The sequence below is a fragment of the Oreochromis niloticus genome, linkage group LG20, assembly GCF_001858045.2.
Source record: "Oreochromis niloticus isolate F11D_XX linkage group LG20, O_niloticus_UMD_NMBU, whole genome shotgun sequence".
Lineage (NCBI taxonomy): Eukaryota > Metazoa > Chordata > Actinopteri > Cichliformes > Cichlidae > Oreochromis > Oreochromis niloticus.
Genome location: NC_031984.2, coordinates 14,811,747 through 14,955,925, shown reverse-complemented (window position 1 = coordinate 14,955,925; position 144,179 = coordinate 14,811,747). Strand labels below are relative to the sequence as shown.

General features: G+C 39.7%; 4 protein-coding genes and 1 long non-coding RNA gene across 28 annotated transcripts in view; 1 reads left to right on the top strand and 4 right to left on the bottom strand.

Annotated features, from left to right (window-relative positions):
* Positions 1 to 2,440, bottom strand: part of csf1b (colony stimulating factor 1b (macrophage)) — a 10,426-nt gene extending 7,986 nt beyond the window's left edge. For all 4 annotated transcript variants that reach the window (XM_005448745.3, XM_019349249.2, XM_005448747.3 and 1 more), the window contains exons 1-5: positions 2,219 to 2,440; positions 579 to 698; positions 441 to 503; positions 157 to 327; positions 1 to 8 (exon numbers count right to left, since the gene is read on the bottom strand). The exon at positions 1 to 8 is cut by the window's left edge and continues 206 nt beyond it. In XM_005448745.3, the coding sequence (XP_005448802.1) occupies positions 1 to 8; positions 157 to 327; positions 441 to 503; positions 579 to 698; positions 2,219 to 2,260 (404 nt within the window). In that variant the 5' untranslated portion in view covers positions 2,261 to 2,440. The remainder of the gene's footprint in view (positions 9 to 156; positions 328 to 440; positions 504 to 578; positions 699 to 2,218) is intronic.
* A 5,775-nt stretch (positions 2,441 to 8,215) lies between these two features.
* On the bottom strand, positions 8,216 to 13,859 carry ren (renin). 2 transcript variants are annotated; one of them, XM_005448744.4, is made up of 9 exons: positions 13,580 to 13,859; positions 13,029 to 13,176; positions 12,555 to 12,678; positions 12,228 to 12,346; positions 11,915 to 12,117; positions 9,539 to 9,661; positions 9,290 to 9,431; positions 9,095 to 9,193; positions 8,216 to 8,746 (listed from the first exon to the last, which is right to left on the bottom strand). In XM_005448744.4, exons 1-9 carry the CDS (start codon positions 13,654 to 13,656, stop codon positions 8,585 to 8,587), a joined length of 1,197 nt encoding a protein of 398 aa, XP_005448801.1. In that variant the 5' UTR covers positions 13,657 to 13,859; the 3' UTR covers positions 8,216 to 8,584. The 2 variants fall into 2 exon arrangements, with proteins under 2 accessions (XP_005448801.1, XP_003439054.1); XM_003439006.5 differs by having other exon boundaries at positions 11,921 to 12,117; positions 13,580 to 13,853.
* A 20,838-nt stretch (positions 13,860 to 34,697) lies between these two features.
* On the top strand, positions 34,698 to 124,912 carry LOC100696506 (membrane-associated guanylate kinase, WW and PDZ domain-containing protein 1). 20 transcript variants are annotated; one of them, XM_025901413.1, is made up of 25 exons: positions 34,698 to 35,511; positions 61,697 to 61,813; positions 88,190 to 88,309; positions 90,126 to 90,314; positions 91,428 to 91,695; positions 91,974 to 92,021; positions 92,287 to 92,369; positions 92,966 to 93,001; positions 95,068 to 95,125; positions 95,282 to 95,394; positions 96,685 to 96,807; positions 98,028 to 98,213; positions 98,430 to 99,041; positions 107,389 to 107,423; positions 109,689 to 109,944; positions 112,334 to 112,425; positions 113,153 to 113,348; positions 113,492 to 113,794; positions 116,305 to 116,508; positions 117,710 to 117,794; positions 118,960 to 119,020; positions 119,848 to 119,991; positions 120,126 to 120,264; positions 120,806 to 120,897; positions 121,754 to 121,933. In XM_025901413.1, exons 1-25 carry the CDS (start codon positions 35,214 to 35,216, stop codon positions 121,808 to 121,810), a joined length of 3,915 nt encoding a protein of 1,304 aa, XP_025757198.1. In that variant the 5' UTR covers positions 34,698 to 35,213; the 3' UTR covers positions 121,811 to 121,933. The 20 variants fall into 20 exon arrangements, with proteins under 20 accessions (XP_025757198.1, XP_025757197.1, XP_025757200.1 ...); XM_025901412.1 differs by having other exon boundaries at positions 92,954 to 93,001; XM_025901414.1 differs by lacking the exon at positions 120,806 to 120,897 and having other exon boundaries at positions 34,700 to 35,511; positions 95,282 to 95,376; positions 116,341 to 116,508; positions 121,754 to 124,912.
* LOC112843233 (uncharacterized) lies at positions 46,304 to 47,024 on the bottom strand. Its single transcript, XR_003215435.1, has 2 exons — positions 46,510 to 47,024; positions 46,304 to 46,380 (listed from the first exon to the last, which is right to left on the bottom strand). It is a non-coding gene; the product is annotated as an uncharacterized LOC112843233 (long non-coding RNA).
* Positions 124,913 to 126,565: 1,653 nt separating the features above from the next.
* LOC100691236 (rhodopsin) lies at positions 126,566 to 128,172 on the bottom strand. The gene has a single exon (XM_003439005.3). It carries the CDS (start codon positions 128,076 to 128,078, stop codon positions 127,014 to 127,016), a length of 1,065 nt encoding a protein of 354 aa, XP_003439053.1. The 5' UTR covers positions 128,079 to 128,172; the 3' UTR covers positions 126,566 to 127,013.
* Positions 128,173 to 144,179: the final 16,007 nt, after the last annotated feature.

Genomic DNA, 144,179 nt, shown 5'->3' with positions numbered 1-144,179 from the left:
GGTTTATCCTAAAGCAGATTCCAAGAAACAAGCATTTCATATGTCTTTAAGGTACTGCAGATTCATCTGCTCACACTATTCATATGATTCGTCAACTTCATATGACATTATGAAAGAAACAGGCTGCAAGTTCAGCATTCGGAAACTCACGCTGACCTCAATCTCTTCATTAATCCAAGGCACACATTTCTGAGAATAGATGTTGAGGATGAGCGCCCTCAGGGACTGAACATAGCCATCATTAACTGAACCCCGAATGTATTTGAAGTGGGTCGTAAGGAGCTCCAGGATCCAGGGTAATGCAGCTTTTACAAAGCAACATTTGCTCTGTTGGAAATCAGAACACAAGGTAATAAACACGAAAAGCATAAACCAGTTAATGGAAAACCTAAATCAAAGGTGTTTGGGGAAAAACAGTTGCATAAGGTTATATTACCCACCAAACTCCTCCGTTCTATGAATGTGTAGTTTATTGAACACCCACTTCTTAACTGGTTATCCATCTGCGGAAACAACAATTGCAACATCTCAGCCTGGGCCGTGCAGGGTGATTGCTTTAATGTTGTTTCAACACCTACCAGTTGCCTAACTGTCAGCAGGTGTTCCCTAGTGATGGAGTGTCTGCATGGGCCAGGGACCTCAGCCATAGTCAGAGGGAAGCTCAGGAACATTATCATACACAGACACTTTACCTGCAACTAACACAACCGCATAGTGTATTCATGAGAACCACAAAAATCCATTAGAATTACTCTCAGTAGACTAAAAAAATCCCACTGAAGCAGACAGTCCTTGTAGACAGTGTGAAAAAAAAACTAAACTGAATAATACACTCGAAAAAACAACTAAACCACAACAACATTCTGGGCAGCCTTTCCTTAACATTTCAACATGCATGTACTCCTCACCCTGTAGCAGTCCAATTCAGTGACCCCTCCCAAGTTGTGCTAATCTAAAATTATTTCCAAGAAAAGAATAAGTTCAAAGCAAACCTAAGTTGAATTTCCACCTAATTGAGCTATAAAAATTTAACAGTAGTAATTCTTTCCATCCAAAATATCTACACTCGAAACGTAACAGCAATACTTTATTTCCAGAAAACACAGTGTTTGTGTTTAACAGCTCTACTCCGTCATCTGGATCTCAGCTCAGATAAAATATCAGGTTTCAGATTGAGTTTGAGAGGAATGCATAGTGATTCCTTGCTGCAACACTACTAGTGACTGATGTTTAAGTAAGTGTGGTCTCAGAGGACTGTGGCGTGGGAGTGGATAACTTCAATTTTTGGTCAAATACTGCCCTCTACCATGGAAGCCTAAGCAGGGAGGACAATGTGCACAGGATCTGACTGTAGCTGATGTATGTCTGCTACCAAGCACCTTTTGGCAACAGTAACAGTCAAATGGGCTCCAGATGGAATTAATGCTTCCACTAAGGATTAAAACATGGTGATAAGCACATGTTCTTCACACTAAAAGCTAAATGTTTACACAGAAAGGCATTTCATAGGTACCTCTTTGACTCATTTGGCTCCTAAAGTTTGATGCAGCTTTTGCAATAAATAGTCAAGATAGAGGGAAGTGAATGAAACAATAAAACAAGATTTATTTGTCTCCAGTCAACTTCTGAGATGAATTAAGGCACAAAAGACAATTCTTTGAAAGCCACAGAGACAAGAAATAATCTTTTTATATTTGGTTTTCTGTTCCTAATACAATTTTAAGCTGTTGAGTTTAACTCTTACTTGGTTTTCTGGACTACAAAGCACTTAATCCGTGCACATGGCACGAGAGAATTATTGCCAGGACCAGGAGGAAAAATAAGTTCCATGCCATCAAAGTTTGATGCTTTGATGTAAATTTAAAGCAACATGCTGAATAATAGTAACAGAGTTACTTTTATAGTAAAGTGGGATAGTACGTTAAAGACTAACATGCCATACTAATAATAGTAACCAGCATAAATACTTAATGATAAAATTAATGTTATTAAATAAAACTATTAATGGGACTGGTACTTGGCAAATGCAGGAGCACATGATGTAAATGTCATCTATCACATGATTCATTTTCTCCATGGTGTCCAAGATATCTCTATGTAGGTCAGCAAACTGCATGATCAAGCAGATAACTTCATATGGAGACTAACGCAAGCTTTGCGCTCAGCGTACTAGCGGTGTTTTAAAAAAAATTCTGATTAGAGAAATGTTCTCACCTACCTTAGCTTTGCTCTGAATCAGCGTGGACACAAGGATGGTCATCTGGTACGTGTTTGACAATGGAAAACACCAGACTCCTCTGTCAGACACATTGAAGCAAAGAGATCCTTTTCAAAAATTTACCTCCACTCCACCGAAAGGAATCTGTTATTAAGTAAATTTGACACTTCGTCATGTGGCGCTGTTCTTCAAAGCACTGCTTGATGTGTTTCCCCTCTACAGTGTGAGTTCAAACTGAGACTGTTTCAGCTGATGGACAGCCCTTTTAAAGACCTCCCACCTCACTATGTGGGACAAGATACACATTCCTGAGTCTGAAGACCAATGTTTTGGGGACTACAGATCAATTGACGGTTGTTAACAATTTCCTTTTTTTTGTATTTTAACATATCTGACTAAAGCATTACATGTAAATATTAAAACTAAACGGGCAAAGAAAATTCTGCGAGCTTGAGGTGCATACTAACATCTGTTCTTGTTGAAATGCTTGAAGCGAGTTGAAAAGTGATCATAGTTTTTCCTCGGGAAATACAGGCTGTGAGTGAGTGGACCCAACCGAGCAAACCGAGCAAAGAAAAACAAGATGTTCTGAGCACTCAAGGAGAATTTCTGACGATGATTTGTGGCAGAGGTTGTCGGAAGCAGGTGATGTTTCACGCTGCTTGAGGAATCCAAAACTCCTTTTGAAAATAACGTCACATTTTTCCAAGCCCGAACCTAACCCAAGGGAGAAGCACATTCACATAAATGCTTTTATGAGCTCTATTTTGAAGGGAAAACGAAGAAGAAAGCGAGAAGAAAAAAACAGTGGTAAGAAATTCATTGACACGGAAAGATTTTACGCTTTTCTCACATTCTTACATCTAATGTCACATTCTTCCTGCTATCAGTCTGAGAAATGTACTATCATTTTATACAATTCATTCAGCATTGGAAAGAAACCATTTACATTAAGAGACGCCTGCCCCACTGTCTTGGAGGTGGTCCTAGCCAGAGTTTTGACTTTCAGCTTTTCAGATTAGTTTCAGTTAGTTTCCAGAGTGGATTTTCTTGTTTCAGTTTAATTTTTATTGTTTAAAAATGTTGAGTCTAAATCATATTAGTTTCAGTTTTAGTGTTTAATAATTATTATTGTACGGAGAGCATATGCCTGAGGCAAAATTCTGGAAAATCAGTACATGTATTACAATAAAAACACAAAACCCTGTGAAAGCAGTTGACTCACTCACTTGTAGACATCCAGTCTCGGCAGACACGTCTATCAAAGCCTCAACAGGCAAGTAGTAAATTTTTATTAAAAAATATTAAAACTAAGATAACTTGAGGATAACTTGAGCTATCCAATAAAGGTTCATTGACTGTCTTAAGACCAGTTTGGTTCAAGTTTGCCAATTGTGAATTCACACCCCATGGTGACATTGTCAGCTCTCTTCTGTAATGATCTAAGCTGTGGTGTATTAAAACACAGCAGGCCAGACAGGCTTCACTCACCACCAGCCAACTTGTTATATTTTCCTCACTCAAATTTAATCTGCTTTCCGAACATTAAAATCAAATTGAAGGTTTGCTGTTTTGACTTACTGGAGAAGATCCAGCATGCATTTCCAAGGCACAAGTACAAAGGGACAAAACAGGACCTCTGTGGAGCGATCTATAGATTTTAAGTCAAGGGTTTAAAAAAAGAAAAATTGGGCCAGTTCCCAGAATGGTTCGGGGCTGGGGGTGGATACTTTCATCCTTATTGACTTAGTTATGGTTGATGTTGGAAGAATGCAGTATAAGTTCCAATTTTCTTTGGTATGGTTTTTTGAATGATTATAGCTTATGAGCTACTCTTTGTAGGCTGAAGTGGCTGATATATAGGAGACCAAACAAGATGTTTTTCATTTCAAAGTACTGTATGGCATTGTCTCTAGAGTAGGGCCGTCATGATACTAGAATTTCAAAAGTGATACCAATCTCCAGGAAATACTCAGTACTTAATGCTATGTTCAATATCACAGGAGGAAAAATGTGTAAATTAAGATGTGCATATTTTAAAAAAAAAGAAAAAAGAACAGAATAACACTGCTATGTGCAAATGTATACCACTACAGCCCTATTTACTTTCTATGCTTCCAGCAAATTGGGACCATATTGTGTTGCTGAGCAAATGGAGTTGAAAGGTAGGTTTCTTTCTCAGATTCAGTCTGGGAGTTCAAGAGGAACATAACACCAGTGTTGGCACCAGAGTATTTGAACTTGACAGGCAAACAACTTTGATGGGTTGGGCATTTGGGTCAAGTCACTTTACTATTCTGGAAAAAATAAAATAAAATAAAAAATACAAACAAAAATAAAAAAGAGTGCATCCGTGCTGTCATCTATGTGCAATTGCACTTGCATGTCCAGAAAGCAGGGATTATAAATTAAAATGCAATGCAAGACCTGTTAAATCTACACTTAAGAGTATTATATGAGTTAATCCAGCAAGTAATTGACCTACACATTGGGCCACATTTACAGGCTACACAAAGTTGAGAATAAACAAGTGACACATAATTACAACCATAAGCAGATAGTATGCTCCTAGAAATGTAGCCACAGTTATAAAAATACTAAAATATCTTTGATTGCATATCTTTGATTTATGTAGCACCTTTCATACAAAAGCAGTTCAATCTGCTTTACAAAGACAAAAAGAGGAAAGCAATTTTTAAGAAAGTTCATGCTTTAAAACTACACCATATGGATTAGAGTATCTTCACATTACACCTACAGGAGTGGCTTCACCATGAAGCCCCCAGCACACAGTTTTTGAGCTGATGTTAATGCCAGAGGACGTTTGAGCCTTAGAAGTTACTGAGTTAGAAGAGGGCTGGTGACTTTTAATCAACGTGCACCTCAGCAGTCTCTGCTGCTCTGTCACTTTGCTTTATCTACCACTTCGTAGCTGAGTTGTTATTGTCCTAAATGCTTCCTCTCTGCCACAAACAATTGATTGTGGAATATCTCAATAATTATTTCTTGCTCGGGCTGCAGTAACTAATAAGCATTGTGGGTTTTTGACCTTTTCTTCTAACTTAATTTAACATAAGTTAGTTATGTTTTTTATGATGGGCCTGAACCCCCAAGACTTGTCCATAATGCTGGTGTTTCATAACATTTTTTAGACATAAATAATTACATTATCCTGTTAAATTAACAGCTTCCACATATGGTTTTATTATTGTTATCTAGCTGCTATGTTTATGATAGCTTAACAGACAGCTAATGTGGCTAAAACTGCCAGTTTAATGGCTATTTTTAATGTGCACTGGCCATGTTAATGTTTATGATAAATGCTTAATGCTCAATGTTGAAAAAGAACCCTTATTAGCCTCTTGAAATTCTTTATAAAGCCCAGGTGTTCTTTAAGATGCTTGGCTAGTGTTGTTGTGCTACTGTTCCTGTGTTTGGCTGCTAGTGGGGGGAGGGGCTTTGCACTTGCCTATCTGAAGTAGTGCTGTGTGAAGTAGAGCTGTGCAATGCTGCAAATTGATACCAAATAAATACAGGAGAAGTATTGCTCTTCCCAATAGTGATACTTTTAAAGTATAAAGGCAGTTTATATATGGAATAGCAGTGTGTCATTATTTATGAAGTAAATCATCGTCAGTTTGCAAATCCTGAACACATTTTAAGACCATTAAAGGCCACTAAAAACGTTTCACAATAATTTGATTTTCAGCCAAAGGAGGTGAACACAGCACAACTGGTATTGATACTGTTGCAAATGAGTATCTAATCCGATGGTCTGTATGAGTATCTTTTCTTTTTCTGGCAACCCTACTGTGTAGAGAGCATTTCCAGAAGGTTGCCAGTGTTTGGTTGGCCTGTAGTTCTGACCGAAAATGGGGCTCAAGAACTTCAGTTACTGTAAGTCCCATAGTCCGTGTTTTAGATTTTTATGCAAGATTTTCCATTGGTTTTCTTTTCGGTTGGCTAGTGAGGCTTGTTTTAGAGAAACCTTTGGGTATGTTACTTCAGTTTAGTGCTCATGTATTAACTCCAGTTTGTTTTGGTTGCTGGATCTTTGGCAAAACAGACTGTGGTTTGTTTTCCAACTGCAGGCAGTGTGGTTTTTGAGTTGTAATGAAGAAACAACTTTTTGATTTGTTGTAGTGGTGGGTGGATGTCAGAGATTGAACTCCTTTCCAGCCTATAAAAGCTGTACCATGTGTTCACTTGGCCTCCCTCTTCCACCCACCAAATGTTTTTGTTAATTTATTTTCATAAAATTCTATTGAATCTATTTCAGTGACTTCCCTCTTGTGCTTATCTTGAATCACTTTGTGTTAACGGGTACATTGCTTTTTGGAGCACAGGGAAATTTTTGTTGCTAAGCAAACTGGGACTAACCATGTAAACACCAAACACTGATTAGCCACAATGCTAAAACCAAGACTAAAGACACGTCTCACCTGTTGGAACGTGGACACTGGTTCTCTATAGTAGTGTCCTGTGGGTAGTAGTGTCCAGATACTGGGAGGTGGCAGCAGATGCTTCAGTTTGCAAATATGAGCTTAGTGCATCGGGCTTGTTCTGGTGCACATAGCAGTAGCTCAGATCTGGGGAGCTTGGCCTTCGCATCTAACCTCTTTGCCCAGCTCGTGAGAAGCTTCTTTTTTTCAGTGTGGCTGCATTGTTCTGCTAGGGAGGAGGCTGAAAAGGGCAGGTCTGGTCAGCAATAACGTTTCATTAGCTGGGAAAGAGCAAGACATTGCACAACACTATCCATACTGTCAGCGTCAATAGTTTTTATGTTGGAGTTGTTTGGTGTATGGTAAATATAAAATATGGAGGATCCTGCATGAAAAAATACAAAAGTAGAATTATGAAGGTTATACTATATGTAATTTATATAATTTTTTTTTCTTTTCTTAAATGCACACCAGGATGAAACTTGAAGGGTGGGTTGGGTTATTGTCAATTCTAATATTACATCAATAATTACTGCATTGAGCAACATTGCTGCCTGCATGTTAATTTTAAGGTTTTAGTTTTATACAGTTTACGGTTAAAAAATATTTAGTAGGATTAACATAGATTGCATCTTACAAAACATTGGTTGTTTAAGTAGGTTTGCAGACAGATAGTTGTTGACTCACACTGAAAGATACATTTTTGCAGTTTTTTGACTCTTGATAGAGTCAAGAGTCAATCAACCCTCGCCTCTCTGCACTCTGTCAACAGATAAAATCCAAAGCAGACAATTCATGGATGTGAGGGGCGAGGAAGCATGACAACTCCACTGTCGCTCTGCTGTAGTATGAGAGGACTTCCTTAACCAATTCAGAGAAAGTAAAACAAAAAGATCTGACCCGAGCACCTGACAAATCTACATTTTTATATTGTTATCTATGTTTTTTTTTTTTATCTGCGTGTCCTCTGTCTGCTAAGCAAGCAGAAATGCCTTCCTTTTTTATTCACTCATTGAACGACCTTAAAGGTCAGCATTTTGTTTTGTTTTTTTCTCCAAAGGTTTTGTCATTCAGAGCGTTTTATAAATGAGATTTACTCTGGTAAAAACAGCTGAAGCAGAGTAACTTGTTTTGCTGCAGAAAAAGGCAACTCCCAAAGAGAGGGATCACACACTGCTGAAAAACTTGAAAAAGCATGATTTGAGTTTGAAAACTAACTGACATTACGCCAGCCGGGTTTCACTCCTATTGTAACTTTTAGTTGCGTAAATGAAAGTCACACTGTGCCAACATAACTAGAATGAAACAGAGCAAGGTTTCACATTACACTTTCTAGCACATACTCTATGGCTGACGTTTAATCGTGTACCCAATAGTCACCTAAAAATAGGCATCTTTATATTATTAAGCGACAATGACAAATATTTCTGTGAAGACAGCGGTGTGGTCGATTAAATCTGCTACAGCAATCTGTTTCCAAGTTCAGCCTTGACTTCCACATGGTCATATAATGCATTAGCCAGACCTAGAAGGAAAAAATGCAGCAAATTTAGACTCAAGTTGAATCTTCAATTTTATTGTTTCGTCAGAACAATATAGATATATAATTCAGTTGTGGCTGTATGACAAATATAATAAGCGAGTCACACAGAAAGAAACATTGTATTTGTTGGTGAATGCATATTCAGAAGGGGTTTAGTGCAGCTGGTTCCCAAATATAGAATAGGAATGCATGCATGCAAGAAATGTGAGGATGACATTCCTTAATATGCATCCCTTATAATTTCTATAATATGACTTATTCAGATCATGTGTTCATGTAAAAACCAAGCAGGGGAAGACCCGGACTAAAATTAAAAACATCGGGAGATAGCAGCGAAAACAACAAGACAACAGAACAATGTGGTGAATATTTAAATTCCTGTTAGACTGCTGTGGCAAACCCTATCCGATTATTGCGACGATCAAACTCTGTGTAGTAGCGTGCAATGAAGTTGGCTCCCAAAATCCATATGGGACCTGTAGGGGGCGGCACATCCAAGCCCCTGAAGGTAACGGTGCAGACTTCCCCTTCGATCTGTGATTGCTGGAGCCACAAAGAACAGATGTATTATAACACAATAACACACAAAACAAAGTGCTAGAAGTAAAAGTCTACTATTAAAACTATACTCAAAAGTATTATCTGCATAAAGGGATTACTGGTGTGGTCCCTAATTTTCATATTTTATAAACTGAATATTACAATTCACAAGAGCAGAATTAAAATACACGTAGTGCTGTAAAAATTTATTTAACAAAAATAGAAATACTTCACTAAATTGCAAGCACCACAACACTGTACTTGACTGTAGTACTTGGGTAAATGAACTGATTTAGGTTTGAACAATGCATGCTTATGTTAATATGGTTGAGCATCCATCAACACTCTCACCCATAATATATAATCCTCCTGTGTGAGCGAGTATTCCTGGCCACCGAGGTGGAACGTGACACTGGGTAACGTCTTCACAGTATCACAGTTGACTTTGTACTGACGAACAACACAGAGTAATAGTTGGTGACAACTCATGAATTTCTGCAAACATGCTTTTTTGTGGGAAACTGTGTTGCGTGTGTAAAAGCTTACTCCACTTTCATCCAGCTGTGCTCCGATGGTTTTCATCAGCACGGACACAGAGGAGGCCGGGCCTGTGATGTAGGAGGAGCCTGTGTCGATCACAGCTGTGCAGCCCTCTGCGCAAAACATCATCTCCCTCCCCACAGAAACACTGAAAGAATGAAAGAGGAGGTAGAAATGAAAACACATGTACTTTCTGAATGGCTGCACCTTCGTACTCATGAAAACACATTACATGATAGCAAACAAAGATCATACCCTTTCATGGTAAGTTCCCATTTGCCTGTCTGTCTGGTGTTAATATAATTAAAACTTCCAGTGTAGTAGTTTGGATCCGTTCCACCGAGGACAAGCTCTCCACCTGGGGAACGTTTTGGGTCCCTGAAAATGATAAACAAAACACCCTTAAAGTTGTGCATTTTCTCTTTGACAGTAGAAATTGTAATTTTGCTGGTTCACACAGGTTGCTGAGCTATATCACATATTAAAAATACAGTACTGTGCAAAAGACTTGAGCCACCCCACATTTCTTTATATTTGTTTCCAAGGAGCCAGACTTTCTTGTAGGTTTTGAAAGTGGTATTAAGCAATAGTGTTCCAGGATTTCTGAAGATCTTTCAAAAAAATTTTTGGACATGTGCTTCTTTCTCACTCACTTTCAGTCCAGTGCTTCAGTCCAGGTGAATGTTTTTTGATGTTGCTTTTTTATTTGTTTGTTTTTTAAGCCATTTAACACTGACCTATAAATCATTCAAGCATACAAATGGCATCTAATTCAAGGGATGAACACACATAACCGACAACTCAGAACAAAGAACACATTCAAATCACAATCAAATCTTTGGGCATGTTATTTAGCCTCTTGCAAAAGCACAGTGTGTTCCCATTTCATTATCTTTGAAAAATGTCAGAGACAGAACGGTCTGACAGGCATAAAGCAGTATTTTTGTTTTCCACAACAAGGTGACTCTCAAAGAGCTAGTAGCCAAAAACCTGGAATATCTCAGCGTATTGTGTTGTGTGTCCATAAAAAATGTGAGAAAACTGAACAAGTAGAGGACAGAAGAAAAAGCGCCACACCTAAAAAAACCAAAACAAAACCATTAACAAAAACAAGCAAAAAGAAGAAAACATCTACAGCAGATAAACCAAGGACCTGTCACAGGATCTGACAGATGGACCTGACCCTTAATCTGATCCATCTAACGTTCCCTGAAACCTCATCAGAAATTGTCTCATTGCACGGCTGTCAAGAAGGGGAACACAGAGAAAAGACTGAGGTATGCTGCACTAACATCTGGAAATTAATTAGCAATGGCTTTATTTTTCAGCATCACACTGATCCCAAGCACACCGCTATTGCAGAAAAATCATATTTTGACCAGAAATGGAGCCAAGGTAGCCAACATCCAAAGAAGAGTGTAACAAACCACGGCAGACCAGGTGACATTTCTACGCTTCTCAGCATACTTTATTTTATTACTTATCACACGGTTGCTAACACTTACCGGCTGCAGCTTCCCAGCTGCCAGCCACACGTACACAACAACAACAACAACTACTGACAACAAGCACAGCTTTTATGCCGGCAAGGCGTGATCGTAGATGCCAGGTGAGTCCATCTCACCTGCACAGCATCACAGGCCATGCCCCGCCACAAAGAGCGCTAAATATCCTTCAAGAAGCCGGAAGAACTATTTCTGCAGACTACTTAGAGAAATCCTGCCTAAGAAAGTTTAGGCCGTGTTAAAGAAGAAAGGTGATACCAGTATTAACTTTCAAACTCACTGGTTCTCACATGTCTTACATTACAATCAAATGCTGCAAATATTTACCACTTTCCTGGCAAAATGTAGAGTGATGAGAAGTGGCTCAAGGTTTTTGCAAACTTCTGTAAATAAAAACAAAAAATCCCACTCCCTCTGACAGTAAATAATGATCGGTTACAACTTAATCGTGAAGGCACCTCAATTTTTAATATGTTTATTTGAGTTATACCTACTTCTTAAATCTTACATAAAAAATGCAAAAGAGGCAAACTTCATGAGTAAAACATGGGTTAATGCATGTTTCATGAGACATCCAACACATATAAAACACAAAACATTTATTATATCTTTTCACTATTTCATTTCCATATGGGACGTTCCTTTAGCTTAAGTTAATTCTTTCGTATGGCACTTCCCACAGTAAAAGAAAACATCATAATATTTTTTCAACTGGTTTATTCTGGATATAACCAAATATAATAAATGACAAAGAACTATGAGAAAATACACATAAATTTTTTTTTCTATTTTCTCACAACACCCTTGTGTCTCACCCAGATCCAGATCCATCTCGTACGATCTTGGGTTTTTTCTTCTAATTCTAACTTTTTCAGCTCAACAAGTAGAAATTGAAAAAACGTGATCCTAAAATCTAACAGATGTTCTGACGAGACATTATTTATGGTTATAGTGTTTTTCTCTCTGATTGATCAATTCAACACTTGGCAGCAAGTTCATTTTTTCACTGCAGCATAAATATCGTTGACAGCTTGATACATTTTCTTCAGCATCTAAATTATTGTCATTATTTTTTCCTCGCGCAAAAGCCTTTCATATAAAATGTCAGTTCAGTTGATTTACTTACACCCACCTGCTGTAGTAGATGGAGAAAACTTCTTCTTTGAGGACGTGTTGAGACATGATACGATCGAACACCGGGGTTATGCCATCAATGGCCACGTTGGGGTATCCCATCCCCAGCACTCCATCAAACTTGGCAAAGATGAAGGGCATGGCAGACAGAGCCGTGGCTTCAGCAAACACTTGCACTACTGGGATACCACCAACCTGCAGCAATAAAACACTGCTAGTCAAAAGTTTAAAGTGTAGTGTGCAAGAGGAAGTTTAAAAAAGAAACAAAACCCATTTAATTTGTAGGTTTCTGACTTGAAACTCACCACAACCACATCCTCACTCAGGAATCCCCTGACATTTCCAGAGGCATACTTGATGGAAAATCCTGTTCCATTCTCAATGTAAGTCCGGGATTTTGAAGCATCATACCTGTTGTGAGTAACTGAAAGTTGAAAAAGTATTTAAGTCCAACAGCGAATGTTTACCTGGGAAGTTTTAATGAACAATGTTCCCTAAATATTGCATCTATTTTTTCGGGGGGGGGGGGGGGGGGGCAGTGAGCATAAACTAACGTTGGCATATTGTCATCTTCTAAGTTCATTAAGTTCACTAAGTTCAGAAAAAAAAAAAATGTTTGAATATGCACTTACAACATGCAGTGGAGAATGGTGAGCAGCTTTGCGAGGGCACCCACAGGTTGGCTGAGCCCGTGTCAAACACCACATTGAACATCTGGGCCGGAGAGCCAATACTGATTTCTCCAAAGTACTGCGTCTATTGAAAGTGGAAAAATGTCCCACGTCATTGTTGTTTGAATAGTTTTTCAAAGGTTTTCCCACGTCTTAAATGTCACTTTTAAGGCCAATGACAGAGAAACGTGGAAAGTCTGACTCATACAAAGAGAATATTTCAAGAGACTAATTCAAAGGCAAGTCCATCTGCTGTTGTCTTGAAGACATCTCAATGCTCATCCAAGAGCAGAGATGAAACCTTTAATCATAGAGGCTAAAGTCTGTTTCTATCTTCAGAACTGAAATAGCAAACCCAGGTGGTTTCAGTGCTACATTTTCTATCACCTCTATCATCTGTAGCTCTAATCAATGGATCACATTAAGCTTTCTCACATCCAAATAGTTGGTTAGTGGCGTGGGAACAGTTCCGTTGTTGGTGTCAGCTATGCTCTTCTGGGCCAGCTCAGTCATCACCTGCTCAACAGAAACCCCCAGCTCCTGCAGAGTCTCTCTGATAGATGGCATCTTTTTCAGGGCAATTCTGAAACCAGAGCGGGCAAGGGGAAACATTCTGAATGAATCCAAAGAGGAAACTCGATAGCTAAGGACATGTTAAAGAGGTACATGGAGTTTATTTTCCGTGCTATGTATCTATTACATATGTCTGGTGATCATCTCAGTATGAACCTTTAACAAAGTACAGACCGCTTTGCTCTCAGCACCTAGCCAAATAGATGAACAAAAACACATGTGAACCCAAATGCTGAAATCATTAGCTTTTGTAATGAATCAATAAAACACATTTGTTTTCATGTCCTTATATAATTTATGGTTTACTGTCATTACATTTCTCCAGAATGTTATCTATAATGCTAGTGCAGAAATCCAGCGAGTTAGATCCTTTAAGCAAATCATGTAGGCATGCAAATGATTCTTTTTTTTACCTTCTCAAAGCGTGGCTCGTGGTCACTGTCAGTGATAGAGCAACCAAATATATCCACTGATTTATCAGTAGTGCCATGGTGACTTCTCAGATGGCAGGAGGAAAATCCAGGCCGCTGATGTCGGTTCTGTATACAAAAGTTGGTTTTCCTGGTTTTGTGAAAGCTGTCTCTTCTTCTCTCTCGCTCTCTCCGATATCGTGCACCTCAACTCTTTTTATACCATGCCCTCTTTTAAGTGCTCTCACCCATGGGCCCGGCTCTGGTTGGGAGCTTTCCTGGAGGTGACCACTGGAAAACAAGCCCTCTTCCCTCCCCTCACCTTGCACTCTACCCCTCTGCCTTGATCACACAACCTCTTCTGTGATAAACAGGTCCCAGTGAAAGATGTGAACTCTGACCCTTTAAAAAACACTGATGACAGAAAGCAGGGGTGAAGAGGTCTGCAGATTGGTGACGTAGGTAACCTGGAGACCTTGTGTGAAGGGCTGTGAGAAAATTCGAAGCAACCAAATGATGCTTTGAGTTGTCAGGACAGATTAGCTTGTTTACTAAAGTCAAATACAAGCCACTTTAAATCCAGATCTCGCTGTGCACTTTTACATTATTTCTCTAATCTGCTGATGATTTCATTTTATTAGATCAGGGGTGTGAAATTAGTTTTAGTTCATGGGTAGCCTGCCCAGTGTGATCTGAAGCAGACCAGACCAGGAAATCTAATCCATAATAACCCACATAAACACCTACAAATGTTTCCCTTTCACTTTGGATTAAAGAAGTGCATTTTTGAAAAATGTTCACATTTCTTGAACCAACCATTTACATAGGTCATAGGAGATGTCTTTGTCAAAACACGTGATAATCAAGACAGAATTGAGAAATTGAGCACCTGTGTAACTCAGTGAGTGAGCAGGTACCAATATGCACCATGGCCCAAAAGTAGTGGCCTGGGTTCAAGTCTGACCCGTGGCCTTTTGCTGCATGTCTTCCCCTCTCTCTGCTTTTCTTTTTGTCTCTACTGTCACTATCTAATAAAGGCAAATGCTAAAAAAAATAATATTAAAAAAAGTTCTCTGCAATTTTCTGGCAAGTGATGTAGGACCCTTTGGCAAGCCAGCTGTGTCTAATAACATTAGATGGGATTTTGTTCTTGAAAATAACAAAAACAATGATAATAATAATGATAAAAAAACAAGATTAATTTTTATTAACCAAATGTTCCTATTAAAATCCAGTACGACTTCAGTTTTTAATCAAAGGTCTTGTTGTGGTTTTTAATGTCTGCATTTAACACACCTTTGAATTTCTTCTATGTGAAACAGTCAGGTTTTACACGTCTGCAGTCTTCTTCTGATGTAAATTGAGAGAAGGGAAGGACAATGCATATCTGTAAGTTCAGTTCAAGGTAGGGATGCACCGATACCGATACTGGTATCGGGTATCGGTGCCGATACTGTAAAATGTGTGCGTACTCGTACTCGTAAAAGTTAACCGATACCATGAACCGATACTCATAATTCCCATGGACTTAAACGCCACGGTAACATAAGGTGTTCACAGTTGATGTTATGTGATGTAACTCTACCCTGAATATAATTTGCCCTGTAATATGTCGCAAGGTAAATACAGGTAATTAGAGCAATCAAACTGTTACGTTAATCATAAAAGTATTATTTTATGGTATGTAACTCTGAAGGGAGTTAAAATATTTTTCAGAGTTCTAATTTTCTGGAGGCCTGTGAAGGTAGCATAAAACGGGACGTTGCATGGGGAGATGCACGAGGTTAGCTGAACCAAAGTGAGAGACTCGGCTAGTTTTACTGAGGTTAACCAGCACAAAAGAGTGTGTGGCTAGAAAGCTGACCGTGTGAGAGCTTCACAACAGAGTGTGGGTGAAGCGACTTTTTGTTTCAATGGTCGCACCACCGTGCTGTATTTCCAGCTACGACCGCCGAGGCTACAGGCTAGCCCGGACTGCTTGGCTGCGCCTCGGAGGCAGCCGCTATGGACTGTCAGAGAGCTGGACAGTGACTCGCTAACGCGCTGTAGCAGAGACAGCATCGGGTCCGCAGGGAGTGGATTTAGTGTGGGACTGGTGAACAGCGACCTACCGATCAGCTGAACTGTAAGTCAGACTTTTGTGCTCTTACTGGGGAGAAGAGGATTTTTCTCCATCGTCCGGCGTGAGCAACAAACAGGCCTGCAACAAGTGTGAATGTGAGTGTGTGTGGGGCCCATGTGTGAATATTTTATGTTTAGTGGATTTATATAACGTGTTTTGGAGTGTATATTAGTGAGTCACTTACCAAAAGGTGATAACATAAGTTGGGTTGTTTAATATAATTTGAAAGGGAATTATGTCATTTATACAGTGTATTTCATTTGGTTAAGGAATTGGAATATCATTTGAGTTTAAAAAAGGGATGTGTTGTACAGTATTTGTCTCTGCCCTTACGTTCAGTAAACGTTTCGTTTGTGTTAAAGAGTTGTGTGGGGTCGTTTCTTTACTACTGGTTAAGTTTAACTTGTGTGTGGTAGAAGTATCGGTTTTTGTACTCGGTATCGGCAAGTACTCAGATCCAAGTATCGGTATCGGATCGGTTTGAAAAAATTGGTATCGTTGCATCCCTAGTTCAAGGTCTTAGAGAGTGCTGGCAGGAGACAGAGCCCATGCTGAGTCCATTACACAGTCCAAGCGATTGGCAGCGTACTGTGTTTTCTTATTGTACCCTTTGCTGCTGTGCTTAGACTCAACAAGACTAAACACCTAGTAATTTGTGGCAGTGCTTACTGGATTTTACCACAGGGAGGATTCCCACGGTATCTTGCCTGTCACAGCTGTGTGGTGAGTTGGTACTGTACTGACCACGAAGTCAAGCCAGGAGATATGTGGAGGTCCATGTCAGGCGCAAGCTCAGACAACCGTAACAGAGGCCAGAGGTCAGCGGCTGAGATAGTCCCGGTGGACAGATCTTCCAGGGAATGATGCCATGTTTTCACACAGATTATAGAGGCAGAGATGATTTACAGCAGAGTTATATTGCACTGTTTGCTTAATAAACACTGGAAGATTCTACTGCCACTATTACCAGCGTACTTTCTAAATAAATGCTTTTTTTCATAGTGATGACAAGTGACAAAGGGATGATTTACAATAATAAAAACATAAAAAGTCTTTTCAGCTGAATCTGCAGCTCTCCTCAGATTAACGGGGCTTTATAGGGAGTTTAAGCCCATCGTTTAGATATCCGGCCGAGCATTACTGCTATGGTTCACTGTTACAGCTTCCCCCCCCCATTCACCTGCAGCATTAAAAAGCAAATGCAGATGCATTTAGACACCAGTAATTGCACACAAAGCAGCATTCAGCAGCTATAGAGACCAAAATCAGAGAAAGCATAGCAAATACAAGCAAGAGAAAGGGGAGTGTGTCAGGCTTATATGCATCTTGTTGTGTTTACAACTGTTTCAAGTGGCCAATAAACTAAGTTATTGCAGGTTCAAAGCTTTAATGATTGATTTTTTGGCTTCTTGGCAGATGTGCAAAAAGCCATAAACACATTATTATTGTCTAATAAAGCTGCTGTGGTGAAAGTATTAGCAAACTATTATCCTTTTACCAGTTTTACCAGAGGCTTGTTTTAAAAAAAAATAAAAATGAATAAAGAGGATACGGACAAGTATTACCTTGTACCGAACATCAGTTTTTACATTTTTAAGACACACGTTACTTAGGAGGCCCGTGCCTGTTTATTCTTTAATACAATTAGGCCTTACAAGCAGGTTTTGATAGCACACTTTGGCAATCTCACAGACATCTGACTCTTGACCTGCTAGGTTAAATGGATACCCATAGGTTTCTTTCCCACACTGCCTAGGGAGACCCATGCGTCACTGCTGCATGGCCTCCCACCTCTCCAGTGAGTCTACTCCACTGGTGCACATGGGAAATGTAAGATTATCTCCTGCATAACAATTTATATGAGTTTTATATTTGTTTTTTGTATGTGTCATTAATATTTCCTTGTAGACCTTCACTTCAAGCCAAAATTTTGTCTTTGGTCATGCAGAACTACTCAGAACTGTATAATTATAAAACAGGCGAAAAAGCTGTTGAAAAAGGTGCAACAGAGCAAACCTTAAATGTGTTTCTGCTGACAGATGCATATCAGAAGCAGAATTCGTGCGAGAAGCTATTGCAGGGTTGCGTAGGGACTGCGTTATCTCTCAAGATAAGAATGATAAGAAGCAGAGCAGTGGTTGTTAGCAGGAAACGAGACTCAAGGAAGTTATCACTCAAACAAATAAGCCTCACTCCCAAAGCCACAAAAATGCTACATTCTGCCCATCTGGCATGCATATAAATGCTACATGTCACTTTTTCTAATTAGTTAGTTCATATAATTAGCTACAAAAAAAGCAGCGAACAACAATTTGGTTTCACAGATTTTATGCCTAGTTATGTTTTCATCATTTGAAACCCATGAACTTCAAATTAGGAATGATGAGTCTGTGATTCCATCTGGAGACAATATGTATGAAAATATGTGGGGCAGTCTTCACATCAGGAGGTAAAAAATGTCGAAATTGAGATCAAAGGTGGCAGTAAAATCATGTTTTATGTACAACAGATTGATAGCCATCATCAAAAGCTTGAGTGTGTGATTACATTTGATCTTACACATTTTATTTTTATTTTATACATTGATAGTTGGAGTTATCATCCTGAATTGGTGCTTGAATTTTCACTAAGAAGCAGGGTTTATTTGTTTAAGACCTTTTTGCTGCTTCATTTCCGACCAGCAGGGGGCAGCATTTGACTGAAAAACCCACTAGGACAACCCCCAGGAGTTCTTTCCGTTCTTTGATCACATGCAACTCAGAAGAAAAACATTACTTATTAATCTCCGTGAGGCTGTTTGTAGGATATGCACGTGTGTCTTCATCCTTACACTTCAAGATTAAGACTGTCCAGACTCATCTGGGACAAGCTACCTCCAAAAGAATTGACATGATGTCTGAAAATCCCTGTTCTTTATATTCAAGCATTTCCATTCTAAAGTATTTATAATAAATTTATAATTTAAGCATTAAATGGCATAACTCAAGGGATGCACAGTGTTAACAGTAGTGTAAACAACTAGTATTACTAGAAGCCTGTCCCAAGAAACAAATGTTCCCATTTTGTTATTTAAATCTATGAGAAATGCCAAAGATACCATAGTTTGACAGACGTAAAATAGTATTTTTGCTATTTTAGAGTATTTTTGATTCCCAAACAGCTATTAGCCAAAAATCTGGCATATCATTGCCTGGCATGCAGTGTGTTCTTAAGCAAATGAACAAAAGAGGGCAAGAGAAGTTGACCAAAGCCTCATCAGTGGAAGGATACCTGTGAAGAAGCCATTCTTAAGAAAGGAAAACAGGGGTCCATCAAATTACTCAAGAACTGGACTGAAAATCAATGGTAATAGAAATTATAAAGGGAAGTGTCATGTTTGTGGAGTGCAGAAGGCTTGGACCTGAATGCAAGATGCAGCAAGACAAGGTTCAAAAACAACAAGTAAGACATTTATTTGTCTGAAAAAGTAAAACAAAAAACAAAGAAAAAGACAAAAACAAAAACAAAACTGAGGTATAAAATCCGAAGTACAAGGAGCCCAGGGAAAACACAGAGGAAAAGTACAACGCAACAAGGGACAAGCGGAGGACTGTGGCAATATATACACAGGAAGACAGTGCCCACTAACAAGGGAAGCGGAAACAGCTGGGAACAGCTGGTGATGACAATCAAGACAGGAGGGAGGAAGCAAAACTGAACATGAGACTAGAGACAAATGACTATCAAAGTAAAGCAGGAAATGAAAATCAACACAACTGAAACCCAAACAAAAGAGCATAACAAACTTAACAATGTACATCAGTAAGTGGAAAACTAATCCTGAATACTACTTAAATAAATTAAAAGAAGGCTTGCCCATAAAGGTGGTTATTTTCAAGCTCACTGGAGTTATATGACTAGATATGAAAAGATATTGTGAAAAAAAAATAGTTTTGCGTTCTATCAACATTAACTGCAATTCCCAGAGTGCTCTATTAGGAAGCAGGTGCACTACTAGGACAAAACAGCTGGAGAACACACCAGAAACCATGGCAACTGCACTGTTTTTGCTGCTCAGTGTTTGCGACTCAACACAGTGTGCCCATCCACCTGGATCGATGAATATTTAATAACAGCAGTCACACAGTGCCTTAATTATAGGTAAGCAGCTCTGGTTGGTACTTGCTTGGCTCATACTGTACATCTGAATTACTTCAATGTGTGTTAATTGGTGGTAGTGGAGTGCATAGATAGATACTTCCTCACTACTGCTACCACTTTACTCCTTCCTCTACAGCTACTGCTAATACTTCTCCTACTGAAACTCTTACTACTAGTGAGAATCTATTCATCCAACATGTTTAATTCACTGGTCTTCTACATGTGATTTCACATGATGATGCTTTATGATCACATTTTGTATTTTTAGGGCTCTCTGCAGGCCTGGATGCTGAAACTGGTTCACCAAATAAATAAACATTCAAGGCCATAAATAAGGTTTTTATTTAGACATTATATGCTTGATTTAAAATAGAGGCATAACAGATAAACATCATATTTTATTAAACCACCACACCGGAAATACACTGATGGGGTGGCTGTAGCTCAGGTGGCAGAGCAGGTCAGCCACTAATCAGAAGGTCGGTGGTTTGATCCCAGGCTGCATCCTGGCTGCATGCCAAATATCCTTGGGCAAGATACTAACCCCATGTTTGCCTACTGGTGGTGGTCAGAGGGCCCGGTGGCGCCTGTGTTCGGCAGCCTCGCCTCTGTCAGTGCGCCCCAGGGCAGCTGTGGCTACAATGTAGCTTGCTATCGCCAGTGTGTGAATGTGTGTGTGAATGGGTGAATGACTGAATGTAGTGTAAAGCGCTTTGGGGTCCTATGGACTAGAAAAGCGCTATACAAATGCAGGCCATTTACCATTTACCATTAATAAATAGATTGTATAGTATGGCTTACATTCTACATCAGTCAGTAGTAGAAACATGTAGTCAAGTAGAAAACAAACCCACAAATGCCAACATGCATACAAAAAATGTAAAGGTAAAAGTATACAGACCACACAACAACAATCTTAAATGACTCAAAACAAAATCCTAAATGACAGAGCACAAACCTCATAAACAAAATTTAATAAGTTCCCAATTTCTTATGCTCTTTTTAAATAAGCACTTTCACTGTGCAAGTGCCTGTTTAAATTCTTAATATAATAACGAACATTAAAGGGGGGATCTGTCAAATCCATTACGTCTTTACAGAACAGCAAACTGAAAGATGTTGTGGTTACTGCAATCACAGCAGGATTGTGTGTACAGGATATCCTCATTTAAAAAAGACATCCTCCTCTAATTGCTTAGCTTTGTGACTTCCTGGACAACAAGCACACATATCCTTGCACCCACCAAACATCCTCTGTGTGGCGTTAACAATAATGGGCTGACTCATCTCTGAAGGAAGACAATGGAAATCTCTTATTGTATCAGTTTGATTGTTGTTATCTGTCTTGTGTGCCTGTTTTTTGTTTTTTTCCTCTGCTGCTACTGTGACTGTCATTACTCATCCAGAAACACAGTGCTGGATAGATAAAACTGTGATATCAGACCAGAGTAAAGCACTCTCAGACTGCTTTAAGTCTTTGCTCCATTTTTAACAATCGGCTTGGGCTAAACTAATATGCTAATTTTGACATGCTGAGGTGCCTTCAACTATGTTCAAGAGTTTTTTTGGTAACTCCCTTTAATACAGCCCGTGACTAAGGGCATAATTCCCTTCAATTAAATATAATTACAATGTATATCATTTGAAATTACAATGTAATTATATTTACCTACAAATACTCAGAAGGTAGGTACACTAGAATGAAGGGGCAACAAGTCAGGTTTTTACAGGAAGCAAATAAGTAATTATACTGTAAGTACATTTGTTCTGTAAATAATTTTTAGTACTGCATAACTTAATATATTTTAGAGGAAAGAAGAAACAATTACAACGTAATCAGAGAGTCTACAAAGAAGTAGCATCTCTTTTTCTGTAAAATACATGGAAGTTAGGCACCGCATCCTGATATATGATATAAGCTAAGCTAAGCTAAGCTAATTATCTATTTGGGAATCACTTTGTTGGCGCAAAAGTTGAGAAGAAATTGGATCAAATGCTTTGTACCCATTATTGTAGCTACTCTTATTTATGAAAATTTATAGACACAAAGACTGGACTGAAAATGAGTGAAAAAGCAGCCAATATCCAAATAAAAACTTTGAAAGAACTTCAGAAAACTGGAGAAACAGGAGAACTATTGCTCAAGGCCACTTCATTGTATTAGAAGAAAGTCTGGCTTCTTGGGAGCAAAATAAAAAGAAAGGAGGGGTGGCTTAGGAGCTAGCTGCCAGCTCAGCTTTGCAAAGAGACTGGGAGCAAAGACAATGGCCTAGCTCTGCCCAAATGTAATAAACCCAGCATACCAACACTCACTATAGAGTGCTCACATTACATTTCTTTATATTTCTTTTTATACAACTTTTGGATTTTATGATTTTATAGAATATATTGGCTTAAAAGACTACAGTTCTTTAAAGACTAAGTTGGAAATAGGTTTGGAAGAATTTATTACATGATTTAGTTCTTTAATTAATAGATGAACTTGCAGAATATTTTTATACAGAGTTTACGGTTGACTTAATAATTGCAAGGTGCCTGTTTCAGGTCCTGTTTTGGCAAAACAAGCCTAAATAATCATTGCTCCACCACCACGGTTTGGAGTTGGTTTGAAGCATTTGTGCTGATATGATGTGTTTGTCACATTTAACCAATTTAGCTGCAAGAATATAAAGTATGATTAATGAGCAGGTAAGTGTGTTGTACTAATGGGAGGTTTCTCACCTGGAATGGAACAATGTTCAGATCGGAGGGGAGACAGGATGTTAGTGATGGCCAAGATGAGTTTAAGAAGATCTTGCAAATTTTGTTATCAAATTCAGAGGCCTTACTTCTTTGTTTATTGAGCAGGTGACTCAGAAGAGCAGCTGGCAGGCAGATGGGAATCCATTAAGATGAAGAGGGATTCAAGGGTGGGCATGCAGATGAGTTACAGGTAAGTATTTTTCCTTACAGGTAAAGAGGCAAACTGGAAAGCTCAGATCAGTGGATTTAAATTAATTTTCATCTAATCAGTCCATAAATTGTGGCTCATCTCTGTACTTCAAATTTCAAATTTCAAATTTCTATCTGGTGCTCCAATTGTATTATATTTAATTGTTTATTATGTTTTTATTTCATTATTTTAATGCTGATGAGTGGGTTTTTATGGAATTCATGGAACCTCTGCAGTAATTTGGACTTCAGACAGGTTACTATGGAACAGACAAGACAACAGGGTTGAAAAGTCCATAACACAAGGGCTAGATGAAGACACAGTGAAACACAATTACCATCCACAAAGGTGCTAATGATCTGGTGGGGAGTACCTGCATAAGCCGGTCCTAAATACCATGAGCTGATGAATGACTACAGAACAGGTGTGAAGGGGAGAGCCCAGGAAGAAAGGATCTTCTCCCCGTAGGCTGTCCATCGAAGAGAGCCAGTCAACAATTCCAACTCGGTGTAAGAAAAAGAGAAGCAGCAAAAGAGAGGGGGCTAGAGAGAGAAGCTATGGGGGGAGAGAGTGAGAGAGAAAAAAAGAGAAGACAGTGTGTGGTTTTTTCAGATATCTCTACTTTGGGGGGGGGGGGGGGGGAGTGAGAGAGAAAGAGGGAGAAAAAAGAGAAGACAGTGTGTGGTTTTTTCAGATATCTCTACTTTGGGGGGGGGGGGAGTGAGAGAGAAAGAGGGAGAAAAAAAGAGAAGACAGTGTGTGGTTTTTTCAGATATCTCTACTTTGGGGGGGGGGGGGGGGGGGAGTGAGAGAGAAAGAGGGAGAAAAAAAGAGAAGACAGTGTGTGGTTTTTTCAGATATCTCTACTTTGGTCCTGTCTGTCCCAAGGACATTGTTCCGGATGTTTTGCAGTTTATTCAGATGCAACTCTGCAAATCCAAGCTGTGCTGCCATGTTCTTTTTATTGAGAAGAGGCTTTCTCCTGGCACCTCTTCCAAACAAGCCATGCTTGTTCAATCTTTTTCTAACTGTACTGTAGTGAAGCTTTAAATGTAACACTCCAACTAACGCCTGTGGTGTCTACTGCTCTTGAGTTTTTGCAGTTTTTCTGCACAGTCTGACTTTGGGGTGAATTTGCTTGGATGTTAACTCCTGGGAAGACTTTTTTTTTTTTTAATGCTATCAGGTCTCATCATGTAGATTCTCAGTGCCATAAAGTAAAAATATTATTTACTTATATTTCACACAACATAATTAATCACAGGAAATTAAAACATAGTATGAAATGTTATGGTTGCTCTGAAGCTTACCATATTATTCAAATCAGTAAAACTGTTGTTTAATCATAACTTTGATTACAATACCTAAAACAAAGCTAATGCTTAAATTCTTTGGAGGATTAGCAGATGCATCATAAACAGAGCAAGCTAGAGAGCTAATGTTATTTAACATAAATCATAAAAAAGACACATCCATACCAACTGATTCTTCACTGTATGCCATGAGCTGAACATGGCCTCCTCTCTTTCAAAGATTGTGTGACACACCTTTGAGACAGGCAGTCACACAGCTGATCAAACAGTAAATCTGATTTTGCCTAAACAGCTTCACTAACTTCCTCCTTCCAGAACTCCAGAGCTTGCTTTTCTTTTCAAAGGAGAACAACCTCAAGTTAATACGCTGTTAGTTTAGCCACCGTAAAAATAGCCGACAAAGTGAAACACTGGAATTCTTTTATGACAGAATATCAGGTCTAAACTGCTCACTGTTCTTGAAAAATACATCATAATTTGTGGTCTGTGCCACTAGCTGAGTCGGATTGTCTGCTGCCTATTTTGATCTGTGAGTAGAGGTGGAAGAAAGTCATATTATCTTGTTTGGTGAAATATTTTTAAGTCAAGCATGAGATCTGAGGGGGATGAGAATCTCGTGGTTGGTAATAAAGTGCATTAGACTGGGATATGCGGTTACATGTTACTCTGGAGGCAGGAAATGTGTCTGTGAGCATGCCAGTGATGTAAGTTAACTTATCTTTGGAAACCTCATGGTCTGTATTCACAATCTTGCTAAAGTTAACACTAAAAGTAGATTATCATTACACAATGACGCACTGGCAGGTAAACAGCCTTAAAAGATCTTAAAAAGTGTTTTTTTAAACCGTTGACTGCAGCAGAAACTGTATGTTTTCTTTCATGACAATCTTATTAGCAAATATTATTTCTACAATAGGGTCACTATTTACTGAATTTTCTCATGTTGTATTGTGTGACCTCTGCAGGCTGTATGTAGCTCCATGGTTTGCTCACATACACCTCATGGTCCTTACACAGTTTTTATGGTAATGTGCAAAATACATATTTTTTATCCTGCATCAGATTTTGCCAATAGCTATACTTTTGTGATTACTCAGATGTATTAACTTTTCCAAGAAAGGTAAAATGTTTAGCTGTTGTTTTGAAAAATAAAAATAAACAAGGATCTAACTTTTCTGTGCACAAAAAAATCTCCCTTCATGTTACTCATCCATCATTTGTTTGTTTGACATGAAGTGCAAGTCACAAAAATAAGCAATGACACCGAAGCTGCAAACTGACATAAGCATGGCTCTACAGTATTTAGAGGCTGGTAAGAATGGAAAAACCAAATAACGTGGGAAAGTAGAGTTAACAGCTCTATGAAAACTGTATGTGGATCAAGCATAAAAAATAAACACTTTCACGGGACTAATCCAATATTTACTTATCCAGTATCTGACGTTGTTATAAAATGTTAGAATTAGATTCAATAAAATTATTGCCTGTCTCATGTGGATGTGCTATTTTTGTGAAGTCATGTTTTATGTGCATAAACAAGCTAAAACACCTGCATTTGACATGTTACTACAGTTAAAAATCACATCAAAAAATCATTATTAAAACTGATGCATTAACACTTGCATTATTAAAAGATAGTTTTTTCAGACCAATGTGGGCAGAAATAATACAAAATATTCATATAATTCTATCAATCCATTGGTCCAGTTTCAGTCTTTACTATAATATTTTGTGACTTCTGCATTCTGTTTTTCTTTCAACATTTGAAAGTTCACTTTTCAGTCTTTTATCCTGCAGCAGATTCTACAATTAAATATATTTTCTGTGATCACACAGATGTCTGCTCTTTGCCTACAAGGATAACATGTTTTGCTGAGAGAAACTCCAGTTTAAATCTAATATTTCCACTGACTGCTGCACTCCACAGTGGACTTACTTTCCACATACTTTCCAGGGAACAAGATGAGGAGATTGGGAAATATTAGATTTAAACATTTGTTTTGCCTGGAGGCTAACATTTTATCCTTACAGTCAAACTGGTATATACTGTATTTCAAGACATGAAAGACCCTTGAAGACATACCCTACAGGACAAATGGACTAAACTGATTCCTATATAGAGCTTTTCTACTCCATTGCTTTATACTAACCTCATTCACCAATTAACACACACTTTCAAACAAGCACTGTTTTCTATGCGCAAGTGCTTTCTAACATTTAACATTGATTTACCTTGTGTCACAGGTGTCCACACGTGCAGAATAAACAATTTCACAACAAACAGTGCACTAGATTAGAATTTGCATAAATAACCAACATTGTCTTTTTAAAATCTCTTTGCTCTGTTCCCCAGACTAAAGGCAACACGAGCTTCTTCCCTGCACTGCTGCAATGTTCTCTGTGCCTGAATAATTCAATATTGCTCACTGTCTGCTCCTGTTGTGTACTGCATGGTTAAGAGCCAGTGAAGGGGAAGGCTCAATGCATGGGGACAGGCCTTGTTTTCTACGCCCGCAGCCAAGCGTGCATCTTATGTAAGGGAGGGGGCTGGATGGCCAAAGTACAACATCCACAGCATAAAAATTCATGTCGCTTTGTCACCATGTCTTTTCCCAGCCCTACTCTCACTTTCTATAGTACAACCCTAGTAATGCTCTACCTTTTTAATGTTAGGTCAACATTTTCATCACAAATTCTAAGTTGTTCTGCCCTCAGTTCTTCATCTTTCATCGCTGGCCCGACAGTGAAACAGGCAGGAATTCTGACAGGACATGAAAACCATTTTAGACTTCTTGAGGAAAATTGGATTTTAATAACAGTGTTCTGTGTTCTGATCGTGCAATTTTGCCATATTAAAATAAGATATAGACTTTTGTTTTAAATGTAACTGTGACACATTTAATGTAACCGCACTTACTCCTCCAACTTCTCTAAAAGGGAAGAACCTTGAACCTTGTCTCCTCTGAGACATCTGTGATGTGAGAATTCAACTGGTATTTGCATTATTTAACAAACCCTCCAGTCCTCTGATCTTTTGCAGGTATACCTGAGTCTCTTTCCCATATTCTCCCACTTCACAAACAGTATGCCCCTCAAATATAACCTTGAAATACAAATAACCATTGACTTCATCTTTTTAGCAAAAACTTTGCTCAAACTTCAAGTTATTTTTCAGAGGTTGTCTGTTTAAAACGGCATACTTTCATAACATTAAAACACAGCTTTTAAATGTATTTGCTCTCAGATACTCATACATGTAGAGCAATATAGCTCAACACAAATGAAGCACAGTGTGTGCATTGCACAGTCAGAGCTTGTGGGCATTTTTTTCATGAGCAGCAGAAATAAATCTCACCAAAGTCCAATGACCAGCTGTTCATCTGTGTTCTGCTAATCTCTTTCACATGCACAAGAAGGCATCAGCTTGCCCACATTTCACACTGTTGTCCTCCACAGCAACATGTAAAGCAGCTATAATTGGTATCTTTATAACACACATGAATACAACTCTGTATATTTACATAGAGGAAATTATTACATAAAAAAACAAGGAAAGAAAAGTTAACACTGCCTAGTAACCGCTGCAAACAGTTGGAGACTAGATTTGAATCAGTTGGATTTTTGTTTTGCAACTAACACGACAGATATTCCCCTTGTTTAAAAAGAAAAAAGTGAATATTTGACCAATCACCAGTTTTCCTGTGTTTCAAATTGCTGGATGTTGCTGTTAAAAAGTTCCGAGACTAATCCTGTTCCGCTTCAATGGCACTGCACTGTCACGCACATGCAGATGATAACGGTAGTGACCTTTTTGTGACCTTTTTTGCGCATGGAGCAGAGAAAACACCGTGTTGAAGCTTGCAAGGATTTTTGCCAACAGGCTCAGAATGAGCAGTTTTCATTCTGAAGGAGTTCACTGTCCCCCGGAGAAAGAAACCATGTCAAGTAAGTTTCAAGAGATGAGCTTATTCTGTTATGAACTTTTAGCATAAATGATGTCGAGGTGTTGGCTGAATACTCTGCTTGCTTACTATAATTTGAAAATGTTACATTTTTTAAACTGCAGTATAATTACAACTACACACCTACCACACTTACCAGATTCAGCTCCAAGAGCTACATCAAAAGCTTTGTCCTCCTTTTCAAAGAGAAATGAAAATCCAAGGGTCATTGTTTGGATACCTAGGAAGAGTTCCAGTTCACTACGCAACGAAAGACAGTTAGTAAAACAGTAAAACAAAATGTTAAATTGTTGCCTAATTTAACAAAAACAACCTTATAAGCAAAGTAACCAAACTGTTTGATTGCAACTCATAGATAACTGCATCCTATCAGCTAAAACTTTGTCACATAGTGTACTGTATGTTAGTGTTTTTCAGCATTTTTCAGTAGATATTTAAACACCTAAACCTTCACTTGGGGCTGCTCAGTTTAGCTACTGTCTATGTCGATTTCCTCCTACCAAGGTTAACTCAAATTAAACTCAAATGAAAAGTTATCACACAAAAAATATTGTGATACGATAAAAAATATAAATGTTTGAAAAGTACCACTGCCTTTACAAAAGTGTTTGTAAAGTGGTAAATAAAGTTTTCACTTGAGTCTTTGTTAGTTTTTCAGCACAAGGAAGTTTTTGTTTATTCAGGGTGAGATTTCTACATAACTTAAGGTCTTTGTTTTGTAATAATTGTTCTGCTCTTATTAAACTTTGCCTTACCATACCACACATTTCATAATAATAACAAAAACTACACTGAAAGCAGGAAGTCCACTTTGAAAATAAGTAAACTCAAATAAAACTGATAAACTCAAATTTAAAAAACTATAACACTGCTGCTTCCCACACACACCAAAGACATGCTTTTTATCTTAACACTTTCATGCATGAACTATGACAACCTCGATCAGGATTTTTTCTTGAGTATTTTATTCATCTTTAGGCATGAAAAGATGAATAAAAATACTTACGAGAAAAAATCCTGATTGAGGTAGTCATAATTCATGCGTAACAGGGTTAAATAACAATAATTACAATGAAACACGTCATACATCTATAGTAACATTAAATGGGTGACAGGGTATGGAGTGACACATCAGTGTCCAATGCAGTGGTTTATGTGCAAGTATACCATCAACACTGATACAAATACAAGCAAACAGCCGTCCACATGCATGAAAGGGTTAAGAGCTAAATCTGAGTTGACCTTGGGTGTAGTTGTGAATGGTTGTCTTTGTCTCTGTGATGGATCAGTGTATGCCACCTCTTTCCTGGTGTAGGCTATAACCCCCCACAAAGTTGCACAAAGAGTTAAGGAAATTGATAGATGAACTTTTGTCTCGTGTTTTCTGGCTATAAAAGTTTTTTTTCCTCTCATATTTTATATATTTATTTGTAAAGTTTCAAAGTAATGAAATTTAATTCAATGTATAAAAGAATGCACTCACACAATAAGGATGTGCTTGCAGAAGAACTTGTGTTTATGGTGCAATGCCTAAAAGCACTTTGAACAGATCACCTAAAGAAAGAGAATTCTTTACAAAGCGAACAATGGGGGAGGGGGTTCAATGAAACACCCCGTATTAGCACACCACACTCTCTTTGATACGATATATTTTTCTCCCTGGCAGCCACAAGAGATCCATACAGTCTTTGACTTGCTGGTTAATATTTAGCAGCTGTGTATTGATTGTGAACTTGTGGCAGTTCTGCTGTTTGGACAACTAATTACTGTCTCTCACTGACACTAAACAACGTCTCTGTTACACAATAATAGAAGCTTTGAATTCATTATTTCAACAGTCATTGCTGCAGGCTTGCCTTTATGTACCACTCACAGTCAAGCTTTTGTCATTAACAAAGAGATTTACTTTACTTTCTTTTCATATAAAAGAAACTGTTGGTTCAAATTGTTAATGTTTTGAGTTGAGTTATTTGTGTGGAAGAGTTTGTTTTATGCATTGTTGTCTTTAGGGCGTGCATACTCCTTTCTTTTGTTTTCATTGGACATTAACATCTTTTAACATGTCATATAATGTTCACAAATACAACTGGTGAAAAAAAAAGCACACATGTTGAGGGTTTCTTACCTCTTCTTTGTTGCAAGTTTTGATCTCTGACAACTATATAAAATAAATACACCAGTAAAAAGAAAGATAAATGTTTTCTCTCAGTAGCGCTGGAATTCTTTAACCCAGCAAAGTTATGTAACACTACTCATTATTTCAGATTTAAGCCTTACAAAAAGTACATTATTTAATTTGGGTTCAAAGATTTTATAAAGTTTAATCAAATTTAAAGTATGCTCACACACACACACACACACACACACACACACACACGCACACACACGCACACACACACATGCACACACTTGATCCTCTTCAGAATTTGAAAGTCTGTTTACCTCAAAAGCACCCTGTTAGCAATCAGTCAGACTTTAAAAATGTATTGTGTACTTTGTAACCAGATTATGTTATTCAGAGACCTGAAGCTACCCTCTACTAAGGATTCAAAATGAAATAGTTACACAGTTGGAGATGTAAACTGTGTAAGTGCTAGCGTGTTCTGTTGGTGGGTATAACAGGGAAGATGTGAAGAGTAGAGCCAGTGAAGATGGACAAGTTTAAATACCTGGACTTAACCATCCAAACAGCAGATAGTTCACAAGAGAGGTGAAGAAGCAAGTGCATTCAGGGCACAGTGGCTGGGGTGATTTGTGACAGAAGCATATAGCAGCAAGAGTGAAAGTGAATGTTTGCAAGAAGGTAGTGAGACCTGCTACAGTATGATGTATGGTTGGGAGACAGTGACACTGTTCAATAGACAGGAGGACGAGCTGGAGGTAGCAGAGTTTCATTGGGAATGACCGGGATGGACAGGATTAGAAATGAGTAGAAATGAGTAGAAATGAGTAGAAATGAGTAGAAATGAGTCCGCCACCCTCAGACATCGGTGCGTTGGTGGTTCTTTGTGTACGGGGATGGGCGTCCAGGTACCCACCTACTCACTCCTTGGTGGCTGCTTATCGGGGCCTGGAGCCTGGGGTTCGCTCGGGCCACTTCGGGGGTGGGGTGCCCTCGGCCTCTCGGCCTGGGGCTCGGTCACTCAGGCACAGCTGGCTGCCGGCGGAGCTCACGGGCACGTCACTGCAACCCCCCTGGCTTCTGCTCCGCGGCTGCTGAGTGACCCCTCATCTGGGACTCTCCTCAGCTCTTTCTGGGATAGTGGCGCGGCTGCCCCTCTGTTGGTCTTCCTTGGTCTCTTGTGTTCTGGGGGCCTCTGGATGTCTGGAGTTTTGATCTCCTCCATACCTGCTTCATGCCCTGGAGGACGGGGCAGTGGCCCCCCACACCCTCTAGCAGATCATTACATGAAGGAACCTTTTAAAAAAACAAGCGCATCCATGCTCACAGGTGTACACACGGGTGCTCACACACACAAACTACACCCTTTTTGGCTCCTACCTCAAAGCACACTGTGCGCTGTCGATCTTACGTGCTGCACAATAATGTTTAATATTCAGTATTTACTGTCATATTCCCATATATCATTGTGATGTTGTTTATTCTATTACTCTCGTAAAAGAAAAAAAAAGAAAAGAAATGAGTATAGAACAGGAACAGCTCATGTTTTGCATTTTTAAGCCAAAGTTTGAGAGGATAGAAGGATAGAAGATACACTGGACAGAGGATGTTGAACATGGAACTGCCAGGCAGGAGAAAAAGAGAAAGAGCACAGAGATGGAGTTCATGGATGTAGTGAAGGAGAACACGCAGAGGATTGGAGTGACAGAGGCAGATGCAGTCACACTGGAAAAATATTACAGATAGTAAATCTAAAAGTCTTCTTCCTATAATGCTCCTTCATAAGCAAGACCTTGTTTCTTTACACAAGAAATGCTCCTTATTAAAGAACATTATGAAAGGGGATCAGATGAATTTGCTGGACATAAATCAGCATAATATTGCAACATGCAGTCACAAACTTACTGAGTGAGGAACGATATGTGGTAACTTTATCTGCAACATAAACAATAAGTTGTGTGGAAAAAAATCAGCAGAGTAAATAAAGTTTTGTAATATCCTTAATAAAACTCCAGAATTGAAATTTTGGCATATTTCATTTAACAAAAGGTTAAATGTCCACAGCCGGCATTACATGGAAGACAGGAGTGGTTTGGCATTGTCACCTGACTTCATATTCTACCACAATATATTTTATTGAGTTTAACTTTTTATTTTTTTCAACTTCCCATTTGACTTACTTGACTGGTATATGTGTGTATATCATGGTATACAGGTGTGGTCCCAAAAAAATCCCTTTACAAAATGTTTTTTTTTTTTTTTGAATTAATTATCTTTGGCCTGTCAAATTGTCTGGTGTGAAAATGAATTATTGAAACTTCTCATTAAATCTAATCTCCACTTTACCCTGAGAACAGGTTGAAATAGTTAAAATAACTAAAAACATCTGCATGTGTGTGTGTTCAGGGCCTTTAAATTTTACAAATGCAGTAAAATGTGGTTTGATTTCTGGTTTGAGGGTGTATGAAAAGTGTCTGAAACATTAAGCTGTATTTTATTTTTTGAAAACTGGCAACTTGAATCAGTATTTCTTTGATTTTTCATTCATCTTGTAAGTGATCAAACAGCAAATGAACCATGTACAGTACATTGTTTCATTACAGACAAAGCCCACAAACATATATATGCAGTGGAGGTTTCAGATGGTGATGTAACTGAAGTTCTTCATCTTGGAAATAGTTCGCCTCTCCACTCAGAATACAGCAGTGCCAGGGATGTGTGCCATGCACCATGACTTGCAGCTATTTATGTTGACCTCACCACCACACGCCCACCCGTTTTGAGAATGTCATGTGATGTGTGACCATCACAAATGAGCCCACTTTGCAACACACAGAGGAAATGATAGTAAAACGTGCAAAAACATTTATAAATCAAGTGGATTTGGAGCTTAAAAGAAAAAGATTGATGCCATTTTCTGGTCATTTGAAACAAACGCTTTATGAGATAAACAGTAGAGGTAAAAAGTGTCACAGTTGCCTCACCATGAAGACTCCCAGCACTCACCATTGAGATAAAATGGAATGGAAAGCTGCCTTTCATCCACTGCTATCCAGGCCACTGCCCTCACAGTGGTAGAGTGCCAGTTACTGTACTTTATCTGAAGAGGCAGGAAACACAGAGAGCCTGCTTTTCCCTTGCAGTGCCATGTGTTTCTCACCTGATCCCTCCTCTCTTTTTCCAAACTGCAGAAGCCACATATATTTGCATTGCTCTAGGTAATGTGAATGTGGACACTGCAGTCCATTGACTGGGACTCTGTTTAAATGTCAAAAATCACATTTTGTTTGGTCAAAGGAAGCAGAAACCAAAAAAAACCCTTTTCCCCCAACAGTAAAAACAAAATTATTTGTGAGGTTAATAAAAAAAGAATCATTAACTTAAATATCTTGTTTCACTTGCAAAGATTAGGCAATAAGCTAGTGAGACAGTTATGTCTGCCTGACTTTGGTCACAAGATCTGAACTCTCGTTGATTCATTTGAGTGACTTCTTCTCTTTGAAGTTGACAGGAAGATGGTGGAAGTTGCTCTGGTACTCTCTTGTGAATCTGTTTCAAGGATTTTCATGAAACTGCTACTTTAGGTTTTTACTTCCAAAATGCATGTTTTGAATTGTTCTTGGAAATGGTGACCAAGCAGCATCCTCCACAGGTTTGCACATTCCTGCAAGCCTCAGTGCTTAGCCCACCAACTCAACACAAAGTAAGGGTAACATTCTTAATAAGCAGCAACTGCCTAGTGTCTGGTACACAAAGTAATACATTTATCTACCTCTGGGATCATAAGTGCTGAAGATGATGTATTTTGTATGTATTCTTTTAGTAGAGTAAAAAATGTAGAATAGATAACACTGGATTTGGTTTTCTCCACTAATAATCTAGTTTAACTTTAAAGATTCTCATTTTTTGTTTCTTTAACAATTAAATATTACATGCTAAACACATTAAATTCTTTACTATGTAAAAGTTTTACTGAATTGCGCTGATCATAAATTTGTTCCCGTTTTCTTTTCTGTGGCTCGTTAATGTCAGTTTCCCAGGTAGTGTTTTTGTTAAGTCAAGATATTTACTTACCGTTTTTTAATCTTTTTGTTGTTTGTTTGTGGTTTCCTGTGGTTTACTTGGCGATTTTATTTAACTATACGTGGATCTTTTGTGTTTCAGAACTCTTTAACAACTTAAGGCTGTACCAGTGAATTTAAAGCACAGTTTTAACTTGAGTTTGTACTGCACTGAAACACCAATTAACAGCTAAGGTGTAACTGAATTTACCCGTTTATGGTTCATGATGTGTTACATAACTTTTGGACTTTGAACCAAGAGCGCTAATTCTCAGAGAGAATCGGCCCTCGCTGTGTGATTCCCTTATTTATGAATAAAGACAACAGGCTGGATCTCGCGGGGGATTAGACGCAGAGATTGTTGTAATCTGTTTGCGGGACGGCAGGCAGGCGGGGAGGAGCTTTAGGACCCGGTAGCTGTGGGCCGGGTAGGATTTTTCCTCGTGGAGTAGCAGCTGGACGCATGCGCCCCCCTCTCCACTAGTTGTCGATCCCCAGCCCCAGGAGCAAATGAGATGAATTGTCGTGTTATACCTGCTTAAAGGCGCCGCTGGTTTGTGTGAAAAGCTCAGCCTGCTCACGGGATAGGTGAAAATAAATATTTTTATCCTTAGTAGAAAGTTTAAAAAGTGCCAAATAGTTAAAGGAAGGGGGCAGAACTAAACGATGAATGAGGAGAAGAGTCTTTGAATGTAAAGCTGACAATCTGAGAGCGGATTAGATCCCACTGCGAGGAATCAGAGCGTGTGCTGTTGTGAAAGATGCGGAAACAACATCAGAAGCAACAACAATCTGGATTTTGAAACACTGTGATATTTACATGCACTGGCAGGAGGATGTCTTGGCTCAGGAGAAGAGTGAAAATTCTCCAGATTGGACGCAAACACACTAAAGTTTTCTTTCTGGGACAGTTTCAGGGCTGTAAATCGGATGATTTTTGCACCGTTCCTCGGATCTAACGGGTTTGGTTTGGACCTGAATCACCATGTCAAAAGTCATTCAGAGGAAGAACCACTGGATCACCAAAGTAAACGAGTGCACGGTCATCCGGGACGCGTACGGAGAGCTGAATGTAGAGCTGCGCGGCGGAGCTGAGAATGGAGAGTTTCCATACATCGGGCAAGTTAAAGAGGATGCTGTGCTTTATCAGGACGGCAAACTTAGCGAAGGAGAACTGCTCTTGGAAGTCGAGAGGGTGTCTGTGTCTGGATTACCACTGTATGACATTTTTACTGTGATCGGTTGCTGCAAAGGTCCCGTAAGATTGAAAACTGTGCGCCAAGGTAAGTCAGCCATTTAAAAAAAAGTGATGCATGTTTGCATACATGCATGCACGCGCGTGCGTATGACAGGTGTGTGGGAGAGTGACTAATGCACACATACAAAGCAGCTGATGAAAGCCAGTGGTGGCTGTTGTACAGCTGTGGTGCAAAAAGCTCATATACAGTAACAAAATGGGGATGTGAGTGAATTAGGGCAGAGGAGTGCTGCTGCTGCTGTTGCTGCTGCTGCTGCTCATCCCTCCACAGCAGCCTGGAGTCTTCACTGGATTTGACATGAAGCTGCCCTGACAGTCATCCTGCCCCCATTTGTCTAATATTGCTAAAGCCACTCTGGGTCAGACTTGGAGCGTCACAGATTAGACCACCTATAATACTCCAACACTTTAAAATGTTCCTGTTTCTAGGGCTGCGACTAATTCTAAATCTTGTCTTTTTATTTGTTTATTTATTTTAGATTTTCTAAGGAGTAGAACATGTGAGAGAGTCCTGAGGCCTCAAAGTTAAACTTGAACTTGTTTCTTTGTTTCTTATTAGATGTGGTTATTTTGGAAGCTGCAATATTTGAAAAAAAAAAAAAAAAACGATTTAAAAATCAGATTTTATTGTGATATTTTTATTCCGAACGTCTCTTTCCAAACATTCACATTCACTGTTTAGCAAAGCTTGCAGTGCCTCCTCTCTGGGGAAATCATTAACTGTGTTATATAACTGTGGGTAGTGTCAGTGTAGCATCTTTGTACTGTATGTCCATTAGTGGCTCCACAGTGAATGTTTCACCTCTGAAACTGAAGTCTCGACCTCAGGGACAAGAGCTCAGCACTAATGCTGCTCTGTGTTTGCAGAACTGGCATTTGTTTGACACATAATCAGAGCATGTTTGCATCATGGGACATTTTAATATTCACAGTGATCCAATAGTTTTCTAATTATTCTTAACTCCTATGGAAACACTCAACGCATAGACATAAAGGATATCTTGGCCCATCTGTCATTAGTTTCTTGCATTAGTCAGCAGATTCTCCTTGTCTCTTAATTAAAGGAGGGGGATATTCTTTGAATATCTGAGTAGCTCACAAGGCTTTCATTGTGCCTGGCAGTCCACTGGGCTCCCATGCAGAACCGGTAAGGGATAGCGATCCAAGTTGTCCCAGACCAGATGACAGGCCGTTGAGACAGATCAGATCTCTCTGCTTTTCATTCCAGAAAGCTGTGGGTCGTATTACACGAGACCACATCACCTCGGTACTGTAGGTGGAAACACAATCAGCATGTGCAAGTAGACAGTGCCCACAGGTGTGTCGCTCCCTCAAAGGAATGCACAAAGAAAACCACCTGAAATAAACCTGAGCATTCCTGCAGAGAGTGTGAAATATTAAACTTGTGAGGTCTTGATGCCTGACGCTTTAAAAAAATAAGCCGTAGAATACTCAGCAAATAACATTTTGACATTTACTGATGAAAATGTCAAAATGTTAAAAAAAACGGTGAAGGCTTGATTTTTTTTTTGTTTTCTTTAGTTAGTTTGTTTTTTACAAAGAAGATTACTTTATTTACCCAGAACAAAGTGGTAAAAATTATTTTTTTAATAAGGAAAAGAAGGTAGTTATCATTTATGACTAATGAAGTTTGACAGTAAATGACTGTAAACTTTATCTTTGGTTTGATAATTATTTTTATGGTTATAAGGCCGAGAGGGTGTGCCCAGTAAATGTAAATTGTGGCTTATAAGTACAACAGGCTTCAAAGTAACCAAACTGCAAAGTGTCTAGTATCACAGCCAGTGCTACAGCTACAGCGGCTAACTCTGCCAGATCACAATAACTTAACTCCTTTTGTATTTACAACAGCTGTATCCATCGGCCCCTTTCACCTCATGTTGAATGTTTGCTCCGCACCTCTCCCCTCTGAAAAACCTCTGGCTCATTCAACCCGAAATAAAAACAAAGTAAACCATAAAGGCAAACACTCCGAGGCAATTGGCCCATACTTTCCTTTTTAGCCCTTCCAGAGAGCTGTGGTTACTTCAGATGTTTTAACAACAGCGATACTTACAAAGGTCAGGCGAATAAAATCGTTTTCTGATGTGGCATAACTTTCAGGTTAAAGTCCAAAGAAGGAGTTCTTTGAGACATCTCATGACTGTGACCTACTTACGCAGCTCTTCTCTGTTATCATCGGTTGAATCCAGCTCAGTGATGAAAGGTTTTGTTGTCACTGTGTTTTGAGCTTGAATGGCTGCTACCTTGGCCAGGTCTCCCTTGTAAAGGAGATTTGCTCTCAATGGGACTTCCTGGTTAAATAGAGGCAATTATAATAGCCTGACATCTTTTAGTGTCTGTAAAAGCGCAACAGTTCTATATCAGGTCATTTAATAATACTAGACTAACAATGAAAGAAACTGTTTGGGTGTGAACAGTCTTCTCAACAGTTGAATTATTTATCTTTTAAGAGAACCACGATGCCCTCCAGCAGCCAAGAGTCTGGGGGTTTATGATCATGAGAGGGTCTGGACCAGGTGTCAGGCTGCCTTGCTCCCCTTAGATCTTGTGTTGAACCTTAGCCAGACAGAGGGAATCAGGCCAGTCTGCTAGATGCCAGGCATTCCTGGGGGGTGGAGATGAGATCTTAATGGAACACTCTGATGAAACTGGCTAGACTTTTACACATAAAATTTTAAGTTTTTTACCTTTTTAGTTAGTCCTTTAGACCTTCTTTTGCTTTCTGTCATCACCCTGCTCAGTCCTTGAATGCAGTGTGGTATAGTTATTAACGAGACTATCTGTGTAGTCCTTAAGATAAACGATTACGATAGTAAGCATCTGTCCTTACAAACAGCTGTAGAGTCACTAACAGCTACCTGTGTGTAAATTTAGTATCACCAGACTCACCAGTTAATCATCATTCCCATTTGGGAGCACACCTGGCTGCTTTGATTGAGTTTACACATTTCTATGTGCTAAACACATACTGTTTCCATTTTTATATTTTCTTCAGTGGCAATAAAACACTATTAAAGATGTATGTTGTTCAGTTCTTTATTGAAATTTTTTTGTAATGAAATATGAGCCAATCCAGTGTTGCGTTATGCAAATTTTAGAAGTTGTACACATCTAGATAAATAGCTTCAGGCACAATGTTTCTAGCTAGGTGCCTTTCAAACCGTTGCAGCAGAAGTGGGCACAACCAAATGATAAAAGCCAGTCAAACCTCACATGGTTGAGGACATTCACTTTATTTATTCATAACATTATATACTGAGACTGTGATGAAAACTTATTTGATATATTTCAATCTTTCTCTGTTGTTTTCTTTTTTGTGCCAAATTTCTGTTACTTCCACTCGGATTTTTGATGCTCAAAAGAAAATTGCAATTATTCAACTGCAAACTTTAGTTTGGGTCCACACAATAGTACAGAAATAGACCTGTTTAGTGTCTTATATAAAAATAGTATTGGCCTCATTGCCTTATTCCCCTGTTCATGTGTATAAGTTCATGAGTTTCTATAAAACTCACAACTTTTTGTACTAAGGGTTAAAACTAGCCTGATGATGGGCGTGACCACTTGGATGATTCGTGGTTCTGCTGGACGTCACGTCAGCAATGTTGAGTCACTGGACTGGACCTCTTGAATGTGTTGTTACAACACATTCTCTCTCCAGACTAGTTACATACTGATGCATAGTCAGGAACCCTTTCTCACCACGGTTAAGTTACCTCCTTTCAACACGGGGAAGAAGAATAACCTACAAGTCAACATCGAGAGGCGATCATATGACCTTCAAACAGAAGACAAGAATTTGACTCCTTGCTGGGACAGTTTTCTTTAGTCACTTACTTACATTTTTGACTATACCTTTGCTGATCTAAACCTAACCTACCTGGTCAGATTTAGTCTTCACTATGTTAAACAAACACTGCATTAAAATTCCCATTTGCAACAAGCTTTTCTGACATTGCCCGATTATGACGGTCCCAAAAAAACCATTTTCGCTGTTTTTGCCATTTCTATTTCAGATGTTGAGGGACAACCATTGACCTTTACTGGACCTCATACTGAGGCGCATGCTGATAAATGTCAGTAAAGTAGTACAGTGTGAAGCCTATGGGTCCTGCCTTTTGTATGTGATGATTTCGGTGCGGTTGTTGCCATTTGATGTGTCGTTAATGGTACTAACATATCAGACCAATAGTTTGTTTTTAGATTTTCCTGGTACAAATTTCCCACGTGTGGGACTAATAAAGGTTATCTTATCTTATCTTATCTTATCTTATCTTATCTTCTCTTATCTTATCTTATCTTACAGTAAGTTTAATATTTTATTTATAATAAATTAATAAGCAAATGTTTGTGTCTGCGCAGTCCATACAGTTTATGGATTCAACTAACCTCACTAGTATTAGTTTATGATGGAACAACCTGCCCTCTTATCCAAATAGTTACTTCTAGCTCTAAAAATGAAGATTGGCTTCAAAACTGTATTCACAAATAAATGTGTGATATTGCACTGGCTGCATCCATCTGTTATAAATAGATTATATGGGAAAACAAATAGAAAGTATACTTAGCAAAACTGGATTTAATTGTAGCTTGCCTTTAAATTCTATGTTTAAAACTGACTGGGATTTAAAGGTTACACTATCTTTTATGTGTGGTTAAAAAGGCTTACAGGCATCATGACAGTGTTTGCAGACGCAGAGCTCTTCCGTTATGGGCTTGTTCCAGAATGCAAGTTCCTTGCATTTTTTAAAGACGAAGACTATGTCAGTCTTGATTAAAAGCAACCGACTGCATGTAAGTATATCCTTGAAAGGCTTGTCAGGGGCTCTGTTCCTCCTGCTTTTTCCTTTCCTTTCCTTAATCGCCTTCACTTTAAGAGCTCTGTTTTAGACAGCTGTTTTAGACAGCAGTGAGGCCTCTAAGATGCTTTGTGTGTTCCTATCTTTTCACATTCTTATGCTTCTTTTTGTGCACAGAATAAGATTTTGACATTATAAGAAATGTTACTGTGGATGTCTTCAAAATAAGTGTAAATATAGCTGTACTTTCTTGTGACTCATACTGTATGAGCGCATGCTTTTTTAGGGTTTATATGCTGCAGTTTTACTTGATGAATGTTAATAAAGGCAGCGCACCAGTGAAGGAACTATACAAGGAGCACATAAGCAGCTTGTGTCATTTAAGCTTGAACAAATGGCTGTGCAATTCACAGACTTTGCCTCAGGTGTTGTAACAATGAGGTTAGGATGGAGTGCAGGCCAGAAGGGTAACAAGAAACAACCAGTGCTGTGGATGTGATGCTCTCTCAGGCAAAGACATTCATTGTTTGTACTCTGTAGCCTTGGAAGAGTGGCTTGTCGGGTGTACATTATTTTTGCATATATCAAACCATACAAAACCTGACATACAGCGTCAGATGTATAATTTGTGCTTTGCTTATTCTTTGCTTGTGTTTTGATATTTAACTTTACAGAAGGCAATTTACTAATGTTAGTGCTATATTTTGGCATGAGGACTAATACTTATCGCACTATCAATAATCAACCAGATATTTTCTTAAAAAATCATTTAATGTATTTTAAGCTGAATTGCTGTCAGTACATTAGAGTGTGGCCATGTTGTTTCAGTTCATAAGTTTCAAGACCGTATCAGTAATTTTTTTTGTGTTTGAAGGTGAAACTTCCCAGTGGTAAAATGTAAAATAGTGTCTGAGTATCAGTTATTTTGACAGTCCTACTTGGTACCTACAGTACTAACCACCAACAGTGGGGTCAACCAACAGGCTCACACTCCATGGCCATTACCAATAAGATTCTGATCATCACCGTCTAGGAAGATGCAAGTGATATGCAAAGTCTTTGGCAAAGTGAGATTTGAAGTTATCATATCACTTGATATTTTATGAAGTTCTTCTTGTGGATCATTTTGAGCATGCACAATTCATCAGCATCAAGAATTTTATGTTAATGACTTTCCAAGTTTGAGGGGAACACTATTCAGCTAATCATTAGCAACAATTATGTAGCGTGCATGAAGGTTATGCTTTGAAAATTGACAAATATGACCTCGAGTGAAGATCCATTAGGTGATTTCTGTGATCACTGAATTTATTTTCAGTGCTTGGAATAACAGGAGCTTTTTGACATGTACAACCAGCTTTCATAAGAAAATGCTGTGTAGAAAAAAACATATCATCCAAGTGTATGGTTGATGAAGTGACAGCTTTTCATATTGTGCAGTTCTCATCATAAAAAAATGTGCTTAATTTTTTTCTAATGACCTCAGCTTGAAAGGAATGCCGTGGTGATAAAGAAGGGTAAATTCATGTCATTAGGTTCATGAAGAGATACTCCTCCACAGCAAAGCTGTAACAAGCATGAAGAGCCTTCTGGGTGTATAAAGTGCTCACTGATTCACTCTTGTTTGATTTATGCAGTTTATGCTTATTATTGCACACAGAGAAAGCATTGCAGGCAGTGTGTTACTGTATGGAGATTTGCAAAATGCATTCAGCTAAATGTCTAACTAAAAAAATACTCATCACTTTCCTGTTTCTTCAAACAGCAACTTCAAAGACTGAGAAATGAAGCCAATAAAATAAATAAATTAAATGGCCGATTGAGGTTGGCTATAAAAAGTGAGTCAGACATAGAACCACATGTTAGGTTGATTAACTCCAAAGAAGAAATCGGCAACTTTTGGAGGATTTTTAATTTAATTTATCCATCTGATCAAAAAAAGTTTTAAAAAAATGGTTTGAAGTGTGGACAAATGCTCAAAGAGCAAAAGTCTCCAGTGTTGGTCATTTTATTTTATTTGCTGCTTTGGACTGATTAGCAGACAATACATCCATAGATCACGAACCAAGCACACTGGCTGATAGCTTAACAATTTGTTTTCTCAAAAATGTGGTCTTTTCAGACCTCAGAAAGCAAGATGGTGACAGCCATAAGATCAAACTTGAAGCTTCAACATGGAAAGTTTCTGCACCAGTGGGTTACTCCACGATCTCTAAGCAAATCTTTTATAGGCTTTTTAGTCACAATTTTGCAAAAACAAAAAAAGACCAATTTCAGCCCAAACTAAAAGGAAAAATGTTTGTTGTTGCAGAAATGTTTACATATAATGTCTTAGTAGTTTCGAGACGAGAAAAAATGAAACCCAGTCGTAAAATAAACAACACGAATGATAAACTCCAGTGTGAACACATGCAAGTGTGCAAGTAAATTTGGAATCAGAAAAAATCAATCAAATTTTGAATATCTATTCTTAAATCGGTTTATCTACTATTGTTACTCAGAAATGACATATTTCTGAGCTAAAGGCTACCCAAATGCGAAGGTTTTGCTCCGTCTAATTTCAAATGGTTTATATTTCAGGAAAAGCTGCAGACTCCATTTTTGTGGTTTATTGCCATTTAGGGGCCACTCCTGTGCTTCTGATAGTTTTACTTAATCTTAAACTGACTTTATCTTTTTTGAGATCATTATTTCACTTAAGTCACTTACTTGTATATAACTTTTAAGTCTGGCATAAAATCGAAGGTATAAATTACCTTGTGTTTACGTTAACTCCCCATATAGACATGCACATTACTTGATCAGTATAGGAGTTTGAACCCAGGTGAGGTTATTTATTTTTCTCTGTTTTTCTGTCTTTTTTATCCATTGTTACTGTGTTGGTTTCTGGAGTACCTCTCATATGCTATTATCTATCTGAATATATATAAAATCTTATTTAATACATATATATAGGATCACAATAACTAGTAATCTACTATGTGAAGCCATCAAAAAACAGAGATAAATGGGAAAGACAGGCCCTTTTTGATCATGTGGCTAAATAAGCACCTGCAAACATCAACATGTAGTGTTCAGCTACAATATTTAAATAGTATTGTCAGTGTCAGTAATTCTTTATGATACACATAAACATCTTGCAATGCTTAGTCATTTTTTTGAGCTCCATAGAAGCAGAGTATCATTCGGTGTAAGGTTGAAAGGCCTTCAGGTGTAAGTAATGTGTTATATACACTAAACATGATACCAGATGCGCTAAATGTGTAAAAATGCCAAATAAGCCTGGTTTGCACTGGACATTGCAATTTGAATCATCACTGATAAATAGTGTGAGTGTTATAAGACCTGTTTAGATAGATTGGCTTTATATTGTTTTTGTATTTGGTAATATGGATACACTCTTTTAAGTAATCTATTGTTTTTGGTTTCTACAGAAACTTTTGTGCCTTGACGTTTACCTGTAGGACTGTGCGTCTTCTGGGAATTTCGTGAAGAAGAGCTGTCTAAAGAATAAACTCGACACACGAATGTCTTTGATTTGTCCTGCCATAGCCTGCAAACATTATAGTGCACACAAATATTCACTTTTTCAGCCTGGTGACACAAGTAGCAAAAAAAGAGATTTTTAGACTTTAAATACTCATTTAGGGCGAGCAGCTCTAATCAACTGGTAAATAAACCATGTGCTGCACATGTCCATGAAATAGTCCCTTGTTAGGCATCACTTCATTGAGTTAAGAACGTGACTATGACTCAGCAAACTCAGCAAACAGCTTTGAAGCTGTAAGCAGGATGGATTCAGTTTCAGTGGAGATGCTTGGATTTATGTACTGTGTGTTTTAATAAATTAGTGCAGTAGCCAGTCAGAACAACCTATTGTATATTACTGCTGAAAGGTTTTTTCTCTCAATGCTACTGACTTAGTCTATCTTTGCTCTGAATGGCTGCTTGAAAGCAGGTGATCCAGGGATAAAAAACACTGATGAAGTTTTAAGACATTTCTACCAGATTTTCACTTTCAGGCAGTCTCTGCACATGCAATGGTGCTCATACACAATCCTCTACAGTCAATCAAACACACATCTGCATGTTCACCGCAAGAGAGTCTCATACACTGGATATTAATTGACATTTAAGCTTCGCTCCTCAATCATACATCTGGAGTGAATTAAGTACCATTGGAGCTCTTGTTTTTTATACACGTGAATCACATTTCTACTTTTAGCATGTTCCTTTGGTTTTGTTGTGGTTTTCCAGGCACAGTAATTACACCTTCTATAAGAAACAAATTGCATATACTGTGTGAAGCATTCTAATTTTCTTCAAGCTCCTCTGTCATCAGCTAGGTTTCTATATCAGCTGGAGCAGAACATCATGCAAAGATGAAAATATTTCAGTAAAGCGCTCATTTGATTGTTTGTAAAATAAGACGCTGCTACAAATGTACCATTATTTTTATTATGTGAACTGAGGGAGAGGCTTTTTGTTCTGCTCCCTATCCTTTCAGTACTTCTAGTGTGTCAGTCACCAGGGACTCGGATTGCTTGTGAGTGCTTGAGAGGCTAACCCAACCTTTTAAGGTTTTTGCAGCATATAAAACAAGTTATACCATCATCTCATATCCTGGCTTTAATGTTCACATTTAATCTGAAAGGGCACATGTTCCTGAACACACATTAAGCTGTTGTTGTACAACTCATCCTCTGGCCGCCCTGCTTGTTGAAATGTAATGATTTACAGGGTTGGTGAGTTCATGCTGTAAGAGGTTAACTTGCCTTGGAAACAGATTTGGAAATTCCCTCTAATGTCTGTTTCTCTATCACAGCATCAACACCTGTTTTATTGAAACAGAGAGGCAAAAATTAAAACAGAAAGTTTGGGGATGTTAATTGACACCAGTGCACAAACTTTTATTACAATGATATATCATTTCTGGGTAACATGTGAGTCATTTTGACATGAAATACTTTTCCTGGAACATCATCAGCAAGCTGAGCTTGTTATTTCTGCTTTGGTACACAAAGTCCAGGCTTTTGTTTGGCTTAGCAAACAGTTGGGCTAACCTCAGTCTCTTAAAGTGACAATCAAAATTGCATTATCTTTTTTTTAATGACATTACCTTATTTGGATCAAAAACAAAGGCTTTGTGAGCACGCTGGCAACATGTGGATTCATTCTGGAGAATTTTCTTATTCACTGTTGTTTTTGCATAATTTCTGAACAGCATCATTTCAAATAACACATATTTCTATAAACAAAACAACTGGTTTCTATGGTTTTCTCTCAAATTTGTTCCGTTTAAATGTGCTATAGAAATAAAATTAACACATTGACACAAGTTGGGCACCCCAGTGCTAAATTCATGTATGATAACGCTGAATCCAAAACATGCAATAAAATAATGCATATATGCATGGCATATACAGTTTTAGGAATATTTGATTAAAACATTATGGCATAGTAGTGCTTATTTTTACATTCCTAGGGCTGCTAATTCAAATATGATGTCAGCTGCAAAACTCAATTAAAACAATATTTTCTCTGTAATACTGCTTTGTGTTACACAGTTCAGTTTTAATCATTATTTGAAGCTTACAGCGCAGACTGGAGCACAAGACAGAAACGTAATCATTGTTTTTAGTCATGCGGGTGTTGTGGCTTACAGGGATGTAAACTCAAAGGAAAGGTTTCTCTTCTCGATGTTACACCTAAACCCAACCTAATACACAATGACTGGAGTCAGTAAGCAGAGCTGGCTTTGATCTTGGAAGTGCAGAAGACCCAGCCTGCTTTTCCCATGATCTTGTTCCTTGACTTTTTGCCCTGTCACACCATTGCCCTGACAGCTTTGAACAGGTGGAGAAGAAGGTTCAAACACCTTTATGAACTCTGTGCATCTGTGTGTGGGTCCCAGTGTTTACATTTTCCCCCCTATTCCCAGTCATATATTTGTGACTTGTAACGGGTGGAAGGACACCTTATCTACATCAAAGCTTTGCAGGAACTGGCTTCCTCCATCTGATATTCTCATTACTGTTGTGATGCTTGAAGACAGTTCCGTCTGTGTTGGTCTGAGTTAGTCACAGTAGGAAGGAAAGGAAGGCCACAACAATAAATCTGATTTGTGCTGCAAGGACACATCTTTGGTAGCTTCATGAAAGAGTGACACAGAAATAATGAAAGAAAAAAATATGGCTGACTGCATTAGTTAGGCAAGTGCTTGCTTGGTGTTTTCTTGACATAGACATGCTTCGGAGTTGCTCGAGGTATTACTGTTTGGTTTCATTTTAACAAAATATTAACCAGGCATTCTGCTTTGTGACACATTTTATGTGCAATCATTGTGGTCAAAGTCAATCTGCTTCTTATCTATCTTTATTTGTTTCTGTTTGCACAGTGTTTCATTGGTCCATGTTTTTGGTCATGATCACTGGGTGAATGTATCAAATGAGCCTTCCCCTAAACCAACATAGAATATTGCACAAATTTACTACAATCTGACGCATGCGTCCACATATCAGACCACGTGCTGTTTTTCTTACAGCTGTTCTGAAGCACTGTATTGTAAATTTAGACTCCTTGTCAAAGTGAGTTAATTGATGGAAGCACTTTTACCGAGCTGTCATTTTCAGCTAAACTTACTTTGAACATTAACTTGCGTAACTCACTCTGTGTCTCCTCCTTTGTTACACTGCCTTTATAAACCTGACCTGAAGCTGGCTTGAATCTTATTGAGTTTGCAGAAGAAAAATAATGTTGTACTCTTTTATGTTTACTTCTGTTCTCAATATAGAGCTTCTGTGTGAGGTTATATATGGTAGCTTAGTCCGTTTAATCAGTTGAACATCACTCCAAATGCCACAGTCTGACCAAAATATCCTCAGATAACTGTTTTAAAAATGAGGAGCAGACACGGAGGGGGGATATTTTTAAAACTCTCAGCAGGAGACATTATAAGATGATAAAAGCTAAATATCTGTTCCTGCTGTTCTTTTAAGATAAAACAGATCCATGACACCTTCTGGGACTGTTTGCATGCTTCTGCCTGTACAAGGGAGGGACTGACCTTGGGCTGCAGCTGTTCGTCACAAATTGGCAGCATCTGGCTGTGCTCAGGGGTGAGGTGTGCCCATGGGGGAGCTGGGCATACAGAGAGTAGAAATACTTTGTTCTGAGCTGGTTGCATAGAGGATAGGACTAATTAAAGCATAATCCATATAGCTTTCTAGATTAGAAAGATCTATTTCTGTCCTCCAATTGTACATTTAATACAGTGAACATTTAGTTCTTCAGTCCTGAAGTCATCAGTTCTGGTACATTTGCAGAATGGCAGAAGAAAAAGAAGTTTGGCACGTCTTTAAATTAAGGACAATATAATATAATATAATCTCATATAATACTGCATGGTTTAATCCCAAAAGGTTGATTCTGTTCATCTGGACGTAGCGTTTTCAGTGGGCGAAACGTTTCGTCACTCATCCAAGTGACTTCTTCAGTCTCAGCTGACTGCAGGTTTCCCCAATCTTATAAACAGTACATTTGCATAATGACTGAAACTAGCACCACTGAATGAACAATGGGCTGGGAGGTCAGTTCCTTCATCATTAACATGGAAATTCTCATGACCATTGATCAAAGACCACTGATCAGTGGACATGAGTACCGTTCACAGAGAGTTGGGGAATGGCTGCAATCACAGCATTGTAAGATGGCGAAAGATGTACCTTTAGGCCCCCTCCACGATTCAGAAATGGTCTTTCCCTTTTCACATAAATGGCCTCCCTGACTCGCTGCTCAAACTCGCTGCTCCCTGTCCAGGATGTGTACATCCTCATCATTGAAAGAATGTAGATGTATGGTTTAATAAGTGTATAATACTGTGGCTCTCAGTAGTGTAAGGTGTAAGCAAAGGATTTTCTATGCTGATTATTAAATCATAAGGTTTGCATGCATGACTAAACGAATACAGGGTTTCATGAAACATTACAGATGTTTTTTTGCAACCCTTTTAAAAAAATGATCAAGTGTTTGTCGTACAGGTGGATTTAAAATGGATTTTTAAGTTACTTTTGTTTAAATCGAGCTTTGCCCTACCTTTAACAATTGTTTTAATACCATGTAACAGTTTTAGTGGAGAATAGCAAAGCTGAACTGAACACTTTATTTAATTCCTACGATAAAAATAGAAGCACTTGGCTGTGCCACAGTTATGATTTCAGTGATTAAAGCTCCTTCTCTGTCTGCAGTTATGACAAAAATGAAACCTGGACCTTCTCAGATAAAGCTGTCGCCTGACATTCAAACAGAAAATAACTTTGCTATCAAACTGAACTCAAACAGACTTTCTTAGGTAAGTTGAAGATGTCTGACACGTTAATATATACATTTCTTATTTTAATTTGACAAACTCAAGGGCTATGTCTCTAGCGTGACTTTGCGGCAGATGAAGTTTGCACAGCTGTCATGGTGAAATAAGAATACATATATAAAATGTAACAATTTACATAGAGGATTTCCACCAGATAAGTTGTTCAACTCTGAGGGTTCTTTCTTTAATTCCCTTTTAAGGCTTTTTCATGTTTTGATTTAATTGGGAACATAGTTTCATAAGATACATTAGCAAAGTTAATAGTTGTAACTTTTGTCTATAAAAAGAAACCTCAAAGTCTTTGGAGAAGCATGGAAAAGAGGAAAGAGTTGCACAATCAAAGATGCAACTGGAAACATTGCAAATGATGAAAGCAGCACTCAAAATGAAACACTGAACAAACTGGTCAGCAATAACCGCACAGTGCAATCACACGCGACACAAGATGACAACTTCATTACTTTAGAACAAAATAAACAATGAAGAGAAGACATTGTACAATAACTGCACCATACACTATTCTAAATAAGGAAAGATAAATATGAAATTGAACGTGTAAAAACATGAATAAAGAAATACCAGAATACCAGAAATAAATAAGCATTTAAAAAGGTTATGATGTCAACAAGGTTACAAAGCTGCCATGTTGTAGAAAAGGCTCAGTGTGGGATTTATTGGAGGCTTTTCTGTCTGATTTCTTCATATATAGACTGATGGATAAAAGGAAAAAAAAATCCTGGTGTGTAGGTCCAGGAAAGGCCTGGTGGACCACTGAGCTATTATTACATTGGTCTTTATTGTCTGTCTTACATTTTTAAATGTCATTAACTGTCATTATGAGCTACTAGTTTCTTTTATTTATTTGTCTTTTTCATGTGCGTTGTAGCTTCTGACTGTCGTGCATGTTTTCAACAGGAAAAGCTGTTAAAAAGCCACAAGGTCTTAACTATGTTTGGCGACAATTAAAACACATCCTTCCTTGTATTATACCTTGAACACATCACTGACTTGAATATGCCTGAGTAAGCACTGGAAATGGTCCAGTCTTATTGTCATGGCCCAAGTATGTGGGAAGGAAGGGATTACAAATTAGGTTTAAAACATTCATGTGACAATAGCCTTGACTACAATAAACCCACAATGGAAGAAATGACAAAAGACATCCAAGAATGTTCTTCACTATAATCTGAAAACATCTGAAAACCTATTTAAAAAACAGATTCCTTCATAAATACTGCTCCTACTTTTGGTTGATATTATAAGTGTTGATATGCAGTCGCCCATTACCAGCAGCCTCATTAAAAGAGAGCTCAATAGCACAAGTACTTGACACATTATATCACATCAAACACTGTGCCGTGTTAAAGTACTTAAAGCATTCACAATTAAACTTAACAGAAGCGGAAGTGATTGGGAAGCAGTGCTTAATCTGTAGTGATCTCAACAGACTGATGTAATATGTGGTTATTTCATAATATCTAAATGAAAAACCTCATTTTATTGTGTTTTTTTTAAAGACATTTTGACCCCCCCTTTCTTACTTTTAAGTCAACTTTAATCGTTTTCACATGTTGTTCAGATCTTGTTTTATTTAAAGTGAGTCCAAAACTGATTTGCTCTATTATATGACTGGAAAAAGCAACAAATAGCTTGAAAAAATATAAGGTTTAAAAAGGATTTCCATTGCAGAAGACTTCCCATCCTTTAGGCTCACGGGTCCACATCACCACTCGCTTGGTACAGCAGCATAATGAACTCTGCAAACGCTGCCTCTTCGTTTCTTTAAAGGGCCTCTGATCCAGCCTTTTTTGTGCTGTCCAGCTGTGAAGGAGAATCTGTGATTTCTTATAGTCTGAAGGTCAGGGAATTGATGGTTTGATGGTCAGTGATGTATGAAGGACTGCAGTCTACCATTATACACAGACATATATTCACTTTTAGTCTGAAGCTGTTCAGCACCGATGGTTTACGTGCTGAGCACAAGGAGAAAACCTTACTTGACGTGGGTTCTTGTGCTGCTTAAAATGTCTTTTTGATGGCATAGTGTGCATCATGTGGAAAATGTTCCAATTTTTTTGTCTTCATTATTTTGTCTCTTGTTTGTAAGAGTCTTTTTTATCTTTTTGGGTTGAAGTCTGTCCATTTTTGCATGTTTTCTACACAGCGCTTACAAAACGGGACGAGCTCTTCTGTTCTCTGGACCATCTGTTATATTGTCACCCATGGGGATGCTTAGATTTAACCAACCAATAAATCACGTTGCATCACCAAAAGCCAGAAGCGGTGCATGAGTTTGGGAGGCAGCATCCTACAACAGATCATCCGATTTTTTTCTGTTTACGCTCTGCTGCACCGTTTGATTGACTGATTGTCTCTTCGAGTTCTTTTCTCTAAACATGATGTTTTCATGCTATCTCGTCTGTCTTCCTGTTTGTTTTCTCATGTCTTCTTTTTAAGGAAAGACAGCTTGTATTGTGTGTTGAGGATGATTCTCTTTGAATAGCCAGGACTGAAATGCACCTGTGAAGGTTTTCAGCATCATAATAACCACACTGGCTGCTCAGATCTAAGGACTTTAGATCTGACTAAGGCTTTAATCTTATCTCAGCTGCTGATCCCCAGCTATCAGTCTGATGTGTGTTATCTGTGCTCGTGTGTTCATCTGCTAGTGAAACATTCTTGCATTCTTGCGGTCTGCAAGAAGGTTTCTTGAACCCACTTTATAACCTGTAATTCCTGCTCACTTTCTGGTTGGGAGTACTTTTTTTCAGTACATTAGCTAAATCCTCTGACAAACTTGCACAGCTGGCATTTCTGAGATACCGCCACCTCTCAGCACAAAATCCTGGTAGCCATTGCATTACAAAGTGAAATTCACATGACGGTGATAATTTAATGATTCTCCCTGTGGGGCCTCGTGTTTTTCAGCTATACAGAGCCCTGTGTATTTGATGGATAACCCCTAAGTTAGGAAGGCTATCTTTGTAAAAGTGGGGCTCCATATATGGTAAATTCATTATTACTTAGTTTAACATAGCAGAGAGTTTTTTGGATGTCCCGTCTCCTCTTCTCCCCTTCGAGCGAACTTCACTGGTTTGTTTGTGTGCTGGATCAACAGCACAAGCAGTCCCTTCAATTACAGCCCTCAAGGTACAAATTAGTGGTTATTACACTGGGTGGAGAAGCTTCCCATTTTCCACTCCTTCATCTAAATACATATAAACCATAATTCAAGCCTAATGTGGTAATTTCTTGTCTTGTGTTTTATTGTGTTTCGTCATATTAGCTGGCTGGTGATGATATGTTCATCCCTCTGGTGTGATGTGCTCCAGACTGCTGCAGCAGTCGACAGGCGGGGGAATTAAAAGAGGAGGTGGGACACGTATCTCTTCCCTCTCTCATTGCCCGTGGTCATTGGCTCCTGTGAAAGAGGGGACATTAATGACAGAGGGGCCCTTTGTGTGTGTCATGACCAGGCAGGCAGTGACATTTAACAGAAGCAGCCAGTTAGAGCTGATGGCACGCTGGCATACCGACAACTGTAGCCTGATGCTCTCTATCAGCATCAGGGAGGATTCAACTAGCCCAAAGCATCTTTTTTTTTAAAACATATGTTGCCCATGGGAGGAAAACAGATACAATGGTGTATTAAAATAGTTGCTTTGTGTGCATTTTTTTTTTTTTTTTTTTTTTTTAGAAACGTGGCACAAAGAAGTGTTTTTCCTTCACATTACAAATGAACTCCAGGGATAAGAATAGAGATCCTGCCATCTGGAGTGTGTTGAGTTTGGTGTTCCAGTATTTGACAGGAAAATCTGTCCGTGTTTAGTCTGTGTTAAAATATTTTTGGCTGTTTATCTTGGATCGTGCCCACATCATTTAAGATCGACCCTTGTCTTCAACCTCAGGTTTCTAGACTTTCTTTTAGTTTTCATAGTTGAATAAACCTTTGATTCGCCTCCTCGTGCATTTTTTTTCTTTCTTCATCCTTTGTCCTGCTCAGCTAGTAACACAGAGCAAAGGGAAGAGTAGGCCTGGGTTCCTCTGGTTATATTTAGCAATGAACAGATGCAGCGCACTGGAGTGGAACATACCGCCTCTGCTCGCTTTGCTGTGTGTGCTTGTGTGTTTTTGCGTGTCTTTGACTGTGACTCTTCCTTCAAACCCATTCTCCTATCATGCTCTGCTGACTCTGACTCAGCAGCACAACGCAGGACAACTGGGTCAGGACTGGGTTCTGCATATTAAACTGTCTTGACAAGCTTATTGTCAACTATGTGCTGCTCACTTTTAAAAAAATGATTTTTTTATATAATACAAATATAAAATAATACTGAATAGAGGAGAAGTGTCAAACATTTAGCCCAGATGGGTCTGACTGGCTTCCTGAAATGCTCTAATCTAGCATTTAGAAATTACAGAGAAGGACAGCAAACATTTAGAAGGCATCAAGTTGTGAAAATGAATCATGTAAAGAGTGGTTGACTAAACTGTGATGACCTGCCATACCACACCAAAGTAAGGTGACCAAGTTATGCGACAGTGTTTCTTTGGTTTAGGAGAGTTGAGTTTGTTTGCAATGACCGTCCTGATTGATTGTTCTTGAATGAGAAAGTTTTTTTTTTTGTTTAATTTTGCAAAAAAAAAGGAAAAGAAGTCATAAATACTTTCGGCATATTGGCATATGGCATATGGCATATTTTCATGCTGGGTGCCCTTCTTGATGCAATCCCTGGGTGTCTCCTCCCAGAACTGAACAATGTGTAAATCGCTACACTGTGGAGGCACCAAGTCCCCTCTGAGACGCTTGACATTTTTTAATGTTTGTCATTTTTCATGTTTGACAAAATAATTGTCAGATTAATCAGTACAATGATTTCATTGCCATTCTGTTGTTAATGTAAGCCGCTCTGCCCCCCCCTTTTTTTGCATTTACGAAATGTGTTATTCAAAAAATATGCAGCAAAACACAAACACAGTTTTTGCTTTTTGTTGTTAGCAAACTCAGTGTAACTTTTAACTTTTGTGCAGTCGTGACTCTTACTCTTAAATTGGCCAACAAAAAAATATATATGAAAACAGATATAAGGAAGGAAGAATGACTTTTCTCACTTTCACATTGTGTCACTGCCCAGATGGTGTTATTTCGACAGAAAATAACATTTGCTGAATATGATGCTGTCACTTGGGTTCCTATCTGGTTTCTCCATGGTCCCATTGAAAGCGGGCTTACAGTGAGAGTAACATAAAAGGAGTTCTGGGTGTGGCTGGTTATGGAGGTAATTATAGGAGGAGATGGCAGAGGACCAGTCCATAGCTGTATGGCAGACCTATCTGTGATTGTTGTTTTTTCCTCTCCACCCCTGGCACTCTGATTGCAGGGCTGCTAGTGGTGAACATGTGCAGATGACCCTAAATCCACTTCCTTTCTGTCTCTGTATGTGCATATGGCCGTAAGGGAGCGACAGAAATCGTGTGTATGCATTCAGTTCCCATAAGAACAAAAATGTTAGATCCATGTTTAATATCAGTACTATCAAGTCTACTATCAGCTGTCATTAACTGGCCAGGATAATGGATGTGTAATAGCTGGAGATTGCAGCTACTTTATCACACCGAGAGAGTCAAGTGAAGCACATCACTGACAGCAGGAGTATTTGATTAGTTTTGTCTCTTGCATCCCACCCGATGTTAACCTCTCTCAGGCAGCCCCTCCTTATATTACTGGATAATGCAGAGTTAAATGCTCTCATCTGTAACTGGAGAGTCTAATGTTGACTGACGGGATGTGCTGGGACCCACAGGAAGCTGCTGAAACAATGGAATTTACTGTTTAAGAACCAACATTTCCAGTTCCTTCTCTGTGGCTATTATTTGGAATCAGCAGAGGAAATACAATATTATTTGTCGCCTGGAGGAAATACCATTTCTTTGTTTAAGCTCAGGGTTATCAGCCTGAGATGGCTTGAAACATTCAATGAAAGCAATTCAGCCCATGTGTGACTTTGTGCCACAGATAGAAGGACGCAGCCAGTGTGGAGCCTTCTCAGTTAAGCTGTGATCGAAAAAGCTATTGAGGCCTTTGTAGTTTTGCAGGACGTTTCTCTTTGTTCATCTCATCCTGATGTAGACGGTGTTATGATGGGGAACAGATCTAGATGAACTGTCTGCTAGCTTCTGTAAGTTACTGTTTAAACAGTTGGGTAGTACTATAGCTGACAGATGAGAAGGTTAGTACTACTCTGTGCTGTCACTGTTAACCTGCAGCAGCAGGCCATTAGCGCACCATTAGGACTGGAAACAGTTAGGCTGGCTTTGACTGAATACAACAGAAGTTTGTACTAGCAGTTCTGCAGCTCTCTGCATTTTATACCAGCCTCCCTCTGTTTCCAATCACTATGCTCAGCAGCTCAGCCAGCCAACAAAGCCAGTCAACTATCAGCAAGAAAATTAACAGGAGTTAAAACTTTCTTTAAAAGACAACATATTAGGTAATTTTGAAAGAATGACTGATAGCACAGCTGGAATTTTTATACCCAAATATCTTGACACAGTCACCTTTGCCTAACACCCTCTGCTTGGAAGTAAACCTTTTCTTAAGCAATAATCCTTCTGTCATCACCACAGGTGCCGTTTTATAATAGGCAGAGGTGTGTGTGCGTGTGTGTCCCTCTGCATGATTGACTGTCCTGCTCTACACATAAGGGCAACTTGCCTACCGTTTAACATCTAATCGGTGCCAGCTGCAACTTCCTCTGGAGAAGGGAGGTCTCTCCAGAGGCTTGCTGGTGTTACAGAGTTATCTTTGGGGATGTTTATGTTTGTTTTGAGTCTACTTTAATGTAAATAAAGTGGAAAACAAGTGTTTAAAGTTTCCATTATTACCATCTCATCATACAATACACACTTTTCTTAAGGTAATTACCACTTGCAGAGTATAAACTGTGCAGCATTCTCCCAGAGAGCAGCTGTAATTTAGGGATTCTTTCTGCTATGGCCAGCATGAAACTACGCCTGCTTGTGTGGTCTTTATCTTGGGATTAAACAGTTGTGTTGATTTTTTTTTTTCCGTTACACATGATTTATCAGACCTTGGTTGCAGACAGTTTTTATGTGCTGTCCAACTTGTTTTTACTACTACAAACACCTTGGTGGCAGAGTTGGAAGCGAAACTAAGGTCATCTAAGTAAAAGCAGCAGTAGCAGTTTAGTATTTTTAAAGGATTTTTTTAATTACATTTTCCTATGAAATGTGGTAAAGCAAAGTTACAAGTGAAGTGAAAGCACTCTGGTCTAAAATCTCCACATCTTTTTGTTTTGTTTTTTTATTTATTTTCTTATTAGAACCCACATAATTGAGATCCACCACTGGGGGGCAGCATCCTCTAATGACCACGCATGGCTCATGTCATTTGCCGGTTGGCTCTGTGTTGCCATGGTAACGGATCTGCGCGAATCAGGCTTGCAGGCTATGAGGATTGGAGACACAGAGGGCAGTGTTGAGCTTTAAGATGGCAGATGAATCCCAATCAGCAGCTGAGCAGAGCTTCACAGGCGCACAGCAAACACACTGATATGGTGGATATTTCCTAAAAACTGATGGCAAAAGCTGCTGACTACTTTTACATAAAAACCAATCACAAACACCTCCACAACACCGCTGGTGTTTGGATGTCTAAGCCTGTGGTTTGAATGGCATGTTTATTTCCACAGGCTTGATTGACAGGCAGTAGCAGTGACTCGTAGTGACGACAGCTGCTCTGTGGTACTATAGACTGCAGCTGCTTTGCACAGTCTTCTGCTGATGTTTTAGGCAGCCACGGCCATATGTTTGTGTGCTCTTGTCATCTGGCCAGCATGTTTTAATGCATGAGATTTTCTTTTCTTTTCATCCTCTTCAAATGTCTCTTCTAAAGACAAGCTCTTATGATAGCCTCTCCAATTAACATCACATGCCCACGACATGGATGCATTTTGTGTGTATTTATCTCTGCTTTCACAGTCATGTCAATAAATGTGAGAATGTGTAAATCTCTATCTCTTTAGATGTTTAAGTGCACATGCTGCGCCCCCCAACCCCCAGCCTCCACCTCCATTTCCAAAATGAGACAGGGATGCATAACTAGATTTAAGGTTATGTAATGCTGACTGGAGGCATGGAGGATGTGTATAATCCACTCTTATTTGGGTTAAATCCATCTCTCTCCGGCGCTCTCTGTCAATCTGTAAAAGGACAGGGGCCTCACATATTCACACATCTCTCTTCTGCCTCATCAGACTTGAAAAGCACCAATCTCTGTCACACACAGTCTTTTACCAGCCAGCTTCACAAACATCTTAACTCCCAAGAACCATCTCTCAAAGCGCTAATGTCTCTGGTGTCTCAGATTTTTCCCTGATGGAGTGATTTGATTGTTATGAAAATCAAGAATATCTTCTTCAACTTCTTAAAGGATCCATCTTATCATTTAGACACAGACTCGCTGTCATTTTCACTGACAAAATGATATGGCATTTTTTGGGCTGCATGTGTTTGTGAAAGACATTTATACTTGCTATATCGCCCGTGTTTACCAAAACTAAGGTCTGATATTCATTATTAAGGTTAGACAGGCATCATAATATGTAATTAATTTGATAATATGCCATGATAACTTTATATTACAGAAGATAAGGTCAGAAAATATTCATATTTTACATAATAAAACTGTGAATATTGTAAATATGATCTTTGAGGAAAAGCATTTAACCATTGTCTTTTAACTAATTCATTGTCTCGCCTTAAATTCTTAACTATCCAAGCAGTTTTGTTGTAAGGATAGCATTGTTAGTCAGTCAGTCATTAACTACTACAAAGTAGATATGTCCTTTGGTACAAACATTTATTTTTCCCAGAGGATGAAGGCACTATTTCTTGTGATCCTCTATTTTTTTCCTGTAGCAACTGCAACACATTCATGGATGGAGCCTGTGTCACTGCTCTGTGTGTGGCTTATTTATAGATTTAAAAAATGCACACCAGGCCTAGTAAAGAGTACAAGCATCACAGTTTTGCTACTTGTACAGCACTGCTGCCATCCTGGATCTGTGGAGAAATCAGGGTTGGAATGGTTTCTCCAACTTTCTGAGTGGGAAGTTCCATTTGAAAATTCCGAATTGCAACTCGAGATTTCTGACTTTCCACTTCTATAAGCCCTTGGTTTTTGTTTAGACTTCTTCTTTTACCAGAGCAGTTTTTACTTGCTTACGTATCTTCTTTTCTTAACCTGATTAAGAGACACCCATTCCTTATGGCCCATTCATACCCACCACATTGGATGCATTATGCACAAACACCAACACAACCAGCTCTGTACCGGTTACATCAGTACTGAGAGTGGGTACTTGCTGCAGTATTCTCCTGAACAATAGGTGTCACCACTCAGACAAAACCTCAATATCAGCAGTATTACAGGAGGAGAAGAAACCAAACACAGATCCAAGGAAACTGCACATTTTTTTTAATCACATAATTTTCTTCCAGAAAGTTCAATCTGCTGCAGGATCTCTCTCTGTATTATCTAGGAATCATTGAACTGGTACACAACCAGCCAAAACAACACCAAAGTGGACCTTGTGCAAGCGGATATGACAGATTAATCTGCAGAATTCAATGACTCTGTAGACTTTACACTATATATGTATTTGCTGCTACAGGTTAAAACATTTTTTTCACATTACATCACAGATATTAACATTTTTCCATGTTATAAGGTCTAACAGATTCAAATCAAAAATGTATATATTCAGTGCAGCAGTATGTGCCTTTTAAAAAAACTAAACAAAAAAAGAACAACAGCATTATAAAGACTGTGTTTGGAGAGACTAGTTGTGGATTAGCAGTAGCTGTATGAGAATGTCCAGTACATTCCCAGTAACAATACATGGCTCTTAGCGTACACAATACAGGGATCTCCATTCAGCTCATGGTGAATTGAACAATTCACCATGTCCATTGTTCAAACAATCTTTGGAACACTGCAGCACCGTCGTCGATGAGATATTATCTCCACTTTTTACGCCACATCTGGTTGTTTTTGTTGCATTTTAAAGCTTTGCCTTTGTTTGTGTCACATGCTGCTGGAAAACCGCTTTAAATAGGTCAAGAAAAAAATGGTGTTTTAGTTAAAGTCCTTGAACATGGTAAGAAATTGAAAAAAAAAATCCTAGGCCCCATTTTCTTGTAACAAAAATATATGAGAAATTGTGACTAATATGTATCAAATCAAACCATGAAGTTTCCATCTCTCTGGTTCTGAGACGAGTGCTTATTTTGTTCAATATCTTTATAGAAATATTTTTTAATTTTACAGTTTAACTTGCAGAAGGCTGCATCTTCACCACCAAACCATTTGCTCATTTGCTTTGCACAACAGCATTTGTAATTAAAAATCCAGGTAGAATATAAATAAACAGCATATAAAGTGTATACACACACACACGCACACACACATACACATGCCACAGTGGTAATCTGTGATCCACATGCCTATAATCCTCATAAATATTGAATATTTGATGACTTTCTCATTGATGGAGCATGACACCTAGGCGGCCCACCCTCTGCTAACTATAACACCCATGGGAGCTGGGGGTTGTTCCTGACAGCGGTCTTATCTCAGGGAAAGCATCTGAGCCAGCAAAACTGACAAGACAGTAAAGACGCCCGCTAATGTATGTGTAACATATCTTATTTTAGATGAAGCGCTGTTTGTACAAATCAAATCGCTACAGACATGAAAATAGCAAAGGATGCAGTGATTCAAAAAGATGTGTGTATGTGTTAAAGCGGCATGTGTGAGTGTGTGAGTGTGTGTGTGTGTGTGTGCTTGCATGTCTGAGAGAGTATGCTGTTGTATCTGTTTTTCCTTTTACAATCTGACTTCTGCTTGCCTAGCAGGGACCGTAATGATGGTCGTCAGCACTGGCTGGTTGCTAGGTAACAATTACCTGACTGTGCTTTGCTTGCACTGAATTACACGGTGGGCTATGTGTGTGTGTGTATGTGTGTGTGTACAGAAACTGAAACATACAACAACGTAGAATCTTAGCCACTGTCTCCAGTTTTAGGGCAGAAAACACCCAGGAGCAGAATCACTGTAATATTATTAGCCCAGCACTGATTCTGAATCTTAGCTGTAAACTTAAACTCAACTTCTATTTTAATATTGTTTTCACAGAGCTTCAAATTTGTGTGTAAACAAACTGTTTTGGAACTGTAATCTCATTCTTCCTTCATGTTTGGTTTAGATGTGTTTTTTGTTACTCTAATATAAGAAGCTTAATTCTCTGCGCCTCGTATTATTGGTGTTACTTCAGTGGCGCTCAAGTGTTTATAGTTGTGTCCAAGGAGAGGGTGGCAGGTTGGATGCGACGAGGGGCAGATGATGATGTCACGTTACATGAAACCTCAGGATAGATGACTAGTACTCCTCTGCTTTAGAGCTTCTTTTTTTTTTTTTTCCTTCCGATGATTCTGCTTTGTCTCTTATTTTCTAATGTTTTTCCTACTTCTGAATAGAATTTCTTCCAAAACTGGAAAACCTTCCTGCCTCCTTCCTGGCTTAGATTTCTCCACCCTGAAAAGCTTCTACTGAAACTAAAGGCTACGGCATTTCCAGGTCTTACCTGTTCTCTACCATTATGAAAACCATGTTCTTTTTTGAACATTAATAATTCTATTAACTTGAACAAGCTTTTATGTTTTAAATTTTGCTTAATCGTTGTCAAATGAAGGTTAAAAATATGTGCTGTATGACCTGCTCCTTGGAGGTGTACTAATTCAGGAAACAATCATACTGATCTTATTCATAGATTAGAGATACCCTACTGACACTGATCGCTTAGGTCAGCAGTAGTTAGTCACTTCATGGATCAGCTGGACCCCAGCTGACAGAAGCTTTATTTTACATTTCAAGAGAATGTAGCTGTGGTCTGCCATACTCATTCCTCTTTTCTCTCACATTACAAGAGCTAAAAAATTGGCCCTTTTTATTTCACTGTAGCATTAAATTCCATCCAAGTCCCATCAGTTGTAAAGTAAAGACTACCTACTTGAAAAGCGCTATATAAATCCAATCCATTATTATTATTATTATTATTACTCAGTAAGGACACTGACCCTGGTATCAGGAAGCACAGAGCAAGGAGAGACTCCTCTACTATGAACTGATCCCGACAGGAGGCCATGGCACCTCCCCCAAGAACTGCGTGCCAGCTCTCCCAGACATGGATGATATATTTGGAGATCATTAAATGGTCCTAAATGAGACCCTGGCGTGAGAGCGAGCTCTGACCATCTGGCCCCATTGTGAGCGCCGGAGCTCTGTTCAAACTCAGCCAGCAGCATCCTCACGCCTGATTGGATGGTTGATGAGTGTGTATGAATATTCCAACCAATCAGACAGCCTCATAAACAGTTACCTAAACCTGCCTCAGTCTCTACCTTTCCCAAATAAACTGACCATCCCAGTACATACTGTGTGTGTTTCCCTGCTGTAGTCAAACTGTTCATAAGGCCCTAACTCTGTTTTTACATTAGCCCCAGTATGCATCCCTAATTCTCTTTCGGTTTCATGAATGTGTTGACCATAGAACTCCTCGTGCATTATGAATGGGAACATCGTTATCTTGTAACATACTAACCTGATCAGAACAAAAATGTTTCATCATTAATTCATTAATATGATCACTCAGAACAAGTCTTTTACTGTTGGGTTATTCATTTGGGTCTTTCTTTTAATTTGTCATATTATCACATATTTACTGTATTCGTCAGTATGAATCAGATGTATATGTAACAAGTTATTGTTTATTTACTGTCTGAGAAAGGTCTGGTCCTCTGTCACTATTTGAACAATGGAAATGTCGTGGCCTTTCATGACATTACTTGAGGTTGAATGAAAGCATGTCAGCAGTGAAAGGATGTCCTTTTTTGAGGTTTATTTACTCGAGCTGTTTTTGTCTGGCCATGTTTTCCAGGTCACAAGCTCAACAAGGATCTGAAGCACTACCTGAGCTTGAGGTTTCAGAAGTCTTCCCCTGACCACGAACTGCAGAAGACAATCCGAGCCAACTTGTATCGTCATGCTGTGCCTTGTGAGTATTACTTTTTGTTGTTTGTTTGTTTTTTTAAACATCATTTCTTCATCATTGTTTTAATGACCAACTGTTTTATGGCTTGTTTTATGGCTTGTTTACCATTCAGTCTTTTTTAATTTAATCCTTTCCTTTCTTGATAAATTATCCTGTTAGTCTTTATGTCCCTGTCATCATTTAAAATTCGCACAAGCTTTGCTTCTAATCAGGGAAAAGGGAAACATGTATTTTTCAAACACACTCGCTGTCATTTTTCTTATTACTGCCCATTAAAGCCACTTGTGTAGATTCCTGTCCGATTATGTTGACCACGCCAGAGTAACATTTTTGCAGCTGTCTCACATCACTGTGAAAGATACAAAAAGCGTGGCTCAAGCCAAACACCCCGCGCTGTGCCAGACTCCACAGCTGGGCTCAGTTACGTCACAAACAGTTGGATGTGCGGCTGGGTGACACAGCCCAGCTTTACTCAGTTCATTTTCCTACTGTACTCATGTCACGTTTGTGTTTCCAAAGCATTTTGCTTGAATTATGTTGGCCACGAGGCTTGAGGCCTTAAGTGTTTCAGCAAAGCAGCACAGTAGATGTTTTCAGCTTGCGTGTGTCTGTTAATGTTTCCCCCTGAGAACTTTATCTGATTATGATATGTACAGACATTAATTAAACAGGCACAACAGAGATCAGCATTACCATGACCACTCGCTCCTGTTTCTCTGAAATGGGACTTGGTGTTGGTTTGCATGTGTTTGCATTGCAGTGCTTCCTAATAAAATGTGGCTTCTAGTCTAATGGATTTTTTTCTCTCCCTGGGTCACTCTCTTGTTCTTTGCCTTTTCGCTCTTTGCTCCCCATCTCTGGGTGTCTTTCTCTTACGCTCAGCCATGTGACTGGTAAATCCGGCTCTCTGAGCCTCACCCGGTGCCCTGCCTGGGATTATGATGTTCTGATATATTGAAAATAGATTCCTGTCCGATTATGTGATGAGTATGTTGGACTTTTGCAAAGTTCATTGCATGATGGAGAGACCCCTGTGTGCTAGGACAGTGTTGACATAAACATCAAAACGAAAACTAAACAACAAGAGATTTTCAAAATAAAGCTACTGTAAGGTGGTCTAAGAGAGACCCAAAGGTTTTGTTTCTATTTTTTTGACTTTTTACCCTAAGAAATTGTGGATGCAAATACTGTACCTTTTCAGTGTATTTAAAAATGTTAAAATATACAAATTTTGTTCGTGGTCATCTATAAAATCTTTAACATGACTAAAATACAGCTGTAACAGCTTCAGCATCTAAAGAAAGATAAGTTGCAGGATGGATATACAGTAGTCACTACGTCTGTGTCTCTAAAAGCCAGGCCCAAAAAGTCCTCTGCTTATTTTTTGGGAACCTTGACCAAGCAGGTTGGGATTCACTTCCTTTTTAGAGATAACTGTCAGCAGATTCAGTAAAACCTTTTAAGATCTCTTTAACTGCAAGAAATTAATCTTTGGGTCATTGCACACTGATTTTTATTTTTACAAGAGCGCTTTTATTAAGAGGCTGAACTTTTATCATGGCTGACTGATAAAATCCACAAGAGAGGAAATGTGCCAGTGCAACTGAATTGTCATCATGAAGGTTGGTTTAAGTCTCTAAGGTCAGTGAGGAGTGAGATGTAGGCAGGACTGTGCTTTGTATGCTCTCTCTCAAAGACCCTCAATGTTTTTAGAGCTCTTATACTGTGCTGTTTGTGCATGACTTGTGATACTGTGTTTAACTGATCAGTCATTGACCTTAAAGACTCTCCTAACAAATGTGTAGAGAACAAACCTCTACATAGCTAAACTTAGCTGTTAACAGGACTAAATATCAGTGTCAGGGACCAAACAGTAAGGCACAATGTAAGAAGTATTTTTTTTTAATCATTTTTAATTAAATGAAAAATTGTAACACTGTCCACAAAATCCCAAATGGTGTAAAGACATCCAAAAACTCAAAATAAATTCAACAAAAGAAAACCAAAACTGAGATTAGGTTAATATAACCAACTTCACCTAACAATTCAGGCACACAGATTTAATGTAGACATAGGTTAGACAGAAAAGGTGAAGCACTTAGACAAACAATAACAATGAACAAACTTAGAAAACTTTAAAATAACATCAGTCAACTAATATTTTTTTACAAATCAAGATTAACTTATATCAGATATAATCATATTTCTAAAATATATATAGAGAGATTTTTTTTCAAGTCTCCCTCCCAATTTCATAGCCCCTGTTTTCAGTCCACTGTTGGACTCTTCCATTTCCTGCTCATATTGTATAAAAATCTCTCTAACCCATCTAGCCAGTTTTTCGGAGCATGGGGGGAAACACTTAGGGTAAGTGTTACTAGCAAACAAATAATAAATAAAAAAAGCCTAAGACAGAACTGGTCACTATGTACTCACATTAGAAAACAAATGCTTTAAATAAAAGTAATATTAAAGCAAGACTGTGTGCCAAATCTTTTTTTTATTATGTTTGTGTGAAAAATAGATTAAAAAAAATATGAACACTGAAGGGTGTCTGGTGGAGCCACTACAACCAGTAACATGTTCACAATGCTGATATGTAGCTGGTGTAATCTACCAGATTTGCAACAGTAATTTAGCATGTGATTAGCACTTAACACACAGTCTGACCAAGGGTATTGGTTTTGCTGGTTTGGCATCAAGGTTGTTGAAACGACTGATAAAAACACGAGAAACGGTCATAATAGCAGTCAATTATAATATATACTGACTTGGCACTTTGTTGAATCTAATGTAATCAGCCAATTACATGGCAGCAAGCTAGTGCATTTAGACGTGGTCAAGATGACCTGTTGTAGTTCAAAGCAAAGATCTGAATGGGGAAGAAAGGTGATTTTAAGTTACTCTGATTTGTTGTTGGTGTCAGATGGGCTTGACTGAATATTTCACTCCACTGGAATTTTCTCACAGAACCATCCATAGAGCTTGAAGAGAAACACTGGAAAAACATAAAAATATCCAGAAGGCGACAGTATTTTGTATTGTCCTCAGAAGAGAATGGCCAGACTGCTTTAAGCTGATAGAAAACAAACAGTAACACAATTACTTGTTGCACTTGCTGTATGTAGAAGAAAATGTAAGATTGGAAAATGTTGCCTGGTGTGAGTCTACTTCTACTTCTACTTCTACATCTAGCTGGTAGGGTCAGAATTTAACCATGAAAGTATGGATCCAACCTGCCTTGTATTAAAAATTCAGGCCGATGGTAGTGGTGTAATTGTTTTGGGATATTTTCTTGGCACATTTGCATTGTTTAAACACCACAGCCTGGATGACGATTGTCACTGACCCTGTCCAGCCCTTTATGGCCACAGTGTGCCCATTTTCTAATGGCTGCTTCCAGCAAGAAATGTCCAAAGCTCAAGACAGATCAAACTGGTTTCTTCAACATGAAAATGATTTCACTGTACTCAAATGACCTCCACTGTCACCAGATATCTTGCACAGGAAATTTGCATCATGGGTGAGCAGCCAACATGTTTGCAGCAACTACTTGATGCTGCCATGTCTATATGGACTAAAATCTCTAAGGAATGTTTCTAGCAAATTGTATATATATATATATATATATATATGTTCAACAAGTTATATACCACAAAGAAGGCACTTTGGAAAGCAAAACGGGGTTAAACCCAAAACTGGTAAAGTGTATCTCATAAATTGTCTGGGTACATTGTTGAGGGGACATTAACCTCTGTAATTTATCTGAATTTTTTGAGTATTAACGTACACGTTACAGACTAATTTTTGACACATGACGTCAATATCTTCACACATTTACTATAGATTAAAATTCCCTACTGGGCATATCATTAATTTGTCATTTTAAAACAATACTATAATGTGACACGTCACTTTCTCGTGACGTCCTTCTGCTCCTTTGTTAACCAGCTTTTTTTTTTTTGTTTCCAACCACGTTCTCCACAGATGGGGATGGTGGCTTTCTCTACATGCATTGATTTTATACCCCAGTGTTTGTAGGACTACTGTGATAGTACTGTGTATGAGCTCATTGGTTTCAGTGATTCTGATAGTAGGGCTGGAGGTGGTTTCACATCTGAAAGCATTCTTGTCTGTTGGGACTTTGTCAGTGAGCTCAGGGAGTCATGTCCTTGGTTTTGTGGCTACCTTGGCCTCATCATTCATTCTCAGCTCAGCAGATGCAACTGCTACAGCAGTTGGGTGGGCATTATGTAGCTCAGCTAGAGTATTCCAGTCGATCAGGGTCAGCTCATTATGTCCACACTGCTCACTACTGTTCATATTGTTCTGTACTTTGGATCTTCAGCTTCAATAGTAGCTTTGCTATACTGATGTTATAGCATTGAGCTACCAGGTCAATGTGGATGTTTGCCTTCCACTTATCCATAGTACATACGTTGTAACATGTAGTGGCTCGGCTCGGCTTGGATAGTAGCATTCCATTAACTCTCCTTGTCCATGACTTGTTACTAGCCCACCTCTCATCAGTATTTGATGGTTCCCCAACACCTTGCTAAGCTGGGTAACAACTGAACCAGTATGGCTTTAGTTGCATCTCTTGATCATCTTCCAAGGTAGGGTTGGGGTTCTAGCCTTGAGGTCCTTACTTTAATGCATGGTTTGACCAGGGTTCGAACCCCGACCTATTGTTCCAAAGACTATCCAGCTGCTATATATAAAGCAGCTGGAGAGACACACAGACATATTGTCTTGTGGCCCTTTTTGGGTCACAACACTGTGTGTGTGTATATATAACATTGAAACGTTTATATTGTTTAACCCCTTTCTCCCTTTTCCTGTTCCGTCTGCTCTCCCTTTAGTGACTTACTATCCCTGCCACCTCCTTTATAGTGTCTCTACTACAAACAGACACACACATGCAAATATAGTCTTAGCATGACAAGGCAGAATAACAAAAGCAGTCAAATAAAGGACACACTTCTCAGCCCTGTGCTTCCTTTGTCTGTGTCTCTCGTGTCTCCTCCCCCTTTCCTGGCTACATGTGTTGCTCCCACTCCACTTGGTTGACTCGAACAGGTGCCTTTAGCGCTGACACTATCTGAGGTATTTCTTTTTGCTTTTGGGCTTGTGCGTGTGTGTGTGTGTGTGTGTGTGTGTTTATAGTAAGAGCACCTCTGCCTCAACCCACCCTCTTCTCCCGCATATCCCCGCTGATACAGATGGCCGTTGTTATCATGTGCAGCAAATGTCACAATTGATAGACAAGTTGCTCTCTCGTGGGATTCATTTCTCTCTCACATCTACAGCTGCTGCTTGCGGATGAGGGTTATCTCAGCATTATCCCAGCGTTTTGAGCCACAGAGTGAACCAATCTTCCCTCCCCCACCTGATCTCTCCCTCCCTCCGTCGCTCTCTCTCTGCTCCCTCACTCTGTCGTTCTCCTCTCTTCACATCAAATCCTCCTGTGAGTGTCAGCGTTCCTGTGGCTCGGCGGTGGCTGCTGCCTTCCTCAGTCTCTCTCTGTTACACTCTAGCTGCTCCCACCGTCTCCCTGCCTCTACTGCTCTCACCCACCATCTCCTGCTCGCTCTCTCTCTCTTTCTCCCTCCCCTCCTTGCTATCTTTCACTCCCTCGCTTCCTTGTTTTCCACTCCACTGCCGATCCTGGGGAAGTCATTGTGGGAGACAAATTTCTCTGTTTGCCGTTCACACAAAGAAAGGGATTACGGGTTGATTTGTTGGCTCCGGGCTCTCTCTGCATCCAGGCAAGTGGCAGCTCCTTATTCTATCCTTATTCACTCCTTCTTCTTTTTTTCGCTCTCACCATCATCCACGATCCAAAGGCTGTGATGTATGCATGGTAGTGTGTGTGTGGTTGATGCTGTGTATATAGGCTAAGGGAATCAGGGAAGGTGGGGGTAGGGGTGGGAATTATGTGAGGGAAAGAGGGGGGGCAGGCACACTTGGAGCAGGCACGTCCAACCCAGAGGGACAGATGGCCAGTAGCCCTGGTGCTTTTTCCTCTTTGGTTTTCTAATTCACCCTGCAGGCTTTGTATAAGGCCCACTAATACACAGACCTCCTTTCAAGAAGCAAGAGATGGCTGCTCTCTTTAGCTAGAAGAAGGAGGGGGGGCATCTGTATGTGATGAACGGACAAGGTATACGAGAGGAAGGAGGAGGGGGCTGCTCTAGAGGCAGAGCAGGTTTTTAAGAAGGGGTTACTACAGGAGAGAAGAGGAGATATGAGGAGCTGAGAGGGAATGGAGAGGGGGTCATCAGCCTTGAATACATGGAGGTCAGGTCCAGATGCTGCTCAAACAAAAGGGCTTCTCTGGGGGAACGGCAGGGGGAAGCGTGGCACTCGCCATTGTGTGTGTCGCTGCATTGCAGGGTGCTGCTGGGGAGCCTCATGCTAATGATGGCCATTCATTCTTGTAACGGATGAGTGGGCCCCAGCTTCTGTTTGCCTTCTTTTCACATACACACGGTTCATATTTTGTTCGTGACCAAATATCAGCTGCGTTAACACACAATTCTCTCTAGAAAAGGCAGAGGAAGGAAAAATGATGGCTTCTAAGCTCACTGAGGAAGCTGGGCAAATATGTGTTTTTGCATAGTAATGATGCATGAGGACAGGTGCAGCCTCTGTGTTCAAGGACTTTGTGAGGTTTATGTTTAATGCATGTGGTGTTTGGTTTTAGTATATTTTGCAGATACAGTCACAAATGACTATTATTTCCTACTATTAGAGTAAATAACAGAACCAATACAGAACCAATTTTTAAATCTGCAAAAGAACTGCAGATCTTCTTCCTTGTTTGTCACTGTGATTGGCAAGTGGGTGAAAGTCAGCCCTGGAGGCTATGGTCCTCTGTTGTTTTGTTATTGACAATTTCCTTCAGGCCCTTTTCTTATGGTACACTATTCAGAATTACCGTTATCAAAGCACAACCTCTGTTTCTCTTTCTATTTCTGCACTTGGAGTTAAGAACAAACTGTACTCTGAGCCTGGTCTTACATCAACTTAATCAATACTGCTGAAGAACCACTGTGATCATGAATATAAAGTGAGGCTCACAATAATGTTATTGTTATTTATAATCCTCATTCTGCTTTGCTCACCAAGCTCATACATATAAGACAGCCATCCTTTGATCTTGTGAATACTCAAGTAAGGATGTGAAACCGTTGAGAGGCTAGTCTCAGTCACTCAGGTCAAGTTAAGGTGATCAGGGCCTGATTAATGAACCACTAGCTTGTTCTTTAACTGTAGAAGTATTCATGTACTGTAGTTCTCTCAGTTTAGCTCGGGGTGATTGCACTCCCTGCATGCTCAGACTAGACTCGTACTTCAGCAGAAGTAGAGACCTTTGCCTCACATGAAGGGAAAAAAAAAGCTTGTGTGTTTAGAGAATATTTTTGACTAGCTGGCAGTCAGGCTAGCTGGTTAGCTGTTAGTGTTGCGTGTGACAATGACACCTCTTTTGAACTTTTTGAGTTCAGTGAACTAATAAACTGGCTGAACAAGGATTCTTTGTTGTGATCATGAAGACTAGTCTCTGTGTGTGTCTCGTGATGATTTGGATCTGTTGTGGTGGCCAGCTAGTCTGCATTCTAGCTAGCCAGTTCCTCCAAGCAGTGACCATGACTGTGGCTTAAAATCTCTACAATCAGATATAGTCAATCTTCATATAGCTGCGGTATTGGAGTTTGGATCAACACTCCCTTACTCATGATAAAGCCATAGTTGTTGTCAAGTTGCACCCAAATTATTGCCCCACTGGTGCATTAATTACATGACATATTAAGAATGGACCGAACCTCATAATGTCCTTGAGGGTTTTTCTTTCTTATATCGTAACTGGTTAATTGAGTAGTGCATTTGTCCGTTTTGCAAACTGTAAGTGATGAGCAAAGTTTTACATGGCAAATTGGTTGTGTTTTTAGAACTATTTTTGGAAACATTACATTTCAAGGTTGGCTTGAAATCCTTTAAATCACTGATTTTTGTACACATTAAACAAGTTATTTATATTGTTTATGTGAACATATTCATCATATATATATATATATATATATATATATATTTATTATTCTAAGCATTATGGGACTGTTAGACATAATCTCTGTTTAGAATGAGCCTTCCTGCTCCTAGTCATTAAGCTTAGCTAGGCTAATCTGCTTGCTATAGTTTAATTTCAGTGTGTATATATCAGAGTGCTTTTGATCTTCTCTAACTCTCACTAATTTTTCACTGCAGCAGTGCTATTATAAGTTACTTTTTTACTTCTAGTTGTGGTACAATGAGGGCTTATGTTGAAGTTGGACCACGTGAATCTGAACAAAAAGCTGCAGTCCTCTTCCCTCAGGGATGCTCCGGGGTTTTGTGATCAGGATGCCTGGGCAGCAGTCCATGTCTGCACAGGTACAGACCCGTGCTTACAAAGGTTTCCTTTGGTCAGCCATTAGGAGCTTAATCCCTGAAAGTTACTAATTAAGTCAAGCCTCTCCGGACTAGTCTGGTCAAAGGATAGTAAACGGATCCAACCAGCAAACGCCACACATAAGTATTTAGTAGACTATATGTGGCAATATATGTGGTATTGTTCTTCTACTGTATTCCCCTCTTATCTTTCTGTGCTGTATTCCCTTCTTTAACCCAGTGTTCAACCTTAGGGAGGTTTTCTCAGTCAAGGCACCTGCACAAAGCTGGTTGTATATCACAAGGGACCATGTGTTAGGTAATGCCAAGAGTCTATATTTATGACTAAGATAGCTGGAGAAGGGTAGAACAGAAAGGCAGATGAGAGAGAGAGGGAGGGAGACAGAGAGGGAGGGTGGCAGTGGGCGGGAGTATGCAAGGGGCTGTGGGGCTGCAGCCATTGGCCTCAGACAGGAACTGGAGTGTGAATAGCTCACATTGGCTTAGTCTCTAAGCTGGGCTGGACCTCTAATTTGCTCTGCTTGTGGAGCTTTGAAGAAAAACGGCAGCTGCCTACTAGCTGCCTGCCTGAATGAGTTTGCAAGCTGGGAGCTAGCACTTGCTCACAGACAGCTGGATGATCCATGGATGGTTTGGATGGAGCAAGAAAAGCAGAATCCATCCTGCTTGGATTTATCTTTTTGAGTATTTCTGTGGAATAACGAGAGAGGACGGGCACAGAAGCAGCGGCGTAGAGGTAATTCTGTGACATTTACTACATCTCCTGGGAGTGATGCCGTGTCTTCCGGGATTACGTTGAAAGAGATGTGGGTGGGGAGAATAGATGGATTCACAGAGGCAGAAATGCAGGCAGGTGGATTTTTAACAGACTGTGGGAACCGGTGCTTATGCAGATTTGTGGTGTGATATTGATAAGCTGTGATGTGTTGTGCTGTGCGTCTTTGATGACGGCGGCTCTCTTAATTGCACACACATGCATTTTTGTCAGTCTGAGCTGATGTTTGATTAGCGGCTCACTTTAAACACTGATCTGTTGACACACTACCGTTAGAGGACATTTTGCCCTGCCCCTGGCTCCTGCAGCTACATCTTTTTCTTTCTATCATCCACCTTTCCATTTCTCCCCCTCTTTGAGTCACCCTTTCTTGTGCACTAGCTAATCTGTTCTCCTCTCAGCTTTGCCTTTTAAATGAAAGCTCCTTTCTTCCTTTCCCATCTTGGGTTTTTTTTTTCTGCACCGGTTTCTAGTAGAAGGCGAAAAAACCCACAAAAAACCCAAACTGAAGTCTTAATATTATTTCATGAGATTTCCACCTAACAACGCTTCGGATTTTATGCGCTTGCCCACTATTCATTTTCAGTCCCCCTCCCTTATTCTTGGTCCCCGTATTGAAAAGCAGGGAGCTGTGGAAGCAGCAGGAGAACAGTGGCTGGACTCGGCAGTGAGCACTGTTGTGGCGCGAGCTGAAAGAATGCCCTGTTGTGCTGGGCAGCAGCAGTATTGTGTGTCTGGCCTCCTTCTCTTTAATGGGCAACTCCATCATTCCTTTATTGAAACAATCACAGCGAGAAACCTTTTCTATTTTTAATAATAAATAAATAAATAGGCTCTTTGATACACAACCTGGCCTCTTCATAAGTAAAGGGCCGGGTATTGTTTGAAAACTTTCTGTTGTAGTCCCAATAAAATAAAAGTGCTGGCAAAATACTTTCTTGTGAGAGCATGATTTTTCTATATTTCATGAAAGCAGCATTAAAGTCTTTGACGTCAAATGTTCAACCTCATCTAAACATTAATAGTTGTAAGATGTGTTTTTCCTTACAAAAGGGTGTGAAGATCGTTTCATATTTTATTTAAAATGTTACCATCTGATCAAAAACCAAATAAGCAAAGGTATAAATCGGAAACTGTCCAATTTATTTTCCTAATACCATTTTCATAATAAATATTAGCATATAAAATGTTAAAAACTAGAGATGACAAGTCCTCCAGGCCCTGTAGTAAGCTTGTTCTGTCTGACAAACAGTCCAGAACACAAACATATTTAATCGTGTAAAACAGAGAAAAGAGTGAAATATTCAGATTTGCGAAGCTGAGACTGAAGAATCTTTTGCATTATTACTGAGGGTATTTTTTTTGGTGTTTCATAGACCCATTAGCTGACAGCCATCCATACACTCACACAGTTTTACTACAAAAATAGTACTGACATACATGCATACGGGTGACACAGATACTCTACACATTTCTTTTTGATAGTTTTTCAAATCTGCCTTTTTTTGCCTCCGTTTTCTTGTGGGAGACAGGAGGAGGCATTGCAGCACCTTGCTGAACCATCCCCAGCACACTGGTAGTTAACTGAACCTGCTACAGCATGGCATGCTCCTAGCAGCTCCTCAGCCCCTGATAGGATCTGGAGTGGAATTGCTATTTGCTTAATCATTAATCTGAGGGCCTCCACTACATTGATTCTCTCCCTGTTCCCCTTCATCAATCATTATGGGCCAGCATTTCCTTTAATGGGGGATAGAAGTGCTGATTGAACGCAGCCATGGTACTGGGGACATAAAAATCATCTTGCTCCTAATCAGGGCTACAAAAAACAGGTCCAGAACCTGTCCAACTCAGCAACAGCAGCAGACTTCTAGCCTTCAAGCATCAAAATGAGGCTGGATCCTTTAATTAATTTTATGTTCAAATTATGTTCCTAAGACCTAAAATAGAAAAATATCTTATAATATGATGTATTTGTCCTATTATCTTTGCTAAAGACTTGTCCAGCTCACACCATAATGGATGCAAATGGCCACCTAACCATAGTTTGCGGTTGAGAAGCTTCCATCATCTGACCAGTGTATTAAGGGACTACTTGTGTGGATGAGGCCTTAAAGTGCTCCCTCAATCAATGCAGCTCCAGTAATTGGCTTAGAGGCCCAAGACAGTTCCATGCTAACTCCCTGCGCGACTGTTTGCTTTCTCTGCCCCGCCTCTGCTCGGTCTGCTCTGAGATGTTCACGTAATTTCTTCTAACGTCACCTCTCAGCCTCTGTTTTCATAACACACACCCTCCCCATCAACACAAAGATGTGTGTTTATTCTGGAAACAATTCCCCCAAATATGCTCTCGCTGTGGTTTAGATGCTGTACACAGGACGGTTACAAGCACATGTGATAAGATTGGGTTTCTTAAGAATATAAAGTTTGTTCTTTTATTTTATTATGACTCTAATTAAATAAATAATCCAGCTGCTGTTTTCATTACTGAAACACTCAGAGCATTGTGTGACATCAATTTGCTAAAATCCAGCCATCAGGTTAATCTCGTTCTCAGGTCAGTGCTTGTTCTTTTGTGTTCTCCCCCCTGCTATGCTCACGCTCACAACCGGCAGGGGTTAAAAACAGCAGATGTTTGGCTGAACCGGTGTGCGTGTGTCCCTGTGTGTGTCTACAAGTTTGCCTATGTCTGTTAGACAATGAGTGGAAGCTCCTCAGACCATCAACAGCAGGAAGGCGATTGAGGGTATCAGATGTCACCAAAGTGCCGTCAGCCCACTGCCTATTGTTAATACTCAGGACGGTTTTCACCTGGATTTGTGTGTTTGTGTGTGTTTGGATGTGATTATTGTTGTGGTGGCAGTGGTGTGCGCACACAAGGAAAGTTTTTTTGCGTCATCTCATTAAGATTTTGCTGTCACTGGCCATTTGTCTTTGATATCTGATATATAAATTGTGTATATAGGAGAAAAGATCTCAGCAAGTCAACAGAGTTTGAGGTCATGTAATTGTAGTCAGAGAGGTCATCTTGGCCCCAGGTAACCATGAACCAGACTGACCCAAAGGTCAGAAGAGGACAACGTGAGCACAGGATGTAGTCAGCTTCTCGCACTTTGCTTGACATCCTGCATTTCACCTTTCAATGTAAATAACAACAGCAAAAGAGGAACAATTTTGCAGTGAGAAGCAGAATCTTATCAAATGGCTTCACAGAAACAGACTCTTCAAACTGCACTTTTTTGCTTGGCAGCCTCAGCCCATCCTAAACTGTTATTATAATAATAAACATGTTGTTGTTTTTCGGCTTTTGAAAAATTCTTCAAATGACCCACAGGATCCCTTTCAGTAATGTACAATGAACCAAGTCTCAGGGGAAACAGCTGAAATATTCTATAAATTCAGGGTTTGGGTGGGTCTTCTAATGATAGATTACTAGATTTAGTAGAGATGTACAGTAATCTATAAACTGTGCTGGTGTTTGGACACAAAAGTACAGAGACAAGAGAACTTGTCTCTGTACTTTTTTGCATTTGTGTTCATATATAAAATACAGGTAAAGTAAACCTCAAATATTATTTGCTATACCTACAAACTGCTGAAGCAACTCGATTATTCTCTTTATTGGGAACCCACCCGTATCTTCACCTGGTATCTTCACCCCTTAACCTGTATACCTGACGAGGTTAGTTTTCACTCGGAGAAGGATTCCACCTGTGAGATATGACCATCCACAACCATCTCGAGCTGATGTTGGCTGCTGTGATTATCTCCCCAGTGGCTTTCTTCAGTTGTTTGTTCGGGCTCCAGCTGGATTTTCTGAAAAAATAACATAGTGATGATGCGATCCTTCGGCCTCATTAGCCAGATCTTAGTAACTGTCTTTCTTCAGTCCATGAGATGGATAGCTTTTCACAAACTTTCCCCTCCCGAGGCATATATATTCACCATAAGCAAGAGTTCATGCAAGTGGTTGTGTTTCTGTTTTTTGAGCTAAATGCTAATGTGAAAGCAGATCGTGTTTACAGTGTTCGTCATCATCAAGTTGTTTTCGTCACCTCTGAAAAAAAACACAGAAGACTTTGGTAGTGGTGCAGGGGTTGTTGCTGCTTTCTCACAGCAAGAAGGTCCTAGGTTTAAATCTAATGGTTAGCATGTTCCCCCTGTGAGCACATGGATACTCTTGCTTCCTTCCTCAGTCCAAAGACATGCTTGCTAGGTTAACTACTGATTCAAAACACTAGCCTTCCATGCTAATATTTGATAATTAGTAATTGCCATAGAAATCCATTCAACAGTTACTGAGATAGGTTAATCAAAACCTGAACATACTTTATTTCTTTATGCAGTAAATAGTGATGCTAATGGAAAAATCACAGATCATCACTTTGTAGTTTCTATCGTCGGAAATCCAATATTTGTAATATTTCAGGTTGGACAAAGGAGGATGATCAGGTCACAAGAACTTTACCATGCTGCTGACATAGTCTACCCATAAAACACTATAATTATAAAGTGTAATTTAAATCAAATATTTGAAAAATGTCAATTTCAGATATTCTCTACTTTCTTTCCCCCTCATTTTTAGCTTGTAAATGCAACATTAGAACCAGATCTCACCTTTATTCCTTTTACTCATGTATAGTGCATTATGTTAAATGTGGATATCCCTGGTAGGCCTGAACCACTTTTATACAACACAAACATTCACTCAGCTACATGAATGAAATATTTAGTCAGCCTCCACAGACAACAGCTTCTCCCGCAGCACAAACTCTCATAGCTTTCATCAGGCCAGCAGAAAAGGCTGCTGTGCAACTTAATTGCATGCAAAAAAAAAGAAGTTTTTTTTTGGTTTTTTTTTTAAACAGTGTAATGTAAAAAGCCTGTTTACACTGGTCAAACCATTTTTATGTTTATCTTTGACCTTTGTGCAAACACTGATTGGTTTGGTGGTAGCTCAGTATTTGTGTCGATGATGTAGAGCAATATAAGATGAAAAATATGGATTTTTCACTGCCAAAACAGTGAAAGTTAAGCCTTGTGCATTGTAAAAGATTCAGAAGCCAGATGGCCTTAGAATCTGCTTTTCTCTGAAGCTAGATAAAATGGCCTCTAAATGTTTTGCCACTCATCACTCGGGTGGGAGCTCATTTACAGCGTGCAGAAGCGTTCAAAAAGATCTGGAGAATGTAAACTCTGAATTATATGCAAGTCAAACTTAAGATAAATGCAAGTGGAAATTAATGTGAAATGTAGAAATAATGTTCTCTAAAGCAATTCTCTGTATGACTTCATGAGAAAGCTTAAATATAATAATCTTGGCCAATGTGATCCTTGAAGTCATGGAATATAAATAAATCAGTCATCATATTTGTGGCCAAGACATGTGAAGGAAGAGGCCTGGAGATGGTAAGACCAGCACAGTCAGTCCAATAGTTGTTGATAAGGAAAAAAGCCATCTCAACCTCATGTGTACGATTTCCTTCTATTTGTGGCACCTAGCTGAGAGAAGAGGTTTCTCTTTTGAACAATTTTGAGTCTTTCTGAGCCGTGAGCCTTCATTGCATACATCCTCTTAACCCCCATACGCTCCGAGACAAAGACGGTCGCTATATGTGTGAATGAATCACCATGAGGATGTCCATTTAACATAATTATTCCAGTACTCAGAGCATCTACTCTAAGGTGAGAACATTCCTCTAAGGTGTGCAACTTCAAGGTCTGTAATTAATTTCATAGCACAGCTCAGATGCTCCTGCAGTTTATGGTGCATGTTCAGTAGCAGTGAGTGAGTGGCCCAGTATTAGGAGTGAGGATGTGGGTCACAGCATGCACTCAAACAGGCCACTTCAGGGACACATGTCCCCTGCTCCAGAGCTTTTTATGAACTGCCAGTGAGGACAGAAGCTGGCTTTGCTAGCTTGATATTTATAGTCCATACTCTGAATACACTATATATATGTATTTACATGCTGCTTCTGCCCTCTATCTTTGTCTTATGTAGCTGAAAAAGGTTGGGACACTGGCCACATACAGCTCACAGCTGCTCATAGCAAGTGATAACTTGTTCAGCCAGGTTGTCACTACTGGATTCAGCATGCAGAAGGCAGGGCACCGGATGACAACTCTAGCTGTTAATACATTGGCATATTACCTGCTTTATTCTCACATCAGCACAGATCAGCACACTCAGACTTCACACAGACTTTGTAGTAGGGAGCTAAAGTCTGTTTAATGTCCTTACTGATTGCATTTCGTACTGATTTGAGTTCTCCCAAGCTCCCCTCTTGGGTAATGTCAAGAAAAGTTCATAGCTGCGGCGCATGTGTGAGAACAGCTTCTTCTGTGCATATGTCAGTGTGGGTGCTCAAAACGGCATGTGTGTTCTTGTTGTTATTTGGTGTCCTATACAGATTGGAGCTAAATTTAGATCAAAGTGCAGCAGTGATAAACGTAGGCAGACACGCAACACTCTTATGGTTGTACTTCACTTCCTATTCAGGAAGGTCATTAAAACACAAATGCATAACAATACCATCCAGTCAATTACACAATAATTTAATCACTCTGCAAACTGGAAAAATATGCTTCACAAATCCAGCATTACTGCATTAGATTGCTTCGGGTTAAGTGAGTAGTGCGTCTCTTTCCTAAATGCTCACTTTATCTACGAAATTAAAAAAATAAAACTGAAGTCTGAGATAACTTATTGAAATTGCTTTTAAAATTATTTTTGAATGAAATACAAGAATGTTATTTAATCAAGTGAAAATGTCAAAACAATCTACTGGCTTAAGTCTCTCAAATGTGGGTTTGCAACTTTTTGTTTTGTATATTTGTAAATTAAATCTATCAGTCGATTTATCAATGTTAATTAAATGTTTGGGATTAAAGAAATCACCTTTGGGTCTGGAAAACTGACAGCTTTGTTGATAAAAAAAATACATCATATAACAGCATATTAAATATTATTTAGCAACATATAAATAAATTAAAGCATTTTTTCCTTCAAAAAGGCAGAAACGACTGAACATTAAGTGATTTTGCTTGTTAAAGGACCTATGACTGATTAGCTGAACTGACCAATTCATTTTTGCCAGTCATCTAATCAGTTCATTGATATTGCACAGAAAGGTGTTGCAGCACTACAGTGGCACAGTCGCAGAGACGATGTTAATGATGTGGGAGAGGCGAGGACAGGCTTGCCTGGACTCTTTTATCCTTTTAGCAATGCTCTGTGTGTCTCAACATCACAACACCAAAACAACATGAGGGTGGAGATGTGAGGAAAACCAGAGGCGTGGTTGTATGTTTGAGTGAGAAAGTGTGAGTGGTTTGCTCTGCAAGAGATGTCACGTGGCCATTAGGTGATTATTTTTGTTGTGTGTGTGCTGTGTATCTGTACTGCCTTCATCCTCTTTCACTCTCTCGTTCTCTTCTGTGCTGTTCCACCATTTGGCAGATGCTGTCTGTCATAACAGCCTTGTACGTCCTCCCCTCCTCTCCCTGTGGGAACAGACCGGAGCGGCTGATTGACATTGTTAAGAGAGAGTTTGGTACTGATTGGATGTTATGTTTGGTTTGTAAACTCTGCAAAGAGCTAGCAAAGATATACTTTTTGTAGTGGACACCTCAGCTAGGAGTGGTTTGCCGGGGCCTGCCCACTAAAACCCAGAAACATTTCAGAAGTATCAAGCGAAATAGACAAATTAACCTTACATGAAGTGAAAAACTAAGATAAAAGAGGGGAGGAGTTGATCTTTAGGCACAGACCATTCACACCAACAAAATGTTTAACAAATAAGGAATTAGGAAAATGTTTGAGATACTTGGATTCTTAAAACAGTTTGGAGAGTGACATTTATAATTATTCATTTCAAACTAATGTAAAGTGCACTGAAATGGATAGGTGAGTGACATGGGTGCAAATTTTTTTTTCTTTCTATTCCATATTACTAATGGAAATGACGTAAAAAAAGATATAAAAAGATCCAAACCTCACTTTAAAAGGTACAGGCAAACCTAATGCTTTAAATGTTCTGCTCTATACCTTATTTCAGTGTATACTAAAGTAAAATAACTAACACTGACTAACGGTGGAAAATAACAGATAGAAAAGTTCAGGGTATCCTCAACAAGCCATCTCAGTATCACTATCATCAGACAGAAATTACCTTTACTGACTCATCCGCTTATTTTAGAATCTTTTCAGTTTTACAGCCTCCTCCAGAGTAAATATATGAGGTAAATAGCAGACTGACAGCCTACAGTCGCTACATATGAACAGCGGCCACTTGCTTGTCCTACAGTGGCCACCATAGCTAAGATTATGCTCTTGAACTGGGAGGGATGGCGAGCAGACTTCAGTTGACTGCAATCTGTAATCCACCCACATCTAGTGGTGGGATTTTTACACACTGTACCTTTTTTTTTTTTTAAAGATTTTGTTCTAGCAAGTCAAACAGTGATTTGTTAACCACAACACATTGCATCACATGACTCTTGGTGAACTGGCTGATCTTTCGTATTTTGTGCAGAATCTTCTTTAGAAAGCAGCAGTCAGACCTGCATGTTTAGCATGGTCTACTACTTTGACACTGATATGATATTGAAATGTCTGTTTTTAGTGAAATATTTCAACAACTGTTGCATTAATTTTTATGACAAATACAAGTCTCCATCAGTGTGAACTGGAATCTTGGTAATCTTGTCACTTCTTATCCAGCTTCAGCATCACATCAAATCTCCAGCTGGTTTAATTGTTTTGGTTTTTGACCAAATAGTGGCAACATTGATTTGAATTCCCATTGGCTGTCTTTTGTGTGTTTATCTACTATAATGGTTAACATAAAAACATAGCCATCAAAACCATCAGCTGCTTGCTTGGCAGTAGGCTCTTAGTGCTCTGTCCAAAATCACTTCCTACTGAATGTATAGTCTGCTTCATTTAATGTGCACTATTATATTTAGCAGCCTGAATTCTGAATGTGTAAATTTATCCATGAGTGCACAACAGAACCAAAAAAGGGTGCACATAGCAAGTAAGTACGACTATTTTTGCTAGAGCCCCACAGTGCAATGGTGTTAAAATGACAATGACTCAACCGTAGACAATGATGATGCAAAATTACAATGGTTTGAGTACATTGACCACATTCTCCATTTCCTGCTCACTGCAGAGCAAACATGCCAACAAAGCAAATAGTTATGTGGAAAGCATGCTGGAATGTAAAAAAAGAAAAAAAATTACATTTTTTTAAATCCAAGTTGAATTCCTACTTCTCCATATCCCGCTTTTTATTTTTTTTCAAACACCTCAATATTCTCTCATCTACTGTCATGCTGAGATTTGCATATTTCAACCCATGCATGTGTCAGTAGAAAAACTATCCTCAAAGAAGTCATTAACAGTCATTAACAGGCTGCAGAAGTTGTGAACTCAAACTCGGATGAAATTACACAAAGCTGATCTGTGACGGAATACAATTGATGGATTTCCTGTTTGTTTTACATGGCATACCCAGCTTATTTGCACAGGATACGCCTCCAATAAATGTTATTTCAGCCCTCACCGTGCAGCTTTAGATAAAGGTTTGTTATTCCCGCTAAAATCTTGGGTTTGTCCTGTGAGCTGAACTGAAACTGAAGTACTTCAGTTCACTATTTCGTACCTTTGGGAAACACCAAAGACATCTTCAGCTAATATGTGACCAAGGTAGACATTTAAACCTTTTGGGAGGAGGGGGTAAAAGTTTGTGAAGTAGTATTCATGATGAATAAAGAATCACAGAATGGTTAAGATTAATGACTGTTGCATTTCACCCTTGTAAACTTCCTTTGTTTTTGAAAATGTCTCTTTTCACATTTAAATGAATGTTAAGTAACCCAGCAATAATTTGGCATAATAGAAAAGACATTAAATGTGTAGCATTTCACTGAAAATAAGTACTAAAAAGTGAAAGTTTGTGGAATATCAGTGTACTTGTACTTTTCACCAGTCTGATATATAATTGGTTAAAACGTATCAAAATGTATCTCATTTATACATATGTTGCTTATAAGCCCTATGATGTATATCATTTACTGTTACAGGCACTGTAGCCTGCACTGTGCTACTCAACTCGCCCCATGAGCCTGTACTATAATTTAACGTTGTACCTGCAGTAATATCATATGCATGGGATATATAGAAGTTGTAAATAATTAAGTATGGTAAAGTAATATTTGTATTTGCTGTTGCATCACTCAAGATATGCGCTGTTACAGACATTACAGTTCTGATAAGTCGACAACGTCACACATAACATTGGAGATTTTAATACATATATGCTCTAAATAACATTCATATCAAAAATATTCTCATTAATTATAAGCTTTTTGTTTTATTAAAAAATCTAACATTGAATTGCTCTTTAAAAAAAATAGCAAGGATTTGTGAAAAATTTCAAAGTGGGTAAAAATCCCTTGCTTTTCACACTCCAGCCTGCAAAAGTAGAAATATCAGGTTTTTCTTTTTCTTTTTTAAATGTTGTGTTTAAAAACTGACATTAGAGGAAATACAAATATGTTTTATATCATAATTTAAAAGGTATTTGCAGTCATATAACCCATAAAACCCTCAACATAAACTCAAAATTATATTATATACTGGGAAATAATGCGTTTCACAGAAAACTCCCCTGTGTGTGTGTGTGTGTGTGTGTGTGTGTGTGTGTGTGTGTGTGTGAGAGAGAGAAATATTGTTGCATATCCTTACTATGTTAGTCAGTTAATATCCACTACTGAATAGCAGCCTGTGTTACACTAAGAGTGAGAACTGATGGGTTTTTTTCTAATATTTTACGGTCTTTACCTTACAATAGAAACCACTTTGAGTTAAATGTTAATGTGAATTGGCTATGTAAATAAAATTGAATTAACAATGTTAGCAGTTTACTAAACCAACCCTATGTCATCATATATATATTTTTTTCCTGGTCTTAACATTGAGTGGATTTAAGACAAATGTTCAAACAGTAGTGAACACACAGTCAGCAGCAAGTCCCTGTGGTAGCTTCAGTCTGGGTGAGATTAGTATGTTTGAGTTACTGTTGAAGGAGCTCCTGTGTACACTTGAAGCCTGACATGAAGCCTCTCTATCGGGAACAAGCTGTCTAAAAAGCAGTCTCAGCCCGTCACTGTTATATAATACTACGACTGTGTTGTTTATGAGTAGCACAAAACGCATTGTGCTAGATTTAGGTTTTACATAAGACATTTTTAATGCTTATTGCTGCAAATTACAATAATTATATAGCACAAAAAGCAAAGCTTAGAAAATGTATACAAGGTCTGCCAGTATGGTTTCACTATTAACAAATAATCATGATGTTTTAAAAATTAGGATGGGTGTGTATCCAGCAAAGGTACAGAAATTCAGAAACATTTTCTTAATCGTACAATGAAATGCTGAATTGCTAATTTGTTGAATGTGCTTGTAGGTTCTGGTCTGTAATAACTGAGTAAAACAGATTTTTAATCACTAGAATATCAATTGGATATACAGGGAAAGGAACGGAAAAAAGTAGTGAAGTCAGAAATTTAATCCACTCTATAGCCTTGCAATAAAGTGCAATGAGTTTGTGAAGCTTATAATGTTTGTCGAGAGAGATCATCCATCCATTTGTTTAGTTTTAAGCTTTGGATTGTGCCGTTGTACTGCCTTGATTTATTTATTTTTTTATAAGGGGTTAGTGTTTATGTCCACCCTCTGTACCAAACTTGGTGAAAATAGAGTATTTACGTGCACTTTTTCATATGTTCTCTGAGCGAACAGCAGCTCAACTTGTATATGTTTAGTGTTAAAAGTGAAGGCGTTTCCAAATGTGCTTGTTTCTTATTTGCCATCCGTGCTTGTACAGGCTGTTTTCTCACAGTAAAACAATAAAGTCCATTGATGGCTGACAGAGTTAGTTAATCAGAGTTGGGGTCAGGACTCACCATGGCACTGTCATTGTTTAACTGGACAGAGAAAATAGACATTGACCACACTGATAATTCAGAGTTGAGTCTGACCTCACTGCTACTGTCCTACTACAGTGAAAGCATTGAAGCTCTGTCTGTGCTGCTGTTTATTCAACAGGGATTATCTCCTACACTTGACAAAATGCCTTTAGTTTTGTTTATGAATCTGGCAGAATACACTTTTCTAGAAAGACATCAGTGATTCTTAAGACCACAAATCTCCTCATCAAGTAGACTGTCAGATGCTGAGTTTTTAAATCTTGGCTTTGCAAAGTAATTTGTTCTGTGGAATAGCAAAGGGAAATGCCGCGACGTAAACGAACACAATATTAATTCCTAGCTCCTTTATAGTGAAACAGGATTTATAGGAACAGCAAATGTTTGGCATTTTTCCTTTAGGAATTTAATTTTTTCTTTGTAATATGACTTTTACAGTAGACTACAGTACTTCCATCTGTAAGGTTTTTCACTGCTGGATTTTGACAAAACAAACATCACTGTATTCGTTAACAATGCCACCTTGGCACTGTAGCACTGAAGTGACTGTTTTTCTTAAGCTGGTGTAACTTTGTAAGGCGCATAACTGTGGAGCTGTGTCATTAGATAATTGTTAACTTGACTTCCGTTCTTTGGTCACTGGAATATTAAGAAATTTCAAAAACACAAAATGTGTAGTGCACTGTCCAGTGAATCAACGACAGCCACTACAAGAGTATCAAGTTGGGCTCAGTCTGGCGAACAAGAAGATACAGTAGTGTGAGACGTTTGCCTTCAGGGTTTACTGCAAAAGAAAAAGATCGTGGCTTGGATTAAAATGGACCCTTTTCACAGTGTTAACCACGTGTTAAATCTGGTTTTAAAAAGCTATTTTAACCATTTAAAGACAACCTTCTTCTCTGCAATAAATAGGTTTATCTGCATACACACCTTTACAGTGCATCTACTACATGATATAAATGATTGCGTTCTACATGACACTTTTACATTATTTTTAAGGTAATAAGTACTTTATTTATCCCAAAATTTGGGATAGTGCTCAACTTAACTAGTTTAAAGATTAGGCTTTTTATCTGTACTGTAGTTTTTGACTAGTCTTTTTATCCCGAGCCATTATAAACAAGACATCACAACATTACGATTCCTCAGCTGCAGTGATGGTCCTGGAGCAACATTGGTTGTGACACGACCATCTCAGATCGTTCCACCTGTTAATTCTGCTCATTTATAATGCTGATAATACTGACCAGTGATTCAGCTGCTAAGAGATCCAAGCATGATGATGCTGGTCACAAAAGACCCTTTAAATGTTAGATGTTGTTTATTTAATTGATTTATTTCATTCCAGAATTAGTTTAGGTGTGAAAAATGTAAACTATAAATTTCCAGTAAAATTCTTCTTATAGTTTCTGCTTTAATTGACTACAGTGTAAGTAAGCAGCGAGCCCACGGTGACTTTGTTTGGATTGAGATCCAGTGCACGGGGATTTATGGTTGCGACTTTATTAAATGCACCCAAATATGATGACATTTCGGGAATGGATTGCTCGCAAGCAATAAGAGTGGTTCCTTACTTTAGTGATGCAGTTTCACTCATGGGGTTTAAAAGACAAAAATATTTTAAGAGAATGTTGTTTTATATATGATGGTGTGCTGATGTAACAAAAGCTTTAATATTTTATAATGCGGGCACATCAGAATTAGTCAGCCTATCAGAGCTCTCTCTACTGTGGGGAATAGCCCTGAATAACAGCTCCATTCCCAGCTCAGCAGACAGTGTCATTAGAGCACACCGAGCCTCAGAAACATCATCTTCCACCATGGGACCACCCAGTGGTATGACTCAAACTCCCAGAGACTGTTACTTTCATCTTATCGTGATCCACTAAGAGGAATAAAAAGCATCACTTTGCTCGTGTATTGCTGCTGTATACAGACAGTTTGATGATTTATCATGCTTTCTTCATGTGAGTATTTTTGCTCACGGTTTAAGTCTTAGACAGCCTTGTGTAATAAAATTTCCTCCTCCCTTATCTATTTATCTCGAGTATCATTTTCAAAATGGCAGAAAGCAAAAAAGAATCGGCGTTTCCTTTGCGGGGCAGGTGTGGGACTGAACAGTGCTTGGTAAAGACTTGTTTATTACAGGGTGTTTGTGGGCTGGATGTACCTTGAGGGATAGACTGTGTGCTTGCATACTGGACGGGCTGAGGAAAATAAACATGAAAGTCTTTTTGTACTCCTCGCTCGACTAGAACAGTGACTTTAAACTATGTGAGAAGCACAATTACTGCACCCATCAACTTAAAAGCAATTCCGTGATCCCCTGACAAGTCTTCTAAAATGACCAACAGATTAATATTTGTATTTTTGCCCATACACCTATATTATACAGGGAGTGCAGAATTATTAGGCAAATGAGTATTTTGTCCACATCATCCTCTTCATGCATGTTGTCTTACTCCAAGCTGTATAGGCTCGAAAGCCTACTACCAATTAAGCATATTAGGTGATGTGCATCTCTGTAATGAGAAGGGGTGTGGTCTAATGACATCAACACCCTATATCAGGTGTGCATAATTATTAGGCAACTTCCTTTCCTTTGGCAAAATGGGTCAAAAGAAGGACTTGACAGGCTCAGAAAAGTCAAAAATAGTGAGATATCTTGCAGAGGGATGCAGCAGTCTTAAAATTGCAAAGCTTCTGAAGCGTGATCATCGAACAATCAAGCGTTTCATTCAAAATAGTCAACAGGGTCGCAAGAAGCGTGTGGAAAAACCAAGGCGCAAAATAACTGCCCATGAACTGAGAAAAGTCAAGCGTGCAGCTGCCAAGATGCCACTTGCCACCAGTTTGGCCATATTTCAGAGCTGCAACATCACTGGAGTGCCCAAAAGCACAAGGTGTGCAATACTCAGAGACATGGCCAAGGTAAGAAAGGCTGAAAGACGACCACCACTGAACAAGACACACAAGCTGAAACGTCAAGACTGGGCCAAGAAATATCTCAAGACTGATTTTTCTAAGGTTTTATGGACTGATGAAATGAGAGTGAGTCTTGATGGGCCAGATGGATGGGCCCGCAGTCCGACTCAGACGCCAGCAAGGTGGAGGTGGAGTACTGGTTTGGGCTGGTATCATCAAAGATGAGCTTGTGGGGCCTTTTCGGGTTGAGGATGGAGTCAAGCTCAACTCCCAGTCCTACTGCCAGTTTCTGGAAGACACCTTCTTCAAGCAGTGGTACAGGAAGAAGTCTGCATCCTTCAAGAAAAACATGATTTCCATGCAGGACAATGCTCCATCACACGCGTCCAAGTACTCCACAGCGTGGCTGGCAAGAAAGGGTATAAAAGAAGAAAAACTAATGACATGGCCTCCTTGTTCACCTGATCTGAACCCCATTGAGAACCTGTGGTCCATCATCAAATGTGAGATTTACAAGGAGGGAAAACAGTACACCTCTCTGAACAGTGTCTGGGAGGCTGTGGTTGCTGCTGCACGCAATGTTGATGGTGAACAGATCAAAACACTGACAGAATCCATGGATGGCAGGCTTTTGAGTGTCCTTGCAAAGAAAGGTGGCTATATTGGTCGCTGATTTGTTTTTGTTTTGTTTTTGAATGTCAGAAATGTATATTTGTGAATGTGGAGATGTTATATTGGTTTCACTGGTAAAAATAAATAATTGAAATGGGTATATATTTGTTTTTTGTTAAGTTGCCTAATAATTATGCACAGTAATAGTCACCTGCACACACAGATATCCCCCTAAAATAGCTAAAACTAAAAACAAACTAAAAACTACTTCTAAAAACATTCAGCTTTGATATTAATGAGTTTTTTGGGTTCATTGAGAACATGGTTGTTGTTCAATAATAAAATTATTCCTCAAAAATACAACTTGCCTAATAATTCTGCACTCCCTTTATGTCCAGTCTTGATTAAATGTAAGTAGTAATGTTAGTAGTGAGTGCAATCAGATTGAATATTCAGTTTGTTTTTAGTGTTAATTAATAAGCTATTCAACCATCCAACAAGCAGTTCTGAAGGATTATACTGATAGCTTTAGTTGTGTTATAAGGTAGCGATTTCTTTTGTAGTTTGAAATCCTGCTTAATTCAGTGAGGTTCAACTGAATGTGGCCTGCAGTGCTTCACACTGGTGCAAGGGTTGCATGTTACATTCAAGTCTCTTGTTTGAGCCGGGTTTTGCAGTACCTCCTGCTTGTATGTAAATGCTCCTGTACTGATCACAGATGGGTTGCAACTTCCATCAACCATCTGGCACGTCATCTCATCTCCCTTCAATAAAGTCAAAGACACAATAGCCCCTGCCTCCATTGTCTGGTGTCAGCTTCCTCCTATAAAGTGTTCTCAATACAAAGTAAAACACAGCAAACTGCTAATCATTAACTCCAACAGGAGATCCGGCTCAGGGCATTTGGGCCAGCAAGAAAGACGATGATCAGACTTCTAATGAGCATTTCTTTCAGAATTATGTCAAATACTTCCAGGTATAAGCTCCAGCTTTATTTTGTCTCAAATTAAAAGGCATTTATTGTACTACGGTTAAACCGAACGGCACCTCAAAATGCAGTGTAGCTTCCAAGCAGTGAACATGCATGCTTTAACAATCGATAATAATTTAGTTAGGATCCCTTTGGCAAAACGACTCTAATAGTATTATGTCAGTCCATTTTACAATTTCAAACTCACCATGAAGAAATTGAGAGATTGATAACACTATCAGGACTAGCGTATTGCTAAAGGTGACCTTTTTTCATCTTAGCGGGCAGCACTTTCCCATGAGACGGAGCGATGGCTCAAGATGCAAAGCCTTGATTTAATTTCCTGACATAATATTCACAGCCACTCAACAGACACTGCGCTTCCAGTGATGGCTCTGAATTACAATCACACCCTCTTCATTTCAGAACACTTTGCTGCGGCTGGTCATCATCTCAAAAAGCTGAATGAATCTTGCAGCGCTGGCTGCATTTCTAACATTAATGACAGATTTTTCGGTTGAGAGAGAGAAGTATATTGAACATGTTGCGCAAGGAGGAAAAGTCTTATTTTACTGTCATTCTATCCTAAAGATAAGAGTTGACTTTAGCAGCTTATTATTAAACTATTTCTTTTTTTTCCTACCCCTAGGTACAACCCGCCCCCCTAGAGACGGAGAGGTCCCAGGGGTGGATTACAATTTCCTGTCTGTGGAGGAGTTCCTAGAACTTGAGGAGAGTGGCACGCTACTGGAAATAGGAACATATGAAGGTGAGGAGGAGGAGGAGGAGGAGGAGGAGGATGATGATGATGATAATGATCATAACTGGCACTTCATGTGACTCATGATTGCGCAGGTGTCCTCATTCTCCACAGATACAATGAGCGTAGCAGCCATCACAGTGTTTCGTACATGTAGGCAGGCTACAAAAGCATGCATTCAGTTGATTCTGATTATACAGTGCATGATGGGGGAGATGCATCCAGGAGACAGCAGGTCACTCCACATCTGGCCCTCTCACTCTGATTAGGACGGTGCTGTGCAGCGCTAAGTCTCATACTAACACAAACCTGTGTGTTTGTGTGCGTTGTTGTGGGCACGTGCGTGCTTGTTCACAAGGCAGTGTGTTATGCAGGCCTAAGTCAGATTTGTGTGTGGTGTGTGTGTGTGGTGTGTGTGTGTGGGGGGGGGGGGGGGGGGGGCTTGGTTGGGAGGGAATGTTACGACATTAATCTGCTTGGCACCGACTCTGCTGTGTGTTGGCACGTTTCTTCCTTTCACGCAGACAATGTCAAATACCTATCCACAGGAGGCTGTGGCCATCCACGCTAGCAGATGAAGAGTGGATGATTGATTCTCAACAAAATCTGTTTCAGATGCTCAAATATCTCTAAATATAACTATAGAAATAACTTTTTTTTAAAACTTGATTTTAGCGGAAGAGAGTAATTCAAGGGAGAGGTTATGACCAAATTTAAATGATGGTTTGACCATCTGCCAGATGTTCTTATCTTCCTTTTAAGTTTAAAGATAGAAGATTCATACGGGTCACATGCATGAAAATGTAAAGCTATAGAATCCACATGAGTAGCTCAGCTTAGCATAAAGGGGGGACAAAATCAGAATTGCAGTTTCTGGATAGGGCAGGTTACCCTTTTCTCCCTGCTTCCAGTCTTAAGTCAAAGCTCGTCAAACTGGCTGCGGGGTGTAACATACTGTATTGATCTATTGAGTTTTGCAAGAAAGACAATGAGTATATTTTTTACCAGACAGGCAAGCAATAATTCACTGCTTCTGGTAATAGCTGGAAGTGGTTCTTGTTTACAGTCAGTTGCTTTGTTTTGTCTTTTACATCTCAGATAAGCTTGTAGGTGGGGGATTTGTTTTGTAACCCGTGGACAGAGCTAGTTTAGTTGTTTTTCATTTCTAATGCCAAGCTGCGCTAACTGGTTCCCCAGGCCAGTTTCAACTGCAGAGTAGTTAATTGATTGAATGTATGGCTATTGAGTTCACACTGGCATTATGTGGTGTACATAACACCATACAGCATATACATTATATACTAACTTGAAGAGTACTTTGAGAACTCAATTTCCCACAAAACCCAGACCTTGTGATCAGACCAGCGTTATATTGAACAAGCTGTTTCTTTGTTTGTGTTAGATTTTGCTTAATCTTTGACAATCAAACACTAAGTAGCTTGTCACATGATACTAAAAACATACTCAAGGATGTAATATTGATTCCCACTTCCCCAAAACAATTTTTTTAGAGCTAAAAAGCGACTAAAACAAACTGTTCTGAGCTGGTCCACAGTTTTGATCGCTATGCTTTAAAGCCTCAAATCCAAACTAAAATCTTTTAGCTTTCCAACCAGCTTCTGATTTCTGCAATTTCTAGTCACATTGTGATCCAGCTTTATGTCTTTTCCTCCTAGCGTAAGATTAGGAGGTTTCATAGATGCTCTTCCTGCTATCTCCCCGTCCCCAACTCTTTCATTTTTATCCCCATCTTCCTTTCTCTGTTTCTCGCTCTCCCTCCTTCTGCGTCTCTCTCAAGCATACTAATGTCCTCCCTGTTGCCTAGGTAACTATTATGGGACCCCCAAGCCGCCAAGGCAGCCCATCATTGGGACAGTGATTCTCAGTGATGCAGGCTCCCATCAGTCCACCCCAACACGCACCAAGTCCTACAATGACATGCAAAACGCCCGCGTAGTGCCTGCTGACGACGACGATGACGACCAGGCCACGGAAATGAACAACAGTTTTACAGGTGAGGGCACCGCTGCCGATCCCAAAGTTTGGAAATCCAGCTTTCTTGGTTTCCGCATGTGTAGCATTCCCCGCGTGTGCTTTGCTTCTTCTCCACTGGATGTTTGTTTAAGCGTGTCTCGGTAAACATGTATGTACCCAAGATTAGGAACACACAAGGAAAGAGATAATGTGTGTATGTTTATTATCCTCTCCTCTGCTGTACGGTGATGGGTGTCTGGCGGTTACATCATGTCTTTGTGATGCTGATTCCTTTTCTGTGAGCCTCCAAACACTGCCATCTGCCTGTGAGGAGGGGTGTAGTGGGGGAAGGTTTAGATTACAAACTGCACTCAGTGTTCATAATTTTCTCCTTGCCACCACCTTGCTCTGGTTTCAATAACTATATTATTTTTTTCTCACTAAATTGCCCCTAACATTTACTCACATTTACCAATTCTGAATATTTGTCCCTTGGCTGATTGAAATCATGTTTATGCCTGCTGATTCTCAGCATATGTCAAGAGATTAGCTGCCGTTATAAACTAATTCCTAAACAAAAAACTAAAGAATGAGCCAAAGTTTTTCACGATTCTCTTCCTCCTGAGGGGGTTTATCCTGTTTTGAGTGCAAGACATGGTGTCTTTTCTTTTTTTTTTAACTTGATCCTGTGAAACTATGCCCTCTCTGTGTCCCCCTGCTAGGCTGCCAGAGTGTTGAATTTGCATTTGATCAACCCTGAAAAGCCCACGGAAGTGGTGGAGGATATTTGGCCAAAACTGGGGAGGGAATGGGAATGGGGGCTGGGATTGACTAGCTTTAGGAGAAAAAGGCCTTTGGGCAGAGAGGTAAAACGGGTGGGGGTCAAAGTGGGTTTGAGAGACAGTTGCTGAGGAAATTAGCATATTCCTGTGACCCTTTTCAATACACTAGAAATGGGCGGGAACCAAGCAGCGGAAGGGAGAAGTGCTAGCACTTTAGTGTGGCTAGAGATGCCTGATGTGGTCTAAAGGCAATCAAGACTGAGCATGTTTGCTTTTTTTAATGTCTTCCTTTCCTGCATGCATGAAATGTGATTATTATTTTTTTTTGTTTGTTTTCTGTTGTTGTTCTGTGTCGTTGTTACGTCACCCAGGATCCTTAGTACGTAGTCTCTTTCCCTCTCCTTTGCTGTGCGCAGGTAACCCTAACGACCAGGATGAGAGCCGCAGCGGCATTCTCCGGCCGTACCCTGCACGTGACAGTGCTCTATCCTGTGGTCTGAACAATGCGGCCACCTCTACCGCAGAAAGCGGGCAGCAAACCCTTGCAGAACCGCAGGTCTCTCCAGAAGACCCGCTGGGACCACTGCCTGAAAACTGGGAGATGGCCTATACTGAGAATGGGGAACTTTACTTCATAGAGTATGTATCAACAGACTCTCAACGCCGCCTGTTTATACATTTTTTTTGGCCATGGCTCACGCTGTAGTCGGTGTTTTCTGCATTTTACCTGCACTATTATCCCTTCTGTTCGTCCAGTTGCTTGTCTTCCCACTTGATTTGGTTTTTAGGCCTTCCCAGCCAACCTGCCCAGCCCCCTGGGTGCTACTGCTTTCCTGTTAATCCCTGCATGTCCCGATCTCAAAAGGAGATCACATCCTGATCACCTGACTACCTCCACCTCTCTGTCCTCTCTGCAGCACGGCAAAGGCACAACACCAGGACATGGCTGTGTATTTTCAGAGCTTGTATGTTCATTTCTGCTATCACTGAATTACAGAATGTTCTTGTTTAACAATTGAGGGAAAAGTCAGGTCGCTTACTGTTTATTTCCTTCCTGTGCGCCTCTGTTCTTTTCATTTGTGTTTGCAGCACACCTTCTGTCCTCTGCAAACTTGCTGACATGTTTTTCCTAATTCTCATTGATGCATTCGTGTCCCCCTGCTGTGCTTTTATATGTCAGTCTGACAGCCTGTGTTGAATTATTCGGTTCTCTTGTTTGCTTCCTCTCAGCCACAATACAAAGACCACATCATGGCTGGATCCTCGGTGTAGAGACAGAACCTCCAGACCGCTGGAAGAGTGTGACGATGATGGTAAGCTTCTATTCCTCATTTACGAAATCAAAGCGTTCATCCACACTCCTGTGTAGTGGTTCGGGAACAGCGGGGGATGCTCCGGGTCTCAGAAGTGAGGCTCCTCTTGTTTATTGAGTGATGCCTTTGTTAATTTCTGGTGCTGTTTTTAGTACATTCATTTGGTTTTGATTGAAAGATTTGTTGGAAATTGGAATGTGCTACATTTGTCTTGTTGTTAGCTCTACTGTCATCAAAACCTGACATGTAATTTTCAAATAAACAGAAAAAAACGTTTGATAAATTCCAAATGACACTTTGTTTACGCCTCACTCCAAACACAAATTGCATAATTGCCCCATCAAGTGGTGAAATCTAGAATGGCACCCCAAGTCTCAATAGATTTCTCAGGGTATTTTGAGATGTTGTTATATTCCAAGACAGTCTTTTTCTAAGGGCTTTCCCTTTTCCTTTGTCTTTCTCTGACTGGTCACGTCATTCCTTATTTGCTTTGGATTCCTGCATCCTTGATCCACTTTCCATCTGCTATCGTCCCTTTTTTTTTTTTTCTCTTCATTTTCTCTTCTTTGTTTCATCCTGCTTTGTCCTTGGAGAAGAAGGGATACATACAGAAGACCTGGAGAGTGATCTAGGTAAGGTTTTTGAAGGTTTTATGGAGGATATTCTGCTAGGTTAAAATTATATTATTTCAAAGATGCCATTCAAAACTGATCATCTCAAAGAGGAAATTTAATTGGGCATCGGCTTCAAATCCAAGGCCCTGAATTCTGTAAGGAAGATGTATGTATTTAGTTTAGAGCAAAGGTAGCTGCAAGGGTTTAAAGGAGTTTTTTTTTTTTTGTTTGTTTTGTTTGTTTTTTTTTACACTAACAAAACATGCATAATGCTCTAGTGCAGGGATGTCCAACTCCAGTCCTCGAGAGCTACTGTCCTGCAGCTTTTAGATGCATCCCTACTCCAACACAGCTAAATCAAATGGTTGGATTACCTCTTCAACATGCCATCAAGTTTGGCAAAGGCCTGGTAACAAGCCATTCATTTGATACAGGTGTGTCAAAACAAGGATGCATCTAAAAGTGCAGGACAGTAGCTCTCGAGTGCAAAGTTCTATTTTCATCTCATGGTGCCGAGGGATGATGACCATAATATATTCGACTGGATTTTGTGGAAAAAACGTGTTTTTGTTTTTTTTTTGGTTTGTTTTTTTCTCAAATATCTCACACATTATCAAGCAGAGCTATAAGTAAGAATACAAATGCCAGACTCATCAGAATGGATGTTCAATCTTTAATCTGCCCGCTCCAAACTACAAAGCCTGTGTAATGTCTGATTTCACCCACGTGAGAATAGTGCAGTGAAGATGGCTTCAGTTCAAGGATGGCAAATAAATCCGTCCAGTGTACCATCATAACTTGCATCTTAGTACGTGTCGATTTTTGGCTGTTGGTTTTATATTTCTCGCTCTTCTACCTAGATATATAGGCTTTAGGATTGTAATAAAACCACAGTATTTATCCATCACATGCATTACAATGAAATATACTGTATGCTATTGTTGATCCTGAATTTTTTTCCTAACATCCATTTACGGAGGTTGTTTGTTTTAGGAGATCTGAATCATGTAATTTGCATCGGATGCAATAAAATGTGATATTTTACTGCATGAACAAGAAGAGTTATTAGCCGTAAGTGCACTAGTACCATCTGTAATACTGAGGTTTCACTGGGACACAGGTAGATATATGCACTCAGTTTTCTCGCAGGCAGGCAAATTGCTCATTTGCTGATTCTCATCCCATTCGCAAGTAACACAAACAGCCATGCAATGGAACGCAAGCTCAGTCTTAAACAAGACTCTGAATGTCTGGCTTCGAGCCTTTATTATTCCAGGCTGCTCAGATGCAGACGGTCTGTGATTATTGATTGTGAAATCCAGACTCTTATAAAAGTGTTTACTGGACTTCAGAGAAGCCCACAGGAACACAAGGAGGTAATGTCTTTGTCTGAAATCAAATACAGCGAGATAGGAGATGTGAGATGCCAACATCTTAATGGGAACATGTCAGTTTAATAGGCGCGTGGTCATGAAATGTGGTTAGGTCTGTGTACAATGTGTAGGGGTGTGTTCACAGAGGTAGTGATGTAATGTATGGTAATACTTAGCGAAATAACTGCATCATGCTTTTCAGTTATTTATTAAATGGTCAGACTGCATTTGTAGCCTTTGCGGTCTTGTTTGAAGCTGTTTGCTGTTATTTTCTCAGTTATTGTGTTTTGGCCATAATGAGGATAGTAAAATTGATTACAGGCAGCTGGAGAGATATCCAGCTTGTTATTTAATAATACTTTATTACTGGTACCCATGTACTGAAATCCTTATGATGTAAAGGGAAAAGAGAAGCGTTTGTGCTCCAAGCACAGTTTTACAAAAAGTAATAAAGCTGAAGTTTTAACATGGACGATGGAAAAGTGTTTTTCAGTGCTCAGCAGGACAAAACCAAAACTACAATTTCATCCTCTTTTGGCATGTATGTTAAAATCCATCACTGGGATAAAGGCAAGGTGTCCTTTCTAGTGAAATAGTTTTACTCCTATAACTGTGGGACTGAAAGACTGTGTTACCCAAACCAAACTATCCCACTGAGCTCTGCTAAAATGTAATTTTTGTCTTCAATGCTGTGTACCTTCTCTATTTCAGAGCTGCCTCCAGGATGGGAGAGGATAGATGACCCAGTGTATGGGGTGTACTATGTAGAGTAAGTGAATCTCCTTATTGGCAGCTTGCGAAGACAAACGGGGTTTCTCCAGATGAAACACCCTTTTATAAATCTCTTCTCCGCTTAAGTGAATCTGAGACTAATCAGTCTCCAAGTTATTATCTTGTTCTCTTTCCCTCTTGCCCTCTGTCTCAGTCATATAAACAGGAAGACTCAATATGAGAACCCGGTGGTGGAGGCGCGGCGTCGAAAAATCCTTGAGCAGCAGCAACAGCCGCAGCCTCCAGAAGGTGAGCGGTATATTCGAGGTTCGTTTCCTGCCCTGGCACGGCACCATTTCTTTCTTTCTTCATGTCTGTCAGTGTCATGTCCTTATAGTTTGTCCACTACTATCCAGGGCTTTGGCCAGACTGCTTGTCTCTGAATTAATTCGACTTTAACTTACTTAATGAAAATATATATTATTGTTACTGAAATCAAAAGGGTTAAAAATGGATTCTCATAAGGACGTTTCACAAAAGTAGAACTGGCCCAAGCCAGGGGTTGTCTTTGATGTTTAGGTTTTAATTTATGTGATTTATAGTCATAAGTGCCATTTTGTATTTGATCATTTATCCTGCATTACCATGAAAAGGCAAGAATGATGTTTACTTTAGAGATTCAAAAACTTTGAGTTGGCAGTCGAGGGTGAAAAGACTGAAAGAGGTGAGGCAAAGATGCATGCATGAGGATAAGGGCTCACGATGATGCACTAACAGTAATCAAATGCATTGAAACGCAGTATATTAGCAGCAAATTAACTGGCCTGCTTGCTATACTAATGCAATAGCCAGTATTCTGCCTTTCTAGCCATATGCTCTATTCTTATTTCTTAGCTGTGCCAATCCATGAGCAAATTCAATTGGTTCCAGTATCTCTTCTTTTTTTCATCTCAGAAGTAAACTTTGTCTATTATTTATTCATTCAAACTCAGATATGATCAACTCAGTTTAAGTCACTGTTGTTCACGGTACACAAAAAATTCAATACAGTGGCAGACAGTCCAGTGTAATGGCAATGCAACACAGACACAACTGCCGTGATTTAAAGTCGGCATCACTGAAGCTGCCTGTACATCCATAAGAACATTGGAGAACAGACGTGCCAACAACTAACTCAGCATATTTTTAAAAGTGCCACTGACTGCATGAAAACATTACTCTTCACACGCTCCACAGCCCACAAAATGTGATAACTGCATTTCACAGTTTGCATGATGTAAGTCAAAGAATAATAGAGTAACAACATCCATTTCTATTAATTGTGTTCATTTGTTTTAACAGTACTAACACTCAGACTGTGTTAAGTGTTTGTAATATGACGCTTTTGCAACAACAGATATAATTTTGCTGCATAACATTTGCTGAGATCAACAGTATGATATACACGCCAAAAAAACACTAGTAGAAGTACAGATAAGTATGAATAGTACTTCCTTTCAGCTCCGTGTTTGTGTGTATTTTGATGTTAAGTGTTTCTGTGTGCATGTGTGGCATGTAAATACACCTCTGTGTCGCGCGTGTGTGGATTAACGTTTGGATACAAATGTGTCTGTGCAGAGTGGATAGAGGAGCACTCCTCTGCAGCAGCTCCATTGGCAAACTACGCACCAAACCATCTGGAGACCTACAGGGAACCACAGGTCCCACCAACTCTACCTCCTGGCCCTACAGGAGTCAAACGTAAATCATTATGTTTATAGACTTTATATATTATTACTTTTTGTTTTTTTCAAAGGAGTTGTTTCAGCTTGCTTTTTCTTTGTCTGTTTGTGGGTGGCGTTACTCAGAAGGTAATTTTTGGAGTCCATTTGGATCTGGATCTGAATCCAGGAATTTTTGGAAGGGTTCTATACAGTTTACAATAGAGCAAAATTGGACTTTTCACACAATCTTCAGAAAAACAAACTGAAAAAATATGATCATAAACCAATCCAGAAAGCCTTCTGGAACTGATTTAATGCCTTTGTCGAGGGAATTTTTAGCTTTGGCTGAGAAATAGCCTTGGACTACTTTTTTTTTTTTTCTTTTCATTATGGGCTCCCCAAACTACATCCTGTACAAAATACTGTGCAGTCCACCTAATAGCCTTAAATGGTACATTTCATAAAACAGTCAGTTTCTGAGAAAACAGCTCCTTTGTCGGGGATTAAAAAATCTTGCCAATTTCCCAACTTCTGTTATTATACTCTTTCTGTTCAAAGCATTGAAGAAAAATGTGTACCTCAACCATCAATGCATTATTGTGAGATGGGAAGTAGTACTGCAAAAAGGCATACTGTATATTGCAAACAAATACAAACCAAAGAAAATAATAAGAAAGTAGGATTCAAAGGATGCAAGACGAACACAGTGTCCAGTTTTAAAACCCATCAAGTTGGTTTGAACAGAGCTGTGAAAGCAAAGCAACCTAATAAATGCAACACTTTTTCCTAAAAAAAAAAAAAAATAATAATAATTCTACAGTAACATTAGGGGCATACTTTGTAAATAATGTTTCTTTTTCACTGTCAGGAGTGTGCTTAGCCACAAAATGGCTAATTCATTCAGAATAAATGTTTTAAAATGATTTTACACCGATAGATGATGAAAGATTCATCGTGTAAATATCAGTAACAACTGGAGAAGTGGGTGTGGTTTGACCAGTAGTGTTGTTTAAGTGAAAACAGGAAAGTAATTTCAAAAACATTCATTTTTGTTTTCATTTCCACCAAAAATTACAGCTGTGCCTTTTCTTTTCTTTTTTTTCTTTTTTATAGTCGTCACATATTTAACTGCAGTGAATTCATTTGACTTCTGAATCTGAGGGACAAAATTCCCGACATGCCACCTAAAAGTTATTCATGTTCTGTAATGTATGTTATGCGGATGGATACAAGAGTTGTTTCTGGCCCACTCTGCAGGGGGGAAACCTTTCTTTACAAGAAACCCAGCAGAGCTGAAAGGAACCTTTATCAACACGAAGCTGAAGAAAAGCTGCCGTGGCTTCGGTTTTACTGTGGTTGGAGGAGACGAGCCAGATGAGTTTCTACAGATCAAAAGTCTAGTGCTGGATGGGCCTGCAGCTTTGGATGGCAAGATGGAGACAGGTGCAGTACATGACCACCATCCACAGAGGGCACTCTTTTCTTTTTAAAAACGTTGTGTTGTCGTTTCCTGACTCCATCTCTTTATTCTTTGAGTCTAACCGCCACACAGCTGTGATTAATCCCAGATATCACTAACAGTGTAATGTGAATCTGACCTGGTAGGGGTTTTAACTGTAAACGACAACATTACCAATATTGTGATCTTTCTTTGTGCAGGTGATGTCATAGTCAGTGTGAATGACACCATTGTGCTGGGCTACACCCATGCTCAGGTTGTGAAGATCTTCCAATCCATCCCAATCGGCTCCATGGTCGATCTGTCTTTATGTCGTGGCTACCCGCTGCCCTTTGACCCTGATGACCCCAACACTAGCCTGGTGACCTCGGTCGCAATATTGGACAAAGAGCCTATCATCGTCAATGGACAGGAAACGTTTGACCCGCCTTCCAACCAGGCCGGACCCATTAACGGCTTGCGTGAGCCACGGCCGCACAGCCCGTCAGCCGAGGTGGCGTCTAACGGCTCACACGGCTACACCAGCGATGTGGTCACCTTGGCCTCGTCCATAGCCACCCAGCCCGAGCTCATCACTATCCACATGGAGAAGGGAGACAAAGGTTTTGGCTTCACCATTGCTGACAGCCTGACAGGGGGAGGTCAGCGGGTCAAACAAATAGTGGACTATCCGCGGTGCCGTGGCCTAAAGGAGGGAGATATTCTGATGGAGGTCAACAAAAGAAATGTCCAAAATATGAGTCACAACCAGGTGGTGGACCTGCTGAGCAAATGTCCCAGAGGCAGCGAGGTCACTATGCTGGTGCAAAGAGGTATGTATTACAAGTCTTATAAATGTATATCAACAGGGGTGGAGAAACAGATGCAGGTAGTCAAGTTTTGACATGAAAGGCTATGAGATCAAATACACAAAAGAATACAGTGCTGAACAGACAACAGCTTGAACAGTTGGCACACTAAGAGTAATAAGGGGGGGGGAAAAGCAGCAGAGACAAGTGAGGAGGAGAGTGGGTGGCAGGATGAAAATTGGACAGACCAGAGCGGATGAAATGAGAAGAGGTAAAGAGACGATGGGATGAATTAGAATGACTGTGGACGAGCAGATGAGTGTGGGAAGGAGTGGGAGGACGGGTAAGAGCTGAGATGGATGAATGAGAGGGGAGGAGAGGAGGAGCACGTTAGGTCAGGGACTCGTATATCAGAGTCGGCCTTCACTTTTACTACCTGATGTTAGTTATTTGACATGTTGAGCGAATGGTGTGACTTCTCATCTTCCGTGTTGATGTGTTTTATTTCCAAATTACCCTGGAAATTACTTTGGTCCTGAAAGCTTCCTGAAAAGTCATTGTTGAACAATTTCGATTCTGGCTTCAGCTATAATGGTTGTGGGGTTTTTTGGGGGGGGGGGGGGGGGGTGACATGATTGTGGCTGTTTCAGCCAATCTTGCTCCGAGATGCTGCACTTTTGACCTGAAACGACCCGGAGTTAAATGTTTCTCTCGCTGAAATGTCAACAAACCGTTTTGCGTGACAGAGTTTAGAGTATTCACGTGGCTACTGAATGACGTTCAAGGTCCCTCATTTGTGTTGAGTCCTTATTGTTGTTAAATTGTCATTCATGTTGGCTGACCCAGATCTGTATTAGTGGCAGGTTGCACCCCACATCAGTTATGTCCTCTAATGAGCTGACCTTGTGCACTGCAGCTGGAATAACACCGCTGTATTGTGTTAAATGTCAGCATCATTATGGACCAGTGTGGGAGAGAGAATAATATGGATGCAGAGCAGTATTTCCCCCTGACAGCAGAGAGGGAGAGGTGTAAAAGTAAGGAGGAGGCCTTAGGCAGTCACTGGTGACTGACAGCAGCATAGATCATCTCCGTTATGTTTGATATCAACCTGCCAATACTGTTGGATCAGGTGAGTGACCAGGTGATGAGGAACAAAGTACACAACCACAGGCCGCTGCATAATACCTTTTATTAACAGCTGACACACAGCATTGGGGCATTTATTTATTTTAAGGCTCTCTCTCATCCAGTTCAAGGTCACGGGGTACCTGGAACCTATCCCAGCTGTCATAGGGTGAAAGGTGGGGTACACCCTGAATAGGCTGCCAGTCTAGCGCAGGGCTGCTGTCTGAGAATAACATTGATAACTGTGAGATAAACCTTGTAAAAGCCTCTAAATGAAGACTGCCAGTTCGGAGCTTTGATGACAAAAGATGACCTCGAGCAAAATTCAGACAGAAGGACAAAACTGTTACAATGTGACTTACATCTGCAAGCGTGCAGTGTGCACTGACCAATGCAACATTATTGAACTATGTTTAAAGCAGATTTCACTAAAGACCATCTTATGATACTATCAAAGTAGCTGTTCAAGTGACTATTGAGCACACATTATATAAATCTGCCTTTGCATGTTTCTTTCAAGTAGTCTTCAGCAATAGTTCTCTAGGCTTCTTGAAGGACACTGAAAGCTCTTCTTAGGAAGTCAGTTGTTTTCCGTTCTCTATCAAGATGATCCCACACTTTAAATAATGAGGTCCGGGTTCTGAGGAGGCCAATCCATGACTGATAGTGTTCCATTATCAGTTTTTTTTTCTTCTATCCAGATATGCTTTTCCTGCATTAGCAGTGTATTTGGGATCATTATCATGTTTGAAACTTAAGCCGTTGCCATTTAGATAGATAGCACTGATCTGATGATACTTTCCTGCATCCATAATTCCATCAGTTCTGACACCACTGGCTGAAATCCAGTCCCAAACCATGATAGGATCTGCCTCATGTTTTACAGATGGCTATAAAGGCTACACATGGTCACACATGGCTTCTGACCTTCCATTACTGACAATGATTTGAACCAAAGTGAAAAAAACCCGCCATTAATACCTGTTGCCACTGATTTTTCAGTCCAGATCTTTGTAATTTGGCACATCCCAGCCATTTTTTCTGTTTCCCTTCCTAAAGAAGTCAAGCTTCTTGACAGCCTGAGACCATTTTTGATGAGTAAACAGTAGATGGATCAAGTGAGGGGCCATAAATCCAGCAAAGATGAGTCACATCTTTGCTGAATTTTTTTCCTGTTTTTTAGAGACATACTTGATTCTGTTCATCTGCTGTAGATAGGTGTTTGTTTGTTTTTTTTCAAATTGTAATTAATTTTTTTAAAGACACGTGCCAAGCTTTGCATTAATATCTCTTTGGGAATAGCTCGTCTGGTGCAAAAAATCAGACCTGTTAACTTTGGGATTGTTTGTTGATTTTAGATAAAGAAATGGTAACAAATGATGTGTTTTTGCAAAAAGGTTTATGGTAATAAAGCGCCTAAAGACACAATTTAACATTGATTCTTTGCTAAGTTGTTTGTGTATACACAAATACTGGTTTATCCCTTCAGTTAGGTGCCTTTTTATGCTTTAATGGTTCATAGGTCAGTATTAAGTGGCTTACCAAAAAAAGGAAATTCCTCTGAAAATGGTCAGATACAAGGATGGGAAATCCTGGAGAACTATTGCTCAAGACCACTTTAAAAATTAGAAGAAAGTCTGGTACCTTTGGAAGCAAAATGGAGAAAAAAAGAAAAGAAAAATGAGAGGTGACTTTTACTCATAACTGTATGTAAAAACCTCTGCCTCAAACAAGTACCTCAAAACCAGTCCTGGTTCTGCCCTCCATGCCAAGCTGGACAGCAGGACAAGAGTGTAGCAGGAGTCTTTCCTTAGTACTAGCGTGAGAGATGCCAAGATGCCTCAAATAGATATCGTACAGTTTTGTCAGGTATAGCTTGCACGTGTTTAAGAGTGTAAAAACCCACCTTTAGTTGATCAAAAGAAAATTAACTTTGAAGGCATTTATCAAAAACCTGTCCATTCGATAACTAGATCACGTTAACTGTCGATTAGGTGATTTAAAATGCCATTATGGTAAATTATGAGTAGGTGCACGTGACAGATTAACCAATAAATATGAAAAATAGTTTATGGTTGTAGCTCTTGTTCTGATCGAGATTTGTGCTCTGTTTTCTAAGAGTTATGCTGTGACCTTTCAAGGATCGCTAGTAGCTAGCACATAATTGTTCCCAAACAACAGTTATAGGAGGTAAAAAGAGTGAGATAAGAGGAAAAGCAGAGGATGAGAAATATGAGAACCGGGGATCATGTTTTGAGAAACTGGAGGTGGAGGATTAGAGGAGAGAGTGTGAGATTTGCTGAACAGCACTGAAAGTTCAGCAAGGGGAGCATATATGAGGGGATTGGTTTTTGAGATGGAGAGGAGGAGGAGGAGGAACAAGGTGGACTTCAGCTAGAAGAGAAGTTTAATCGGTTCATCTGTGACTCATCAATCTGCGTCGTCTGACTCAGAGTCAGCAGAGTCCGGTCTTAGGAGAAGGCGCAAATCACAAGGTCAGAACATCACATTGATTTATCACCAGGATTGTTTTCCATTCAAATATGACAGCTATTTTTCTGTTTCCCACGCCAGCTGCAATTTTTAGCCTGCTTTTCTTTTAATACAAAATATTCTGTGGCAAAACTAGAAATGGATCTTCATAGGTTGAGAAAATGTGCAAAACAAAACCGAACGTAGTTTAAGTTTTTTTTGTTTGTTTGTTTGTTTTCTAAGAGTCAGATTGAGTTGTTTCTATTATCACATATGCACAACAAAGTGTGAAAACATCTTCTGGAGTCGTACACTCGTTTGTTCCCGTCGCTCTGAGGCTGCATTGCTCTGAACTCTACAGTGTCAGGGCAGTTTGGTGGTGGTTAATGTGAGATAATGTGCACAGTGAGTTCAGAAGCTCTGTGACAGAACACATTGGGTGTGCATTTGCAATAACTGTAATGCTCCCTGCAGTGACATAACAGTGAAATGAGCAGAGCCACACTGGCGATCGCTGCTCCTCCAAATGTGTAGTTATTGAACATCTCAAGCAGAGGATTTCAAAGTTCTGGTGACTGATTTTAGAGAGCCTTCATATTCTGAATGGCTTCACAGAATACAAATGCTTCATGTAAAACAAAAAAACTTTAGGTGTAGGTGGATGGTGGTTTATTTTAGACATTGTAGGTTTTAGGGTTGTTGTTTTTTTAACATTAGGGATGTGGTTGTTGCAGTATTTTAACGTCTGCTGTATTTCTGAGATGGGAAGGTTCACTTTGCTGTGATGACTAAAACAGATGTGAAGTAAAAACCCTTCTTTAGTCACCACCTGTGCTGCTAGATAGTAACATGACATGAACTATGGATGATTAAAATGTTCTTTCCTCACTACACTCTTGCTCCACTATTGGCCTTGTGGGCTACACCTTGAGGAGTCTAGATCTAGAGGAAGGCAGAATGTGTGTGCATTTAAAATTAGAAGTACGAAAGTACCCTGTACAGGTGAAGGAAGTACATGTTAAACTCCTGCATAGCAGAAGATATTAAAAATCCAAAACATTGTTGTGGATAGTGTTCTCGAGCCAGGCGGGTATTTTCCTAAAATCTGGAAACTCAGTCTCATTTCTACTAGTATAGACTTTTATCACGTTACCTGTTTTGATCTAAAACCACTGTACAAATAAATCCACTCTCCTGTGACTAATGTGCAATGAGGAAGTGTGGATTGCAAGATATACTTTTTAGCATTTTAATAGATTTTAATGCACTTTTTAAGCTTTTTTTTTTTCTTGGAAAACTTTAAAGATAACACCTGGTGTTCTCAACTACATGATTCTTCTATGTAAAGGAGGCCAGGCCAGCTATGACTCCTCCATCTTGTCTTCCCATCGTTGTTGCCATGACAATCGTGCACAGAGCGCCTGTCCCCTGAGAGACAGAGAGAAAGACAAGAGAAAATGAAAACATGGAAGGAAGGAGAAATAAAAATGGAGAGGAAATAAAGGCACTGGAAGGAAAATGCAATCAGAGATGAAGAGGAAGTGAAGGCAATATCATTTAGGGTAGATGAATGGAGAGAACCCCATTGGATAATTGGACAATTCTTATATGTAGTAAAGGGACAAATATTTCCAGATTTGTCTCAGCTAAAGAGAGCATTACTCATGTTGTACGCCCTCTGACCATGTATATAGAAAACCTGGAGGAAGGACCATTCGCACTCTTCACTCTGTGTGGGCTCTGCATAGACCCACCAAGGCTACAGCATCAGTTGCACAATGAAATAGTGGGACATTCACAGTGCTGCAGATTCAGTTTAAAAAAAAAACCCTCAAGATTTTTCACTGCTTGTCACTCCAAGATAAAAGAATGCTCCCCCCTGCATGTATACTTTCTACCTACATGACAATGTATAAACACATTGGGGGGGGGTGTCAAACCTCATCTCAGGTCAAACCTACTCCATCATGCAGAGGATTTTTTTTACATGCATACTTTCAATCTACTGAACACAAATGTCAACTGATTTGTTGTAATATTGCAGCTTTCTAATGTGAAAAGCCATTTTCACATTTTCTCACATATACATAGACAATATAAAATAGAAAAATACAAAAGTACTATTGGACACTAAACAGTCTTTAACCTGCCGGCTTCCCAGTACAACGTGCATGTGATGCCCAGTTATGCCAGTGTGAGAATAGAGTAGGTAACTGTCTGGGAATCCAAAGCAAGTGAGTAAAACAACTGTGCAGCTTGAGAGTCGTTCAGTAATTATGCCATTAACGTCTTTATCTGTAATGCTGCGTGTTGTCACAAGCATACTTCTCTACTGTAAAAGGAGAGGAAGCTGCCTTCTAGACACTGATACTCAAAGCCACTTCTAGATTGTTTACATCCTTTCCCATATGAATGCTAATGGATGCTATTTTAGTCTTTCCGTCTAATGGTCGTCTCAGTATTAATACATGCTTACCTTTTAAGTCGGTCTTTTGTTCTTAATCATCATTTCAGTCTTTTAAAGACGTTTATTTACGGAATATTGAGCATACTTTACCAGAATACAACAGGATTATGGAACAGGTGCATAATGTAAATGGTGTGTGTGTGTGTGTGTGTGTGTGTGTGTGTGTGTATGACATTTGTGCTATCTGTATAAATAACCGCTCACCTTCTTGAATGCGTGCCGACATCACATATAGCGTGTATCGCTCTACGTATTTATTAATGCTTCTTGTGAGCTGCGTGTGTGCACAAACATGCAATCCGCATACTTATTTCACTGAGCCTCGGCTGCTCATAAATGTTATATTCGAACAGATCCAATCAACTTTGAATTCCACGTATACAACACATCAGCATCACAATGCTAGATTAAGTTAAGCAGATTTAAAGACTGCATCACGCATGAAGATGCAAAGCTACCGTTCTAGCTGGCACACGCTTCGGTGGATGAATTTAGAGCAGGGGTCAATACGTGTTTGTTCCTCTAATTTCTATTCCCCTTTAGTTCCGTGCTCAAATTTATCAACGGTATGGCCATAGTTGAGTTCAATTTCTATACCCTTAATGCTGATTATGCTGACGTTGTCGCCCGCTGGGAGATTTGCAGAGGTTGTTTAAAAGTTAAGGATCTTCACTAACCTTCCACACTGGCTCCACAGTGCTGTAAAAAGAAACTGTTATTATTGACATCTGACCTTGTTGCGTATGTCCATCCTGTGCTAGACACACCCACACATTCACTCTGACACTCTCTCGCTCAAGAAAAAAAACAAGCATCCCTCTGCACGTCAGCAGTTGTGAGATGTTCTACTTGCTCCAGTAGCTGCCCCCCTATAATCTGAGAGAGAGGGAGAGAGAAAATAGGGATAAATTATGAATCATGTAGAGAGGGGCTTTGCAGCAACAGAGTTTTAACATTTAATGATTTTTTTGCCAATGCAGCAGATAGAGCCTAAGATGGATGCTTGCATGTTGTTGCGTGTTTTAATGTCACTGGAAGTTTCCATTAATAATCCCTGTTTGTGCCGGTCTGTTAGCTGCTTTATATTTGTGTTGGTCTTGACTGCAAAGGTGGAGGAGTTGTCTGCAACAGATCAAAGGTCTGCAATTAATATAAATATGTTGCACTGCTGCTCAATTCTTATGCTTAACAAAACGGACTGCCATCGTTGTATACAGAACTACTTGATTGCCGTGGCAACGGCAACTCCTTGTCCCGATCCCGCCTCACGCCGTTCATGCATTCATTTGTCTATTTTTGTCTCAGCGTACTGTGCCGTAGTAAGAGACGGGCAAAGGAGATTCAAGACAGGAAAATAGTGTTCTTGGAAAAGCGATGCACAAGCTGTGTGTAGGTCAAAGCAGTCAGGTGGAGTCTGAGCCGATAGGTTGGTCTTAGAGGTAAAGGAACATACCCCCTGAATAACTGCTTGACTGTGATGGATGTGGGGAAAGGCTATTATGTGGGAATGTATATTAGTCTGCTGTGAATCATCTCTCCTGACAGCTGGCTCCATGTATTAATATTTCATTAGCACAAATGAGATTGATCTTCTTGGTGATTCTTAACACTGTATTAACTGGCACATATATGAGGGAGAGAGAGGGAGAGGGATAGAGGCACAACAAGTCATGGTGCACGTATGAAGAGACGGGGGAGGGAACAAGAAGAAGGGCAGAGAGGGAAACCTTCTCATTGTAAGCACTGAGCTAAACAGTGGAGTTGAGAAGAGAGAAAACAGCTCTGTAGTTACAAAGAGGATGTGCATAGTAAGGCAGAAACTCAGACTTTCCTTTGACATGATTCGTAAACTGCTGAGCCCTTACTCTGTGGGTAATAGTTGAGATTCTGTTGTGGAGCTTGTGCCGGAGACGGCTGCTGTGCAGGCTGTGGAGGCAGGACTGTGGCTGCTTATGAGGACCTGTAGCTTGTACCAGCAGTACAAGGCTGCGGCAGGCGGTCAGCCCGTCTAATGCGGATAGATCAGTAGCTCTTCTTCTAGCAGCACGGGTGAGAACGCGGAGTGGAGCGTAGGGGGGAGGAGATCACTTAGATTAGCGAGCAGCCTAGCGCAGTGTGTTGCTCAGAGAGAAAGCAACAGAGAGGGGGAGGAAGAGGAGACCGAACCGGGCCAGTTGCGCTCTGCTTTGCAGCAGGAATCAAGGGTTCATCCGTTTGTCCTGGGGAGTTTTTAATAAGAGGGGACAAGCCAAGAGCACCGCAGGTCATTAATGCTCTCTCTGTCTCTCTGCCGATGTTTTGCAGGAGTGGTGCCAGCCAAGAGGAGTCCAAAGCTGGTGGTGAGTACTATGAACTCTTTCGTGTTTGTGCATTTCCTTGCGCTTTCCACTGAGTGAAAAGAGTGCTATTTAAAGAACAAAAGACAGACATATGATAGCTAACTCCCACTTTTACAGTTCTGTATCCAGAGCTTCAAAATTTCTTCCCATTGTTCCTACTGCCATCATATCTCTTTACTTCTTTCCCAGTCTGACACTTTGGCTCTTCCTACATCCTTCTCTCAGGTTTTTCTCTGCTTTTTTTGCCTCTGTTTTGTCATCTGTTTTTTCGTCTCGCTTTCTCCTTACATCCCTCCGCTCCTGCCATGCTGCCATCCTGTGACTGATTAAGCATAGCCTAGGCAGAGCAGTGTAACATTGACCAGCTGTTGGGGAGGGCACACAGCCTCAGATGAGGGAGAATGGGAGAAAGAAGCATGAAGAAGAGATAGGGGGGAAAAGGAGGAGAATGAGAAAAATGGATTGGCCCACAGCAGTGAATGCCTGTGATAGCCCACAGATAAAAAAGGAGGCACTGAGGCTAACTCGCAGGGAAAAGGGGGGCAATGACTCCAAAGTGTGCTGGAATCAAACAATTAGGGAGCTGGGGAAGCTGGAGGGGAGACTTCGATAGATTGTAATGTGTCTTGTAGATGTTATTGATAAGAGAAAAGAGACTAGAAAAACTGGATGGGCAGTGCGAGGGGTCTTTTGGGGGCCAGTGAAGGTATTCAGGAGTCCAAAAAGCAAATGTTTCTTTGTTTTTACAACTCATCAGCCTGATAACAAGTCAGTACAGTCTCAAATTACTGTCACCCTGTTTTACCCCCAGAGAGCCACCAAGTTGAGTTGCAGGTTCAATTCCTCCCACTTGAGAAGCAGAAATCCTTGCAACCTTGCACCAGTGTCTCTTCATCAACATTAAAAGCCTCAACTCAGCTTGCTGGATATTGGGATTAGGATTAGTTTCAAAATGGCATTCGTCAGAGCTGTGGGTGTCACCTACTCAGATCACATGGTGTGGCGGATGGAGGAGGGGGTGGGCACTGTAAGGGGGTTGAGTGGGACCAATAGTGGCCTAGCCTGACTGTCACTTTGGATTAGCTTTCCACTGAGGAAAAGCCAGTTTTCCCTCCCTCTGTGTTATGTCAGTGAAATGTCACGCTGCATGCGACTTCATGTCAGCCCAGAACAACCGCTTTGCCTCCAGTTCAGCATCTAAATAGATGCTCACAGTAAACTTCCATATGCAAGAGAGACCGTGCTGTCTCAACTCATTAAGCAAGTCTGCAGTGATCAAACAAGAAGTCAATTTCACATGGCTGTAATGCAGTGCATTACTGGAATTTGAACCTTCATCTCATATAGTGTGATAAGTGAGAGACTGGGAGAGTCTCTGTATCTTTTCTTTTTTTGTTATTCATATCACATTTGGGCTTTTTCAATATTAGAATTATTATTAGTAATTTTATCAGTAGGAACATTTTTTAAGTTATTAAAAAGGAATATCTACAAATAATAGCATGCTAACATCTATGCACATTTTCTGTTTACAGGAACAGAACAAAAAGTTGAGATATAGCACGGCATTATTAGACCATAAAAACATAGTTCTCTTTATCTCAAACCAAGCATTCAGTGCAATGGGTGTTATTTTCATTGATGCTTAAACAGATAGAATTAACTATGACTGTGTTTCATCTCATTTTGTCATGCGATTATGACCGTGAAGCAAACAAAAATAAAATTCAGTTGAAACGACCAACTCAGTACACCAATTTCAGTGGGTTATTTTCTCTACAGCTGAGATTTTAGTTTGCTTTCAAACCAGATGGCACACATTCCTGTTTCAACTCAGACCAACCTTGATTCTGTTTTCATGCAGAGAACCTTCTGCAATGAACAAGGAATCAGAGGGTTTATAAAAGGCAATATCTTTGTTCATTAAAATTCCCTCATATTTCTGTCCGTCTTTGTCTCGCAACCATGGAAACCAAGGCGAGATTTTTTTCTTTCTTTTTTTTGTCAAAGTGGGAGATGTTCTGCTGCATCTAAAAAAGATGACCTTGGATACTTTTCTATCTTTTTGTCCTCCATCAACTCTTTTTCTAAGTGATCTTGTTTGTCCTCTGTGTCACCCTTAACATTGACTCACTTTCTACTCTTTTCTTCTCTTCTCTCTGCCCTCTATCTCCATCTTCTGCATGTATGTTTATATCCACCCCCATCGCTTATATACACACACCTCAATCTCTCTCTCTCCCTCGCTCTGTTCTGTCCCCCCAGCACCAGCTAGAAAGAAAAGACAGCCAGAGCAGCTCCCAGCACAGTGTGTGCAGTCATCGCAGCACCCACACTGATTCTCCCAGCCACCCACCCTCTGTCATGCCCAGTGAGGCGGTGGTTCCCACTCCTGCTGCCCCCACCCAGCCCCTGCCAGGTCTGCCCCCTCAGGATCCCGCAGATGGCACCCTCACCCTCCAGAAGAAGCCAGACCCCTTTAAGATCTGGGCACAGTCCAGGAGCATGTACGAGAGTCGACGTGAGTATTTTTTTAAAAATCTTTTATTTTTTTTGAAGAATTTGAAACTTTTGCAGACTTTAGAGTTTAAACATTCAGGAGGGCTTATTCTTTATTCTTTTTTACCGTCTGTAAGGATGAGTACAGCCTGTCAGTATAGATGCGATGGCTTAGATTCCAGATGAAAACGAAAGGAAAAAATAATCTCCTTAAAGATCTGAGGCTTTTCGCCACATTTTTCCATTGTTTTCCTTCCTTTGTGTGCGGGCTTCTATTCTATAAATTCTATGCTATGATATTTAACATTATTTAACTGAAGGTAAGTAAGCAATGTCAGTTTAGTGGTATGTAAAAAGCTCTGCTGTGTGATTTGTGGATTAGAGATGTAGGCAGGAGAAAAGATTCCCACTAAGCTGACCCATATGAAGCAAAAAACGCCCTGGAAAAGGCTCTGATTGTTTAAAGTGGATCAGCAAATGCATTTGGGGTACCTGCGCATTTGTGTCCATTAATGCCTTTAGTTTGTTTGCTCAACATTTGTGTGCTTACCAGTCACAGCTGATCCTGTGACAAAAGGTGCCTCCGAGAGAGAAGTGTCCTTGAAAACACACAAAAGGAGCTGACGAGTGCTGCTGTGGCGTTTGTGCATGTCAGTCGCACACACACGATATTATCCCCAGACTCTGGGATGTGAAATGTGAGTGCACTCGGTCCTCGCTTTCCAATGGATGATGTGTAACTAACACGTCTTCTTTCCTTAAAGTTTATAAAAGAAAGCGTTTACGTGTTTAGTAGGCAAACAGTTGTTTGCTGAAGGGAAAACAGAAAATTCAAAACTGGAACACTAGAAAGTGGGAAGTCTCCACATAAAATTCCACAATATCATTTGCAGTCATGGCCCACTCTTGCATAATTCATTGGGTAACACTGTAAGGGTGTCAAACCACTTATGTGTTTCTAATGGAAGAGTCTGCAAGAAATAGAGGAGTGTGCGATATCCTCAAAAAGAAGCACTCCACTCGCCCGTTCTGGCTGAATTACATCGTTCACACCTCCTGTACTTGGACCAGTGGTGATACTTAAGAGGAGGATGGATTTGTATGGGCTGTGAAATAAACCTCAGTATTGCCAGAGATTGCATTGTAATAGAGAGAGTGATGTCTCTGGCAAGTCTGTTGCATTAGCTTGTCACACATTTGTGACTGTTCCCAGCCAGATGTGCAAGCTGCCCACATCCTGTGTATTGCAGTGTATTAACAATCATGGCTGCCTGTAGAATCTAGGACTGCTGCTGATTAAATATTAACTGGGCCTGGAGAGGTCTGCTTTAAGCTGTAGCTGATTGGTATATCTGTTTGATAACCCCTGAAGGAGCTCTAGCCTTTTTTCTCTTTTTTTTTTCATTGAGTGGGGGAGGAGAGGCGACACAATGAAACAAGAGAGGGAGACGACGAATGAAAAAGTGGCCCAGAATCTGTCTGTTTCCATCTTTATTCATGTGCATGTTGCCACATAAGAGTGAACCCAACTTGAATGTTTGAGTAGGTGCATTCATGCATCCACCAAAAGAGCACAGTTTCAGTGGCAGAGCAGTGTGGCTGAAAGGTGAGCTTTGGGGAATTCATGTTACCTGTTGCGTGATGAAGCGTCACAAAGCAGCACTGTTAGTTACATCGAGCTTTGATCACTACTCTATAGTTGCGGGTCAGCAGAGAGTTAATTACAAGTCCAACAGCTGCAGTTTAATTCACACCAGGCAATTTATCGAGGGACCTAGAAAGCTGAAACTAATGGGTTCACTACTGGCCTTGCGTGGCAGCCGTGTAGACAGCAGGCAGAGCAGGAAGAAATGGCCTGTGCCTTCTGTGCATACTGGCCCTGTGGGTTGAACAGACTGACACCAAATTGCCTGTGTCCTCCTCCACAGTCTGCCCTGTCCGTGCATGCAAATGTGAGGGGAGGTGTGTATGTGTGTACAGAAATAGTGCATGGGGGGGAGATGCCATAAATTAATGCATGCAAGAAAGACTTGACTGTAAATGAGAGCTAATAATAGGGCTCTGCATTGAGTACATTTCTAGATTTCAGGTCTGCAAGTGTGATGAGGTGACAGCTCGAGACCTTGCAGCCTAGTTTGCGCTCTGAATATTAGCACGAGGCAGGAGCAAGCAGCTGTTGATCCAGCCTGCTCTCATTCTAACACTGTTAGAAATGCAAACGCCTTATTGATCAGCAGATTTGCCATAATCAAGCGAACACGGGAGCCAGAACTATTTGATCAGAGAGAAAAGGATCCAGTGATCAGTCTAAATGGATTCTAGCAGGAAAAATCGAGCAGAACCTGCAAATTTATGGTTTGGGTTTGGTTGTTGATGTCCATGGAGTCCTCACTGTTTCTCTTGTGTTTCAGTGCCAGATTGCCAGGAGCAGGACATTTTCCTTTGGCGGAAGGATACAGGCTTTGGCTTTCGCATATTGGGAGGAAATGAGCCTGGGGAGCCTGTAAGTCTTCCTTCACTTTAAGTCTCATCAGTTTATTATAATTGCTTGTGAATGAGAATACTATGTTTACATATACATCCATCCACAACAACCACTACTAAATGCTCTGTTCCCTAAGAGTTTCTTTGCTTCATTAGTTTCCGCTGTGTTTTACATTCCCCGTGCCTCTTTTAGTCTGCCTTTAAACCAAATAGCAGAAAGTCCTAATGCATCTCTCTCTCTCTTTAACTGGAGCTGTTGCTCTCTGGAGATTTGTATAGATAGCTTGTTAAGAACAGCAAAGGCCTTATCCACCATTCCTTCTGGTTGTGTGCCATATATTTGTCTTAAAGAAGGTATCGAGAAGAGGAATGGAAGGCAGATAGTGAAAAAAATGGCAGCAGGTTTCAGGTCTGCCCCACAGGAGTTAGTACTTGTTGTTTGTGCCAAACATGCTGCATGGTATTTGTGCACTTGTTTCTGGCAGACCTGTGTGTACTCTCCCACACAATGCCTAGAGCACACTAGTTTCTCCACCGCCCCAATAGGCTGCACCGGCCTTTTTGGTTTTTCCTACGTCAGCCACAAATACTTTGAAGTACTGAAACGGGAAACTTTGTAAAGCTGCTGCATAAATCACACTGATTCAGTGCGGTGTGTCTTGAATGATCTTTTGTTTTTTAAGCTAAGCAATTACTCTGTAGCGATAAATTTACATCATGCATTTGATGTGCTTTCCCTTTGGCAGATCTACATAGGGCACATAGTAAAGTACGGGGCAGCAGATGAGGATGGTCGCCTGCGGTCGGGCGATGAGCTCATCTGTGTGGACGGCACAGCAGTAGTGGGCAAGTCTCACCAGCTGGTGGTGCAGCTGATGCAGCAGGCCGCCAAACAGGGTCATGTCAACCTCACTGTCAGACGCAAGAGCCCTGGATATGGAGGTGAGGAAAGTTTTAGATAAAACTTAAGCGTGTGCATTCATGCATGAGTCACGCACAGTCACATGTATTTTATGCAAATATATCACACGCTTCTCGCTTGAAATGTAGTCTAAACAATCTGTTCTCACTCCCCTCATCCCAAGTTTCAAAAGGAGAAGGTGATGTCCCTCCATCACCGGCTTCCTCCCACCACAGCAGCACCCAGGCACCGAGTCTAACAGAGGGCAAGCGGACCCCGCAGGGGAGCCAGAACTCACTCAACACAGTCAGTTCTGGAAGTGGATCTACCAGCGGCATCGGCAGCGGTGGCGGAGGAGGCAGCGGTAGCGCAGTAGTGCCGGCCTCCCTGCAACCGTACGATGTGGAGATCCAACGAGGAGAGAACGAGGGATTCGGTTTTGTCATCGTGTCATCAGTTTCCAGGCCCGATGCTGGAACCACCTTTGGTAAGTGAGGCAGACTGAGCTGCAGCTAGTTGAGATTGACAGCGACTTCAATTCAGTCTGACAAGAGAAATTATTTTGTTTACTATAGCCTGGCTCTGTCTTCAAAGCTACAGACAGTTCAATTTAGACATTAATCAGATTTAACAGTTTGATTGTTTGGGCATTTGTAATTTGAATTGGTGCAAGTGATGGTTTCGTCTTCTTCTATCCTTATGTCTCTGTCATTAATTCACTTTCTGGCTGTGAGCAGGATGTGCAAAAAATTCAAAAATAAGCAAAATTCTAGTCACGATCATATACAAACGCAAACACATGCGCATATGCCAGTGACTATTAAGAATTTACTGAAATGATTATAATGAGTCAATGATGGAATAAATGGAACTTCTTTAATAAAAAAAAGCATTGAACAGCATCTTGTGCTCAATTTAGTTTATAGATTATCCCCCGATCACCAGCTTCAGAGACAAAAACAGTGTATACCTAGAATTACTGCATTTTGAGGGCAAGAAAAAAATACATCAACACTTTAAAAAACTTTAGTACATTCTAGAGTGTTTTTTTTCTTCATTACAAATAAACCCAAAACAGTTTGTCTCATCCCAAAGAAACTGACAGGTGGTACATGAAACTGCCTCCATCTCAATCCTCCAGCAAAACACATCCACACAAAGTATGAAAGCACTACAAAGTTAAATGATTGACGCTATCTCCTGGCAGAATTAACTTCTTTTTTTTTTATATTTACCACTGAGTTTTCCCTGCTTATAAGCAGCAGGGGGGAGGTGTTTAACAGGAGGGTGCTTAATGCCACAGACTGAGGTCACAGACTATCATAAGCTTAAGGATAAAGAAACCCTTCGTGTGCGAGTGCACTCTGTCAGGATCGGACCGGCTGCAGCTTTATCACAAACGCCATCATCACACATTGATGCCTCGGAGGGGCCCTCACCAATTCATTCAGCATGTAATTGAAATATACTCTGCACAGTCCATAGCTGTCCGTACCATTTATGTATTGCAGCAAAAAAGCAGAAACGCATGTATTAACGTGAGGCAGGCACTGATGAGGAATTGTAGACGTCCTTGAACAAATTTGGTATTAACCTCTGAGTGATGAATTTCAAACATGAATGTCATAGCAAGGTCCCCTGTGTAGTAGCCATTATGATGATGTACTGTGGTCTGTCATAGGCATAACACAAGAATGGATGATGTGTTACCCATGCTGAGTGCCTGGGGAATATTTCATTGATCCCACGGGCTGAGGGCGTCGCTCTGCAAAATGCGATGCAAGAATTAATGAGTTATTTATAATGACACCTGTGACGGTGCTAGTCAACAACCACGTCTGGACTACTTCTACTTTTGAGGTGCCTGTTTTTGCTGCTTCTTCGCTGTGCTCCCCCCTTCTCTGCTCTGTCACTATTCCTCTCGGGAGAATGAGATGAATTGACTTTGTGCTTTCACTCACTGATCTAGGATCACGCTGTAGCATCCTGCACTCACTGCTCTAATGGATTCTAACCATGTGGGACACGAGCTGAAATCTGAAAGAGGAATGTGTATTACTAAAAAAAAAAAAAAAAAGCCCAAGCAAAAATAAAAATATGGCATGACATTGCTGCAAGGATTCTTCCAGAAGGCTAGATGTTTTTTTTAAGCCCTGGTGGAGAAAATAGAGCAATTTCAGCTGATTCTGTCTTCCATACATCAGTGATGAATAAATCACTTTGCACGAGTCCATTTCCTACCCCCATGACCTGGGGGTTAGTGTTGTGCTTAACAGATTGGGTATTAAATCCTTGCCACACCCTGTCCCATATTTCATTTTTTAGATAGACTGACAGAATACAACTGCATTTTTTTAAATCAAGACACAAGAAGGGTAAACTAAGGTGATGTAATAAATATGGATGCCGCAAAAAATACTGGAGGGAAAAGTGTCGTGAGCAGCGGAGATAAAGGGAAAAACATGGAGGGAGGGTGAGAAGAGCTGGAGATCCCCTGGGTCTGTTCAAAGCTTCTGTGTAAACGAGACGTGCAGTGTTGAAAACTGTCAATCTGCTGCTGCAAGTATTTCTTGCAGCATTTGCACTGACTAAACTCCAACTGCAGTATAGTCTGAACATCTACATATCCAAATTCATCTGATTTCGGAGCTGGTCAAGCTCACTTAGTTGAATATCTAACAGGAGTGGTGCTCCACCTGCTTCACTGCTCATTGATTACCACATCATCTGCATTGTCCCAAAGAACCTGTAAATTATATTGTTCTCATCGTCCTTTACAGTGCAGATGTATTTTTCAACAGGTTCTCAGCCTTATTGTTTTTCTGTGGGTCAACTGGGATGCAATGATTTGCATAATTAACTTTTCTTTCTCCCTGTTTTCTTTCTCTCTTCTTTTTTTCCAAACTATATATCGATACAACCAATCAACACAATCAAACAAATCATCACGACATGCAAAATGTACACACAAAACAAACACGTATATTAACACAAAAGCTGGAAATGCTTGTGTGGCCATGCCCCACAAAATAGGACGCATCATTGAGGGCAGCCCGGCGGACCGCTGCGGGAAGCTGAAAGTCGGGGACCGAATACTGGCCGTTAACGGCTGCTCCATCACCAACAAGTCGCACTCTGACATCGTCAACCTGATCAAGGAAGCCGGGAACACAGTCTCGCTCAGGATCATCCCCGGTGATGGTAAGGCGTGCGATGGCTTCCAGCCTCACAATGGCTGTTTCATAATGCAGTGTGATGTGACTTATTCATGGTTGTGGTGGGAAGCAAAGGGCACTGACTCTGTTCACAGGCGAGAGCACTTTTCACGCGGGTGTGAACCCTTGTCTCCTGAAAGTGAGTCACTGAGTAGGAGTAAGGTGAAGTCGCCCCCAGAAACTGCCATAACACTTCCCGAGTTTCGTTCCACCCCCCGAATTTCTGGTTTATTTTATTTTCTGGATTTGTTGTCACTTTTAACGGATTAAAAACACTGCTCACATTTAATCAAGTGCTTCCTGATGGTGTTAATCTCTTCAGCTTAGCCTAGAAAAAGAAACGGAACTGCACAATATTGCAGCACAAGCAGTTTGTGACTCAAAGCTCCACATTTTGGCAAAAATATGTCAAGCGCTGACACAAAGTGCATGTTAAAGACTGAGCCATTGGTCAGCTCATGCAGACATCGCAAAGAGCCACGCAGCGACATACTCCGTAGAGACATAAAATGAAGCTTAATGAAGATGGGAGGTGACAGAGGTGGGAACAAACTCCCACGCGCACATGTTCAGCAACTCACAGGCTTGTGCATGAAGAATCACAACGCAAAGTTTGGTAGCAGAAAGTGTGGCTTTAGAAAGCCCTGCGCCTCAGAGAAAGTGAGAGGTGGCCGCAAGGAAGTCGTTTTTCTTTAAGTAATGAGGGAAGTCGGCATGAGTGAGTAAGGAGTCCAAGACAAATGAGTCAGGCTGATGTTCTTGCAGACAGCTGTACTCCTATCAGTGGTGTGGGTAACTTATACATGTGCTGCTTGTTTGTGATACAACAGAAAAGCAAGAAAAGACAGTCATTCTTGCTTTTATTAATTTTTTTTTTGCCCTCCTGGAACAACGGCTAAATCAAAATGATACATGTCTTTTTTTTTTTTTTTCTTTTCCTCTAATGCTATTTTTCTTTCGTGCAGTGGGGCCAGTGTTATACATGAGTAAATGGCAAATGACAGCATCACAGGCAGTTAGCATCAGGTTGAATAGAACTGCCTGTGGGTGGTTCAGGGGACTCTTGTAGACTAACATTTTGTTCTCCAGAGTATCTTTTTAAAACGCAGCTACAGGCAAATGCATTTAACAAAAGTAGTCACTTTGTTTTATATTGTTTATCTCTTTATTGTATTTTCTCTTTTCAGAATCTTCCAATGCTTCTCTGCTGACAAACGCTGAGAAGATCGCCACTATCACCACCACACACACACCTCAGTCTGCAGAGTCCCGGTAGGTGACGATATGTTTTTTTTAATATCCACGAATAAAAATCATCTTTAAAGAGTACACAGCAATCAGACTTTGTCTTATGTCACCAAAACAGCATTATAATGTTACTGTCCAACTAAAGAAAAGTGGATGGAGATTGTGGCATGTCCAAAATTTATGTAAACATGCGCAAAATGTGATCTTGCTTTGTTTGAAATGGTTGATTGAAAGACTGGGCCTGCAACTACTTGCTGTCTTCAGACTTAGGAGCATAAAGACAGCAATAATACGGCAATAAGACAAGTCAGTGTCTCACTCTGCTACTGGTTTGCAGTTAAAAGGAGTTAAGTTAGCAATTACAAGCAATCCTTTTGTGATAATACAGCAGTTAGCTGTGATAAATCATTCACAGAAGATTTCAAATCTGTTGCCATCTGTTGCAGCTCTCTTGTGGCGTCTCTGATTTACAGAGAAATTCACATTAACTACTTACATTCACAGTCAAGCCAGAGCCTCGTAGATTTGGGGCTTAAAAAATAGAAGTTCTTCTACAAAGATTGACGTAGTTTCTGCACAATGGCAATTAAACTGCAAAAATGACATCGTCACTAAGCGGACTTTTGGAACCAACTCATTACTAATTCAATTTTAATTTATTTATATAGCACCAAATCACAACAACAGTCGCCTTACGGCAAAGACCCTAAAATATTAGAGAGAAACTCCAACAATCAAACACCAAGCACTTGGCGACAGTGGGAAGGAAAAAATAAAACAACCTTTTAACAGGAAGAAACCTCTGACAGATTCAGACTCGGGCCCGGGTTGCCAGAGACACGGGACAAAAGGCAGACTGTGGATGAGAGCCAATCTCAGGACAAATAGTTGGTACAACTATTTGCACAGCCAAACAGCCGAATCACGAAATTCAAAACAAACAAAGAAAAAATCAGAAGCAAAAATTAGACTTAAGAGGGCCTAGATGCTGAGTAAAGAGAAAGTTATCTACTGGGTCATGCGTGCAGTAGCAGTATGTAGGTGGCAGAATATTGCACTGTAATGAGATCATGTTTCACTTCACCTGACAGTGGTTTCATTGTTGTGGCAAATGATGTAGTCATAAATATTGCACAATATCTATGCATTACATCTATTAACAGGTTTTTGGTTTTTTTTATAACCCAAGGAATAACCCAAAGTCAAAAGGAGCTCCACCTCCTCCTCCCACACAATCTCTGACCACACAGGTAAGAATGGATTTTTCATCCATAGTTAATGGTCATCACCATTTTACTTCACTCTATCAGTAACATGCAGTAAGATATGCTACAGTTATTATCAAAGGGAAATAAAAGGATCATTATGGGCGCAATAGAATCTTCCACTCCTCTGTGGAATGTCACCTTAATGTATTTCCACTACTTGTCAGCTGAAAAGTAGGTCATACTGTAAAATTAGTGGATAGTGGTTTTAAGGTTGCACAAGAAAGAAAATGAGAAGAGCCCCTACACATGTGTAATGCATTACAAAAAGCAGGCAGTGGTACCACGCTATTTTCTGATCAATAGATGGCAGTAACATGCCAGCATGTGCAGCAATATTCCATTTCAGGCCAGAAGAGGGAGGAAGAAAAGCGCAAGTAAACATGGGGAAAAAATATGTACCACATGTGGATGGTTTAAATATTCTTGTGTGGAATGAAACGTATATTGCAAATAATCCTTATTACATACAGATACCCCCCCCCCCAAAAAAAAAAATACACACACAACCATATTCTTCCATGTGCTGGAAGATTCCATAACTCTTAACTTTTTCATGAGTAAGGTACGTTTTGGGTCCAGCCCTTGCGGTGCCCTTCCCTCAGTGATCTGTATCCAGCTCACAGGCTCATGCATCATTAATTATTCATGCATTTGAAGGTATTGCACTGCCATTGACACTTTGAGTTTTTTCTGGGACAGGGCTTGATTAGCCCTTAAGTTTGAAATCACCTTTCGACTCTTTGAACTATGGATTAGTCACTCTTGTGTCTCTGTGACTTTCTCTTTGTCTACCCTTTTCTATCTTTTAGGATGCAGAGTTCTACTCTGTGGACCTCGAGCGAGACAGTAAAGGTTTTGGCTTCAGCTTGAGAGGCGGCCGGGAGTACAACATGGACCTATATGTGTTAAGACTGGCAGAGGACGGGGCTGCTGTAAGAAATGGCAAGATGAGGGTAAGAATCTGGGTTCTTTTATTTTGATTCTCTGTCAAAATACATTTTCATGTACTAAAATTCTTTTTTGCACAGTGTCGACGAAGCCCTACCTTTAGCCAGTTGCCACAGTAACATGGCCTCTCTGTTTTCAGGTGGGAGATGAGATTTTGGAGATTAATGGTGAGAGCACAAAGAACATGAAGCACTCACGTGCCATCGAACTGATCAAGAATGGTGGTCGGAGGGCACGGCTCGTCCTCAAACGGGGAGATGGATCTGTACCTGAATATGGTAGGTAAATGCATTATGGTGTGGCGCTGAAACCTCATCACTGTCACTGCTGCACCGCAGGCTAAAGTTTCTTATTTTTGTAGTGCACCAGAAAAACTTTATATTCCTTAAAAATTGTCTTCAGCTGCATTGCTACCCTAACTGATAAATGTTTAACAGGAAGACACGTTCAAAGTGTGATTAATATGTAACAACCTGTCATTCATTGTTTATGCACAAAACTGATCTTTCAAATATATATTTGATCTTAGAGATCTATTGCACAGATTTATTTTTCTCATTGTCAATCTGTTATTTGCTGGTTCAACTGGGATTTCAATTTTCTGACACTTTCTTTTACCCTCAGATTGTTTTCTTTTGATGCTTTATAAAGAGTTTGTGTCAATATTCTTTTGTCTTTGACAAAAAATAACTTCCTCTCTCTTATTAAGATGTACTGTAAAACAGCCTCTTGTCTGTTTTATTTGTTTTCTCCTCTCTACTCCTCCTCCTTTCTCTCTCTGATTGTCTCTCGTTGCTGGGCTCTTCCTCCTCTCTCCAGCGATGATGGCTCCTCATCTCGCTGTTGGTACAATGAGAAATGACAAGATGGGAGAGCCCTGTTTCTACCTAATGGGCCAAAATCAGACAACGGTTTGTAGCCAAAAGTCTGTCCCACTCCACTCTCCCTGTCACCGTTTTCCTTTCAGTTATATTCACCCCTTCTTTCAGCCCATAACACCCTGCATCCCACTATGTGTGCGTGTTGGCGTGAAGACCTGTTGACATTATATACAAGCTTTGTCAGCCTCATTTAACCCATGTTATTTAACTTCTGTATGCATATGATATCCCTACCCATGAGCCAGCTTCAGACCAGACATTTATTAATGGGACTAATTTAATGCAACTCGTCATCACATGCTGCTGCCACTGCAACCTGTCTGTTTTGGGGGGGTTGGCAGACTTTCAGCCAAACAGGTTTTTTTTTTTTGTTTCTTTTTTTTTTTTTTTGCTTTGTTCTTCCAATTAATGTACATTAAACTCATCATTTTATTTTGAATGATTTCCTAGGTGCCTGCTGTGTTATCGATAACCCCCTGCCCTACACTTGCTGATGTGTTGCACCTGCTGTTGTTGCCGAAGTCACCTTGTGTTTTAACCTGCAGCCCTTATAGCGAAACCATATTGAAATCATGTATAACTTCAATGCATTTTATGTGTGCAGATGTGTTAAAAAAAAGTGTTACACATCAGCTTACATTAGCCGGATTTATTCTTAGAATAAATACAGCAAATGGAAGTATACCAGTATGCATGATTTCCATCAGTATGTGCATTGATTTTTTTTGTTTGTTTGTTTCATGTCAATGCAAGAGCTCAAATCAGCCAACAAGGAAAGTCATGTCTGCTGATCACAATTAAGTTCATGTTTTTGAAGTTTGTTTTTTAAAGTTTCTTTCGGGTACTTATTGACAACATATTTCCCGTTCTTTCTCCCCTCCTGCAGACGGCAGCAATGACGGGCACCCTTCCGCACCCGGGGCACAAAACACTCCGGAAGTGAGAACGCTGCCACCCAAAAGCCGATATCACACCTCATTGGAGTCCAGTTATCCACCAGAACTTCACAAACCATCACGCCAGGAGGAGGCTGTGCGTGGCCGAGACATGGACAGGAACAGGGACAGGGCTGGGTCAAATCAGATGGACTACCAAGACTGGCAATTTAAACCCCATCATCATCACACCTGGAATAACAATCACAGTCAAAGTTCCCCCAGACAGCAGTCTCCTGACAACAGCAACAGCAGTAGCAATGGCAACAAGAAGAGCTGGGGCCGCAAAGTCAAGAAGTCTGAGTCGGAGAGCGGCATCTCTAAACTCCTAAAGACTCTGAGGAAGGACAACTCGGGGAAAAAAGCTGCAGCTGCCGAGAAACTGAGGGAGCGAGAGCTCTCAAATAGCAGTTCTACTCTGGACGGGAGATTTCGTCCGCAGCGCCGCGGCTCCCTCGACCGCTCACCGACCCGAAAGCGCGCCTCGTCCCCTGATCACCGGCGGGCCAAATCGATGGACCGCAGGGCAGAGCGAGCACATCGAGACCGTACACCTGAGAGGGATTACGATGATGGAGGGTTCCTCGCAGTCACCCCCGATCGGAAGTACAATGAGCGGAGGCTCCTCAAGGACTCACAGATGACTGGGCAAGTCAGGGAGTTTACCACCCCCGAGCGCACCAACAACAAAGGGGATTCCTTTTCTCAAGCCAGGGGCCGCACATACGACAGAGCCACAAAGAACGGCAACCTTCTGCGAGACTCTTCCTCGGAGAGGAGAGAGGAGAGACATCGGACAAACGGGAAAATGGAGAGACTATACAGAGTTGAGCGAGACTCTTCCCCTGACAGCACCTACAGCCGGGATGAGCTGAACTATGCAGCCGCACCAAGACTAAAAGACTACTACAGCATGATGAAGAACAACGCTGCACACAATAACGCTGCCTTCAACAACACCGGCCACAACAATAACGCAGTAGGCCGCAGCCCGAACCAGCTCCCTGAGCCCAAAAGAAGGCTGTACAAAGAAAGCCCGAAAGACCTCAGCATCTAGAGCAGAGCAGAGATCCCCCTCACCACTCTCTCTATCTGTGCAAACTATGTACCATACACTGGAATTGGACTTCCAAGGATACTAACTCTCGTGCTTTATTTGGTCGAATGGTTTGATTTGATTTGATTGACTTTACTACTTGTGATCCCATCCAGAGATTCATAAAACAGCAGGAGTACAATCCTATCAGTTCACACTGTTTTTGTCATTGTTTTGGTTATTTTGAGCATAACAAAGGTTGTTGTACTATAGTAAAGGTATTGTATGTGCCTGCATATGAAATCAGTGATATTGCTTTTTTGTAGGCATTGCTGGCTCTAAATATTTGTTCCCTCAGAGGTATGAAACATGCTTCCAATTGTGGTAACTACTAAGCTTGTTTTCAACTTGTTTTTAGATGTCTTTATCCATTCCTGAATTGCTTAAAAAAAACAAAAAAAACAACTATAGCACAAGACACTGATGGTTCACGAGAACTGTGAAAATGGACTTTGCAAAAATCTAAATGTTAAGATTTGATGGTGAAACTAGAATGATAATTAGATAATTAATATATGACATTTTTGCATTTGCTCACTATTTATTTTTGATTCGGCACATATCTCCAGTAAGAGTCATTCGGTCTTTTATTAAGGACCAAGGTAAAAGTATACAATGTACTTGGAAATGCATGCAGAGGCAGTGTAACCTCTTTTGCCTAAATACACGCTTCCAAAACTCTAACGAATTATGTGAAAATTGGCAATGCTATTATTAGATTCCCCCTGGAGAAGGATTAAGGAGGAAAAAAACTGTGTGTACTGATGCGATGGGAAGGAGCTCGACTCGCTTTCAGCTACAGGCAACAGTGTTCTCTGTTGTGGAAAAATGTAATTTCACCTTACATGAGTCTGCATTATGCCATAATACCAGCCGAAGCTGCCATGAAATATGATTTTTGAGATATGCCAAAAAAAAGTAAATAAATATGTAAATTATCCCTGTGCAAGATGCATGTGTAAATTAAAATGTAGTGTGATCACTTTATTTGATGGGTCTGAGTGAGAATAATTGATAAAGGAACATGCACTGTAATCCCACAGTAACTTTAAGCCCTGTCCTCATGTTTATTACAAGCACGTTTGTGCACCGACCACCTCCCGGGTACAGAGGCACAGAGCCGATGTGGTTACGTGTGTCGGTAACATGGAGATTCCCGGTACAGGGGACAACTGATCTGCCATGCTGAGCCATGCTGTCATGCCACTGGAATCTGACTGCTGCTTTTTACTGTTGTTTTGTGTGTATTCTCTGTTTTATGTTTCAATTACAAACTAAAAATATATTGGGAGGAGGGGGGAGAACCACAACAAATGCATTGTTTAATCACCATTGTCACCATGGTACTGTATTTAACAAAAAAGGAGAAAAAAAGAAGCGCATCTGAGAAGTTAACCTGTTGGCCATCACCTGTAAAGATTTTTTTTCTCCAATGTAACTACAAGGAACCTGTGGAGGAATAAAATGTTGCCTTTTTCTTGTACAAAAGAGAAATTTATGAAAACCCTCAGCAGTGAGGAATGTGACATTGTGTTTATATCTCTTAAGTGGACCTGATGATTTGTGGGGAAATATGTTGATTTACTCTGGATCAGGTATGTAAAGACATTTTAAAATGAAAGACTGTATGTGGTCAATCAGAAACTGTTTAATGGTTTGAATCTCTCTCAATGGTTAGCCTGCCTTTGTATTATAAAGCACTTGTATGCAGTCTGTGTTCTTCAAGCATTATTTCTTGCAACGTGCTCCAGACATAATGCTGTCTCTGTGTTGATAAAAGCAGTACATGTATATGGGCCAATCTTTTTTATATAACTATGCATATATAAATACTACATTGTTCATAGCTTTATTTGACCCATGAAGCTATACATAACATTAGTCAAAGTACAAGTAGATGTGGACTTATCCAGCTTCTTTCCTTGAGATGGATTACAATGTATATGTAGCTATCAAAAGAAGTCTGTGAATGCTATTTTTATTATCAAATAAAGTTTTCCATACAAATTCAAAAGGATTTCTTTTTTATGCCTGACTGCACATCCCAGGATAAGCTTTTGCGTTTGTTCAGGTTTTTTGATCACGTCGCTGGTGAGCTGGTCGTGGTTTTGATGTGCAAGTTTAGAGACTGGCAACTGGAAGAAAGAACAATGGTGATTGTACAGTCACTGGCCACTTCTTTAGGTGCAGCTGTACAACTGCACGCTTATGCGAACACATGAGAGCAACTCAATGGGTTTAGGAATGTATACATGGTCAAAACAGCCTGCTGAAGCTCAAACTACACATCAGAATGGTTGTCTACTGAAGGTTGTCTACTTATGTAAATGCTGAACACTGCAGAAAAGCAGGAAAAAGGCAAGTAATTGTCCAACAGATCCACAGTCATAGGTTTCATGTCTTAGTTTTTAATTTGTAACTCAAATGGGTAACTTGGAAAAAACAAAACAACATGACAGCATGGATACAAGGAGCTAACATGCTGTTACGGATGCTGTTTTGATACTTACTCATTGCCATATAGGAATGAGTGTACCCTTATTCCGCAATACATCCACTAGTTTTACAGTTGCAATTTCTAAAAATAAAGGCCAGTATGTGTGTGTGTGTGTGTGTGTATACAGTTTAACAAATGTATTACACCACAAGGTAGTGTACAGTTTAGTTACCCTAAATTAACAGTACCAGTAAATAACCAAAATAATATTTTAAGTGTTTCTGTAAAAAACGAAATGTTATTTTTAATACTAAAATATCATTATTGCTGTTATCAATGAATTTACAATGTTAAAAAAAAAAAGTTATTTACTTGCAGTCCTGAACAGAAAAATTAGTTTTAGTGATTGAATGTTGGTAATTGAATGCTTGAGTAATTTCTGATTTCTTAGAGAAGTCCAGTGTGCCAGCTCAAATTGGGCTTTAAAAATGTAAATTCAGTTTTATTAATAATAATGATAATAATAATAATGACTAATATTACTTTATTTTATGTTTCATTCTCCCCAAAGAGGAAGAAAATTTGCTCTGGACTCCAACTACAAGTTACCAAGAGTACAACCATCACAATTCATTTTGTTCAGTAACGTGTCTGTGATGCAAAAAGACCTGTGCTCATATTGTGCTCATGCAGTTCCACTGCACAAGCACCACGCTGTGTGTGTGCGTGTATATAATACTATTGTTTATGTAATATACTATTATGCTATTAAAACATTCGAGAGTTTTATAAACCATTAAATATCAATACTCCTTATTAATACTAATTAGGTTTACGTGTAACAGAGTCTTGATTGATTCTTCTTTTCACACTACCTGTAATGTTTCCATTGAATTTGCATGAAGGTGTCACTTGGTTAGACTCATTTGGTCATCTAATAAATCTTTGTTAACCTTTACATAATGTGATTATTATCTATTATCAGATAAAGTTGTGTCTGGTGTCATGCATACTCACCGATTATAAGATCTTATAATGTTGTAATCTCTTTATTAGGCCACGTTCTAAGCCCAAGGTGACCTGTGACTGAAATGAGATTATAGAGGCCACTTGTAAACATTCAAACACTAAGTACTAAGTTTTTGTGCACTGTTTCATCAAGTTTAACAGCAGATGAGCAGTAGTAACTGCAATAACAGCTCTAAAGTAGAAACCGACTCAAGACATAAATGCATTCTGAATAGGTCATTCACATTTATTTATTTGATTAAATATACTACAATCATATGAACTTTGCCACCCAAACTGTAAGTAAAACATAAACAGGATGCGTCATTTGCAAAGTGCGTTTTATTTTACGTTGCCTTGATTACATGCCTCTACATTCAAAAATAAGCCAGTATCATATAGGATCCAACTGTGAAAGATTAGCATTTTTCCTTTTCCTTTCAGGAAAAAAAAAATCTCACCGATTGTTAAGTTGGATATTCTGTACATACAGGAACAACTCTGTAATGGGCTGACCTTTACTGCAACTGTCTTTAGGTTGAATCAATTCGTTTGTAAAAATACAAAAAGGAAATTATTTCTGTAGACATTAGCCTTCAGTAGTTTCCCCGGGGGAGCAGAAGTCTTCGTCTTGGATGGCGGATCACGGAGCCGTTGCTTGACACCCCTTTTATGCAGGAGACACAGAGCTGGAGGACACAGAGGAAGCCTCGGTCTTGGAGGCAGTAGTAGATGCTCCCTCCTCTTCTTCAAAGGGATTTTTCCCGCAGCACAAGGTGGTGATCATGCAGTGGCGGAACTGCTTGTTCATGCAGATGTAAATCAAAGGGTTGTAGATGGAAGAGCTCTTGGCAAAGAAGGCTGGGAGGGTCATGAAGACTGGTCCAAATTCAGATCCCTGATGCGTGAAGATATACCAGGCCACTCCGGCATAGGGCAGCCAACATATCAGGAAGGAAATAACCATGATAACAACCATGCGGGTGACTTCCCTCTCAGCCCTCTGGGTGGTCTCAGACTCCTGCTGGGCAGCAGCAGCCTCCTTGACAGCACAGAGCAGGCGGCCGTAGCAGAAAAACACAACAGTCAGTGGAATCAGGAAGTGGCAGATGAACATGTAGATAACAAACGACTCGTTGTTGAAGCCTTCTGCACGTGTGTAGTAGTCGACTCCACATGAGCACTGCATGCCCTCAGGGATGTAACGAGACCAGCCGACAAGAGGGGGTCCAGCGCAAGAAAGGGCCGCTAGCCAGGTGAAGGCCAAGCCCATAATAGCGTGGTTCTCCCCAAAGCGGAAGTTGCTAATGGGCTTGCAGACGACTAACCACCTTTCAACAGCAAGGACAACCAGTGACCAGAGACCAATCTCACCACCGAGGGTAGCAAAGAATCCTTCCAGATTGCAGCCAAGGCGTCCTAGGACGAAGTAGCCATGCATAGAGGTGTACATCGTTGTGGTGAATCCTCCAAATACCATGAAGAGGTCAGCCACCGCAAGGTTCAGAAGGATGTAGTTTAGTGGGGTTCGCAGCTTCTTGTGTTCAATGGTGACATAGAGAGTAAGGAAGTTGATGGGGAATCCAGCAAGGATGAGAAAGAACATGTAGGCACCCAGAGCAGCATAAGCTGCTGGGCTGACAAGGTAGTGCTGAGGGTATTCATAAGGACTCCGGACAATACCGGTGGTGTTTACCATAGGGACATAGAAAAAGGGTCCCTCTGTGCCATTCATGGTTGCGGCTTGTGGTTGCGATCAGCCCTTCAGAGGTGTTTCTTCTGGCTGTTTGGGAGAGTGATGGAAAGGGACCTTGCTACAAATGGAACCAGGTGGCTACAGTCTGGCTTTTAAAGGCACACCTTGGATTATCACTTTCCCAATCTGTCAGCACAAACTGATTTAGGCCACAGTTAATAACTAATCCAGCCACCACTGCAAACATAAATGACCACTCATCAAGATATTAAGGTTACACCTGCTCACGTCTAACACGGAGCTATCCAGTGACTATATGTTTTGAAGCATGTTAACAACATCCTGTCTAGCGAGAAAATAAGCTTTTAGTGCACAGTCAGCTTTAAACCTACAACTGAGGGAAACTGTGATCAGTTCAGATGTCTCATAATATCTCTGCAAGTCTCCTCCACATGGCTCAAAGTTATAAAGCTCTAAATTGGAAGTTTTAGGGGATTTTCACTAATATGGACATATTTTCCTGTGAGTTTTAGCAGAAATCTATTTTAACTGTGTTAATTTCAGGTGCTTACGTTTAGCCAAAATATTAAACTTTCATTCAATATTAATTTGCATAGGGCTGCTAATGGATAGCATCTCTCTATATTAATCACATTCATTTACAAATTCAATTCCATCATCTAGTAAACGCTGAATAATATTGACAAATATAGGCATAGCAGAATGCTTAATTTTAGACTCTTGATTAAATCCTGGATGTTGATTTTGTTTTATTCCATAGTTTTTTGTTTTTCCAACATAGTTTCCTGCAACAACTGCTAAACACTGGAGAGAGAAGATGATAGGAATAGAACATTACTATGATGCCAAAACTTACACTAAAGTAGTAATAATAACTTCAAAGTTCATACAGTTTCATTACTCTCATGTGCTACCCAAAATCAAAGCAAACAAAAAAGAAGACCAGGAAAGAAAAATAAAGTATCACATCTGAGTCCCGCAGTATCCTACTGAGTGAGAGTGACCCTCGCAACATTAAATCCATTACAGGCTTGCGAGAGGAACACATCCATAAGCCCCAAATCTCTTTAATACAACACCCATTAGGAAAGTGCTGAGCTCTTTACCAACAGCTAAGATGGTCCACCACTCAGCAACATTACTGCCTCTGCTCTACATTCAGTATAGTACAGAAAAGCACAACTTAGGACACAGTAATGTAGGAGATAAGGATACATTATGAGAAAATTAAAAAGCGTTTTTCTTCATCTGCTGTCTTGGTCAGAAGACATAATTATTAATGCACATGAGGCAAAGACTAAATAGAACGCTTTGTATAAAAAAAATCCACTTGGCTACAACTAGAGTTAACATGTATGAATAATCCATAGATAATTAATTACTGTGGAAAAGTGTTGAGCAGTTCTTCAGGGCAATAGTTCTTCAGGCTTTCTGCAGCTCTTTCAGAGTTTTTCTTTGGATACTGGCTGCTTTCACACTAATTTTCTGTTTATTCTTGTATCTGACCATTTTCAGAGGAATGTTTTCTTTTTTAAGTTTGTTTGCTTATTTCTAAAACACTGATCTATGAATCATTCAAACATTAAAAAAGTAGGCTCAAACAAGAAATGGTCCCATTTCCAATGTCTGAATCTACATAAAAGGTAACAAGAGAGGCATAAAATAGTATTTTTGCACTGTGAGGTGATTCCCAAAGAGCTATTAGTTACTCTTAATCCAAAACTTGGCACATGTTGACATGGTGTGCAGTGCGTCCTAAAAAAAGGAAAAGAGGAGGAAACGTTACAGGCTTAAAAAACTAGGTACAGCAGCATGCCCTTAAAAAAGGAAGAACTCCAGCAAAGATTTGACACAGGACCAGGGAGATACATCTACACCTACACTCAAAAAATTAACTACTTGAATAAAAATAAAAAAAATGGAAAGGATTTCCACGTGATTAAATTGCTTTATTTTAGCATCATGCAATTCTGCTATTCCAATTGGAGCCTATCCCAGCTGTCATAGGGTGAGAAGCTGCATACACCCTGGACAGGTCGCCAGTCTATGGCAGGGCTAACACAGAGAGACAGTCGACCATTTGCACTCACATTCACACTTCTAGGTAATTTAGAATCACCAATGAATCTAAGCTGCGTTGAATTTCATGCATTTCGTACATGATTTAATTACGTTTACCACAGAAATATGAAATTATTTTGTTCACCTAAAAAAATTCAAGAACAGAAAATATGTGTTATATAATATAAATTTGTGAGCTTGCCTATTAAGAATGCAGATCTTCTCATACTGAGCTGGTCTTTGGAATAAAATACTTATTTCTAGACTCTACTATCCTGTTCAGGGTTGCAGGACTGTGGACAATAGTCAGTTAAATGTGTAATCTCTCCAAAACACACACACACAAATAACAAGGACATCTATCCAATTAACCAAAGATTCAAAACAAGTCTAGTATATTTATTCTGGCATGGTTTAAGGGAAAATGTAAACCAAAAAAAAAATGGCAACGGAACCTTCAAATCTTGAAGGAAGGTCAGCAGAATTTTTGCTTCCTGAGCAAACTATGCTCTCTGGTGGAAAATAACTGAAATTTATTATGTGGATACAAAAGTGGATTCTTCATTCGATGATGACAAAAAGACAAAGTGGAAACGCTTATATTCAGTGACTCGAGTATAATATCTGTTTAAGCAAAAATATTTTTGCAGGTTTGAGGTTCACAAACATGAGCTTAAATCCATCATCGTACAAGGCAAGCAAAAATTAAATGAAAACTCTTAGTATTTCTACTGAATTATGCATGTGTCTTAAAACAAATCCATCTTACACCACAAACATGGTGTTGTTCTGTCCCATATAAAATACATCATCCAAACATCCATAGTGTGAGTTAGTCATGGGAAATTACCTCCTAAGCTCAACAATTCAGATTTAAAGGATGGAAGCGTGGTGTTCATGACCCAGTAAAAGTATGAGAGCTGTGCAGTGGCTTAAACGAAGCAGGTTTATGAGGAATAATATTAAATAGAATATCCTAAATGTTGAGAAGGTTTTATATGAAGCCATTTTTTTAAGATGATGATGCCAAATGAGTTTGACAGATGGTTAACCCAATGGATCCACTCTCTTTTCCCTAGCACAGCGAATCCTTGTTCCATAACGGTGGTAATGACTGATTGTAAGTGATTGTGCTTCATTAGCATTGGGGCGCATTATGTTTTCAGCACTTGTGACTTAGATAAAAATCAGAGCACTAGTACAGAAAGCTGGACCCAAAACTAAACGGTACCAATCACAAAATAAACTGGTAAAATAAACCGCAAAACCATAATAAACTCAAAACTTGGTCAAAGACCAGGGACCATTACACACTGTGTACAATAAACAATATATCTTCTGGTTTTGAATTGTTTGTTCAATAACAAGCCACACAAGCCATTGCCATGCACTGTAGCCCCTAATTTTTCACATTACCCACTGTGCTGTGTGAATGAAATGCATGACACATTTGTACTGGACTTTAAATAATCTTTAACCTGCCACCGCTTCGATGGCACAATTAGCGCCAAATGTGAGAATACCACAGGAAATGACTCAATGAAACAAACTTGAGACATGAATACTCATGAGCTAAAGACGATTGCGTAAAAAAGAGTAGTTGCAACACTAAATAAAAATCACATATTATTGTATGAACAGCTAAACTGAGCTAGTGAATACTTATCCTGTGTCTCGCCTCCTACACACTCTACAGGGACAGCTCCATCACCTAAATCACATGGAGTATTTCCAGTAGTAACTTAAAGTAGTTATTGTAAAATGTTATATAGTGGCTTATTAGTGCCTAATAATCAAAAGACCCCTGATTTGATGTCTGGAGGAGGTGCGAATCACTTTGGACATTGGCATCAGGAAGTGGAAGTACCTACTGTGGTGATCCCTTGTGAACAAGCGAGCAACCAAAAGTAGCAATTCAAAAGCAATGTATACATCTACTTTTTTCACTAGTCAAATCAGATTTAAAAGAAAAAGCTTCAAAATTTCCCAACTTTCTGTTAAATAAAAGTATTAAAATCTTTTTTTCCCCCCCCTGAGGAAGTAATGCTTCTATTTTCTCTTAACTCATGGTAACACTTCGTACTGTGTGCCACATGGGATAAATGTCATGACCTTTTCCCCAACATTTCACAGAATTCGTGTTTGAAGATGGCTAGAGTTTATCGACAGGGCTCACAGATCCTGCAGGAGATCAAGACAGATCTGCAGAGCTGTTCTCTTGTTATAAACTATGAAGGTGTTTTGCTGCCCTCCTCAGGAAGTCAAAGAAAATGCAATTGCACACAAATGTATGGTCACCAAAACCAGGCTTCCTGTATAACATGCCTTATGGTGTATTTATACATATATCCATGCAGGCATTTTATGTAGTGATGTAATGACTACCTCTCTGGACAACAGAAGGAACCTGCTACCTTCTTAGTGGCCAGTGGGGAACCAAATAACCAACCCAAACCCTCTCCTTCAACCTTCCAACTACAATTTTTTTCCCAAGTTTGACTCTTGTTTGAATTTGCCTTTAACCATTCAGTTAATGTACTTATAATATTACTTTTACTCAGTGTGAAACTTTTCACTTTTTAGTACATGTATATCTTTCTTTGTTTGCCTGGTGTACCTGGAAGCTAAAGACCTTAGTTACTATTCACACTCAAATTATACATGAAAAATATATTATTATACTTCTATACCTTATATTTATTTATATTATTCACATCAGAGATATTTTTTCAAAAGAACCATTTACTTTAGGTATTTTAAACATTTAGCTAATAATATGTCTACAACACTGCTTGAGTGATACTTGAGTATGAGTATAATGAGTATTTACTTACTGGACTGCTGTAATATTGCCCACAGAATACTTTGATAGAGGACATTTGCAGGCAGGGTTACAATATAGAGGTTCAAAGTTATTCATATTTCATCTTGTACTGCAATAGCTTTGGTATAGATTAAGGGAAAAACCAATGGGGATTTTGTATTTCAGGTCAACTCCACAGACAGCATGAATGACAGGCACAGATGTCAGGTCTAAAAAGTGAAGCCTTAAACCTGTATTTATTTTTAATGGCAAGCAGGGGATGACATTTTTGATAAAGCTTATAGTTAGGGCTGGCTCACCCTGAGCCCTCCAGTAGTTAGGCTTTACTTGAGTAGTTTTTTTCTGACTACTTTTTACTTACTCCCTACATTTTTAAACAAATATCTGTACTTTCTACTCCTTACATTTTCAAAACAGGCTTGTTACTTTTTCCTTTTCCTTGGAAAGAGTTATTATTTCGTCACTGCGGGCCTCCAAATATCAAACTGATTTAAACCTAAACAGTAACACGTGAAAGGAAAGTTTATTAATCACCAGAGAATGTCGCATAAAAAGAGATGACGTGTGCCAAAATGTAGGGGTTAAAAGTGTGACAGTGTTGTTTTGTTTTGGGGGTTTTTTCCTGCAGGTGTCCATAAGTTGCGGTTCTTCAGCATCTAGCTAGCGCTACAGAAGAAGAGCGAGCACAAAGGGAGTAACGCTTTTCAAGTGTCAAGTAATTTCAAATGCAATGTTTCAATCTGCTCAGCAAACATCAGGAAACACACAAACTGTTTGTGTCTACAGTTTGTTGCTAGCTAAAGGTCCAGCTGCTGTATTCCACAGGGAGAGAAAAGAAAGAGAGCTAGCTTCATTCAGAGATGGAGAAAAATAAGAAAGACAGGAGAGGAGAGGAAGAAGAGAGGTTAGATTTAAAGGTTATGATGCTCAGTGGGATTTCATAAACTGGAAATTTTAAAGTTTACATGCAAGTCCTCATGTTTTTAAATCACATACTGGGCCTGTACATGTAACACTATGTTTTTTCATATTGTGAAATATGCTGTAAAACAAACTGAAGTAGACTAACTGCTATTTGAAGGTTACATGAAAATACTCTGTAGTTTAGTGGAGGTTTCATGTGTGGTTTAATGCTCAGAGTTAGGTTACATCAAGTGTAGCACAGACTCATATGCTTAGATTCATTGACTGAATTCCACCTTCATACCAACTTTATACCATTTAAAAAAAAGACAGCATAAACAGTGTACTGTCAGTGTAGAGGATGGAAATCAGACAGGACAACTCATGAAACATCTGCTTAGAGGCAAAGTCACCCTCCACAATGTAGGCAACAGAAAATAGAGCTTTTTTTCAGATTCTTCAGATTCAAGCTGCATATCATTAGAATAAAAAAAGTTAAACTAAAGTTTGTATTCCCATCTACTGATCTTATTTTATCATTGTGTTAATATTGCACAAGGTTCAGTTAGCTTTGCACAAAGATAGAAACCTCCCCCAAAGAGCTACTTTAACTTTCTTACTTTCAATGCATTTCAGAGCTGGTACTCTTTGAAGTTGTTGAAGTAGAACTTTTACTGGAGTATTTTTTAACAGTAGTACCTGTACTTCTACTTAAGTACAGAATGCCTGTACTTTTGCCAACTCTGGTTATTAATCTCTGGCTCTTATCCAGTCTGTCAAGAAGCCATATGTTGTAGTCCAAAGTTTTCAGCTAGCTTCTTACAGAAAGGAAACAGGGAAAATGCCGAAGGTAAGTAAGAACTGGCTTGAAAATCATTAGCAAAAGGCCCAAATTTAAAATGTTTGGTTATGTATTGGCATTATTTGTTGTATTATTGTAGGGAGAGAAAAAAAGCGGGAGAAAAGGACAATTTGTTCACTGAACTGCAAAACTGACAGAGGACAACTAGACAGTATTGTGGTATTCAAAAGCATCCAACTTGAATTTATGCAGCAGATGTCTTAGACAAGGACCTCTCTAATGAATAATACACCAGACCAGCCTCCTTATAAATAGTGTATGACTTCCAGAAACCGAAACATGCACTGTTACTGCCTTGGGTTGGGCTTATTTGTAAACTGGAAATGGCTTGGATGAAGTCAAGGTCAACATTGAAAAATAAATCATCACAACTACTTAGTAAGCAAGTATTTACTAAATAATTTATTAAAAAGCCAGTTCGTTCTCTTATACATGTGCATTTGTGAATTTCTCATGTATTTTCTTCTTTGAGAAAAAGATTGGCTAAAAGTCAAAAAAGGAAGCATTTAGACGTGTTGAGCACCCTCAAGCGTCATTTATAGTCTCATTTGATAGTAGCATTTATCTGACATACTTTTTACAAATCTTTGACTATGTGCCCCACAGCATCGCAGCCTGATTTCTTTTGCTTGTTTTCTTTTTTGCCTATGAAGATGACTGTGGTTTTTGGAGGACAAATGTGTGGGCTGAGTGTGATGCTCTATCACTCTGCCCACAGGAACTCTCTTGCTGAGTGACCGGTAGAGAGGAGGGAACACTGTGACCAGGACATGGCACATTCCACACCTCCAGCTCCCACATACATTCACACTACAGGGTTATACATCATCAGGGCCGTAACAGCAAAAATAACATCAGCTGGTGTCGAGCATGTCAAGATTCATTTTGAGTTAGTGACTTAGTTTTAATAAAATATCTTAAATACTAGTTAATCTCTTGCAGAGCTGCAAGAATCAGTTGAAAAGTATTATTAAGTATTTTCTTTAAATAAAAATGGGAAAAGTCCTGTCACAAAAATGCATCATTTATTCCCATTTCTTTAGCTGAATTCAACAATTTAACCAACAATTTTATTCCCAAATATCCATTAGACGAAAACTTGGAATATTTCAGCATTGTGTGCAGTGCATCCCTAAAAGATTTGAGTAAACTATGGAGGACAAAAGACGTAAAACTACTTACAGCAGATGAAGCATGTCTGAAAATCATGTCCTTAAGATATTTTAAAAACATCCAGCAGAGACCTGACACAGCACCCGGGAGATGCAGTTGGCCCTTCACGAAAGTCTCATGAGAAATGGTCTCAGTGGGTTTGAGGTATGCCGAATTACACGAGAACTGGACACAAAATCACGGACTTTCAAACTCGTTAGAATTATACTGTCTTTCCATATAAGTCTTTTTTTCCTAGCAAAGGATACAAAATGAAAAGTGACTTTTGTTTTCTCGTCTGCAATTCTACTTTAGACCTACAAATCACCAGAAAACAAACAAAACATGCACAAAACACTATATTTCTCCTTTATTCGAGTAACAGTTTTGACAATAAACACATTTTATAAAACAGAGAAAAGCAGTAAACACTGCCAAGACTGCTGCCTGATCAGTGTTTAATTTTTACATTTTCTTTTGGCATGGAGATCTATGTGGTAAACGATACACAAAACAGCGAAATAAACAAAGGTTTGTTGCATGAGATCATTTTTCCAAGGTTGCTCCACAAATTGGTTATAAGACCATTTGCAACCAGTGATGTATGAGCGCTCTGCCGGGATAAAATAATGTTATTTATCTTCTGCAGGAGAAAAGGGAGCAGATAAACAACCTAAAGAGGTAATTATTTGTCAAAATCATGGCTGATTACTTTGCGTACCAGAAGTCTGAGCATCTTTTGCTTCTAGGCAATGAGCGGTTTAGTGACGGCATCTTGGTCAGTAAACCACTCATCGTGGCACATTTCCAACCCCACTAGAAAACAGACTCTGAAGCTCAAAGCGTTACAAAAAGCAGCCGAGTCTCTGTTGCTGCACAAGCCTCCAGCATCTTTACCAGCAGTGGGAGCTGTTTGCCTTCAGTATACTGCATGACATAAATTGTTCACGCACTGCATTATTATTGATTCCACAGGAATCAACTGAAGCCACATTTGCATCTTGTTGCTGAATTAGTAGCAGCATACCAGGCTGGCAGTATCTGAGGGCTGCCTCTTTTTAATATGCTATTCCCTGAATCCTAGTGTATTGCAGCTGACACATGTCCGTGTTCAATCGGTGTCTTTTATACCATCACTGCTATTATTGTGTGGCACTAATGTTTCTCAGATGGACCTCTCAGACCCTCCCTCTTGACAACAAAGACTGTTATTTGTCAGGAAGAGCATCCAGGCTCAATAAAACATAGAGAGGATGAGGTCAGAGGTGTTGTTGCAGCTTCATTCACTGGAGTCATGGAGGAAATCAAATCATACAGCATCAACACCATCTGCTCTCACCTGAAATTATCATGGGCTTGTATCTATATTTACATTCGTGTATAGCTATCAGTCCTGCACGTGCCTATTGGTTAGTGAAAAGTATAAACAGTAAGCACCACCACAACTCGTACTTCTATCACCATCCTCCGATTAGCCTCATTTTTTGCCACTCTTCCTTTCTTTTTCTTTCGATTGTTCCTCAAGTTTACACACACACACACACACACACACACACACACACACACACACACACACACACACACACACAACATTCTGTCTGCCGTGACGTTTCTGTGACTCTTTCTTACCACCCATTGTTCATGTTTGACAACTGCAAAGAAATTAGCAGTCTTTGGCATGATTCATCATCTTTCAATCGACCGGTTGCTAAGGTGATGAATCCACAGAGTATGTGCAGAGTGCTGAAATCCTGTGTGGAGTGTGCGGAGAGCAGCATCTTCAGTTTGACACACATACATGTGGAGGATAAAGGACTAAACTACCAGGCTGAGCTCGGTTCTTACCTCTCCTGGCTTGACGTTTTAGGGTTCAGAGTCCCAGATGCTTGTGGTTAAACCTCTCACTGTGAGCACAAATGTCACCCTCATCAGCAAACACTTCCAGACACACACACATCCACACACACGACACCTCCCACGCACTCATCTGCACACGATCACACAAGAACCGCTTCAAAACCACACATATTCATCAGCCCTCTCTAAACTCCTTTTATCATATCTCATCATTCATATGCTAAACAGCCGCACAAAATTTAGAGATGTGAACTAAACCGTGGCAGCTATAGGTAAACACTCAGGTCAGGATTGATTCCTGCTTGTGCTGGGGTTTTTTTGTGTGTGTTATTATTATTTTTTCCTCCTTTGCTTTTGGTGCACCGTTAAAGGGCCACTTTGTTGATAGGTGAATCTTTCTAGTGTTCTCACTTCGCATGACGCCAGGTAGCCAAACAGGGACCTTAATCAAACACGCCTGATTGCTGGACTTATTCCAGACTACTCATGAACAATGCGCCAGAATCAGCCAGTATTGGCAATCACAGAACCAAACACAAATGAAAAACGATCCTCTGTCCAAATTTTCCTAAGTACACGCCCCTAATGCGTAAGCCAAGCTGGCAGCTGAATACAAATATCAAAATTGATATCCAGAATTGTGACACTTCCAACTGAAATGTGCCAGCATTTAAATGCAATTTCCCCTACCTTGTCTGGCAACAGTAGCCCCATCAGAACTGGATTTTGAGGCCAATACAAATATCATTACCAGCAGCAACACAAACACTACTAATAAATGGAAGTGAAAGAGTTATTAGATTAATTAATCAAGAGATCAGTGTTCCAATGATAAAGTGATTATATAATTCATTTTTTAAGCAAAATTGAACACAATTCAGTGTTATTACAATCACTTTTTGATCAAAAGCGAGTATTTTAGACACCCAGTCCAGTCCAGGTCAGACATGAAAGGAAGGCATCGCGTTACCTGAAAAGCATTCATACATATTTATTTTACCATTGTAATGCCACAAAGGACGTCACCAGAACCAGCACTCATGAAACCCTTCGAAACCCAACTTGTGAAAGCAAAATGTTAATTGTTGCTTTTTGTAGTGCTAGTAAGAGAGTAGTGACATTACATTAATACATAATACATACACTGTATAATACAAAAACATATGAGGATACTTGGCAACCATCCTAAGATTTCACTCAGTTTTAAATAAATGGTCTGCCACCACCAAGTCAGTGATTTTAAATGTTTAATAGAAGAGTTTACATAAAGTATCTGGGATAGTCTGTTGAATCATGTAATTCTTCTGTTACTGTTAGCAAGAGCATCCAGTAAGAGGTAGGAGAAATTCAGTAGTACTGACTGCTAAATATCTGGTATTATACCAGCCATACATTCCACAGACAAATAAGTCTCTGAAAAGACAGTAAGATCAATTAATGATGACAATAACAACTTGTAACAGAGCTCTACAATGGCTTTTTTGAAAAAGAAAGAAAGAATGTAACTAATGGAGTGATATTTCTCAATGGCCTCTGTTGTTTCAGGATTGCGCTTGTTTGTTACGCGCATACACCGTTATGTTCTCAATAATCTCTTGATGAACTTAAAAAGACAATATTATGTCCCCACTGTCTCAACACAGAATAACATTTCAGCAACATTTCACAATGTGGTCCCGTCTCCTCTGCTCACTGCATTATAGAAAGATGTTTTTCATCAGGCTGCGGTGATATGATAGAAACTAGAGTCTGTAGTTTCACCTGAGCATTTTTTTTAAAGAATATTGCTTCAAGTGATCACATTCGAGACTGATGAAACATCCCCAATCCTGACAGCAATACTAACCTTTAACTAGGCCCTTTGCGAGCCACATCTTTTTAAGTATATTTATTATTTCTGAGTGTTTCCTACATGAGGAAAGCGACGAGCCCCTATGCTGTACTAGTCATCAACATGATTATTCTTTGTTCAAAACAAAATACTTTTCATGCACCACCGATTAATTTTGGTGAACCAGCATGCTTGTGAGTTTTGAAGGCATTAATCATTGAGCTCATAATGTGACGTGAACAGGGGAAAGTGGGCGAAGCTGAAAACATTTAAACCAGGATATGCATCAGTGGAGCTGCCTCCCCAAATTTGTCAAGTGTGTCTCCAATTTAGAGAAAGAGAAGGGGAGATCCAGTTTCAAACATGTCAGAGAATTAACACAATTTCCAATTAATGCTTTTATTTCCCTAATGAGAGGGAGGGACTAATAGAGACTCGGAGGCAGATCAGCAGATGATGGATTGGACCCCTGTGGGGAAAGGCTAGAAAAGCTTTGCACTTCATCTCTTTGGCAACTGAAGTTGACTCCTCTACAAAAAATGACTTGTAGCTAGTACCTTGATTTATGGATCTAATGTTTTGGGGATGTATTTTCCTTTAGGTAACTGTGAAATTTTTAAAGTATTTCACTGTTCTAAATACCAGAGGAAACACTATAAATGATCAAACTTGCGTTTCTTGTCAAGAGGAGTTTGTGTTTTAACTCGCTGTTACTAAAGACTCCAGCAGATCTCTCAAGGCTGGAAATTCTGACAGCTATATTTGAGGAGCTCCGGCTACAGCCTGAGAGTTGATTGAAGTGTGCTAGTTAGACAGACTTCCCTGTAGAAGCAGCAGCACCAGAAGGCCTCAGGTCTGTTTATTGAATTACATGGGGGGGGTCTGATGATTGGCATAGCATTTGGCCTGCAGGGAAAATGACTGTGAGAAAGCAAAAAAAAAAAAAAAAAAACACATCAGGTGGCTTCGCCCACATGATGATCTAATGGAGGTGAGGAAAAGCAACAGTGCTCCAAAGCTCAAACACATGATCAAACTAATTCCTGCTCAGCCTTAAAAAAACAGCCTCAGTATAGATATTTAAATTATGTTTTTAGGTTCCTCAATAACATATTATCCCCAAAGTTCAACTTAAGATAAATGCAGTTTTAGTTATAAAACAGACTCATTACTGAGATCATTTATCAAACTAAAGCTTCTTCAGTATTTCAGATAATTAATACTGAATGTCGTTGGGTCCTCAGCTGTGAGTCCTCACAAAATCAGGAATTAAGAAAGAACACTTTCAGCTCCGGGACTTTATGATTAATGAACTAACGCAAAAATGATGATAATCATTATTTGTTGTCCAGTCATATAAATTGGGGGCTTTTTACGTATGTTATCAGGAAGATTATCACACTGTGCTAGCTTTTTGTCTGGTTATGCAGTTTGCTTCTACCTGCTACACACAGCTGCTGCTGTTTACGCCTCCTCCTGCCCAACCTCCTGCCCCGTATTCTGGTTTCTTATTAATCATACATTCTCTGGTATTCTGTGCCTTCTGCATTATGTATATGCCGTATCTCAGTGAATGTGTCTGCTGTTCTGTTACCCTTTCTACTGTCTGAATGCAGAGTGGAACATCCTTTTTGTTCCATCAAATATAAAGTCATTTGTAACTACAAATGGCCCACTCTTCTTCAACGCAAGTGTTTCTAAATTATTGAATCCTTCTGCTTGTTGACAAAGGACATAGTGAAATGTAAAATCAAGGATAATGAAATGGAAGGAGAACAAATAATAGACATTTATATTTAGTTAACCAATCAGTATGCAGTTTGCATTGAAAACTATAAGCGGAAAAGGGGCGTGTATTTCCTGGATTAGCCACATAATCATCATTTTCAAACATGAAAAGGAAGCAGCTGCATGGACACATACACACATGTGCTCAAAATATCCTCCCTGCCTTTGAAGATCATTTCTAACAAGAAATGGGGGCAACCACGAAAATGTTTGTAACAAATGTATAAGGCACTAAAATCACCTCACTCAACTGAACACAGACATTTTAAAGAAGCTAACAAAGGCAAAAAAGATAAAGATAAAGCTACCCAGAGCTCAGAGCCATCCAGTAGCCAGCAGCCTTGGTATGAGCAACCAAAGGAGTTACAAAGAAACTTTATGGAGGTGAATAAAAAAAGAGAAAAGGATTGATGTCTTTTCCTGGTTAAGTTATAAAAATGCTGGGAAATGATGTAAGTGACAGAATTACCCAAACGAATTCAACAAAATGTCAGCAGATGTTTCACAGACATCTTGGCTTATTTCCATTTCCTACATCGACACTATATAGTTTATATTATCTTTGGTAAATGGCCTGTATTTATATAGTGCTTTCTAGTCCCTAAGGACCCCAAAGCACTTTACATATCCAGTCATTCACCCATTCACGCACACATTCACACACTGGCGATGGCAAGCTACGTTGTAGCCACAGCCACCCTGGGGCGCACTGACAGAGGCGAGGCTGCCGGACACTGGCGCCACCGGGCCCTCTGACCACCACCAGTAGGCAACGGGTGAAGTGTCTTGCCCAAGGACACAACGACCGAGACTGTCCGAGCCGGGGCTCGAACCGGTAACCTTCCGATTACAAGGCGAACTCCCAACTCTTGAGCCACGATCGCCCTTTATACAATTGATATAAAGTTGGAATTCAGTGAATTAATCTAAGCATCGTCAGCTTAAATGCAAACTGATCTCTGCTACACTTAATGTGATCTAAATCTGACCATGAGCACCACATCCACTGTGCACCAGTCCAACACAGTGCTTTACTGTGAATTCACCACAACACTGCAAACTAAAATGTTTATTTTGCACTAAACCGACCTGTATTTTCATGCAACATTTGAATAACACAAAGTTATGATAGTTTAGTTTGTTTTGCAGGACATTTTGAAAACATGAAAATACATATTTTATCAAAACACTTCACATACAGATCTAATGTGTGATTACAGTTATGCCATTAAGTGTAAGCTTTAGAATTTCAGTTTGTCAAGCACCACTGAGCAGTCCTTGCCTTTAAATATATCCTCTCTTCCTTCTCTCCTGTACTGTCTGTCTTGCTACATCTTTCTCAGTTTCTCAGTGTGAAGTTATCTCTCTTTCTTTTCTCTCTCTGTGAAATACAACAGTTAGACCTTTAGCTAACAACACACATTGTGACAAACTCCACACAAACAGTTTGTGTGTTTTGCTGATAATTATTTAAGCTGATAGAAATGTTGCATTTGAAATTATCTGACACTTTAAAAAACCTTATTCCCTTCTTTCTTCTTCCTCTTTTTTAGCAACAGCTAGATGCTGAAGTACCGCAAACATAACTTAAGGGCACCTGAACTCCTTTAACCCCTTTAAACCAACTACTTTAACCCCTGAGTATAAATACTATAAATCATACCATTAAACATAAAGTAGAGTCAGTTTTGAAAATGTAAGGAGTAGAAAGTAAAAAGTAAAGTACAGATACCTGAAAATTCTACTTCAGTAACAAACTATTTGTACTTTGTTACTGTACTTTGTTCCCACCTCTGGTGACCACCTCCGAAGCAGACGTTCTTGCAGTTTGCAGGTCTGGAGCATTCAGTTGTGTGTTGATACAATCCCAAGGACGAAAGACATCAAGAAGTATTGTAGAGAGAATTATTGTAGAGAAGCAATCCTATCAATCTGGGAAGGGTTTTAAGGCCGTTTCCAAACAGTTTGAAGTCCATCATTCTACAGTGAGAAAGATTATTCACAGGTGGAAAACGATAATATAGATAAGTGCCAGTCTTCCCCAGAGTGGACTAACCAGCAAATTCACCTCAAGGTCAGACAGTGCAAGGCTCAGAGAAGTAGCAAAAAAACCAATTTCACATCTCAGACTCCACAGACCTCAGTTAGCTTTTTAAATATTAAAGTTCATGACAGTAAAAAAATTTTTTAAAAAAAGGTTCCACAAGCTTCCACAAAAGGTTGCCAGGAGCAAAAAAAAAAAAACGAAAAAGAAAAAAAGGAGGGGGCAACAATTTAGCTCACAAGCAGGTTATCATATGTCACTGAATGCAGTGGCTCAGGTTCACTTCTGATCTGATCTTTTGCTGCGCATCTTCACCCACACTCTCGCGCCGTGCTTTCCTGTCTTTCTTTACTCTGCCATCTAATGAGCTCCAGAAATGCATTAAAAAACATAGCAGTATAGCTTAGGTTTGCAAAGTTGATTAAAGCACAAGAACAATTTCCTTTGCCAACTGTGAAGCACAGTGGTGGAGGGGTGACGTTTTGGGCTTGTGGATCCACAGGTCCTTGCTTCACCTTGCAGATACTGAGTCCACCATATAACTAAGGATGCACCAATCCAATATACATCTAATATACATACACCCGATCCTGACCTTTATGCAATGCAAGTTTTTCGCGTGATATTGGCGCTTTGTTTTTTTTTCCATGGAATTGATCCAGGCCTCCATGCTAAGAAGAAAAGTGTACCATACCAACAAATGCTTTCATAAAAAAAAATCAGAAGCGTGAGAATCTCCCACTAGAAAGCAATAAAACAAAGCCAATAACGCAGAAAATTGTTGAATTTGTTGTGCT

Excerpts from the sequence above, each read along its gene's own strand:
- LOC100691236 (XM_003439005.3), bottom strand. The coding sequence starts at position 128,078 with ATGAATGGCACAGAGGGACCCTTTTTCTATGTCCCTATGGTAAACACC.
- ren (XM_005448744.4), bottom strand. The coding sequence starts at position 13,656 with ATGGCACTACTGATAAATCAGTGGATATATTTGGTTGCTCTATCACTG. Across the intron at positions 12,347-12,554 it reads ACCATTCTCCACTGCATGTT|TTACTCACAACAGGTATGAT; the intron begins GTAAGTGCATAT and ends TTCAACTTTCAG. Across the intron at positions 9,662-11,914 it reads ATCTACTACAGCAGGTGGGT|GGACCCAAAACGTTCCCCAG; the intron begins GTAAGTAAATCA and ends TATCATTTTCAG.
- LOC100696506 (XM_025901402.1), top strand. The coding sequence starts at position 35,214 with ATGTCAAAAGTCATTCAGAGGAAGAACCACTGGATCACCAAAGTAAAC. Across the intron at positions 99,042-107,388 it reads CACTATGCTGGTGCAAAGAG|GAGTGGTGCCAGCCAAGAGG; the intron begins GTATGTATTACA and ends GATGTTTTGCAG. Across the intron at positions 119,992-120,125 it reads TAAGAAATGGCAAGATGAGG|GTGGGAGATGAGATTTTGGA; the intron begins GTAAGAATCTGG and ends CTCTGTTTTCAG.